General features: G+C 46.7%; 3 protein-coding genes and 1 long non-coding RNA gene across 4 annotated transcripts; 2 read left to right on the forward strand and 2 right to left on the reverse strand.

The window, feature by feature from the left end:
- Positions 1–28,280: 28,280 nt before the first annotated feature.
- LOC142913316 (uncharacterized) lies at positions 28,281–50,134 on the forward strand. Its single transcript, XM_076060849.1, has 3 exons — positions 28,281–28,466; positions 30,923–32,053; positions 50,120–50,134. Exons 2-3 carry the CDS (start codon positions 30,974–30,976, stop codon positions 50,132–50,134), a joined length of 1,095 nt encoding a protein of 364 aa, XP_075916964.1. The 5' UTR covers positions 28,281–28,466; positions 30,923–30,973.
- A 23,912-nt stretch (positions 50,135–74,046) lies between these two features.
- On the forward strand, positions 74,047–79,840 carry LOC142913284 (uncharacterized). Its single transcript, XM_076060825.1, has one exon. The coding sequence runs from the start codon at positions 74,268–74,270 to the stop codon at positions 76,110–76,112; it is 1,845 nt and encodes a 614-aa protein (XP_075916940.1). The 5' UTR covers positions 74,047–74,267; the 3' UTR covers positions 76,113–79,840.
- Positions 79,841–88,950: 9,110 nt separating this feature from the next.
- On the reverse strand, positions 88,951–99,732 carry LOC142913286 (baculoviral IAP repeat-containing protein 7-B-like). The gene is made up of 6 exons (XM_076060827.1): positions 99,113–99,732; positions 97,502–97,655; positions 96,075–96,174; positions 94,077–94,137; positions 92,340–92,391; positions 88,951–91,129 (listed from the first exon to the last, which is right to left on the reverse strand). Exons 1-6 carry the CDS (start codon positions 99,437–99,439, stop codon positions 90,933–90,935), a joined length of 891 nt encoding a protein of 296 aa, XP_075916942.1. The 5' UTR covers positions 99,440–99,732; the 3' UTR covers positions 88,951–90,932.
- Positions 99,733–119,166: 19,434 nt separating this feature from the next.
- Positions 119,167–122,873, reverse strand: LOC142913288 (uncharacterized). Its single transcript, XR_012934598.1, has 3 exons — positions 122,803–122,873; positions 122,455–122,520; positions 119,167–121,158 (listed from the first exon to the last, which is right to left on the reverse strand). It is a non-coding gene; the product is annotated as an uncharacterized LOC142913288 (long non-coding RNA).
- Between the last annotated feature and the right edge of the window lie 21,306 nt (positions 122,874–144,179).

A 144,179-nucleotide genomic window follows, 5' to 3' on the forward strand; every position in this document is an offset into this window, starting at 1 on the left:
GCTCCTGGTGAGAGATTGACCCAACCCACAGGTCCACAAAGACTGGCCGCTCTTACTCTGCAGGTTGAACCTAGGAAATGAGTGTTCAACTTCACATTCTTGTCATTAAAGGCCTGTGACAAAGGTGCATCTATTGTAGCGACATCGTCTCTGGCTTACACATCTACCGGTTCTCCACTTGACTTTGTATTGTCTCGGAGGAAGTCCACCCACACCTCCACTTCCACAAACTGCTGGGCGTTGCCTCGCTCTGCCTCACAGTCAGAATTCTCCTCCTGCTTCACGTTGCCTCCATCAATGTGAAGGTCCCATTTTGGAGTTGAATCTTCATCTTCACATTTCACCATCACTTATTCCCTCTTCACCATCACTTCTTCCCTCTTCACCATCACCTCTTCATATTTCACCTCGATAACTTTAAAAGTGTCCAAGCTGGGATTTTCTTCCGGTTCGTGTTTCATGAGGGATGGGCTCATGGTGGCACTTTGACTTTCACAAGCCGATTTCAGACTCCACTCCTTGTGGATCTTCTGATGCTGCTGTGTTCTCTGGTGTACTTGAAGATGTGGTTGCTGTGCAAACGTTATCCCGGAGTGCACCTGAAGGGTTTCTCTCCCGTGTGTGTTCTCTGGTGTACTTGAAGATTTGATGAATCTGCAAATGCCTTCCCACACACACTGCACTTGAAGGGTTTCTCTCCTGTGTGAGTTCTCTGGTGTTCTACAAGAAGAGATGAACGTGCAAACGCCTTCACGCACACACTGCACTTGAAGGGTTTCTCTCCCGCGTGTGTTCTCTGGTGTATTATAAGTGCAGATGAATATGCAAACACCTTTCCACACACACTGCACTTGAAGGGTTTCTCTCCCGTGTGTGTTCTCTGGTGTTCTACAAGATTAGATGACTGTGCAAACGCCTTCCCACACACAGTGCACTTGAAGGGTTTGTCTCCCGTGTGTGTTCTCTGGTGTATTACAAGAGTAGATGAATGTGCAAACGCCTTCCCACACACACTGCACTTGAAGGGTTTCTCTCCTGTGTGAGTTCTCTCGTGCTGTGTGAAATCTCCAGTCCGATCCGTGCTGTATGCACACTGGTCGCATTGGAGCCTTGTCCTACCGAGCTGCGCCGAGCGCATTTGCTCCATCAGACCAATTCTGCAGAGGAAGCGTCAGAGGAAGCGTCAGCTGCAGACAGAAAAAAATAATCTCCACACCATCTACACGTCAGTATCGATGCACAGAGGAAAGCATATATACACAGTAACACGTGACTTACACGTCTATACTTATTCACATTTATGATATAGTGCAAAAGTGTCCCAAATTCATCACACGGGCTGTTATTGCACACAATGAGAGGGCAAATGGTCATAAACATGCCTGGAAGCCCTCGTATCTTCAAAATGAATGTTCACCAAAAACTCCGAGCACACAATTTCAGCTGTCTGGCTTCAAAAGGAATATTTATGAAAGCTAAATTCAGCTGACGTAGCAAAGGGTGTTTAAAATAATACTATTTGTGTTACGCAGAAATGCATGAATTAATGTTCAATCGCAACTTAGAGGTGTGAAGCCAGGCACAGATGTCCTTGAATGCTGGGATGAACAGATCCGACTTAAGCTGCACGTGTGTGCTGTGTTAACTTCCTGACTCCATTCTTATAAAGAGTTGCAGAGGAAAACAAACCTAAACTACTGTTTTGATATAACCTCCGTGCTCAATAGAGTTAATAGACTTTACTGCAAACACAAACTTGACACTGTCACAGACTCAGAGGCGGAGCCAGGATTTTCAGGTAGGGGGGGGCAACCCCTCCAGCAATGAAATGATAGTTGTTAGTAAGGAGTTGTTAGTAAGTAAGGAGTTGTTAGTAAGGAGTTGTTAGTACGTAATGACTTGTCCCTTGCTTTTTATTCGACGCGTGTGATCGGCATTGTGCTCGCTGAAGGTGTTTGCCTTCAGGGAAGTCGTGTACTGTATACTCAACTGCGCAAAATTCTGTGAGTCGCTTGTAACTGCTTTGCCGTTACTTATTGCCAATTATGGACTCGGACTGTTGTCCTCTCATAGAGTCCCTGGCACGTAATAATCAGCCACACGGTGGCAGTGGGGGTCGCAAAATGCTGATTTATCTATAAATATGAAAGGGAAATGTGTGGATACGTGTCTGTTCGAAATGTTTAGCATACTTCCCAACGTGCCACACACTTGAAATTTGGCATGTGGGTATGTTCCATACTGTACACAATGTAAAAAATATAAAGTCTTTTAATCAAACAAACTGAGCACATTTTTGAAATATAATGCAATGCAACACAGAGAGTCGGTCAACACACAATAAACGCATAGCCTGGTAGATTACTTTCTTACAAAGATTGCTCAACTAAGCGAGAGAATTGAAGCAAACGCAATCAGGCGAGGGCAGGAGGCAAGGCCACGCGTGGCTAGGCCCCGCGTTGTAAAGTTCCAACCTGGACATCGATTCCCATGCTCGCTGCTACTCAACTGACATCCCTGAGAGAGAGAGGCTCTACCTCTGTAAACAACAACAACCACCACAACAACCACCACCACAACCACCACAACGATGATAATTTCTCACCTCGGATTTCAGTTCACGCGTGGAGCGGCAGATGTTACCTCGTGACAGCACGCGGCAGCAGGTGACGTCACTTGCGTGGTACAAGACACTCCCCTCCCGCAACGAGCGGGTCTTAATTTAAATAAATTATGTTAATGAGCCCGGCCCATACGTGGAGGGATGGGGCGTGGGTGCTGAACTCGTCGCAATAAACTCGCGACGGCCTTCACGAACACATTATGTTAATGAACCGCCAGTCACCGGGCGTAGCTTTGCCCAAATAAGGATTGTACTTGAACAGATAACGGAAGTTGACCCAGGCAGAGGTGACGTCACGCTCTGTGTGTGTACACTGTGTGTACACGTACACACTGTGTGTGTGTGTACACTGCGTGTGTGTGCACTGTGTGAACACACTGTGTGTGTACACTGTGTGTGTGTACACGTACACTGTGTGTGTGTACACTGTGTGTGTACACTGTGTGCGTGTACACGTACACACTGTGTGTACGTGTACACACTGTGTGTGTGTACACTGTGTGTGTGTGCACTGTGTGTGTGTGTACACTGTGTGTGTGTACAGTGTGTGTACACTGTGTGTGTACACGTACACACTGTGTGTGTGTACACTGTGTGTGTGCACTGTGTGCACTGTGTGTGTGTACACTGCGTATGTACATTGTGTGTGTGTACAGTGTGTGTGTACACTGTGTGTGTACCCTGTGTGTTGTGCACTGTGTGTGTACACTGTGTGTGTGTGTGTACACTGTGTGTGCACTGTGTGTGTACACTGTGTGTGTGTACACTGTGTGTGTACACTGTGTGCGTGTACACGTACACACTGTGTGTACGTGTACACACTGTGTGTGTGTACACTGTGTGTGTGTGCACTGTGTGTGTGTACACTGTGTGTGTGTACAGTGTGTGTACACTGTGTGTGTACACGTACACACTGTGTGTGTGTACACTGTGTGTGTGCACTGTGTGCACTGTGTGTGTGTACACTGCGTATGTACATTGTGTGTGTGTACACTGTGTGTGTGTACACTGTGTGTACCCTGTGTGTTGTGCACTGTGTGTGTACACTGTGTGTGTGTGTACACTGTGTGTGTGTACACAGTGTACACGCACAGTGCACACACACCTCTGCCTGGGTCAGTGTGTGTGTGTACACTGTGCGTGTGCACTGTGTGTGTATGTACACTGTGTGTATACACTGTGTGTGTGTGTACATTGTGTGTGGCACAGTCATCTCAGTCGACCAATGGGCATCTTTTCATCAATTTATTTTCGAATTTTCTTGTTTTTGTTATTTTATATCTACGTGACTTTACCGAAAGAAGCAAGACTATAAATGTTAACGAGCTGCACCACGCTGTGTGGGAGCTGCCTGGCCTGTCGCTCCGCACAAAGCTGCGTGGAGCCTCTGTGTGGAAGTTCTGCGCCGGTGAGAAACTCTCTCAGGCTGACCCCCACCCCCACGCCTCCACGCAGATTGAGGCGAGCCGAGTGGTGGCGCATTCTATTTTGACTCAAAACGTTCGCGACCGCAGGAATTAACGTTCTTGGTTCTTTCTGTCAAGTCACGTAAATTAAAAAAAATGTTACATTGAAGAAAAAAATAAAATGACGATTTAAATAATAAACGAATTTTTTTCTTTATTTTTGTTTTCTATTTACGTGACTTTACCGAAAGAACCAAGAATGTGGTAGCACATTCTCTATTTATTGCAGAGGTTCAAGGTTAAAATCCAACAGGCACACCTGGCTACCCCAGCAACATTCACCACAATATGCACAGTCTGCTAAACGGCAGATGTAAAACATAACGTTGTGTCATTCACAACGCACAGGTCATTGCATGTTGGTCTCACGGTCAAAATTGGGGTAATTCCAAACATTATCGAGAAACTCCACAACGGAGAAACGCACCCCCTGTACCAACGACGGAGGCGCAGGGACAGACGCTCGATTACGTTGGAATCGATCTGCAGACGGCCAGCAGCTCCGTGTCGCCTTATCTCGATCCTGCAATCCCAAACAGGTGAAAGTCCGCATCGAACCGAACCCCCGGCAAGGCCATCGTCTACTTAACGACGAGAGAAAATTCACGCGAAATATCCTTTTCAACGAAGCCTTCCGGGTGTAAAATGAACTTTTAAGCTTTTAATGAAGAAATAACAATCATCTAATTCAAAACACAACACGATTCAAAGATGTTTCATTTTAAAAATTCAAAACGGAGCACGGGCGCTGGCGTGAATGCGTCCTTCGTGTGCCGTAAATGTTGTGACTTTCCTGGCCTGAAGGCCGTCAATGTGTTGGACCCTTATTGGTGCACAGCGTCTCAACAACAGCAGTCGGGTTTGCTTCAACCGATAGGTACGAACATCCAGACGTCAATCAGCAAGGTGCATTTCCAGTCCTAGTTAGACAAAATCTAAGTCAACACGTAAGACAAAACTACAATTCGTGTTGTAGAGAATGTACCTCCTCCTATACGTGTAACTTTCAAGCGGTATGCTTTGTAACTGATGAATGATCCGAGCGTGCTCCCTATTTCAAAGACAATGAGTTGCTTCAGAGGCAGACGCTTCGTGAAACACAAAAGTACACTTTGACCTGTATCACATGGAATGTGTCTCACCCGAGTTATCTGTACAGGTTACTTCCAAACACACACACACTTTGTCCTAACATCACTTAATCAATCTAGATTTGAACACTTAATCAATGTTTGACCCTCATAGACAAAATGTTACATGTACACGCACAATCAGACAAGTATTCATTCTTAATTATTGACAGGCATATTAACAAAATTTAATTACTGCAGTGAAATATCCTGCATCAGGTTACATCGTATTAAAAAGAAGCTATTTTAAAAATACGCACGGTCTGCTTAAAAGTGGATGTAAAACATACTATTGTAGTGTCATTCAAAACGAGTAGGCCATTGCATGCTGGCGAATTCTAAACATTAGCGACAAATTACAAAACTGAGATGAAACATCAATCATCGCCCCCTACTAACAGCCTCTTGTTCACATACTCTTTGGTTCTTTCAGTAAAGTCACATAGGCAGAAAAAATAATAATAGATCACGACGTTTCGATCGTAACACAAGCGGTCGTCCTCAGGCGGAAATAATAATAAATGCAGGCCGGTGCAGGGCCACCACCCTGTGCCACACAGGGGCAGCTGCTACTTGGGGATGCTCTTCGAGTGTTTCAGACGAGACACGAAACTCCGAGTTGCCGAGGCCATTAAGTGAGCGCCGTGTAAAAGCAATTATTATAACATAGTGAATGCTTGGGGGCTTCTTGGCTCTCGCTCCTGGTCAGAGATCTCCCCAACCCACGGGTCCACAAAGACTGGCCGCCCTTACTCTGCAGGTTGAACATAGGAATTGAGTGTCCAAATTCACGTTCTTGTCATTAAAGGCCTGTGACAAAGGTGCATCTATTGTAGTGACATCGTCTCTGGCTTACACATCTACCGGGTCTCCACTTGACTTTGTATTGTCTAGGAGCAAGTCCACCCACACCTCCACTTCCACAAACTGCTGGGAGTTGCCTCACTCTGATTCACAGTCAGAATTCTCCTCCTGCTTTACGATGTGAAGGTCCCATTTTGGAGTTGAATCTTCATCTTCACTTTTTACCTTCACTTCTTCGCTCATCACTTCTTCACATTTCACCATCACCTCTTCATATTTCACCTTTATACCTTTAAAAGTGTCCAAGCAGAGATTTTCGTCCGGTTCTTGTTTCATGAGGGATGGGATCATTGCGGCACGTTGACTTTCACAAGCTGATTTCAGACTCCGACTCCGCTCCTTGTGGACCTTCCGATGCTTTTGTGTTCTCTGGTGTCTTCGAAAAGTTGATGCCTGTGTAAACGCCATCCCGCACATCGTGCACCTGAAGGGTTTCTCTCCCGTGTGTGTTCTCTGGTGTGTTACAAGAGCAGATGAATGTGCAAACGTCTTCACGCACACACTGCACTTGAAGGGTTTCTCTCCTGTGTGTGTTCTCTGGTGTACTTTAAGATGTGGTGACTGTGCAAACGCCTTCCCGCACAGAGTGCACTTGAAGGGTTTCTCTCCCGTGTGTGTTCTCTGGTGTACTTTAAGATTTGATGAATGTGCAAACGCCTTCCCACAAACACTGTACCTGAAGGGTTTCTCTCCTGTGTGTGTTCTCTGGTGTGTTACAAGATTATATGAATCTGAAAACGCCTTCCCGCAGACACTGCACTTGAAGGGTTTCTCTCCTGTGTGTGTTCTCTGGTGTATTACAAGATGACATAGATCTGAAAATGCCTTGCCACACAGAGTACACTTGGAGGGTTTCTCTCCTGTGTGTGTTCTCTGGTGTTTTTTAAGAGCAGATGACCGTGCAAACGCCTTCCCACACACAGTACATTTGAAGGGTTTCTCTTCTGTGTGACTTCTCTGGTGCCGTGTCAAATTTCCAGTCCGGTCCATGCTGTATGCACGCTGGTCGCATTGTTGACTTGTCGTACCGAGCTGCGCTGAGTGCCTTTGCTCCATCAGACCAATTCTGCAGAGGAAGCATCAGCTGCAGACAGAAAAAAAGAATATCCACAGCATCTACACGTCAGGCACAGAGGAATGCACACGTGACTTACACGTCTAAACTTATTAATATATTCATGATGTAGTGAAAAAGTTTTCCAAATTTATCAGATTTGATTAACGCCTTCCCGCACAGAGTGCACCTGAAGGGTTTCTCTCCACGGGCTGCTATGGCACACAGTGAGAGGGGAAATGTCATTAATATGCCTGGAAGCCTTCATATCTTCAAAATTAATATTAACCCACACAATTTCGGCTGACTATAAAAGGAATATTTAGGAAAGCTAAATTCAACTGACATAGCAAAGGGTGTTGAAAACAATACTATTTCTGTTATGCAGAAATGCATTAATTAACGTTCAATCGCAACTCAGGTGTGAATCCAGGCTCAGATGTCCTTGAATGCTGGGGATGAACAGTTCCAACTTCAGCGGAATGTGTGTGCTGTGTTAACTTCATGTTTCCATTCGTATAAAGAGTTCCAGAGGAAAACAAAAATAAACTATTGTTTTTATATATCCTCGTGTTCAACAGAGTTAATAGACTTTACTGCAAACACAAATTTGACACTGTCACACACTGCCATGGGTAAACAGGTGGTGGTGTGACCAGAACCATGCCTGGCCACCTTCATCTGCTCAGCATTAATTCTTCCTCACTCCACCAAGTAATGAATCGAGGATCAATCAACATAGCCGAGGCTATCCGTGTCTCTGTCTCTCTCTCTCCGTGGTGAAGGTGTTCCCCTCCACACATTCAGAGTCAACAGCGGCACGCGCTTAGCGACTTTGACCGATAGACATTGACGCACGTATTGTTGGTTCTTTCAGTAAAGTCACGTAGATATAAAATAAAAATAACAGATTAAATTCAATAAGATAAAGACCACTTGTGTTGCGATCGAAACGTCGTGGGTTTTTTGCTTTATTTAAAAAAAAATATTTTCATTTAATTTTCTATCTATGTGACTTTACCGAAAGAACCAAGAATTTTAATTCCTGCAGTCACCAAAGTTTTAAGTCAAAACATTCAAACACGTTGACAAAGCCTCACCTTGTGTTGTTGTGGGCAGGTCGCTTCTGATAACAAGAGCGGTATAGCAGCTCAAGCGGGCTTGGCCTGCTAACAAAAGAAAATAAAAACTACGTGAATATTTACAATAAAACAAAGTTACAAAGTGGCGAGCCGGGTGAAGACAAATTAAACTTAAGCGAGATAATTAAAGTGAACGCAATCAGGCGAGGGCAGGAGGCAAGGCCCCGCATGGCTAGGCCCCGCGTTGTAAAGTTCCAACCTGGACAGCGATTCCCATGCTCGCTGCTACTCAACTGACATCCCTACGAGAGAGAGAGGCTCTACCTTGGTAAACAACAACAACCACCACCACCACGAGAATTTCTCACCTCGGATTTCAGTGCAAGCGCGGATCGGCAGCCTCCTGTTACCTCGCGACGTCACGCGTGTAAGCAGGTAACATGTTAATGTACACTGGCCCAAATGTCGAGGGATGGGGCGTGGCTGCTGAATCAGACGGCTTCAACGAATGCATTATGTTAATGAACCGCCAGTCACTGGGCGTAGCTATGCCCAAATAAGGATTCCCATTGGATTGATATCGGCAGTGACCCAAGCGGAGGTGACGTCACGCTCAAGAGCGCTGTGGACGGGGTTGGGGGAGTGTGAATACTTTGGTGACATGACGTAACTAGCGAGGTACACCTCCTGCTGGCACTTCATGCCGATGAGGTCATGGGGATGGAGTTTAAGTTGATTTACATTCATTTTCCATTGCCCCCTCCCTTGGGTGCGTGAACTCAGCAACAACAACGTGGACATTATTGTGTATACAGTGTGTGTGTGTACACACTGTGTGTGTACGTACACTGTGTGTGTGTACGTACACACACTGTGTGTGTGTGTGTGTACACACACACACTGTGTGTGTGTACGTGTGTATACACACAGTGTGTACACACGTACACACAGTGTGTACGTACACACACTGTGTGTACTTACACACACACAGTGTGTGTGTGTGTGTACACACACACACACACAGTGTGTGTACGTGTGTATACACACAGTGTGTACACACGTACACACTGTGTGTGTGTGTAGTGGGGGGCAAAGGTGCTGCATTGGCCAGTCATCTGAGTCAGTCAACCCATGGCATCATCCCATCAATTTATTTTTTTAATTTATTATTTGTATTATTATTTTTTTTTAATCTTTTATTTTGTTTATTTTGTTTTCTATCTACGTGACTTTACCGGAAGAACCAGGAATATGGTAGCGCATTCTCTATTTGTTGCAGAGGTTCAAAGTTCAAATCCGACAGACACACCTGGCTACCCCAGTAACATTCACCACAATATGCGCTGTTCTGCTTCACGGCGGATGTCAAACAGAGTATTGTGTCATTCACAACGCACAGGTCATTGCATGTTGGTGTCACGGTCAAAATTGTGGTTAATTCCAGACATTATCCGGAAAGGTCACGTAGAATGAGAATAAAATAATAAATTGATAAAATAAAATAACACAATAATATTCTCACGACGTTTCGGCCACAACACAAGCGGCCTTCATCAGGTGAAGGGAGCGAGACTGTCTGGTAGGACAGCGCTGGAGTGAGAGAGCCACGTTCAGATCACGGCTTTTAAGCTGTGTGAGAGGAACAAAGAGCCTTGACGAAGGAATTAGCATAAAATTTAGCATTGAAAAGGCTGAATGATTAGCTTGTGACTGGTCACAGAAATAGCTATGTTAAAAGTTAAAGCATACACCTCCGCAGAGGCACCCATTGTTAAAAGGAATTAGCATAGAATTTAGCATTGAAATAGCTAAATTAAGGCATTCGCTTGTAACTGCTACAGAAATAGTTACGTTGAAGTCAGAGCATACACATTCACCGGGGCACTTAGTACAAATCAAAACAGGAGAATTTAGCATTGAAATAACTAGGCGAATTTAGCATTGAAATAACTGGGTGATTTGCTGGTGACTGGTCACAGAAATGACTACATATCTGAGCTATTCACAGTACTATATAGTGAACCAATAAAAACTAAAATATAAATTACCTTCATGTTATCAATAAACTCTATATTCTCCAATCAGCTAAGCTACCAACCATAAGTCGTTATATATCACAATGCTATATGGCGAAAAAATGGGTGGATTCTTACCCTCAAATTAGTAACCAGTGGTTACTAAGCCTGAATCCATCTTCTCGGTTGAAATTGTCTCTGTGCTTGAAAGATGTGTTAAATCATTTCTGTTCTTAATTAATTGTAATTTTACGATGACCTTCAGACCGCAGCTCTTTCGCCAGCATTGCCTCTTAATACCTCTCACACCACGGTTAATGGTATGGTTTACAACATGGAGTATACTAGGGCTTCGCAGCTGTCTCTCTCCCCCTCCTCTGTTCCGACCATGGACGAACTCGTCCGTCTGAACGGGGCCCGTAGCTATCCGTGGTACGGAAATTTGAGGGTAAGAATCCACCCATTTTTTCGCCATATAGCATTGTGATATATAACGACTTATGGTTGGTAGCTTAGCTGATTGGAGAATATAGAGTTTATTGATAACATGAAGGTAATTTATATTTTAGTTTTTATTGGTTCACTATATAGTACTGTGAATAGCTCAGATATGTAGTCATTTCTGTGACCAGTCACCAGCAAATCACCCAGTTATTTCAATGCTAAATTCGCCTAGTTATTTCAATGCTAAATTCTCCTGTTTTGATTTGTACTAAGTGCCCCGGTGAATGTGTATGCTCTGACTTCAACGTAACTATTTCTGTAGCAGTTACAAGCGAATGCCTTAATTTAGCTATTTCAATGCTAAATTCTATGCTAATTCCTTTTAACAATGGGTGCCTCTGCGGAGGTGTATGCTTTAACTTTTAACATAGCTATTTCTGTGACCAGTCACAAGCTAATCATTCAGCCTTTTCAATGCTAAATTTTATGCTAATTCCTTCGTCAAGGCTCTTTGTTCCTCTCACACAGCTTAAAAGCCGTGATCTGAACGTGGCTCTCTCACTCCAGCGCTGTCCTACCAGATAGTCTCGCTCCCTTCACCTGATGAAGGCCGCTTGTGTTGTGGCCGAAACGTCGTGAGAATATTATTGTGTTATTTTATTTTATCAATTTATTATTTTATTCTCATTCTACGTGACTTTACCGAAAGAACCAAAGAAGATGAATCATTGCAGTCACGAAAGCTTTAAATCGAAATTTAACCGGAAACTCCACAATGTAGATGACGCGTCAATGATCGCCCCCTACCGACAGACTCATGCCACGTGCAGGCCGGTGGAGGGCCACCTTGTGCCACACAGGGGCAGCTGCCACTAGGGGGCGCCCTTCGATTGTTTGAGATGAGGTTCGATACGAAACACCGAGTTGCTGAGGCAATTAGGCAAGCGACTTATGAGTGCAAATATGTTGTTTATAACGTAGTGAATGCTTGGGAGCTTAATTGTACCTCGCTCCTGCTCACAGATTTACCCAGCCCACAGATCTTACATATGAAAAGCTAATGGTCAGTGAGGTCAGCAGCACTGTAGGTCATGGTGTCAAGGACATGGGCCTGCATTCGCTGGGCCACTGCTATATAGTCCAGCGGATGTTCTTGTTTGGACCCGGCGTGAATCCATGATGCTGTCTGTATGCACAGATGCCAGAACAGCATGTTGGCAATGACAAGCCCACAGGCTGCACAGAAGTCTAACAGCCTCCTACCGTTGTTATTGAGTTGATCTGGCCCATGCCTTCCAATCGCTCCAGACCAGGTGCCAGCATCATCACCAACTCGGGCATTGAAGTCACCCAACAGGATGACTCTATCCCGAGGGGCCACTTTTAGCTAACACCTGTGACAGGAGGTCATAGAAGGAATCTGAATCCTCGGGCTTGCCTGCATCCCACCACTGATGTTCGTCTTCGGTGGGGGCGTAAGCAGCCTCCTGTTGATGGGGAGGCGAGCCCAAAGTAGCCTGGGGCTTACAGCTTCCCACACCTCGCCGCCACCTTCCCACGCCGCCTTCATTCTTTTTTTCAGAATAAGAGCCACTCGTTGTTTTGCATTCTCCTGCCCCGAGTGGAGGACTCTGCACCCCTCATGATGACTGGAGTCAGAGCCGGTCCACTGGATCTCCTGAATGCCACAGAGATCCAGGCGGTACCGGTCCAGCTCTGTACAGAGTAGCAGCCTCTCCTCCACGTGGCCACTCTCAGTGGCTTTTTGCCATTTCTAGAGGAACCCCAAGGGTAAGGATTCAGGCATTGCTCCTCACAATGTTATCGTCTGGCATCACAACCAACAACACACCTGTCTTTGAATTGCAAGTAACTTTAATGAACACAACGCAGTACACACACGGTACACACACACAGTGTACACAGACACGGTACACACACACACAATACACACACACGCACAGTACACACACACAGTATACACACACAGTACACACAGTACACCCACAGTACACACACAGTACACACACGGTACACACAGTGTACACACACACGATACACACACACACACACAATACACACACACGCACAGTACACACACACAGTACACATGCACGCACAGTACACACACACAAACAGTACACACACACACGCATGGTACACACACACGCACGGTACACACACACACACACGGTACACACACACGCACAGTACACACGCACAGTACACACACACGGTACACACACACACGGTACACACACGCACGGTACACACACACACGCACAGTAAACACACACACACGGTACACACACACACTACACACACGCACAGTACACACACACAGTACACACACACACAGTACACACACGTACGCACGGCACGCCCACACTCCTTCCGTCACGTGACTAAGGTTGACGCGCCGCCCCGTCTCCCGAGGTGACCTCTTGGCTCTCTCGTCTCTCCTCGACATGTAGATTCATTTCTTACTCTTACCTAGAAACGTCATTGTCTGTCTGTCTGTGTGGACGCGAGGAATTGTACTCACAAACTGTGGGGTTTACGTTTCAAATAAAGTGCCCAGATACCACGCGATAAGCCCCGTGGTGAGCCAGTGCTATTGCTATTTCCAATCCGTCAACATGAAAGTAGTTAAATTAACAATTTATTACTAATCTCCATATATACCAAAGGCAAAGTTGTGAATGTGTGCGTCTGTTCAAATTGTTTAGCGTACTTCCCGACACGCACCAAGCTTGAAATTTGCCATGTGGGTAATTTCCAGACTGTACACCGTGCAAACATAAAAATAGACTTTTGTATATTTTTTTGGGGGGGGCGCGCAATAATGTATAAGCATGAAAACACCACGATACATAGGACTTACTTTGATTAGAATCTTGGAATTGATTGTGTACATGTTGAAATTGTTAAATGAGCATTTTGAGCACACTGCTGTTTTCATAAATATTCATGATTCTGAGAATTTAAGTGTAATTTTGAGCATCATAATGACCATATTGGAATTGTCATCATGAATGGGGGGTTCAATTATTTTTTATAACAATAGGAATGCGGTTTTGAGCATGACTATTGATATTTCGGACTCATTCATGACAATAGATTGATGATTTTTTTTGCTCATCAATCAGGATACTATATTCTTAGTTTTTTCGGTAAAGTCACGTTGAAGGGAAACAACAAAATAATAAAATATATATAAAACAATAAAAAAATTCTCACAACGTTTCGACCATAACTCAAACGGTCGTCTTCAGGTGTGTTGGTTTGCATTTTTTATTGTTTTATATATATTTTATTATTTTGTTGTTTCCCTTCAACGTGACTTTACCGAAAAAACTAAGAATATGAATTACTGCAGTCACGAAAGCTTTAAATCAAAATGTAATCAGGATACTGTTAATGATGTGCTTGCCCATAAATTGTTGAAATGACTAGAAATGCAAGTTGTGTATACTCTCCAACCCCATTCCTCTACCTACCCATTCCCTTGACGGGTTCCGTGCCCACTTAAACCCATGACGATGGCGGTGATGATTCCACCTCTCGCTGTAACAATCAAAGCACCTCCAACTTCTGAATGCAAAGTTGCTGGTTGGTGCAACGCCAAAACACATCGTCAACGCCGCTCCCAAGCCCGCCCTACGTTAGTAACATCGTTAGGATCAACAAAATAAAAAGTTCCACAGAGGAAACTAAAATGACATTACGCAGCAATCCCCAAAGTGGCACGCGGTAGGCTACACGACTCGGAGAACGTCAGACTTCAAGACTTGCATCGCCAGCATCATCATTCTTCCTCTCCACAAGTCATCGCACGTCAATATTCAACATGCTGCACACACGTGCAAGTCACCTCTCGACCCCCCACCTGCACAGTTAACGCGATCAGACCCGGGGGTCAAATTAAAATTGTGTCGTCTTTGGTGACGTATTACAATCGGTGTAATTTTAATGATGCACGTACAGCAACTGCTGTACGTACATCAAATTATATCATTGACAACGGGGTCCGCTTTTGCGGTATCTGCGTGCGGCCTTTTAATTATATAGATACGTAGTCAGTTCATTAGTATGGGGTTCCTCTATAAGGAATTGTAATTGTAAAATGTATTACTTAATAATACGCTTCCAGGCCGCACTTAGCTTGTAGCAGTCAGAGCAGTTAACAAGTTGTCGAGAGGCAACTTGTTAAAAATTTAATTTAACGTAGGTATAAAATAAAATAAATTTGATTTATTAAAACATTTAATTTAATTAAACGTAGGTATAAAATAAATGTAATTTAAATAAAATAAATGTAATTTATATTAAAAAATTTAAATAAAATAATTTCATTTATAAAAATGTTTATTTAACGTAGGTATAAAATAAAATTTATTTAAATAATGTCATTTATTTTAAAAATGAAATTAAACGTAGGTATTAAATAAATGTAATTTAAATAAAATACATTTAATTTATAAAAAATTTGAATTTAATTTAACGTAGCTATGAAAAAAATTAATTTAGATTTATTACAAATTTTAATTAAATTTAACGTAGGTATAAACATTTATTTAAATAATGTAATTTTAAAATTTTTATTAAACGTAGGTATTAAATAAATGTAATTTAAATAAAATAAATTTAATTTATTAAAAATTTCAACTTAATTTAACGTAGCTATGAAAAATAAAGAAATTTTGATTTATTACAAATTTCAATTAAATTTAACGTAGGTATGAAATAAATTTAAATTAAGAACTCATTCATTTATTTAAAAAATACGTAGATATAAAACAAGTTTAAATCAACTTAATAAAAAATTTTAATTAAATTTAACGTAGGTATAAAATAAAATGTAATTAAATTAAATAATAAATAATTTTTATTTTCTACCTCCGTGACTTTACCGAAAGCAAAGAGTGTGGACCCACGTGACATCAAGGCTGTCCTAGTCTAGGCAAGGCCTCAGGGTGTACCGGGCCTTTCACAACAGCAGCAGCAACAACGGTTCTCTTGAGAAAATGCTTTAAAAAAAAGTCAACTTAGCTTGCCTTGACACTCGCGAACTTTAATGATTAAAATAATTAAAACAAAACTAAACACTCACACGCACATGGGCGCGCGGCGTTCGGCGTGTAGGGAATTAAAAATGGTAGCGTCCTTCCCGCGATCTGATTGGTCGCCGCGTGCCCAAGTGGGGAGGGGGGGAGGGCCAGCGATCCGATTGGTCGAGAGGCAAACCTGGGAGCGTCTCGGGCGATGATGCGCAGCGATTGGTCAACGGTTGTCCTATGCTAATTTTGGTATGCTAATTAATTTTAATCTGTATGCTAATGCGGTACATTTATCCATACTCATTAAGTTTAATGTTTATCCTAAATTAGTTAAAAATGTATGCTCGTTTAGTTAACATTCTATGATAGTATCGTTATATTTTTTATGCTATAACAGCAGTGCATACTGGCTGTGGTGGTACCTGCTATGATTACAGCAGGTATACTGACTAGTGGTACCTACTTTCACTACAGCAGGGCATACTGTGGTGGTACCTGCTTTCACTACAACAGTGCATACTGACTGTGCTGGTACCTGCTAAGGTTACAGCAGTGCATACCGCTTTTATGCTTTATCACGTGTCGTGAATGTGATAGTTTCATCCCAGAATTGGTGTCCTTGACCGGCATAGAGCTAACATTTCACTTTGCCTTAGAACCTGAGGTGGCACAGCATTAGCAATTCCAAGTTCTTCAGGTGACCAATAGCAACGAATAATGTGGCAAGCATTTGAAATGAGTGGGTTATGACGTACTGTACTTCACTCTTATCGACCACTAACATAAGTCTGTGTTACTGGCGTTGTGCTGCCTTGGCTGGTACCAACTTCTTCTTTGACCACGTGGACCACGCGGATGAATGGTCTACGCGAGTCGAGCGACCGATGGAGAAGACCTATGGGGGCACGCGGCGGGAGACTCTCAGGCGAAATCGTGGAAGTCGCGTGACAGAAGCCACGCGTGGAGGATAGACGCATGCTGGCGAGACGTCGTCTTCAGTTTAATTTAAGTTTCACATGTCAGGTGTAGAGCCCTGTGAGCCGTGCGGCCCTTGACTCGGGTGCAACCGCAACAAACAAAAACGTGAACATATTCATGTTGTGGGTCACTGTTGACGTGGGTCCCTACTGACGAGGTGAGTGTCGATATTCATGTTGTGGGTCACTGTTGATGATGTGGGTCCCTACTGACGAGGTGAGTGTCCATATTCATGTTGTGGGTCACTGTTGACGATATGGGTCCCGATTGAAGATATGGGTCCGGATTAAAGAGGTGAGCGTCCCTTTTGATGTGGGTCTCTATTGACGAGGCGAGCATCCCTGTTGACGATGTGGGTCCCTGATCACGATGTGTGTCCGTGTTAACGATGTTAGCATTGAATTGGTCCTCGTCTAATAGCCTATATGTTCTACCATGTGTAAACCCATACAACAATAAATGTTACAATACATAGCATGTATAAGAATTCAAATTCATGTCAACCACCACTCACCCTCCCCTCGACTCACTCCCACGCTCAGCCCTCCACTAGGGTACCCCCCCCGCCCACACCGGTGGCAGAGGGCCTTGTTGGACCCAAGACACCTCTCCTTCTTTCCACAGAGCTACAAGACAATCAGAGTCTGTCGTCCTACATATTGTCAGCAAGACGGATGAGGTGAGCTACGTCTGGCTGTGTGTGGCGCCGAGCGTGAAGATTTTCTTCTCTTCTGCAGCGTGCGTCCACGTCAACTTTCACCATCAAGCGCGCCCAGACTCCTCCACGGCTCCGCTGCCTCTCCTGCCCTCGTCCTCCTGCTTCCGCTCCGTCCGATCGCCCCCCTCTCCTCCCGCCCCTTGCCGTCTCTCTTCACACGCGCACTCCGACCTCCCTCGCCTTCCACGTCAGGAGGTACGCCCGAGATCATTCGTCCTGCCCGCACCAACGGCTCACCCATCGTCTGACCGCGTCTCCGTTCATGCAGGTAAGGGCACCATCACGGCGTAGCGGTTAGCGGTGCTGCGCCATTCTCGCTCACGGCCAATACCAGCGACAATTAGGGGCCGTCCGTGAATGACGTCACGCACCTAGAGGGGGGGGGCGGGGTCAGACATTTGTGACGATGTGACGAGGGGGGGGGGGTTTGAGAAAAGTGACGTCACATCAAATTGCGCAACTTTAAATAAATATAAACACGTTCTACTTAATTAGACTTTGTAATAAATGTTTTCTACCTACAACATTAGAGTGCAGCGCCACATTAACAACGCACTACAATGACAGCAATAGTTTAAAGGGATTTGAAGCATGTTTTATATATTTTTGGGGGGTGGGGGGGGGCAGGGCTTTGTGACGTCATATTTGAGGGGGGAGGGCTGACTTTTTGTGACATCATGTGACCATGGGGGCGGGGGTCAAAAATCCTCTAAAATCACGTGACGTCATTTAAGGTCGGCCCCTTACCTGAAGCAGTCCTGAGCGTCACTTAGGTGGACTCAGCCATAATTAAGGAGGTGGTGAGGTGGGTGGGGGTGCTAACATCAGAATTTGAGAGACGAGCGGCCAGCCGTGGTTCTGTCCACACCAGCCCCTGGTGTTGTTCCATCGCGACCCTCACCGGTGCTCGCTAACAGCGCACGCCCAGTGGGAGTCGATGAGTCCGTGGGTTTCTGTGCGAGTCCGTGGGTCCATGTGTGGGTCTGTGGATGCGTCAGTCTACATTGGGGAGCCTTTGTCTTTGCAGTTTGGGGACTAGTGCAGCACTAGTGTGTAGTAGTGTATAGTAATGTATAGTGTAGTGTATAGTATAATACTGTTTAGTGTAGTGTATATAGTGTAGTGTATAGTAGCATAGTGTATAGTGAAGTGTATAGTGTAGTGTATAGTTTAATATACTAGTTATCACGTGACTAGTGTAGTTAGCCAGGTGCTGACCAGCAGGCTAGCTATACTAGTTATCATGTGACTAGTGTAGCTAGCCAGGTGGTGACCACACTCGTGCGTGCATCTCCACTCGTCCGTGTTTGCAAGTAAGCGCTCGTGTGTATGTGCACCCGCGTGTTTGTTCGTGTCTGTATTGTTGTATACGGCCCTTTTTCCACAATTAATATCCATAAGAATATTTACGGATGCATACACATAGATTTCTTTTTCCTTTCTTTCGTGACAAACAATATATATTTTTTAATAATGAATAAAACCCGTAAGCCAGAAACACGAAAAACCAGATGTCGGTCATAAACAGACCATTAAAAAATAAAGAAATAATAAAACTCTCGAGGCGAGGATGTTAGCAGCTATCTGCGAAGATCTCCAGATGAACAAGAGTTTGATGTGCCCTAAGGGAGGTCACGCAGAGGGAAGCCCTCCGCAAGCCAGAAACGAGGACGCCCACGGGTTAAACCATATATATATTTTCCTCTGTCATTAAAACAACGGTTCAAAATTAAAATGCAATAACAAGAATAAGCTAAAGTTAGCGGTCCTCGCGCTCACTCCAATTAAGACCAGGCCACCAGATACATCAGTGAATTATTATCCAATAATTAATTCGCTATCAAATGATTTTCACCTTTAATACTTTTATTGTTAAAACAAACCTTGGAGCAGGAATACCGAGTCACATCAAAGGTTATCGAGAAGGAATGAGGCGAACGGGCAAACTTACGAAAGAGTTAAACAATATCCCAAGCAAGCCCGACCACCTTTGTTTCTCCCGAAGAGCGCGAGAGAGGAATTTCACGCCAGGGCAAACAGATCGTTATCGCAGGAGCCATCTGTACACACACACACACGAACTCACACACACAGACCCCGCCCCACCTTTTCCACTGCGCAGAGAGAATTGTCTTTGAATATAACAGTCAGCCGCATTTTCAAAAAGTCAGTGAAGTTAAGTCAAGAGTCAAGACAGATCAGCGAGTCAAGACGTCCACAGTAGGAGCAGTCGCATGGAGCGGCTGGCTCCGAGCCTCGCTGAGTAGCGAGGATCGCTGAGTCGCGATGTATCAACAAAAGTGAGTCATACAGCAGTGGAGGAAAACTGCTGTCAGCGAACCAGCACGGGCACGTTCGCGCATCTTCAAGGAGAAAGAGCGTGGCCAGCAACGCCAAGCAAGAGCGTGCAGCAGCTCAGCCAGCAGTGGAGAGAAACTGCTGTCAGCGAACCAGCACGGGCACGTTCGCGCATCTTCAAGGAGAAAGAGCGTGGCCAGCAACGCCAAGCAAGAGCGTGCAGTAGCTCATCCAGCAGTGGAGGAAACTGCTGTCAGCGAACCAGCACGGGCGCGTTCGCGCATCTTCAAGGAGAAAGAGCGCGGCCAGCAACGCCAAGCAAGAGCGTGCAGCAGCTCAGCCAGCAGTGGAGAGAAACTGCTATCAGCGAATCAGCACGGGCGCGTTCGCACATCTTCCAGGAGAGGGAGCGCGCGCCACCAGCGTGCCATCAGCACCAGCACCAGCGCGTGCCAACAGCGCGCCACCAGCGTGCCACCAGCATCAGCACCAGCGCGTGCCAACAGCGTGCCACCAGCGTGCTACAGTGCGCAACTTCGCGTCACCGGGGCTGAGAGGGCAGCGGTCCTGCACTCAACACCCATCGGCGCGACGACGGCGAGCGTCGTGCTGACTCATCCAGCCAGCGGTGGACAGAAACTGGCAGTCGTTCGTATGCCCCCCCACACTCTCCCCCCTCCTCACTCCCCCACCGCTACACAACGAACAAACATTTTTTTTGACAAGGAAATCAACCTAGGCGTTTGCTCAACGCAAGAAATCAACAACCCTCCCATTAAACATACAAGACTCATGATAACTGCGTCAACTATTAGCTGATAACGAAAAACATCGCCACCCATTGAGTTACGTTGATGAGGCAATCAGAATTATTTCAGTCGAACGCTTTAATTGCATAATCGTTGAGGAATCAATGAACGAACATCGCCATGGTACTGTGCTGACGATTTCAAGCATAATAACTTCGCATATCAGGATGTATTAAGGATTGGATACGAATCAAAGACCAAGTGCCATGTTGTGTAACAATTCAAGCATACGAGTTTGCATATTATAAAGTTAAGGTTTGATAGAATAGTTCGCATGGTTTTAATCTCTCTCTCAACAACCGATCGATTGCGTTACGCGTCGGGAATTAACCACAGGTGCCGCTATCGAGGTGAAACAACGCAATCGTGATGGTATCATGTTAACGCTGTGTTGAAATTCCAAAATCCCGAGATTGAGTTTTTATATTATCCAAAAATTAAAGTTAGCTAGAAATAAAATTGATTAAAGCAGAAGGTTTGTGTGTGATTCTTCCTGAAATTCTGCATATTGTTCTGCGTATGAGATCTGAATCCTGGGGACCTATCATAAGCACACTATCACCACACATAATCCATAACACACATAATTCGTAATGTTCAATCGAGAGTAATCGTATCCTTATCGATAATACGGAATTAAAGAGCAGAGTCGAATCGACTCTCTGTCATTCACGCTCACAACGCCTGCGTCACTGCATACGATTAATTGTGTCATTCCAATTCATAACACAATCCTAGTCACCGAGGCTCGACCTGATAATCCATAACGACCTGCATTATCCTAACCACGCCCACTCGCATAAATTAATACGATTATCTCTCGAATCAGCATAATTTATGCACATTATACTGATTAACATAATTTCGGATAAATTATGCAAATCTCAAATTTAATTTAATTTTCATTATTTTCATCAATTTTCATAACACCTATATATACAACAGTATGTACGCACACTGTTGCACATGGTTCGCTCGTGTGGGTGTGTAGTGGAACGCACTGCTCATGAAAACATTGCCTCGTTACGCGGTAAATGATGCGGCACAACAGGAGGGCACTGCAGGGATGAGGCTCTCCAGCCTTGGTGCTGTGAATTAAAACAGCGCCAGAGTAGAGTCCCGTCCCTGTGACGGAGTGAGAGTGATCAGCGGACAGCCACCATGATTGCCAGGTAAGGGGAGACTTCACCCGGAACTCGCCTCCACACGTGTTCCCTGTGAACATTGTCGCAATAAACGTACGATCAGGAATCTTTACAATATCTGACCTTTGTTGTTCCGCAAGAATATTAACGCTCAAACTCGTATCGAACTCTTCATGAATTCACTCGGTCAAATAGTTCAGGTACTGGGCAAAGCATTTCACCACCCGGTATGCAACAGTTAAACAATCTACTCCAAATCAACACCCAAATGTCAAATTATCATCCACCATTGACTTCCACATCGATGGAAGCCATTTGCCATGACGTCCAAGCCATTAAACACCGGAACAACGAACGTGCAATTCAAGTACATCTTGAAACCCATTATCAGAAGTAGTTTGTATTAAACAATAACTAAATAATAGTAACACGTTTACAATATTGAGCGAAGTTATAGTCACGGACTTTTTCCAACTTTAGCTCAACAGGACCACAAAAGCTCAGATATGTGGTTCATAAAAAAATAATCAATCTGATTGAAATCATCAACTGGCCAAACACTTTTCGATTTCAACATCACCTTATAAAAGAATAACATTTTAAATATAAGCGCACAACTTTATCTACCTGTGATGAGCGCTGCACTTTCGGTTGTTTTCATGCAGGGGGCGCTGCAAACCGACGCACCCCCTGCATGGACGACGGAGGCGCAGGGACAGACGTTTGATTACGTTGGAATCGATCTGCAGGCGGCGGTCTTCTCGCACGGCCAGCTCCGTGTCGCCTTATCTCGATCCCGCAATCCCAACCAGGTGAAGGGCCGCATCGAACCGAACCCCCGGCAAGGCCATCTACTTAACGACGAGAGAAAATTCACACGAAATGTCCTTTTCAATTAAGTCTTCCAGATGTAAATTGATACAAGCTTTTAATTAAGAAATAAAATCATCTAATTCAAAACACAACACAATTCAAAGATGTTTCATTTTGAAACTTCAAAACGGAGCATGGGGTACTTGCGTGAATGCGTCCTTCGTGTGCAAATGTTGTGACTTTCCTGGCCTGAAGGCCGTCAATGTGTTGGACCCTTATTGGTGCACAGCGTCTCAACAACAGCAGTGGGGGTTGCTTCAACCGATAGGTAACGAACATCCAGACGTCAATCAGCAAGGAGCATTTCTAGTCCCAGTTAGACAATATCTACGTCAACACGTAAGACAAAACTACAATTCGTGTTGTAGAGAATGAACCTCCACCTATACGTGTAACTTTTAAGTGGTATGCCTTGTAACTGATTAATGATCCGAGTGTGCTCCTTATTTCAAAGACGATGAGTTGCTGCAGAGGGAGATGCTTCCTGAAAACACAAAAACACCATTTGACCTGTATCACAAGAACAACGGGTCTCACCTGAGTTCTCTGTACAGGTTACTTCCAAACAGACACGCACACTTTGTCCTAACATCACTTATTCAATGTTTGACCCTTACAGATCAAATGTTACAAGTATGCACAAAATCAAACAAGAATTCATTCTAAATTATTGACAGGCATATTAACAAAATTGGATTACTTCTGTGAAATATACTGCATCACGTTACATCGTATTAACAAGAAGCTTTTAAAAAAAAGTTGCAGTCTGCTTCACAGTGTATGTAAAACATACTATTGTGTCATTCAAAACGAGTAGGCCATTGCATGCTGGCGTCTGAGTGAAAATGTAGCAAATTCTAAGCATTACCTACAAACTACACAACTGAGATGACGCATCAATCATCGCCCCCTACTGACAGGCTCTTGTCCACATGCAGGCCGGTGCAGGGCCACCACCTTGTGCCACACAGTGGCAGCTGCTACTTGGGGATGCTCTTCGAGTGTTTGAGATGAGATACAAAACTCCGAGTTGCTGAGGCGATTAAGCAAGCACCATGTAAAAGCAATTATTATAACATAGTGAATGCTTGGGAGCTTATTGGCTCTTGCTCCTGGTTAGAGATCTACCCAACCCACGGGCCCACAAAGTGTTCAACTTCACATTCCTGTCATTAAAGGCCTGTGACAAAGGTGCATCTATTGGAGCAACATCATATCAAGCTTACACATCTGCCGAGTCTCCACTTGACTTTGTATTGTCTAGGAGCAAGTCCACCCACACCTCCACTTCCACAAACTGCTGGGAGTTGCCTCGCTCTGCCTCAGTCAGAATTCTCCTCCTGCTTTACAATGTGAAGGTCCCATTTTGGAGTTGAACCTTCATCTTCACATTTTACCATCACTTCTTCGCTCATCACTTCTTCACATTTCACCATCACCTCTTCACATTTCACCATCACCTCTTCATATTTCACCTCGATACCTTTAAAAGTGTCCAAGCTGGGATTTTCTTCCGGTTCATGTTTCATGAGGGATGGGCTTATTGTGGCACTTTGACTTTCACAAGCTGATTTCAGACTACACTCCTTGTGGATCTTCTGATGCTGTGTTCTCTGGTGTACTTGAAGAGTTGATGAACGTGCAAATGCCTTCCCGCACACACTGCACTTGAAGGGTTTCTCTCCTGTGTGTGTTCTCTGGTGTACTTCAAGATTTGATGAACGTGCAAACGCCTTCCCGCACAGAGTGCACCTGAAAGGTTTCTCTCCCGTGTGTGTTCTCTGGTGTGTTTTAAGAGTAGATGACCATGAAAACGCCTTCCCACAAACACTGCACTTGAAGGGTTTCTCTCCCGTGTGTGTTCTCTGGTGTATTACGAGATTATATGACTGTGTAAACGCCATCCCGCACATTGTGCACCTGAAGGGTTTCTCTCCCGTGTGTGTTCTCTGGTGTTTTACAAGCGCAGATGAATGTGCAAATGCCTTCACGCACACACTGCACTTGAAGGGTTTCTCTCCCGTGTGTGTTCTCTGGTGTTCTACAAGAGCAGATGACTGTGCAAATGCCTTCCCACACACACTGCACTTGAAGGGTTTCTTTCCCGTGTGTGTTCTCTGGTGTGTTACAAGATGACATGAATTTGAAAACGCCTTGCCGCACAGAGTACACTTGAAGGGTTTCTCTCCTGTGTGTGTTCTCTGGTGTTTTTTAAGAGCAGATGATCATGAAAATGCCTTCCCACACACACTGCACTTGAAGGGTTTCTCTCCCGTGTGTGTTCTCTGGTGTGTTACAAGATTACATGACTGTGTAAACGCCATCCCGCACATCGTGCACCTGAAGGGTTTCTCTCCCGTGTGTGTTCTCTGGTGGTTCTGAAAAACTGATGGCCATGCAAATGCCTTGTTACGCACAGTACATTTGAAGGGTTTCTCTCCTGTGTGACTTCTCTCGTGCCGTGTCAGATTTCCAGTCCGGTCCGTGCTGTATGCACGCTGGTCGCATTGTTGACTTGTCGTACCGAGCTGCGCTGAGTGGCTTTGCTCCATCAGACCAATTCTGCAGAGGAAGCGTCAGCTGCAGACATAAAAAAAAAGAATATCCACACCATCTACACGTCAGTATCGATGCACAGAGGAAAGCATATATACACAGTAACACGTGACTTACATGTCTATACTTAGTCATATATTCATGATATAGTGGAAAAGTGTCCCAACTTCATCACACGGGCTGTAATGGCACACAATGAGAGGGCAAATGGTTATAAACATGTCTGGAAGCCCTCGTATCTTCAAAATGAATGTTCACCCAAAACTCCGAGCACACAATTTCAGCTGTCTGGCTTCAAAAGGAATATTTATGAGAGCTAAATTCAGCTGACATAGCAAAGGGTGTTTAAAATAATACTATTTGTGTTATGCAGAAATGCATAAATTAACGTTCAATCGCAACTTAGAGGTGTGAATCCAGGCTCAGATGTCCTTAAATGCTGGGATGAACAGTTCCGACTTCAGCTGAATGTGTGTGCTGTGTTAACTTCCTGTTTCCTTTCTTACAAAGAGTTCCAGAGGAAAACAAAAATAAACTATTGTTACGCTATAACCTCCGTGTTCAACAGAGTTAATAGACGTTACTGCAAACACAAACTGTACACTGTCACTGGGTAATCAGGCGGTGGCGTGTCTAGAATCATGCCTGGCCACCTTCATCTGCTTGGCATGAATGCTTCCTAACTCCACCAAGTAATTAATTGAGGATAAGCGAACACAGCCGAGGCTAACTGGAGTTTGCGTGTCTCTCTCCGTGGTGAGATGTTAACTACCTCACCTGGTATACAGGAAGTCGTGGGTTCGATCCCGACCCTGACGCCTGCTGTAGATTTGGAGTTTGCGCGTCACTCCGTTTAGCGTCTTTGACCGATAGACATTGACACACGTATTCTTGTTTCTTTCGGTAAAGTTACGTAGATAGAAAATAACAATAACAGATAATACAATTACATTAAATAAAGACTACTTGTTTTGCGATCAAAACGACGTGAGTTGCTTTTCTTTATTTGGAATTATTCATTTATTTTATTGTTATATTTAATTTTCTATCTACGTGACTTTACCGAAAGAACCAACAATATTAATTCCTGCAGTCACCAAAGTTTTAAGTCAAAACATTCACACACGTTGACAAAGCCTCACCTTGTGTTGTTGTGGGCAGGTCGCTTCTGATAACAAGAGCGGTATAGCAGCTCAAGCGGGCTTGGCCTGGTGAAAAAAATAAAAACTGCATGAATATTTACAATAAAACAAAGTTACAAAGTGGCGAGCCGGGTGAAGACAAATTAAACTTAAGAGAGATAATTAAAGTAAACGCAATCAGGCGAGGGCAGGAGGCAAGGCCCCGCGTGGCTAGGCCCTGCGTTGTAAAGTTCCAACCTGGACATCGATTCCCATGCTCGCTGCTACTCAACTGACATCCCTACGAGAGAGAGCGAGGCTCTACCTTGGTAAACAACAACAACAACCACCACAACAACCACAATCGCAATGAGAATTTCTCACCTCGGATTTCAGTGCAGGAAGCGATAGCTTCCTGTTACCTCGTGACGTCACGCGGCAGCAGGTGACATGACGTCACTTCCGGGGAACGGGACACGCTCCTCCCACAATGAGCTTCTCCGTAATAAATAAATTAGAGTTTGAATAAATTATGTTAATGTTCATTTCGATATTAGTTCATTTTAGTTCATTTGTTCATTTATTTGGTATAGCCCTGTGAGCCATTCGGCTCTTGAATCGGGTGCAACCGCAACATACAAAAAACATGAACAAGAAAACATCTTAAAATGATTATGTGACTGTGCAAACAGAAAATACAGGATAAAAATATCAAAATATTCCTGAAATAGCACCGTACACCAACTCTGTGTGCAAAAATCCCAGTGGGATGCAAGTCAAATAACAACAACAACCACAATAGAATCAGAAAGGGTTTTATGCGCCATGAAAGTTCACACCGACACGGAATTTACTTTGGCAGGATGGTGCATACATTCAACATATAGGAATCTAAAATCTTAAATAAGTTTTAAACAAGTCTTACTATAATAATAAGGGTTAAAAGTCTAACACCAAGGGGCTGAAGTATATAAAATTTAATAAATATCGAATATAAAATAGCTTTAAGATATAATTTAAAAATAAAAAATACAAATAGGTTAACATAGTTAATATCGGCAAGGTGTCATTATGTAGATAACTAAGATTAAGGCCATCAGTCTAACTCCGTACTACAATAAACATTAACATGGCCTAAACCAAAAAAAACTTTTCGAAATCACCAAAATAAAAGCCATAAATGCAATGTAACAGTGATCATAGGGAGTGTGACCGAATTTTTTTTACAATAAACTACATAAATAAATTATAACACCAAAATCTAGAGCCATATTTTAGGCCACTGAATAGCAGTGGCCGCTAGGGGTGTACAACTCCTCTAGAGCAGTTTTGAGTGAAGATCTCATAGGTACTGATTCAAGTTGCAGTTTATTGGCAATAGCATTCCAGACCCTGGGGTCATGAATAGCAAAGGCCCTTCCTCCAGTTTTTGTACGGCAATAGGGAATGTGAAGCTGGTAAATGAGCGAAGACCTGAGGTCAAATTTGTTCTTTGAAACAGAGAGGAGATCCAGTAGGTAGTCTGCGGAATTTTTTGTAAGTACATCGTGAATAAATAAGATCTGGTGCACAAGCCGTCAAACATTAAGAGATGTTAAGTTTGACCCAATGTAGAGATCACAGTGGTGAGTCTATGGGGCAGTGTTGAGTCTATGGGCAGTGTTGAGTCTATGGGCAGTGTTGAGTCTATGGGCAGTGTTGAGTCTACGGGCAGTGTTGAGTCTATGGTGCAGTGTTGAGTATATGGGCAATGTTGAGTCTACGGGCAGTGTTGAGTCTGCGGGCAGTGTTGAGTCTACAGGCAGTGTTGAGTCTATGGGCAGTGCTGAGTCTATTATGGTGCAGTGTTGAGTCTATGGTGCAGTGTTGAGTCTATGGGCAGTGTTGAGTCTATGGGCAGTGTTGAGTCTATTGGCAGTGCTGAGTCTATGGGCAGTGTTGAGTCTATGGGCAGTGCTGAGTCTGTGGGCAGTGTTTATCAATTCTACAGAATCTGAGCCTCGCTCGCACTGCGTGTTCGCCTATCCGCACTACGGTTTATAAAAACGCCCTGCTAAGGCCTCACGTGATAACAGCCCCGCCGAGTCGCCTGCCCGTGATTCGAGGCACGGAACGTCGAATCTCCTCCTACACCACGACCACACGAGGACATTGTTTTGTTTGTAACCTCACCACGAAGGAGAATATAGCTCAAGACCCCCTCCCCAGACACCTACGCAGCGTTGCGCTGGTGAGTGCCGTTTTGAGGCCTATTCCGGGAGTGTCACCGGTCTCGGATAGATTGCCCAGCCGGCCGAGGCGGCACTTTGGCCGGCTACAGATGCCGCTGTCATGCGATGGTCTCCATAGAGACCTGGAAGATGGTCTCTAGGTTATGTTGTGGGTTAGCAAGCTTCCAAAGGATGCCTGAAGGCTGCCGCTAGGCTTTTGTAACGAATCTTTGCTGCGTGTTTTAAACTTGAATTATTTGCAATGCACGCGTGTCAATGTGCTCTAGAGGAGTTGTACAACCCTAGCTGCCACTGCTATTCAGTGGCCTAAATTATGGCTCTAGATTTTGGTGTTCTAATTTATTTATGTAGTTTATTGTAAAAAATTCGGTCACAGTCCCTATGATCACTGTTACATTGAATTTATGGCTTTTATTTTGGTGATTTCGAAAAGTTTTTTTTGTTTTGGCCATGTTTTTGTTTATTGTAGTACGGAGTTAGACTGATGGCTTTAATCTTAGTTGTCTTGTGGTTGTGGTTGTTATTTGACTTGCATCCCACTGGGATTTTTGCACACAGCGTTGGTGTACGGTGCTATTTCAGGAATATTTTGATATTTTTTTCCTGTATTTTCTGTTTGCGCAGTCAACACAAAGTCACTTTAAGATGTTTTCTTGTTCATGTTTTTTGTTTGTTGCGGTTGCACCCGATTCAAGAGCCGAATGGCTCACAGGGCTATACCAAATAAATGAACTATGAACTATGCGTCGCTCAAAGACTTCACTCGAGCGCGTCGTGTTCAAGCTCGCTTTGTCTACCTTAGGAGCTTACAAAGTGCCGCCCAATAATTTACCGTGCGTCTGCCTCTTAGACCGAGTGAATCGCTTGAACAAGTGCACATTCAGAAGCGTAAACTCTGCGAGTATCTCGTTTTGAATTTTGATGTGAAGCTTTCGTGACTGCAGTAATTCATATTCTTCGCTCTTTCGGTAAAGTCACCACGTTGAAGGGGAACAATAAAATAATAAAATGTATATAAAACAATAAAAATTATTACGACGTTTCGACCTGATGACGACCGTTTGTGTTATGGTCGAAACGTCGTGAGAATTTTTATTGTTTTATATATATTTTATTATTTTATTGTTTCCCTTCAACGAGACTTTACCGAAAGAACTAAGAATATCTCGTTTTATTCATAGTCCGTGTTTCCAAGGATAAAACAAATTGCACATTCTCATTACCAACACATCGACCTGGCTGGTGGTCACAGTTGCCAGGAGCCCCTTTCCCTGTCGGCTTGACATTGTTTTCAACTCAATTGTTTTTTTACACAGCTCTTGGACAGATGTGCGGCAGTGTTGGTTTATACCCTGGAAGGTGCTCTCACTCCAGGGGCTGTTTCATTGATGGGGAAAAAAAAAACTGAGCTGGGGCTGTAATCAATGTTACTCATTGGTTTTTTAATATAATTTTATTGTATTTCTACAATAAAATGTCTACATACGTGACTTTACCGAAAAAAACAATGAGTAATTTTATGCAGTCACGAAAGCTTTTATACTTTATTATGTAATCAATGTTTTATTGATCTAGTTTAAAAAATCAGCACGAACATCGGTGCCAAACTAACACGATGTCAGGCGCTAGATTTGAAGCTTTCGTGATGTGCAAGGATTCATACTCTTTGGATTTTTTTCGGTAAAGTCGCGGAGGTAAAAAAAATAAAGTTAAACCCAAGTTAAACTTTAGCAGCCTTATAGTTTACAGCAGTATGCTCTGCAAGGCAACCAGTTTGTCAGCTTAACTACTGCCTCTTGCCTCTGGTTCATGTGTGTAACGCTCTTCAACCTGCACACGGCCATCTCTCCGTCCCCCCCCAACCCCCTGCAGCATAACAGAAGGCGGCTTAACTTAGCCCCCCCCCACGGCCCTTCTTGTCTCTCCCCCCCCCCTTAACCTGTATACAATCTCGGGTGTCACTACCACCACCATTACACCACCACTACTACCACCACCACTAGCACCACCACCACTTCCACCATTACCACCACTACTACCATACACTACCATCACTACCACCACCATTACCACCACTACTACCAGCAACGCTACCACCACCATTACACCACCACTACTACCACCACCACTAGCACCATCACCACCACCACTTCTACCGCCACTTCCACCATTACCAGCACCACCACCACTACTACCATACACTACCATCACTACCACCACCAATACCACCACCACCACTACTACCATACACTACCATCACTACCACCACCAATACCACCACCACCACTACTACCGTACACTACCATCACTACCACCACCATTACCAACATCACTACAATCACTGACCACCACCGCTACCACTAATAACACCACCGCTACCGGGATGTTTGCGCGCTGAATGCTGGAATCTGATCCCGCGTCTCCTCCCTCTCCTCTGGCCCTCCCCCCTCACCAGCGGCCTCCCAGACGGCCTCCCCCAGCCCGGGCCCCGGCCCCGACCCCGGCCATGGCCACGGCCGCCCCCTCCGCGAGGGCTCGCTCCTCCCGGCCCATCCGGGTGCCCAAGCGCTCCACGGACGACGCCGGAGGAGGAGGAGCCGAGTCCCACGCGGCGCCCTCCAAGGTCGCTCGCCCGCTCGGCGACGACGCCGGGGGGCCGGGGCCCGCGCCGGGGCCTCCCCGCCGCGGCCGTCGTCTTCGTCGCCCCGTGACGTTCCGGGCTCTCGAGGGGGGGCGCCGCCGCCGGGAGACTCCGGCGGCGGCGGCGCCCCCCCAGGAGAGCTCCCGCGGCGGCGTCAGCAGCGGCGCCCGGCCGACGCCGGGAATCAGCCCGAGGGTCGCCCCGGAGCGCGGAGACGGCGGCGGAGAGTCGGGGCCGGCGCTCGGTGCCGACGAGGCGGCGGGCAAGGAGGAGGCGGAGGAGGAGGAGGCGGAGAGACGCAGGGAGGCCGCGGTTGGACCGCGTGCGGCGCGGAAGAGACACTTCGACTTTTGGTGGCAGGGCATGGGCAGGAGGGGGAGCAGCAGGAGGGGCGGAGGAGGCGGAGCGAGAGGAGGAGGAAGAGGGGAAGAGGAGGCCGAGGCGGCGATGAAGGCGGAGGAGGAAGAGGAGGAGGAGGAGGTTTTGGCCGGGCGGTCGCCGCTAAGCAAGCGGCGGGAGGCGGCGGCGGATTGCCCGGTGGGACCGAATCCCGATCCCTGCCCGGGCTCCTCTACCTGCCGCGCTCCTCCGCCTCCTCCTCCGCCGCCGCTGCCGGCGGCGGCGGCGGTCGCGGGCAAGCGGCGCTCGGCCCCGCGTGGGGCGACGTTCCACTTCTGCTCGCTGATGCCGCGGCCGCTGGCTGAGCCGCCGCCGCCCACCGAGAGGCGCCGGGGTCGCGCCCTGGAGAAGCAGCGGCAGCGACGGAGACAAATTCAGCAACAATACCGGCAGCAGAGAGCGTTGTCTTCGTCGTCCAGCTGTTGGTCGTTCTCGGACGCATCGTCGTCATCGTCTTCATCGCCGGAGGAGGTGGTGGAGGGTGACGAGGCGAAGGAGCGGAGGGGCGAGGAGGAGGAGGGGGAGGTGGTGGTGGAGGGTGACGAGGTGAAGGAGCGGAGGGACGAGGAGGAGGAGGAGGTGGTGGAGGGTGATGAGGTGAAGGAGCGGAGAGACGATGAGGAGGAGGAGGGGGAGGTGGTGGTGGAGGGTGACGAGGTGAAGGAGCGGAGGGGCAAGGAGGAGAAGGAGGGGGAGGTGGTGGTGGAGGGTGACGAGGTGAAGGAGCGGAGGGACGACAAGGAGAAGGAGGTGGTGGAGTCTACGGGGGGCGTCCGCAGGCTGCTGCTGAAGTTTCGCGCCAGCCGCCTGCAGCCGAGCGTCGACAGAGCACGAGACGATGAGGAGGTGGCGGACAACGAGGAGGAGGAGAACGAGGAGGAGGAGGAGGAGAGGAAGACGAGGAGGAGGAGGAAGAAGAAGAGGACGAGGAGGAGGGGACTACGGAGATCATGCAGTGCAGCCGATGATGGCGACTGTAAGTCGGGCGACGAGGAGGAGGTGGAGGAGAGGGTGGCGAGTCTCAAGAGGGTGGAGGAGTGCTGGATTCTCAAGCAGATAGACGACATCATGGCTGAGATACACCAGCTGGAGGGGAGATGCAGGGTGAGGAGGAGGAGATGAGGTGTAGGGTGGTGAGGAGGGGCTGGGTGGTGAGGTGTAGGGTGGTGAGGAGGGGCTGGGTGGTGAGGTGTAGGGTGGTGAGGAGGAGGGTGAGGAGACTCCAGGGCAGCGGGTGAGGGCGTTGGGAGTGGTTCACTCGCTCGCTCGGACACTCAATCACTCAGTTACTCAATCAGACACTCACTCAGTCACTCGCTCAGTCACTCACTCAGACACTCAGTCACTCACTCAGTCACTCACTCAGACACTCACTCAGACACTCAGTCACTCAGACACTCAGTCACTCAGACACGTACTCAGACACTCAGTCACTCACTCAGACAGTCACTCAGTCACTCACTCATACACTCAGTCACTCAGACACACACTGACACACACACACTGACACACACACTGACAACAACAACCGCCATTCGCCACTAAGTGGCGATGACGTCACCACGACGCTTGTGCCAGGCTATGCGCACCCTGAGGCCACGTGAAGTGTCGAACGCCCGCTGGCAGGAGGTCATGGGGCAGACCCAGGTGCCACGGGTCGACTGACTGAGATGACTGGCTGATGCACCACCTGTGCCCCCTACTGTGCCAACCTGCTGTGCTTTAGCCACCCGGCGGTCCGCTCGTTTTTCTGAGCGTCGCTCCTCCGCCCTCCGTTGTTGGAGGGCGACTGCCTCCAACTGCCCAGTAGCATCCTTCACGAGCCTCCTCCACAGAGGCCGATCTTGACACCGCTGGTACCAGTCATCGGCAAGTCCACTCAGCTCCACGTCCTCCTGTACCACATCACTCCATCTCTTCTCTAGCCCGTGCCGCGCCCGCCTAGCCCCCTCAATTCGGCCGAATAAAAGCTGTTTCGGCATGCGGTGGCTGGGCATGCGGGCTACATGACCCAGCCATCGCAGCCTTGCCCGCCGGAGAAGCTCACTGATGGGACCTTGCCCAGATCTTTCAAGGATTTGTGAACTCACACAATCCAGTCTGGTTAAACCCAGGATGGATCGTAGGCAGGCCAGACTAAATGTTTCTAACTGGCGAAGATGTTCCATTAGGGGGGGTCCACGTTTCGCAAGCGTAGAGAAGGGAGGGAATGACCGTGGCCAAGAAGACCTGAAGCTTAGTGCGGAGCGACAGACCAGGTAGCTTCCACACAGCGTTACGCAACCAATGAAAAGATATTGCCGCTCGACTGATTCGGAGTGAGACCTCTGCTGTTAAACTGGAGCCAGTCATACCCAGGCAGGTGCTTAGTTTTGGTGGGGCTGATGGTAAGGCCCCACCTCTTAGTGGCACGCTCCAGTCTCAGCAGCAGCATCTCCAACTCCTCCTCTGACTGAGCAGCCATTACCAAATCATCAGCATACATAACGTGGTTGAGCAATAGGGAGCCATCCCTTGACCGCACCCGGGCATCGATCAGCCTCCCATTATATCTGTACCATATGGAGATTCCCCCAGTACAGCTATTGAAGGCTTCAAGAACTACGTGGTCAAAATAGATGTTAAATAATGTGGGAGCCAGAGTACATCTCTGTCGCACCCCAAGGTGTACAGGGAATGGCTCTGACTCCCAGCCACGTAGTTTTACCCGGGCCCGCTCACCATCATGAAGGTCCTTAATGCTCGTGAGCAGAGGGTCAGGTACTCCAAAAGCACGAAGAACAACCCAGAGCCCAGGCCTACTGATGGTATCATAGGCCTTGACCAGGTCAATAAAGCAGAGAGTTAAACACACACTGACACACACACACTCAGACACACTGACACACACACACACTGACACACACACTGACACACACACCATGATACACACACTGACTGGAGGAGGTGGAGTGTGGTCAACACATCTACGCCTGAAACATTTTAGAAAGAAGTGGAGAATACGGAACAACCCACCTGTTGTCCATTTCGATTTCTGCGTTGCCTCTAATCTTCAGTCTTGCTGTGTATCCACCGTCTGCTGGAGCTCACCTTCTATAGCGAGGATATCCATCATCTCCAGTTTGTGTGTCTTTACTAAATTGTCTCGGATATTTCTTGCTGCTCTCTATGTCCCCTTCATACATGCTGCTGCATTGACATTAAGGTTTCCACATGGTCCATGAATCATATTTGCGGTCACTACTGCAAACAGATTTTGGGTCTTCCTCTGGATTTGGAAACTCGGCAGATATAACATCGATTTGGATTGGATGATTTTTTTCTTTCAGCCGGATTAAAATATGAGCGTGGGCAAGTCATCTACATCATTAGACCTCCTTTGCCAGTACCAAAATATAATAGGGGTTTTTCTCCTTTTTTCTGGCAACAAAACTGAAACCTTTTTACAAGGATTCATGTCTACTGCATTAACCACAATACCTGCAGTCAAAATGCAAACAAAACACACACTATGATAATATATGTGGCATTGTCCTTGAAACCGATTGGTCCACACCAAGGGACGGCTTTCTTGAGAGCCTCGACCCAATTGGTGCTCGACCAGAGGACACCAAAAGGTTTCAGTTTTGTTGCCAGAAAAAAAGGGGAAACCCCTATGATGTGGAAGTCCTCGTTTCTGCCACTCAATTGAGTACATCCAGCATCTTGTTTCTCCAAAAAACACGACTCTCGGTGAATGCTCTCGATGAATTTGACTTGCTTTTGTCTGAACACCCTGGCTGTGAAGTCGTATCGACGGCTGGGTGTCTGGCCGAATGAAAGTTATTACTTTTTTTGTTTTATCTGAGGCCAAGTTGGATTACATGTAAAGATAATAAATAAGTCGGGGACATCCATACGCTCGAACGTATGACATGGCACCTTGAGCATATTCGTGCATGCGTCTAGGGCTTCCTGTGAACGTAGCAGACGCCTGGATGCTACAAGGGGGGGGGGGGGATGATGTAGCGCCATGTTGGGCTGCGTATTACCACGGGAGCTGACCTGTAATAGCGGACATGCGTCAACAGGGGGTGGTGTACAGACCAGGTGGGACGAACAGGGCCCCCAGACCCCAAGAGGGGGGGGGGGGGGCTGGGGGATGTTCCAGGGCCCCCTAGAGAGTTCCAGAAGGCTTGGCCAGGGGCGGAGAGACCCTGGAACGGGGATAAAAGCCGGACCCCTGAACGGGTTTGGCGGTCCTCGTCCACCTGAAGCTCTGAAGAAGACTCTTGAGCGCTACCCTGAAGACCCTGAATACCCTGAAGCGAAGAGCCCAGTGACCCTGGCTAGGGTCGGGTTCAGACATAACCAGTGTAGGGTATGCGCTAGAACCAGAGTAAGGGCACCATAGTGTGGAGGGACTGCCTCCTGAGGTTATCGGCTGTGAGGGGTCGTCACCCCTCTGTGTTGTGGTTCCCTTGTTGAATAAACGTGTTGCCTCCAGCGAACCGTCTCGCCTCATCTTGGGCCCACTGCATGTGTAACCTGTGATAATGAAACCTCTTGTCGCAAAAAATTAGCGGCGTGCGAAAGTGAAAGATGTTAACAAAGTAAAAATACATTTTGATTTAAAGCTTTCGTGACTGCGAGGAATTCATATTCTTGGTTCTTTCGGTAAAGTCACCACCACGTAGAAGGGAAACAATAAAATAATAAAAATATAAAACAATAAAATTCTCACGACGTTTCGACTGCAACACGAGCAATCATCAGGTGTGAAACCCACAGCAAGAAATTTTGAAAAAAAGTGGCGGGTTTTTTTAACGTTAGCACCACAGAGAGCGATTTGACAGTTTATTTAGAAGGACTAGTCCATCTATGTTCGGAATAGAGGAGGGGGGAGACGAAAATAATGGAATGCGGTCTGAAAGCCACTGTAAGCGTGAACAACAATTAAGACCCGAAATGGTTTATCAAATCTTTCCAATGATTGCTAAGCCAGAATGCATCTTCCCGGTTGCAATTGTCTCTGTGTATATGTGGATAGCCTCATGAACGAATCTCTCATGGTAGCCAGATAGCTTACAAAGAACCTCTGTCTTGGAGAAGTCAATGTCATGTGAGCCTACTGAATTATAACAGTGATCTGCCACGGCTGAGGTGTTGGTCCTACCGTGTTTTAGGTCTGCATTCTGTTCACGAATGAGGTCCGAGACATGTCGTTTGGTTTCTCCAATGTAACTACTACCACAGAGGCAACTTAGTTTGTAGACGCCAGGGTACTGTATGTCCGGAATCACATCTTTTACAGACGGAACCAGATCACGGATTTTATGTAATGTGTTGAATCGGACCTGGATCTTGTGTTTACTCAAGATTTTGGAGATCTTTTTTGTGATCCCCGCAATGTAGGGCAAAGTGATGGTTTTGAAAGGCTCCTCAAGAGGGTCCTTCTTCATGGTTGGAGTGATAGCTTTGCGGATTGTAGTCGGAGTAACCATTAGCCTTAAGAGCGTGATGTACGTGCTTGAGTTCACTGGCTATGTGTTCCTGGTCGGATATGTATTGGGCTCTATGGTGCAGAGTCTTGATGAGGGAATTCTGGGATGGATGGTGGTTGGAATCCGGTTTCAGGTAAACATCCGTATGGGTAGCTTTCCCGTAGACGGAGTGGCTCATTGAACCATCAATTTTTTTTACCAATTCCACTTTACAGTAAAATTGTAGACACGGCACAATATATATTTCTGAATCTTTATTTTTACCAACATTTAAAAAAATATTCTCCGTTAAGGCAAAATTCTGAAATATTGGATTTTTAACAAAGCCTTGTGAATTCACCTTGTATCTGAACACGTTCAATTTATGCAAATATTTTTTTTCAAACGTATAAATAAAAAAGACATTGCTTACAAATATCAGCTCTATGTTTTCAAGTAAATTCATTTTGGGTAGTGAATAAATTATAGTCTAAATAAGCTACACATGACGAATTGTAGGCAATCATAGTTATAATCAAAGACATTTTTAAACAATCAGGTGGTCCCTGTAGTCGCCGTTAGAGACAATCTGCTTGAAAAGTTTATCAACATATACGAATACATTGATTCAAATAAGCAGAGTTAATTTCCTATTTATGGCATGCCAGTTATGTGTCAGTTTTCGATATTAACATCACCTTATAAAATAATAACATTTAAAATACGCACAGACAAGTATTCATTCGTAATTATTGACAGGCATATGAACAAAATTTAATTACTGCAGTGAAATATACTGCATCAGGTTACATCGTATTAAGAAGCTATTTTAAAAATACGCACCGCCTGCTTAACAGTGTATGTACAACGTACTATTGTAGTGTCACTCAAAACGAGTAGGCCATTGCATGCTGGCGTCTGGGTCAAAATGTAGCAAATTATAAACATTAGCTACAAATAATAGATCACAGAGTTTAGATCGCAACACAAGCAATCGTCATCAGGTGAGACAACCACAGCAGCAAGAAGACAAAACTGCTGAAGTAGGCGTCTACTTCAGCGTCTTCTTTTTGCTGTGGTTGTCCCACCTGATGGCGATTGCTTGTGTTGTGATCTAAACGCCGTGATCTGTTATGTTTCTGCCCACGTGGTGACTTTACCGAAATAACTAGAGAGTGTGGATTCCTGCGGTCACAAAAGCTTCGAATCAAGATTGCCGACAAACTACACAACTGAGATGATGCATCAATCATCGCCCCCTACTGACAGGCTCTTGTCCACATGCAGGCCGGTGCAGGGCCACCACCTTGTGCCACACAGGGGCAGCTGCTACTTGGGGATGCTCTTCGAGCGTCTCAGACGAGATACGAAACTCCGAGTTGCCGAGGCGATTAAGCAAGCACCATGTAAAAGCAATTATCATTAGAACATCGTGAATGCTTGGGAGCTTATTGGCTCTCGCTCCTGGTCAGAGATTGACCCAACCCACAGGTCCACAAAGACTGGCCGCTCGCTCTTACTCTGCAGGTTGAACCTAGGAATTGAGTGTTCAACTTCACATTCTTTTTATTAAAGGCCTGTGACAAAGGTGCATCTATTGTAGCGACATCGTCTCTGGCTTACACATCTACCGGGTCTCCACTTGACTTTGTATTGTCTAGGAAGTCCACCCACACCTCCACTTGCACAAACTGCTGGGAGTTGCCTCGCTCTGCCTCACAGTCAGAATTCTCCTCCTGCTTCACGTTGCCTCCATCGATGTGAAGGTCCCATTTTGGAGTTGAATCTTCATCTTCACATTTTACCTTCACTTCTTCGCTCTTCACCATCACTTCTTCACATTTCACCTTCACTTCTTCACTCTTCACCATCACTTCTTCACATTTCACCATCACTTCTTCGCTCTTCACCATCACTTCTTCACTCTTCACCATCACTTCTTCACTCTTCACCATCACTTCTTCACATTTCACCATCACCTCTTCACATTTCACCTCGATACCTTTAAAAATGTCCAAGCTGGGATTTTCTTCCGGTTCGTGTTTCATGAGGGATGGGCTCATTGCGGCACTTTGACTTTCACAAGCTGATTTCAGACGCCACTCCTTGTGGATCTTCTGATGCTTCTGTGTTCTCTGGTGTACTTGAAGATTTGATGAATGTGCAAATGCCTTCCCGCACACACTGCACTTGAAGGGTTTCTCTCCCGTGTGTACTCTGGTGTTTTTTAAGAGCAGATGACTGTGAAAATGCCTTCCCACACACACTGCACTTGAAGGGTTTCTCTCCCGTGTGTGTTCTCCGGTGTGATTTAAGACCAGATGACTGTGAAAATGCCTTCCCACACACACTGCATTTGAAGGGTTTCTCTCCCGTGTGTGTTTTCTGGTGTTTTTTAAGAGCAGATGACCGTGAAAATGCCTTCCCACACACACTGCACTTGAAGGGTTTCTCTCCCGTGTGTGTTCTGTGGTGTTTTTTAAGAGTAGATGAATCTGAAAATGTCTTCCCACACACAGTGCACCTGAAGGGTTTCTCTCCCGTGTGTGTTCTCTGGTGTGTTTTAAGAGCAGATGAATCAGAAAATGTCTTCCCACACACACTGCACTTGAAGGGTTTCTCTCCCGTGTGTGTTCTCTGGTGTGATTTAAGACCAGATGACTGTGAAAATGCCTTCACACACACACTGCACTTGAAGGGTTTCTCTCCCGTGTGTGTTTTCTGGTGTTTTTTAAGAACAGATGACCGTGAAAATGCCTTCCCACACACACTGCACTTGAAGGGTTTCTCTCCCGTGTGTGTTCTGTGGTGTTTTTTAAGAGTAGATGAATCTGAAAATGTCTTCCCACACACACTGCACCTGAAGGGTTTCTCTCCCGTGTGTGTTCTCTGGTGTGTTTTAAAAGCAGATGAATCAGAAAATGTCTTCCCACACACACTGCACAAGAAGGATTTCTCTCCTGTGTGTGTTGTCTGGTGTGTTTTAAGAGTAGATGACTGTGAAAATGCCTTCACACACACACTGCACTTGAAGGGTTTCTCTCCCGTGTGTGTTCTCTGGTGTGATTTAAGACCAGATGACTGTGAAAATGCCTTCCCACACACACTGCACTTGAAGGGTTTCTCTCCCGTGTGTGTTTTCTGGTGTTTTTTAAGAACAGATGACCGTGAAAATGCCTTCCCACACACACTGCACTTGAAGGGTTTCTCTCCCGTGTGTGTTCTGTGGTGTTTTTTAAGAGTAGATGAATCTGAAAATGTCTTCCCACACACAGTGCACTTGAAGGGTTTCTCTCCCGTGTGTGTTCTCTGGTGTGTTTTAAAAGCAGATGAATCAGAAAATGTCTTCCCACAAACACTGCACAAGAAGGATTTCTCTCCCGTGTGTGTTCTCTGGTGTGTTTTAAGAGCAGATGACCGTGAAAATGCCTTCCCACACACACTGCACTTGAAGGGTTTCTCTCCCGTGTGTGTTCTCTGGTGTTTTTTAAGAGTCGATAAATCTGAAAATGTCTTCCCACACACAGTGCACTTGAAGGGTTTCTCTCCTGTGCGAGTTCTCTGGTGCCGTGTCAATTTTCCAGTCCGATCCGTGCTGTATGCACGCTGGTCGCATTGTTGACTTGCCGTACCGAGCTGCTGTGCTGACTGCCTTTGCTCCATCAGACCAGCGTCAGCTGCAGACAGCAAATAAGAATATCCACACCATCTACACGTCAGTATCGAGCCATGGAGGAATGAATATAAACAGTCACACGTGACTTACACGTCTATATTCATTCATGTATTCATGACTAGCTGTACTACCCGGCTTCGCCCGGGACTTGGATCCACCACGTCCGGCCGCCTTTGTCTCCCCAGTGGCGATGTTCACACAACAACAGTTACTCGTTTGAGGCTGAGTCGACCTAGGGGAGGCCCAGAAGCGGTTCAAATAATCGTCGCCGGTGGTGGCCGTGAGCGGGAATCGAACTCGGGTCGCCGGGTTCGTAGCGCGGCGTAGCGCTAACCGCTACACTACAATGCGTTACTCTTCCACACACACACAGACACACACACACAGACACACACACACAGACACACACACACACAGACACACACACAGACACACACAGACACACACACAGACAGACAACGCTAACCACTACAATACAATGCGTTACGCTTCCACATGCGAGGGTCACGTGACAGATTTGACGTCACAGCTCACTTGCCGTCCAAAAAATCTATACATTATTGAGCTCTCCCCCCCCCCCCCCCCAACAAAAACACAAAAGTGTATTTGTATAATGTTTGCATGGTGTACAGTCTGGAAAGTACCCACATGGCAAATTTCCAGTTTGTTGCATGTCGGGAAGTACGCTAAACATTTTGAACAGACAACACACACAATCACAACTTTGCCTTTTATATATATTTGGAGATGCAGTGAAAAACTTTCCCAAATTCATCACGCGGTTTCAGTTTTTTTGATTTTCAGTTTGATTTATTTTGGTTATAGTCCCGTGAGCCATTCGGCTCTCGAATCGGGTGCAACCACAACAAGCAACAAAACAACAACACGACCAAGAAAAACATCTTACAGTGACTATGTGTGACTGTGCAAACAGCACTGTCATGGCACGCAATGAGAGGGCAAATGTCATAAATATTCCTGTAAGCCCTCGCATCTTCAACATTAATGTTGCCATAGAAACGTTGTGGGGTTTTTTGCTTCATTGTAAAAAAGAAAAATTATTATCAGTTATTTTTATTTTATTTTCTATCTACGTGACTTTACCAAAAGAACCAAGAATATTAATTCCTGCAGTCACCAAAGTTTAAAGTCAAAACATTCACACACGTTGACAAAGCCTCACCTTGTGTTGTTGTGGGCAGGTCGCTTCTGATAACAAGAGCGGTATAGCAGCTCAAGCGGGCTTGGCCTGGTGACAAAAGAAAATAAAAACTGCGTGAATATTGACAATAAAACAAAGTTACAAAGTGGCGAGCTGGGTGAAGACAAATTAAACTTAAGCGAGATAATTAAAGTGAATGCAATCAGGCGAGGGCAGGAGGCAAGGCCCCGCGTGGCTAGGCCCCACGTTGTAAAGTTCCAACCTGGACATCGATTCCCATGCTCACTGCTACTCAACTGACATCCCTGAGAGAGAGAGCGAGGCTCTACCTTGGTAAACAACAACAACAACCACCACCACAACCACCACCACAACAACCACAACGACCACCACCACGATGAGAATTTCTCACCTCGAGATTTCAGTGCAAGCGCGCACACGGCAACTTCCTGTTACCTCGCGACAGCAGGAAGTAGTATGACGTCACTTCCCTCCCAAGAGCGGCTCTCCAACTGAATAAATTATGTTAATAGGCCAGCACATGTGTCGAGGGATGGGGGCATGGGCGCTGAACCCGTCGCAATAAACTCGCGACGACTTTAACGGATACATTATGTTAATGAGCCGCCAGTCACTGGGCGTGATGAGTACTAGGTGCCTCGGTGAATGTATATGCTCTGACTTTAACATAGCTATTTCTGTGACCAGTTACAAGCTAATCACTCAGTTATTTCAATGCTAAATTCTATGCTAATTCCTTTGTCAAGGGGTACCTCTGCGGATGTGTATACTTTAACTTAGCTATTTCATTGAGCCATTTCAATGCTAAATTATATGCTAATTCCTTTGTCAAGGCGCGTGGTCTTTTTCTTCTCACACAGCTTAAAGGTCGTGATCTAAGCGTGGCTTCTTCCACTCCAGCGCTGTCCTCCAGACAGCCTCGTCCCTTCACCTGATGAAGGCCGCTTGTGTTGTGGCCGAAACGTAGTGATTTTTGTTAATTTTATTATTTTATTTTCACCTACGTGACTTTACCCAATAGAACCAAAGAGTATGGATCCTAGCAGTCACGAAAGCTTTAAATCTAGAATTTACCCAATAGAACCAGAGCACTGGGCGTAGCTTTGCCCAAATAAGGATTGCCACTGGAACGATATCGGCAGTGACCCAATCGGAGGTGACGTCATGCTCAAGAGCGCGGTGGACGGGGTTGGGGTGAATACCTTGGTGACAGATGTCACTAGCGAGGTACACCTCCCCCTGGCGTTTCACGCCGATGAGGTAATGCAGAGTGGTGATGTCACAGAGGTGGAGTTTAAGTTGATTTAGATTCATTTTCCATTGCTCCCTCCCTTGGGTGCGTGGGCTCAGCAACGTGGACATTATTGTGTATACACTGTGTGTACACTGTGTGTGTGTGTACACTATGTGTGTGTACACTGTGTCACTGTGTGTGTCACTGTGTGTGTACACTGTGTGTGTACAGTGTGTGTATGTACACTGTGTGTACGTATATACATTGTGTGTGTACACTGTGTGTGTGTACACTGTGTGTCACTGTGTATACACTGCGTGTGTATACACTGTGTGTACACTGTGTGTGTACACTGTGTGTATACACTGTGTGTGTCACTGTGTGTCACTGTGTGTCGCTGTGTGTGTCACTGTGTCACTGTGTGTGTGTCACTGTGCCTGGCACAAGCGTCGTGGTGACATCACCGCCACTTAGTGGCGAATGGCGGTTGTTATGTCACAGTGTCACTGTGTATGTCACTGTGTCACTGTGTGTACACTGTGTGTGTACACTGTCACTGTGTCACTGTGTGTGTCACTGTGTCACTGTCACTGTGTGTGTACACTGTGTGTGTGTACACTGTGTGTGTACACTGTGTGTCACTGTGTGTGTACACTGCGTGTGTGTACACTATGGGTATACACTGTGTGTCACTGTGTGTCACTGTGTCACTGTGTGTGTGTCACTGTGCCTGGCACAAGCGTCGTGGTGAGGTCACCGCCACTTAGTGGCGAATGGCGGTTGTTGTTGTGTCACTGTGTGTCACTGAGTGTGTACACTGTGTGTGTGTACACACAGTGTACACACACACAGTTTACACACTGTGTCACTGTGTGTACACTGTGACACAGTGTGTACACTGCGTGTGCACACTGTGTCACTGTGTCACTGTGTGCCACTGTGTGTGTGTACACTGTGTACACTGTGTGTATACACTGTGTGTGTACCCTGTTTGTGTCCACATTGAACCAAACCCCCGGCAAGGCCATCTACTTAATGACGAGAGAAAATTCACACGAAATGTCCTTTTCAATGAAGTCTTCCAGATGTAAATTGATACAAGCTTTTAATGAGGAAATAAAATCATCTAATTCAAAACACAACACAATTCAAAGATGTTTAATTTTAAAACTTCAAAAACGGAGCATGGGGTACTTGCGTGAATGCGTCCTTCGAGTGCAAATTTTGTGACTTTCCTGGCCTGAAGGCCGTCAATGTGTTGGACCCTTATTGGTGTACAGCGTCTCAACAACAGCAGTGGGGTTTGCCTCAACCGATGGTTACGAACATCCAGACGTGAATCAGCAAGGAGCATTTCTAGTCCCAGCTAGACAAAATCTACGTCAACACGTAAGACAAAACTACAATTTGTGTTGTAGAGAATGTACCTCCTCCTATACGTGTAACTTTCAAGTGGTATGCCTTGTAACTGATGAATGATCCGAGCGTGCTACCTATTTCAAAGACAATGAGTTGCTCCAGAGGCAGACGCTTCGTGAAACACAAAAGTACCCTTTGACCTGTATCACAAGAACAACGGGTCTCACCCGAGTTCTCTGTACAGGTTACTTCCAAAACACACACGCACTTTGTCCTACCATCACTTATTCAATGTTTGACCCTCAGACAAAATGTTACATGCACACGCACAATCAGACAAGTATTCATTCTAAATCATTGACGGGCATATTAACAACATTGAATTACTGCAGCGAAATTGACTGCATCACGTTACATCGTATTAACAAGAAGTAATTTTACAAATACGCACCGTCTGCTTAACAGTGTATGTACAACGTACCATTGTTGCGTCATTCAAAACAAGTAGGCCATTGCATGCTGGCGTCTGGGTCAAAATGTAGCAAATTTAAAACATTACGCTACAAATAATAAATCACAGCGTTTCGATGGCAACACAAGCAATCATCATCAGGTGGGACAAGCACAGCAGCAAGAAGAAGGAACTGCTGGAGTAGGCGCCTACTACTTCAGCAGTTTCTCTTGCTGTGGTTGTCCCACCTGATGACGATTGCTTGTGTTGTGATCTAAACGCCGTGGTCTGTTATATTTCTACTCACGTGGTGACTTTACCGAAAGAACTCAAAAATGTGGATTCCTGCAGTCACGAAAGCTTCGAATCAAGATTGCCTACAAACTACACAACTGAGATGACGCATCAATCATCGCCCCCTACTGACAGGCTCTTGTCCACATGCAGGCTGGTGCAGGGCCACCACCGTATGCCACACAGGGGCAGCTGCTACTTGGGGATGCTCCTCGAGCGTTTCAGACGAGACACGAAACTCCGAGTTGCTGAGGCGGTTAAGCGAGCAAAGCGTAAAAGCAATTATCATGAGAACATCGTGGATGCTTGAGAGCTTATTGGCTCTCGCTCCTGGTGAGAGATTGACCCAACCCACAGGTCCACAAAGACTGGCCGCTCTTACTCTGCAGGTTGAACCTAGGAGCTGAGTGTTCAACTTCACATTCTTGTCATTAAAGGTTTGTGACAAAGGTGCATCTATTGTAGCGACATTGTCTCTGGCTTACACATCTACCGGGTCTCCACTTGACTTTGTATTGTCTAGGAGCAAGTCCACCCACACCTCCACAAACTGCTGGGAGTTGCCTCGCTCTGCCTCAGTCAGAATTCTCCTCCTGCTTCACGTTGCCTCCATTTATGTGAAGGTCCCATTTTGGAGTTGAATCTTCATCTTCACATTTCACCTTCACTTCTTCGCTCTTCACCTTCACTTCTTCACATTTCACCTTCACTTTTTCGCTCTTCACCATCACCTCTTCCCTCTTCACCATCACCTCTTCATATTTCACCTCGATACCTTTAAAAGTGTCCAAGCTGGGATTTTCTTCCGGTTCGTGTTTCATGAGGGATGGGCTCATTGCGGCACTTTGACTTTCACAAGCTGATTTCAGACTCCACTCCTTGTGGATCTTCAGATGCTTCCGTGTTCTCTGGTGTACTTGAAGATTTTATGAATGTGCAAACGCCTTCCTGCAGAGTGCACCTGAAGGGTTTCTCTCCTGTTTGTGTTCTCTGGTGTACTTTAAGATGTGATGACTGTGAAAACATCATCCCACACAGAGCGCACCTCAAGGGTTTCTCTCCCGTGTGTGTTCTCTGGTGTACTTTAAGATGTGGTGACTGTGAAAACGCCTTCCCGCACAGAGTGCACTTGAAGGGTTTCTCTCCCGTGTGTGTTCTCTCGTGTACTTTAAGATGTGGTGACCGTGCAAACACCATCCCGCACAAAATGCACCTGAAGGGTTTCTCTCCTGTGTGTCTCTGGTGTTTTTTTAAGAGCAGATGACAGTGAAAATGCCTTCCCACACACAGTGCACTTGAATGGTTTCTCTCCTGTGTGTGTTCTCTGGTGTTTTTTAAGAACAGTTGACTGTGAAAATGCCTTCCCACACACAGTGCACTTGAAGGGTTTCTCTCCCGTGTGTGTACTCTGGTGTCTTTGCAGACTTGATGAATGTGCAAACGCCTTCCCACACACAGTGCACCTGAAGGGTTTCTCTCCCGTGTGTGTTCTCTCGTGTACTTGAAGATTTGATGACCGTGCAAACATCACCCCGCACAAAATGCACCTGAAGGGTTTCTCTCCTGTGTGTGTTCTCTGGTGTTTTTTAAGAGCAGATGACAGTGAAAATGCCTTACCACACACAGTGCACTTGAATGGTTTCTCTCCTGTGTGTGTTCTCTGGTGTTTTTTAAGAACAGTTGACTGTGAAAATGCCTTCCCACACACAGTGCACTTGAAGGGTTTCTCTCCCGTGTGTGTACTCTGGTGTCTTTGCAGACTTGATGAATGTGCAAACGCCCGGAGGGAATATTCTACGAGCCGACCCTAGGCCTACCGCTACCCAAGTCCGCAAATGCTCGCACGCCCCATCACGTACCTCGCGGCCGTGCTCACGGCGTCGCGCGGACGCCGTGAGAGTCGGAGGGACGAAGACGAAAGGGAACTTTGCCTATCGCCGCCTCGTAGCGGCGCTCGCCGGCGTCGCACGGATTCCGCGAGCGGCTCGAGAAGGCGGAGAGCGTCGCGTGCGACTCGTCGCCGCCGACCCGGCGAAACTTCGCGCGCCCAAACAATTTGAAGCCAACTCAGGGGCGCCGCAATGTGACTCGCTCCGCGAGGGTCGGCCATTCTCCTGGCGCCGGGAAACCGCGGGACTTTCATCCCAGAGACCCTTCGGATGAAAACCCGTCGTGCCGGGCAATCCCCCGCCAGAACGCTACGTGCGTGAGCTGCAGGTGCGTGCTCGGTGTGGGGGGGCACGGGGGAGTCGAGGCGATGGCAGAGTTGCTCCGAGACCGTGGCACCACAGCGGATCGGGAATTGCGTTGAAATCCGGCTCACGCAAAAGCACAAAAGGGGCGACCCAACGGGGCCCCGAAATCAAATCGATTCGCCGAGTCGACAAATGTGCACATCGCCCCGGGGATGGCAACTGACAGTCGAGTACGGAAAATCGTGATGTGCACCGATTCTGTTTATGTGCGACACAACTTCACGCCACATGGTCCCACGGGGAAAGACGGTGGCATAAGTAAATACAAAAACGAACCAGTAAACCATTGGTGATTGATCAAAGCTATGAAGGCGATGATCCAGGAAAATTATATTATGATGCTGTGTTAAAAGGTAATAAGTTACTCTAAAGTGCATGGCCATGGAAACGTTGGTAATGATTAGGAAAAAGTCTGAAATATGTTGACATGTTAATCAGCAAATCAAATTAAATCCACAGAGGAGGGAAAGAAGGATCCCAAGCATGCGACACTCAGAACCAAAAGTGGCAGAGACTCGGCCGAGAGAGTGGAGAGAGAGAGAGGAAGAGACTTTTCAGGACTTTATTTCCACTAAAAAAGTAACAAAAAAACATTACAGCAAAAAAACACCAAAATTGAAAATCAATAAAACATCAAACTCTTAACAGCGGTATGTGCATGAAATACAAATGGCACCGGGATAGAGGCTGTGGAAACGAGGCGGTGCACGGACATCTCCATGTGCAGCAAAGTTGTTCAAGGGTTTTTCAATTTTATAAAGAATCAAATGTTTTGACATCAGAATGCGATGTGAACAATATATTTTTCTCCCCTACATTTTCAAAACGAAATGGCATTGACATGTCAAACACCTGAGTTCGTTTTTTCAAGGATTCTGTTGTCGTAGCTACGTATGCAGTCTGCAAGTTTTTTTATGTGGGCACGTGCAAATATTGTCTGGGTACATGCAAATATTCCTTTGAAAATGTGTCCTAGACTATATATATTTGTAAGTTAATAAAAGTAGAATTGAAACATTAGCACAATGTAGATTTGTATGTTGTAGGGTAGAAATATATTTATCATAGCGATGATCTAACATTGGTTTAATACAATTTATATTTTTACTTAGAAGACTTTAGAAATGCAATAGACTAAATATAATGCTTGTGTTTTTAAAGAAAATAATATATTTACCAGGATTAAAGTTGTGCGAAATATGTTATAAAATCTGAGGCTTGGAGAATTGCATGCTGGGAATTAAATTGAGAAAGAAAGGGGTTAATGTATGGCTTGCAGAGCAGGCACACGTTACAGAGATTATTGACAAAACAGAATGCGATGTGAACAATATATATTTTTCTCCGCTACATTTTCAAAACGAAATGGCGTTGACATGTCAAACACCTGAATTAGTTTTTTCTTCAAGGATTCTGTTGTCGGTTTTCATTAAAGTGCAATGACAGGGGTAACACCTGCTGACATCACAGGGTGACACCTGCTGACATCACAGGGTGACACCTGCTGACATCACAGGGTGACACCTGCTGACATCACAGGGTAACACCTGCTGACATCACAGGGTGACACCTGCTGACATCACAGGGTGACTCCTGCTGACATGACAGGGTGACACCTGCTGACATCACACGGTGACACCTGCTGACATCACAGGGTGACACCTGCTGACTTGACAGGGTGACACCTGCTGGCCTGGCAAGGGCTTCAGGGGTACGGCCACAGAGGTAACAACCAATCAGGGAAGGAGGCACATCTGGGGCAAGGGCAACAGGTGGGGCTAGCTGAGTTACTCCGGTCACCTGCTCGAAGGGTTCCACGAGAGGGCGTGGCTAGAGGCGGGGCCTAGCCACGCCTCTGGCCACGCCCTCTCGTGTAACCTGCTCGAAGGTTCCACGAGAGGGCGTGGCCGGAGGCGGGGGATTCGCATTGCTGAGGATGTTGTAGGCGAGCTGACACGCCACCTCCCGTGCTCCCTCCTCGCTGGAGCTCAGAAATTTGGGGAAGATGCCGGCGCCTTCTCCCACCCCGGGAATCGACATCTTATAGAGGAGGCCCACGGGTATCCCGGGCTCCGAGTAAGCGTGCAGCTCGAATATTGGGTAGCTGACGCCGGCGGTCCGGCACAGCATCCGCAGCCGCACCTCCCACGACAGCATGGCCGCCTCCGGCAGCGCCTCGAGAGCAATGGGCATGGGCCGCAGGTGGAGAGGTACCCACCACAGTTGCATGCGTGCCCCCCAGCCCCCAAATTGGCTTTGTGCGGCTTTGCCGGTGCCCGTGCACTCCGGCTGCAGCAGGTCTGGCACCGCCGCCTCCATCTCCACCGCCGCGGCCGCAGCCACCCACTCCGAGATGGCCCAGTCCACCTTGATGGTCCGGCCCCATAGCTGCAAGTTGATTCGAAGGAGCTTCTTCCGGGCCATGGCGGCCGCGTGATGGCTCCCGTACTCGATGAACGCGTAGCCTCGGTTGAGGATTTTGTCCCAGCGACAGACGCTCATCTTGGCGTCCACCACGCCCTCCGTGGCACCGCTCATCGCCATCATCACCTCCGCTCGCTTCTTGTCCTTTGGCAGGCCCCCAATTAAGAGGCAGCGATTGTCCACGCTGAAGTGGACTCCAATGCGGCATCCGGGACGGATCTCGAATTTATCGAGTTTCTTGACGGCATCCATGGCTTTGGCGCGCGTGGCGTAGGTAGCGAACGCATAGCCGCGGTTCTCTCCGCTAAACTCCATCATGAGGCGGAGCTGGTAGAGATTCCCCACCATCTCCAGCACGGGCACCAGCTCATCCTCGTAGAGGTCGCGCGGGATCCTCCCCAGAAACACCTCGCAGCCACGGGCGGGACGGGGCCCCTGCCAGTCGGGCGGTGGTCCGATCTTCCTCTGTCCGTTCTCCCGGACGACGCTGTACCCCGTGCGCAACATGAGGTCCGGCAGGACCTTCTTCATGCAGGCCATGCCGAGCACCGGTGGTTTGGCTGCTACGGTGGTGCTGGGGCGGCGCCTTGGGGCCCGGTGGAGCCCTTGACGCTCCGCGCGGTCGCCTCATGCCGACAAAGTCACGGGGGGAATCAACTCCTGAAGAGCCAAATCCCCGGCAGGAACTCGCTTGGGCCCGAACCTACAGGGGATATGAAGAGAGGGAGAGAGTGAAGACAGAGATGGATGGAGAGAGAGAGACGCGTTTAAGCAGAGCTACCTATATAAACTCATAATAAAGGTTTTTGGGTTAGATCGCGTTATTTATAAATGTGTCGTAACCCTCCACCACCCGACACGGCCAATCAGCAAAAAAAAGTGTCACGTTGACAAAAGACAAATAATTCACATTAAAACCATCTTTTTGGTTTAGATATGTGGATGACACTTTGGTTGTCTGGTCACATGGTAAAGATACGCTTAATGATTTTCTAAATCATCTCAATGCACAAAACCCGGCCATCCAGTTCACCATGGAAATGGAGGTGAATAACACACTCCCATTCCTAGATATTTTGCTTGGACATGGCCTAAACGGTAAAATAACACACAGCGTTTACAGAAAGCAAACGCACACTGATACCTATCTGAATGCAGAATCACATCATCATCCAGCTCAGAAATCCTCTCTTATCAAGACGCTCATACATCGGGCTAAAACAGTGTCAGATGGAGAGAGTCTAGTGAGAGAGATCAAACACGTTAAAGACGCACTACGACAGAATGGCTACAATAATGCTCAAATCAACAGAGCACTGAATGCCAAATCACGATCGCAAAGCAATACTGCTGAAAGCGATCACATTGTTAAAACAATAAAAAAATTCCATATATCTCAGGAGTAACTGACAAATTAGCCCGTGTTTTGCAAAAGCAAAACATTACAGTAAAATTTGGTACAGTACACAAAATTCAAAAACTAGTATCTTGTACTAAAAATGCATTACCTAAATTATCAACAGAAGGTGTATATCGGATTAATTGTTTATGTGGCAGATGCTATATTGGACAGACGGTACGTAACATCAGCGTAAGACTAAAAGAACATCAGAGAAATATTAAATTATCTCAAACACAACTGTCGGCAGTGGCAGAACATGCTTGTCAACAAGGACACTCAATTGATTTTGATAACGTTGAAGTGTTGTGTAAAACTAATTATTGCTGGCAAAGACTAATTAGAGAATCCATTGAAATTGAGAGGAATAAAAATAACTTTAATCGCTCTGACAGCTACAGGCTTAGTGCGGCCTGGAAGCGTATTATTAAATAATACATATTACAATTCCTTATAGGGGAAACACATACTAATTAACGGATTACTAACACACATTACAACTAATTACTAATCTACAACTCATTACTAATCATAACCATTGACTGATTACTATTCGATTATATCATTACAATACCCCCCCCCCCTCAGCCTCAAATCACTGCACCTGATATGAGTTAAATGATGACGTCACCCTGCTGCTGCTCTATTTAAGACCGGGAGCAAGTGGAGAGGGTCTTTACCATTCTGGCGAATTGCCCGATGATGCTGGATGTAATTACCAGCGAAACGTCACACTACTCAAACTGTAAATGTTGTGGATTCACTCTTCAACACACCGGTGGGCTAAAGTAGTGAACTATTTGTCTTTTGTCAACGTGACACTTTTTTTGCTGATTGGCCGTGTCGGGTGGTGGAGGGTTACGACACATTTATAAATAACGCGATCTTACCCAAAAACCTTTAAAAATATTGGTCGCGAAAGCCTGCTACGTGTTAAACTATATGAATTCGAAAAATCACAATAAACTTAAAGAGAAACCCAAGAAACTGTGTCCTGACTTTTGTACCGCCCTGTATAATAATCATTACCCCTCACCCCTGGTACACCCCCCCCACCCTCCGCAGTACCCCTCCTCACTCATCCACTCACTCACCGAGTCGCTCACACATTCACCCACCCATTTACTCACCCACTCACTCAGCCACTCCCCAATCACTCACCTGCTGGCTCACCCACTCACTCACCCACTCACTTGCTCACTTACTCGCCCACTCACTCAGCCACTCACCCACCCACCCACTCACCCAACCACTCATACACTCACTCGTCCAGTCGCTCACATACTCATCTACACACACACCCACCCACTCACTCACCCAGTCGCACACACACTCACTCACCCAGTTGCTCACCCAGTTGCTCACTCACTCACACAGTCACCCACCCACACACTCACCTAGTCGCTCACACACTCACCTCACACACTCACTCACCCACTCACCCACACACTCACCCAATCGCTCACACACTCACCACCCACTCACCCACCCACTCACCCAGTCGCCCACACACTCACCTCACACACTCACCCAGTTGCTCACCCAGTTGCTCACTCACTCACACAGTCACCCACCCACTCATCCACCCACCCACTCACCCAGTCGCCCACACACTCACCTCACACACTCACTCACTCACCCACTCACTCACTCACCCACCCACACACTCACTCACCCAGTCGCTCACACACTCACCACCCACTCACCCAGTCGCCCACACACTCAGCTCACACACTCACTCACCCACCCACTCACCCACCCAGATGCCCACACGCTCACCCACTCACTCACCCACTCTCTCAGCCACTCACCCACTCACTCACCCGCTCACTCACCCAGCCACTCACCCACTCACTCACCTGCTCGCTCACCCAGCCACTCACCCACTCACTCACCTGCTCGCTCACCCAGCCACTCACCCAGCCACTCACAACAATCGCCACTAATTGGTGGTGACGTCACCACGACGCTTGTGCCAGGGTCACGTGGTTAGCGGTAATCAATTGAAGGTGGAGGGGTTAATTAATTGAAGGTGGAGAGGGGCTTAATTAATTAATTACTGCTAACCACGTGAGCCTGGCACATGCGTCGTGGTGACGTCACCGCCAATTAGTGGCGATTGTTGTGAGTGGCTGGGTGTGTGGGCGACTTGGTGAGTGGGTGGATGTGTGAGTGTCTGGGTGAGTGGGTGGGTGAGTGGGTAACCCCTCCAACCTTCAATTAAGTAAATGAAGGTGGAGGGATGTCAGTTGAGTAGCAGCGAGCATGGGAATCGATGTCCAGGTTGGAACTTTACAACGCGGGGCCTAGCCACGCGGGGCCTTGCCTCCTGCCCTCGCCTGATTGCATTCACTTTAATTATCTCGCTTAAGTTTAATTTGTCTTCACCCGGCTCGCCACTTTGTAACTTTGTTTTATTGTAAATATTCACGCAGTTTTTATTTTCGTTATTTTGTTAGCAGGCCAAGCCCGCTTGAGCTGCTATACCGCTCTTGTTATCAGAAGCGACCTGCCCACAACAACACAAGGTGAGGCTTTGTCAACGTGTGTGAATGTTTTGACTTAAAACTTTGGTGACTGCAGGAATTAATATTCTTGGTTCTTTCGGTAAAGTCACGTAGATAGATAATAAAATGAAAATAACAATAATTTATATCAAAAATATATTTTTTTAAATAAAGCAATAAACCCACGACGTTTCGATCGCAGCACAAGTGGTCTTTATCTTATTGAATTTAATCTGTTATTTTTATTTTCTATCTACGTGACTTTACTGAAAGAACAAACAATACGTGTGTCAATGTATCTATCGGTCATAGACGCTAAGCGCGTGCCGCTGTTGACTCTGAATGTGTGGAGGGGAACACCTTCACCACGGGGAGAGAGAGACAGAGACACGGATAGCCTCGGCTATGTTGATGATCCTCGATTCATTACTTGGTGGAGTGAGGAAGAATTAATGCTGAGCAGATGAAGGTGGCCAGGCTTGGTGCTGGTCACACCGCCACCTGTTTACTCATGGCAGTGTGTGACAGTGTCAAGTTTGTGTTTGCAGTAAAGTCTATTAACTCTGTTGAACACGGAGGTTGTATCAAAAAAATATTTTATTTTTGTTTTCCTCTGGAACTCTTAATAAGAATGGAAACAGGAGGTGAACACAGCACACACATTCAGCTGAAGTCGGATCTGTTCATCCCAGCATTCAAGGACATCTGAGCCTGGATTCACACCTCTAAGTTGCGATTGAACATTAATTTATGCATTTCTGCATAAGACAAATAGTATTGTTTTCAACACCCTTTGCTATGTCAGCTGAATTGAGCTTTCATAAATATTCCTTTTGTAGTCAGACAGCCGAAATTGTGTGCTTAGAGTTTTGGGTTAACATTCATCTTGAAGATATGAAGCCTTCCAGGCATATTAATGACATTTTCCCTCTCATTGTGTGCCATAGCAGCCCGTGGAGAGAAACCCTTCAGGTGCACTCTGTGCGTGAAGGCATTTGCACGTTCATCAGATCTGATGAATTTGGGAAACTTTTTCACTACATCATGAATATATTAATAAGTATAGACGTGTAAGTCACGTGTGCATTCCTCTGTGCCTGACGTGTAGATGGTGTGGATATTCTTTTTTTATGTCTGCAGCTGACGCTTCCTCTGCAGAATTGTTCTGATGGAGCAAAGGCACTCAGCGCAGCTCGGTACGACAAGTCAACAATGCGACCAGCGTGCATACAGCACGGACCGGACTGGAAATCTGACACGGCACCAGAGAAGTCACACAGGAGAGAAACCCTGCAAGTGCACTGTGTGTGGGAAGGCGTTTGCATGTTCATCTGTTGTTAAAAAACACCAGAGAACACACACGGGAGAGAAACCCTTCAAGTGCAGTGTGTGTGGGAAGGCGTTTGCAGATTCATCAAATCTTCAAGTACACCAAAGAACACACACGGGAGAGAAACCCTTCAAATGTACTGTGTGTAACAAGGCATTTGCATGGCCATCAGTTTTTCAGATCCACCAGAGAACACACACGGGAGAGAAACCCTTCAGGTGCAGTGTGTGTGGCAAGGCGTTTGCACAGTCATGTAATCTTGTAAAACACCAAAGAACACACACGGGAGAGAAACCCTTCAAGTGCAGTGTTTGTGGGAAGGCATTTGCACAGTCATTTGATCTTGTAAAACACCAGAGAACACACACAGGAGAGAAACCCTTCAAGTGTGCTCTGTGCGGGAAGCCGTTTGCAGATTCATCAACTCTTCGAAGACACCAGAGAACAAAAAGGCATCACAAGGAGCGGAGTCGGAGTCTGAAATCAGCTTGTGAAAGTCAATGTGCCGCAATGAGCCCATCCCTCATGAAACAAGAACCAGACGAAAATCCCAGCTTGGACACTTTTAAAGGTATCAAGGTCAAATATGAAGAGGTGAAGGTGAAATGTGAAGAAGTGATAAGCGAAGAAGTGAAGGTAAAATGTGAAGATGAAGATTCATCTCCAGAATGGGACCTTTACATTGATGAAGGCAACGTGAAGCAGGAGGAGAATTCTGACTGAGGCAGAGTGAGGCAACTCCCAGCAGTTTGTGGAAGTGGAGGTGTGGGTGGACTTGCTCCTAGACAATACAAAGTCAATTGGAGACCCGGTAGATGTGTAAGCCAGAGACGATGTCGCTACAATAGATGCACCTTTGTCACAGGCCTTTAATGACAGTAATGTGAAGTTGAGCACTTTGTGGGCCCGTGGGTTGGGTAGATCTCTAACCAGGAGCAAGAGCCAATAAGCTCCCAAGCATTCACTATGTTATAACAATTGCTTTTACATAGTGCTTGCTTAATTGCCTCAGCAACTCGGAGTTTTGTGTCGTACCTCTTCTGAAACACTCGAAGAGCATCCCCAAGTAGCAGCTGCCCCTGTGTGGCACAAGGTGGTGGCCCTGCACCGGCCTGCATGTGGACTAGAGCCTGTCAGTAGGGGGCGATGATTGATGTGTCATCTCAGTTGTGTAGTTTGTAGGTAATGTTTAGAATTTGCTACAATTTCACTCAGACGCCAGCATGCAATGGCCTACTCGTTTTGAATGACACAATAGTATGTTTAACATACACTTTGAAGCAGACTGTGCAACTTTTTTTAAAAGCTTCTTGTTAATACGATGTAACGTGATGCAGTATATTTCACTGCAGTAATGGTTAATATGCCTGTCAATAAATTTAGAATGTATACTTGTCTGGTTTTGTGCATACTTGTAACATTTCATCTGTAAGGGTCAAACATTGAATAAGTGATGTTAGGACAAAGTGTGTGTGTGTGTTTGAAAGTAACCTGTACAGAGAACTCAGGTGAGACCCGTTGTTCTTGTGATACAGGTCAAAGGGTGTTTTTGTGTTCCACGAAGCATCTGCCTCTGGAGCAACTCATTGTCTTTGAAATAGGTAGCACACTCGGATCATTCATGAGTTACAAGGCATACCACTTGAAAGTTACACGTATAGGAGGAGGTACATTCTCTACAACACGAATTGTAGTTTTGTCTTACGTGTTGACGTAGATTTTGTCTAACTAGGGCTAGAAATGCACCTTGCTGATTGACGTCTGGATGTTCGTTACCTATCGGTTGAAGCAAACCCCACTGCTGTTGTTGAGACGCTGTGCACCAATAAGGGTTCAACACATTGACGGCCTTCAGGCCAGGAAAGTCACAACATTTGCACACGAAGGACGCATTCACGCAAGTACCCCATGCTCCGTTTTGAAGTTGTAAAATGAAACATCTTTGAATTGTGTTGTGTTTTGAATTGGATGATTTTATTTCTTCATTAAAAGCTTTTATCAATTTACATCTGGAAGACTTCATTGAAAAGGAGATTTCGTGTGAATTTTCTCTCGTCATTAAGTAGATGGCCTTGCCGGAGGTTCGGTTCAATGCGGACACAAACAGTGTACACACACAGTGTACACACACACAGTGTACACACACAGTGTATACACACAGTGTACACACACATAGTGTACACACACACAGTGTACACACAGTGTACACACACACACACACAGTGTACACACACAGTGTACACACACAGTTTACACACACAGTGTATACACAGTGTACACACAGTGAACACATACAGTGTACACACACACAGTGTATGTACACAGTGTAAACACACGTAGTGTACACACTGTATACACAGTGTACACACAGTGTACACACACACAGTGCACACACAGTGTACACACACAGGGTACACACACAGTGTACACACACACTGTATACACAGTGTACACACACACAGTGTACACACACACAGTGTACACAGTGTACACACACACAGTGTACACACACTGTACACACATACAGTGTACAGTGTACACACAGGGTACACAGTGTACACACACACAGTGTACACACACACAGTGACACAGTGTACACACACAGTGTATATACATAGTGTACACACAGTGTGTGCACACGCAGTATATATACACACGCAGTATATACACACTGACACAGTGACGCACACATAGTGACAGACACAGTGACACACACAGCGACACACAGTGACACACAGTGTATACACACAGTGTACACACACAGTGTATACAAACGGTGTACACACACACACTGTATACAAACAGTGTACACACAATTCTAGATTTAAAGCTTTCGTGACTGCTAGGATCCATACTCTTTGGTTCTATTCTATTAACAGACAACGGGACAAGAAGTCGCAACTCATCGAGACGCTGACCTTCCTCAAAAGATGCCGCGATCACAAGCTTAAGGGTCGTGATCTAAGCGTGACTTCTCTCACTCCAGCGCTGTCCTCCAGGCAGTCTCGTCCCTTCACCTGATGAAGGCCGCTTGTGTTGTGGCCGAAACGTCGTGATTTTTATTTTATTTTCACCTACGTGACTTTACCCAATAGAACCAAAGAGTATAGTGTACACACACACAGTGTATACACACAGTGTACACACACACACAATGTACACACACACGCAGTGTACACACAATGTACACACACAGTACACACACACAATGTACACACACAGTGTACACACACACAGTGTACACACACAGTGTATACACATAGTGTACACACACACACAGTATACACACAGTGACACAGTGTACACACACAGTGTACACACACAGTGTACACACACACAGTGTACACACAGTGTATACACAGTGTACACACACACAGTGTACATACAGTGTGCACACAATGTACACACACATTGTACACACACAGTGTACACACACATTGTACATACAGTATATACACAGTGTACACACACAGGGTATATATACACACTGTACACACACACAGTAACACACAGTGTACACACACACAGTGACACACACAGTGTATACACAATAATGTCCACGTTGTTCTTGCTGAGCTCACACACCCAAGGGAGGGAGCAATGGAAAATGAATCTAAATCAACTTAAACTCCAACTGTGTGACGTCACCACTCTGCATTACCTCATCGGCGTGAAACGCCAGGGGGAGGTGTACCTCGCTAGGACGTCATGTCACCAAGATATTCACCCCTCCCCCGTCCACCGCGCTCTTGAGCGTGACGTCACCTCCGCCCGTGTCACTGCCGATATCGTTCCAGTGGCAATCCTTATTTGGGCAAAGCTACGCCCAGTGACTGGTGGCTCATTAACATAATATGTCCGTTAAAGCCGTTGCGAGTTTATTGCGACGGGTTCAGCGCCCACGCCCCCAACCCTCGACATAGGGGCCGGCCTCATTAACATAATTTATTCAGTTAAAGAGTCGCTCGTGGGAGGGAAGTGACGTCATACTACTTCCTGCTGTCGCGAGGCAACAGGAAGCTGCCGTGTGCGCGCTTGCACTGAAATCCGAGGTGAGAAATTCTCATCGTTGTGGTGGTGGTTGTTGTGGTGGTCGTGGTTGTTGTTGTTTACCAAGGTAGAGCCTCGCTCTCTCTCGTAGGGATGTCAGTTGAGTAGCAGCGAGCATGGGAATCGATGTCCAGGTTGGAACTTTACAACGCGGGGCCTAGCCACGCGGGGCCTTGCCTCCTGCCCTCGCCTGATTGCGTTCACTTTAATTATCTCACTTAAGTTTAATTTGTCTTCACCCGGCTCGCCACTTTGTAACTTTGTTTTATTGTAAATATTCACACAGTTTTCATTTTCTTTTGTTAGCAGGCCAAGCGTGCTTGAGCTGCTATACCGCTCTTGTTATCAGAAGCGACCTGCCCACAACAACACAAGGTGAGGCTTTGTCAACGTGTGTGAATGTTTTGACTTAAAACTTCGGTGACTGCAGGAATTAATATTCTTGGTCCTTTCGGTAAAGTCACGTAGATAGAAAATAAAAATAACAGGTAATATTTTTTCTTTTTTACAATGAAGCAAAAAACCCCACGACGTTTCTATGGCAACATTAATGTTGAAGATGCGAGGGCTTACAGGAATATTTATGACATTTGCCCTCTCATTGCGTGCCATGACAGTGCTGTTTGCACAGTCACACATAGTCACTGTAAGATGATTTGCTTGGTCGTGTTTTTGTTTTGTTGCTTGTTGTGGTTGCACCCGGTTCAAGAGCCGAATGGCTCACGGGACTATAACCAAAATAAATAAAACTGAAAATAAAAAAACTGAAACCGCGTGATGAATTTGGGAAAGTTTTTCACTGCATCTCCAAATATATATAAAAGGCAAAGTTGTGATTGTGTGTGTTGTCTGTTCAAAATGTTTAGCGTACTTCCCGACATGCAACAAACTGGAAATTTGCCATGTGGGTACTTTCCAGACTGTACACCATGCAAACATTATACAAATACACTTTTGTGTTTTTGTTGGGGGGGGGGGAGGGGAGCTCAATAATGTATAGATTTTTTGGACGGCAAGAGAGCTGTGACGTCAAATCTGTCACGTGACCCTCGCATGTGGAAGAGTAACGCGTTGTAGTGTAGCGGTTAGCGTTGTCTGTGTGTCTGTGTGTGTATCTGTGTGTGTGTCTGTGTGTGTCTGTGTGTGTCTGTGTGTGTGTGTCTGTGTGTGTGTGGAAGCGTAACGCATTGTAGTGTAGCGGTTAGCGCTACGCTACGCTACGAACCCGGCGACCCGAGTTCGATTCCCGCTCACGGCCACCACCGGTGATGATTATTTGAACCGCTTCTGGGCCTCCCCTAGGTCGACTCAGCCTCAAACGAGTAACTGTTGTGGTGGTGTGAACATCGCCACTGGGGAGACAAAGGCGGCCGGACGTGGTGGATCCAAGTCCCGGGCGAAGCTGGGTAGTACAGCTAGTCATGAATACATGAATGAATATAGACGTGTAAGTCACGTGTGACTGTATATATTAATTCCTCCATGGCTCGATACTGACGTGTCGATGGTGTGGATATTCTTATTTTCTGTCTGCAGCTGACGCTGGTCTGATGGAGCAAAGGCCCTCAGCACAGCAGCTCGGTACGACAAGTCAACAATGCGACCAGCGTGCATACGACACGGATCGGACTGGAAATTTGACACAGCACCAGAGAACTCGCACAGGAGAGAAACCCTTCAAGTGCACTGTGTGTGGGGAGGCATTTTCACAATCATATAATCTTAAAAAACACCAGAGAACACACACGGGAGAGAAACCCTTCAAGTGCACTGTGTGTGGGAAGGCATTTTCAGATTCATCGACTCTTAAAAAACACCAGAGAACACACACGGGAGAGAAACCCTTCAAGTGCAGTGTTGTATATATAGGTGTTATGAAAATTGATGAAAATAATGAAAATTAAATGAAATTTGAGATTTGCATAATTTATCCGAAATTATGTTAATCAGTGTAATTATGGGCATAAATTATGCTGATTCGAGAGATAATCGTATTAATTTATGCGAGTGGGCGTGGTTATGATAATGCAGGTCGTTATGGATTATCAGGTCGAGCCTCGGTGACGAGGATTGTGTTATGAATTGGAATAACGCAATTAATCGTATGCAGTGACGCAGGCGTTGTGAGCGTGAATGAGAGAGAGACGATTCGACTCTGCTCTTCAATTCCGTATTATCGATAAGGATACGATTACTCTCGATTGAACATTACGGATTATGTGTGTTATGGATCATGTGGTGATAGTGTGCTTATGATAGGTCCCCAGGATTCAGATCTCATACGCAGAACAATATTATGCAGAATTTCAGGAAGAATCACACACCAACCTTCTGCTTTAATCAATTTTATTTCTAGCTAACTTTAATTTTTGGATAATATGAAAAACTCAATCTCGGGATTTTGGAATTTCAACACAGCGTTAACATGATACCATCACGATTGCGTTGTTTCACCTCGATAGCGGCACCTGTGGTTAATTCCCGACGCGTAACGCAATCAATCGGTTGTTGAGAGAGAGATTAAAAACATGCGAACTATTCTATCAAACCTTAACTTTATAATATGCAAACTCGTATGCTTGAATTGTTACACAACACGGCACTTGGTTTTTGATTCGTATCCAATCCTTAATACATTCTGATATGCGAAGTTATTATGCTTGAAATCGTCAGCACAGTACCACGTTGATGTTCGTTCATTGATTCATCAACGATTATGCAATTAAAGCGTTCGACTGAAATACTTCGAATTGCCTTATCAACACCACTCGTTGGCCACAATGCTTCGTTACTTGAATTGTCACACAAAACAGCATTCGGTCATTGATCATGCGCGGCCCTTAATGCAATTATTGTCACGTTGTTAACAATAGGATGACTGATTATTATGCAACGCTACTCGTTGACAGGGCACTCCAACCAGTATTATTCTTGGAGGCACAAATATGCGTTTGAATTCGTTATTTCATTCGTGGATACCGGCAAGATTATGCAGAAAGACAAATATTAACGAACGACTCAAGTATTCCTAATCAACTTCTCAACGCGACTCAATGGGTGGCGATGTTTCCTTTTGAGATCCTTATCTCGGGCCAATCTTTTAATTGATTGTGGCCAGACCCCTGACAGGGAACCGGTTGAACCCGCTCTTAAACCCCGCGAGCGGCGCTCCGTGGTGAGGTGCCAAGAATGAATCCTTGTTAATGGGTCAGTTGGTAATTTATGCGGTTAGAAGTACAGCCCCAGCACAACATTACAGAGAAAATTATGAACACTCTTAAAAACGATAGATTATTCACTCGGTCGTTGCGATGTTTCCACAATCACGGATGGTTCAATGGCTTGAGGTTTTTAGGCTTTGTTAATGACCCGTGTGTGTGTGTGTTGAATGGTGTGAGTGGTGAAAGAGTAGGCCAATGTTCGGAATCGATTCTTTGCGTCAAGCAGACGTCTGATTTGTGTGTAGTGGGGGGCAGTGTATCATACGTATCAGTTGATTCTTCTTTCAGTAGTTGGTTCGGACTCGACGGACGTTGGTGAACGAGTAGATGCGTTGTTGTAGCTGAGATGACCGTCTGGTAGACGGCGTTAGAAGCACGCCCGCAGCGGCGCGCTGGTGCTCCGTTGTCGGCGGTTGTAGATTGCAGGCTCACGATTCGCTCGTGGTGGCGCTGGTGCTGGTGCTGATGGCACGCTGGTGGCGCGCGCTCCCTCTCCTTGAAGATGCGCGAACGCGCCCGTGCTGGTTCGCTGATAGCAGTTTCTCTCCACTGCTGGCTGAGCTGCTGCACGCTCTTGCTTGGCGTTGCTGGCCGCGCTCTTTCTCCTTGAAGATGCGCGAACGCGCCCGTGCTGGTTCGCTGACAGCAGTTTCTCTCCACTGCTGGCTGAGCTGTTGCACGCTCTTGCTTGGCGTTGCTGGCCGCGCTCTTTCTCCTTGAAGATGCGCGAAAGCGCCCGTGCTGGTTCGCTGACAGCAGTTTCCTCCACTGCTGGATGAGCTACGCCGGCGCGCGCTCTTTCCGCTGCTGTAGTATCTGACGCTGCGCTCGCGAGCGACAGGTCAAGTTTTCTTCTGCTGAGTTGAGTTGAGATGAGTCTTCCTCTGTTGAGCTGAGTTGAGATGAGTCTTCTTCTGTTGAGCTGCCCCCGAGGGCTGATGAGTTGGCCCCGAGGGCTGATGAGTTGATTTCAATGCTGAAACGGCTCCTTTTTATGCCAAAAATCTCTCTCCTTCTCGATAACCTTTGATGTGACTCGGTATTCTTGCTCCAAGCTTTGTTTTAACAGTAAAAGTATTAAAGGTGAAAATCATTTGATAGCGAATTAATCATTGGATAATAATTCACTGATGTGTCTGGTGGCCTGGTCTTGATTGGAGTGAGCGCGAGGACCGCTAACTTTAGCTTATTCTTGTTATTGCATTTTAAATTTGAACTGTTTTAAAAAAAAAATAGTTTAACCCGTGGGCGTCCTCATTTCTGGCTTGCGGAGGGCTTCCCTCTGCGTGACCTCCCTTAGGGCACATCAAACTCTTGTTCATCTGGAGATCTTCGCAGATAGCTGCTAACATCCTCGCCTCGAGAGTTTTATTATTTCTTTATTTACTAATGGCCTGTTTATGACCGACATATGGTTTTTCGTGTTTCTGGCTTACGGGTTTGATTCATTAAAAATATATATATTGTTTGTCACGAAAGAAAGGAAAAAGAAATCTAGGTGTATGCATCCGTAAATATTCTTATGGATATTAATTGTGGAAAAAGGGCCGTATACAACATTCCGCCCTTTTAAAAATGATCGGTGGTCTGCCACCGGTTATTTTTAATATTAAAGAAAAATGCCTTTTTCCACCATGAACCATCGATTGTCTTCAAGTTTGTGATTTTTCCTTACAACGCGCGCGTACGTGTCACAGCATGATTACATTTGAAATAAAAAAATAAAAGAACAGGAAAAAAAATAAAGGCAACATGTTACATCGGTTGTTATCAATTATTGCTTTGATTTTTGTTTCAGTTCCTGGGAAACACTGGATAGCGGTTTCGAGCCCGGTGGTACACCGTTTCCCTCCTGGCATCTCTTTGTTTAATGTTTACCAAGTTATTGTCAACCTTACTGCCACGTTTGGTCAAAAGTACAGAATAATTTTTCTCATGACCAGGTATTTTAGAGTAACCTGTGACCTTTCCATGCAACATCATCACATCGTCGTTTTGGTCCATCGTCGGTATGGCTTTAGCCAAATGAGCACGGTTCCTTGGTTCGTATCGGTAAATTTTTTTATCCCTCGCCTTCCCTGTGGGTTTATGTGGCGTGAAGCCATGTCGTACGCCACCAGGATTAGTACACAACACGAGTTTCCGTGCTCGACTGTTGGGGTCATTTGCCTTCTCCGCAGCCATGTGCAGATTTGCTGACTCCGTACCACGATCCGATTCCGTGCCTCGATTCGATTCCATGTTTTTGCGTGTGCTGGATTCCCACACATTCCCCAATCCATCATGGATTTTTGTCTCCGTAACGCGTTTCCCTGGCACTTTTACTGTACTCTCACGCAATTTTGCGACACAATTGATCGCGTTTCCATTTACCAAACAAGCATGTTTCTCCTCCCGATCCTGTTGGTTATCATTTCCTGTTAGATCACGCTTCATGGTTAATTTTCTTTGTTCAATAGGTGGGTTCACCACGGGAGCGACTCTCGCGTTCCCCACCACATCAAAGCGTGTGCATGGCGCATTTAGTTTTCCACAATCATGGTTCCCCTCCTGGTTCTGTTTGTAACCTCCAACCTGCTTGATTTTTTCAAAGGGCTGTGATTTTTTTTTCAGATCAGCGGATACCTCTTTCCCTGTCATTTTCCTCTCAACCAGTGTGAGCGATTTATCACGTGCCCATGTCACCCTCTTTGTTACAGCCAAGATTCCGTGCCTCGATTCGATTCCATGTTTTTGCGTGTGCTGGATTCCCACACATTCCCCAATCCATCATGGATTTTTGTCTCCGTAACGCGTTTCCCTGGCACTTTTACTGTACTCTCACGCAATTTTGCGACACAATTGATCGCGTTTCCATTTACCAAACAAGCATGTTTCTCCTCCCGATCCTGTTGGTTATCATTTCCTGTTAGATCACGCTTCATGGTTAATTTTCTTTGTTCAATAGGTGGGTTCACCACGGGAGCGACTCTCGCGTTCCCCACCACATCAAAGCGTGTGCATGGCGCATTTAGTTTTCCACAATCATGGTTCCCCTCCTGGTTCTCTTTGTAACCTCCAACCTGCTTGATTTTTTCAAAGGGCTGTGATTTTTTTTTCAGATCAGCGGATACCTCTTTCCCTGTCATTTTCTTCTCAACCAGTGTGAGCGATTTATCACGTGCCCATGTCACCCTCTTTGTTACAGCCAAGCCATGTGTGCCCCTTGTGTATCGTGGAATGGGGAATCGGCATGATTCTGCTCTTGGCCTATACACGCCGTGATTCTCACGATTATGTGTATTCGTGTGTCGTGGCCGCCCATTCTCTATGTGCCACTGTCGACCGTAATTGTTATCTCGCCATCTGTGTGGGTAATTTTGGCCGGCTGTGTGCCGCTGCATTGGGTGAAGATATGGTCCTGCTCTTTGCTTCCACCAGTGGCGATTGTCGCAAATACGCTTCTCTGCACGCTGCGAACGCTCCTGGCCTGTGTGCCGTGGAATTGGGAACTGGTCTGACTTTGCTCGTGGTCTCCACGCGTTGCGATTGTCGCAAATACGCGTCCCTGCACGCTGCGATCGCTCCCGGTCTGCGTGCCATTGTCTCGTGCAATTGTTATCTGACCACCCGTGTATGTAATTATGTTGGTAATCCGTGGGTGCTTTTTGTTTTCTGCACTGTGGGCCTGCGTGCATCAAATGCCTCACATGTTTTTTCTTTTCCTCTGATAGGCTGGTTACCTTGCCCCATTCTCTGTGTGCTGTGGAATCATTGTTTTTAGCCCGGTACTGCCAAGCCATGTGTGCCCGATCCACTATGTGGTCCAAGGAGTCTGTCTCTGGACTCAAGACCATTCCCACAATTTCTGTAATCTCTGGACTCAAAGATCCAAAAAACATAATTTTGAACCTTTTGTCACCTTCGTGATACTGATCCACATCGCCCGCATAGTACGCTCTTTTAAATCGCATGAGGTAATCCCGAGGATCCTCGTCTGCGCACTGGATCATAGATTTTGCAGCGTTAAATCCTTCAGACAGTGTTAGATATTCTCCAAACTTCCGAATCACTGCCAGGCTCAGCTTTTTAAAATCGTTCCGAACCTCGTATGGTAGCGACTTTACCCATGATATGGACTGTCCATGCAAGCTGCGTTTCAGCAAACTCGCTTTTTCATCCGTTTTCCTCAGACCCCTGATCATTGCTTCTGCTTCTACCGTTGCGATGTGAGTGTGAATGTCCCTGTTCTTATTGTGTGGATCAAAATAGGGAATTCTGACGAGAGCTTTGTCCATCAATTTCAGAGTGTTACTACTGAACGAGTATTCGGAAAGTTGATCATTGTCATCCGAGTCAGATTCGGATGAGTCGTTAACATCACGGTGGCGTTGCTTAACATGATTTTTGTAGTGTATTTTGCGCCTGTAACGTGGGTCAACCTTGCTCGGTGACTCATGTTTGTCCCATGGCTCATACTTATGTGGTTTTTGTGGGGTGTTTGATTTATATTTGTCTGGTGCGTCGTGCCTGTCGCGATGTTTGTGTCGGCCGTCTGTGCGTGGTGTGCGTTTTCCTGGAGAGTTGCCTCGGAGCTTCGGCTCCGCCCTTTCTCGCGTTATTAGTACATAATCTCCTGGTGATTTAGTTTTAATATTCTGTCTCACTCTGACTTCGGGGTTATCAGTCCCACCTGTTTCTTTTCCGAAATTTTCCTCATCCCATAATCTCTGTTTGTCTGTCTGTGCGAGAGGGTCTGAGTTCAGCGTAGCTATTCCTGATGTTTTTACATCGTGTTCGCTTTTCTCCCATTTTATCCAGTTCTTAAGCAGTGTCCCAATGTCATCAATACAGCTCCGCTTCCATGTGTCTCCCTGATTTGTTTGCTCTGTAGCAGATCGGCCTGACGTTTTTGGTACAAGTTCCCAATATCCCGCAATCCACTCAAAAATTACTCTTAATACGAGCATCTCTGGAATTTCACTTCAGAGTGCATATCAAAACAGTTGTATCCAGAATGCATCAGTTCGACTCATGTGACTCTGGTATTCCCTTCAGAGCACGTATAAAAACACTTGTATCACAGGATGTGGTCAGTTTGACTCGAGCAAATAATCTTACTTCAACTGTCTTTGTTATACCCTGCTACTCTGGAATTTCCTTCAGAGTGCGTTTTTTGTTTGTTTTACACCCGTTACAGTCACAGGGCAATGTAGATTATAATACCTTGGTTAATACAACAGTGATTTGTTCCTTATTTCAAGCATAAACTGTCTGCGAGATATCCCGGACGACGCGCCCAATATGTTGTATATATAGGTGTTATGAAAATTGATGAAAATAATGAAAATTAAATGAAATTTGAGATTTGCATAATTTATCCGAAATTATGTTAATCAGTGTAATTATGCGCATAAATTATGCTGATTCGAGAGATAATCGTATTAATTTATGCGAGTGGGCGTGGTTATGATAATGCAGGTCCTTATGGATTATCAGGTCGAGCCTCGGTGACGAGGATTGTGTTATGAATTGGAATAACGCAATTAATCGTATGCAGTGACGCAGGCATTGTGAGCGTGAATGAGAGAGAGACGATTCGACTCTGCTCTTCAATTCCGTATTATCTATAAGGATACGATTACTCTCGATTGAACATTACGGATTATGTGTGTTATGGATCATGTGGTGATAGTGTGCTTATGATAGGTCCCCAGGATTCAGATCTCATACGCAGAACAATATTATGCAGAATTTCAGGAAGAATCACACACCAACCTTCTGCTTTAATCAATTTTATTTCTAGCTAACTTTAATTTTTGGATAATATGAAAAACTCAATCTCGGGATTTTGGAATTTCAACACAGCGTTAACATGATACCATCACGATTGCGTTGTTTCACCTCGATAGCGGCACCTGTGGTTAATTCCCGACGCGTAACGCAATCGATCGGTTGTTGAGAGAGAGATTAAAAACATGCGAACTATTCTATCAAACCTTAACTTTATAATATGCAAACTCGTATGCTTGAATTGTTACACAACACGGCACTTGGTTTTTGATTCGTATCCAATCCTTAATACATTCTGATATGCGAAGTTATTATGCTTGAAATCGTCAGCACAGTACCACGTTGATGTTCGTTCATTGATTCATCAACGATTATGCAATTAAAGCGTTCGACTAAAATACTTCGAATTGCCTTATCAACACCACTCGTTGGCCACAATGCTTCGTTACTTGAATTGTCACACAAAACAGCATTCGGTCATTGATCATGCGCGGCCCTTAATGCAATTATTGTCACGTTGTTAACAATAGGATGACTGATTATTATGCAACGCTACTCGTTGACAGGGCACTCCAACCAGTATTATTCTTGGAGGCACAAATATGCGTTTGAATTCGTTATTTCATTCGTGGATACCGGCAAGATTATGCAGAAAGACAAATATTAACGAACGACTCAAGTATTCCTAATCAACTTCTCAACGCGACTCAATGGGTGGCGATGTTTCCTTTTGAGATCCTTATCTCGGGCCAATCTTTTAATTGATTGTGGCCAGACCCCTGACAGGGAACCGGTTGAACCCGCTCTTCAACCGCGCGAGCGGCGCTCCGTGGTGAGGTGCCAAGAATGAATCCTTGTTAATGGGTCAGTTGGTAATTTATGCGGTTAGAAGTACAGCCCCAGCACAACATTACAGAGAAAATTATGAACACTCTTAAAAACGATAGATTATTCACTCGGTCGTTGCGATGTTTCCACAATCACGGATGGTTCAATGGCTTGAGGTTTTTAGGCTTTGTTAATGACCCGTGTGTGTGTGTTGAATGGTGTGAGTGGTGAAAGAGTAGGCCAATGTTCGGAATCGATTCTTTGCGTCAAGCAGACGTCTGGTTTGTGTGTAGTGGGGGGCAGTGTATCATACGTATCAGTTGATTCTTCTTTCAGTAGTTGGTTCGGACTCGACGGACGTTGGTGAACGAGTAGATGCGTTGTTGTAGCTGAGATGACCGTCTGGTAGACGGCGTTAGAAGCACGCCCGCAGCGGCGTGCTGGTGCTCCGTCGTCGGCGGTTGTAGATTGCAGGCTCACGATTCGCTCGTGGTGGCGCTGGTGCTGGTGCTGATGGCACGCTGGTGGCGCGCGCTCCCTCTCCTTGAAGATGCGCGAACGCGCCCGTGCTGGTTCGCTGATAGCAGTTTCTCTCCACTGCTGGCTGAGCTGCTGCACGCTCTTGCTTGGCGTTGCTGGCCGCGCTCTTTCTCCTTGAAGATGCGCGAACGCGCCCGTGCTGGTTCGCTGACAGCAGTTTCTCTCCACTGCTGGCTGAGCTGTTGCACGCTCTTGCTTGGCGTTGCTGGCCGCGCTCTTTCTCCTTGAAGATGCGCGAAAGCGCCCGTGCTGGTTCGCTGACAGCAGTTTCCTCCACTGCTGGATGAGCTACGCCGGCGCGCGCTCTTTCCGCTGCTGTAGTATCTGACGCTGCGCTCGCGAGCGACAGGTCAAGTTTTCTTCTGCTGAGTTGAGTTGAGATGAGTCTTCTTCTGTTGAGCTGAGTTGAGATGAGTCTTCTTCTGTTGAGCTGCCCCCGAGGGCTGATGAGTTGGCCCCGAGGGCTGATGAGTTGATTTCAATGCTGAAACGGCTCCTTTTTATGCCAAAAATCTCTCTCCTTCTCGATAACCTTTGATGTGACTCGGTATTCTTGCTCCAAGCTTTGTTTTAACAGTAAAAGTATTAAAGGTGAAAATCATTTGATAGCGAATTAATCATTGGATAATAATTCACTGATGTGTCTGGTGGCCTGGTCTTGATTGGAGTGAGCGCGAGGACCGCTAACTTTAGCTTGTTCTTGTTATTGCATTTTAAATTTGAACTGTTGTTTTAAAAAAAAATAGTTTAACCCGTGGGCGTCCTCATTTCTGGCTTGCGGAGGGCTTCCCTCTGCGTGACCTCCCTTAGGGCACATCAAACTCTTGTTCATCTGGAGATCTTCGCAGATAGCTGCTAACATCCTCGCCTTTATTATTTCTTTATTTACTAATGGCCTGTTTATGACCGACATATGGTTTTTCGTGTTTCTGGCTTACGGGTTTGATTCATTAAAAAAATATATATATTGTTTGTCACGAAAGAAAGGAAAAAGAAATCTAGGTGTATGCATCCGTAAATATTCTTATGGATATTAATTGTGGAAAAAGGGCCGTATACAACAGCAGTGTGTGTGGGAAGGCATTTCCATTTTCATCTAATCTTCAAAGACACCAGAGAACACACACGGGAGAGAAACCCTTCAAGTGCAGTGTGTGTGGGGAGGCATTTTCACAATCATATAATCTTAAAAAACACCAGAGAACACACACAGGAGAGAAACCCTTCAAGTGCAATTTGTGCGGGATGGCGTTTGCACAGTCCCCACATCTTCATGTACACCAGAGAACACACACGGGAGAGAAACCCTTCGAGTGCACTGTGTGTGGGAAGGCATTTTCATGGTCATCTGCTCTTAAAATACACCAGAGAACACACACTGGAGAGAAACCCTTCAAGTGCATTGTGTGTGGGAAGGCGTTTGCACGTTCATCAGTTGTTCAGACCCACCAGAGAACACACACGGGAGTGAAACCCTTCAGGTGCACCTTGTGCGGGAAGGCGTTTGCACGTTCATCAGTTGTTCAGACCCACCAGAGAACACACACAGGAGAGAAACCCTTCAAGTGCACTGTGTGTGGGAAGGCATTTTCATGGTCATCTGCTCTTAAAATACACCAGAGAACACACACTGGAGAGAAACCCTTCAAGTGCATTGTGTGTGGGAAGGCGTTTGCACGTTCATCAGTTGTTCAGACCCACCAGAGAACACACACGGGAGTGAAACCCTTCAGGTGCACCTTGTGCGGGAAGGCGTTTGCACGTTCATCAGTTGTTCAGACCCACCAGAGAACACACACAGGAGAGAAACCCTTCAAGTGCACTGTGTGTGGGAAGGCATTTTCACAGTCATCTGGTGTTAAAAAACACCAGAGAACACACACAGGAGAGAAACCCTTCAGGTGCACTGTGTGCGGGATGGCGTTTGCACAGTCACCACATCTTAAAGTACACCAGAGAACACACACAGGAGAGAAACCCTTCAGGTGCATTCTGTGCAGGATGGCGTTTGTACATGTGTCACATCTTAAAGTACACGAGAGAACACACACGGGAGAGAAACCCTTCAGGTGCACTCTGTGCGGGAAGGCGTTTGCAGATTCATCAAATCGTCAAAGACACCAGAGAACACACACGGGAGAGAAACCCTTCAAGTGCAGTGTGTGTGGAAAGGCATTTTCACTGTCATCTGTTCTTAAAGTACACCAGAGGACACACACAGGAGAGAAACCCTTCAGGTGCATTCTGTGCAGGATGGCGTTTGTACATGTGTCACATCTTAAAGTACACGAGAGAACACACACGGGAGAGAAACCCTTCAGGTGCACTCTGTGCGGGAAGGCGTTTGCAGATTCATCAAATCGTCAAAGACACCAGAGAACACACACGGGAGAGAAACTCTTCAAGTGCAGTGTGTGTGGAAAGGCATTTTCACTGTCATCTGTTCTTAAAGTACACCAGAGGACACACACAGGAGAGAAACCATTCAGGTGCATTCTGTGCAGGATCGCGTTTGTACATGTGTCACATCTTAAAGTACACGAGAGAACACACACGGGAGAGAAACCCTTCAGGTGCACTCTGTGCGGGAAGGCGTTTGCAGATTCATCAAATCGTCAAAGACACCAGAGAACACACACGGGAGAGAAACCTTTCAAGTGCAGTGTGTGTGGAAAGGCATTTTCACTGTCATCTGTTCTTAAAGTACACCAGAGGACACACACAGGAGAGACACCCTTCAGGTGCACTCTGCAGGAAGGCATTTGCAGATTCATAAAATCTTCAAGTACACCAGAGAACACAGAAGCATCAGAAGATCCACAAGGAGTGGAGTCTGAAATCCGCTTGTGAAAGTCAAAGTGCCGCAATGAGCCCATCCCTCATGAAACACGAACCGGAGGAAAATCCCAGCTTTGACACTTAAAGGTATCGAGGTGAAATCTGAAGAGGTGATGGTGAAGAGCGAAGAAGTGAAGGTAAAATGTGAAGATGATTCAACTCCAAAATGGGACCTTCACATCGATGGAGGCAACGTGAAGCAGGAGGAGAATTCTGAGTGAGGCAGAGCGAGGCAACTCCCAGCAGTTTGTGGAGGTGTGGGTGGACTTCCTAGACAATACAAAGTCAAGTGGAGACCCGGTAGATATGGGTCTCTATCAGTAGTCGATGGGTCTCTATCAGTAGTCTATGGGTCTCTATCAGTAGTCTATGGGTCTCTATGAGTAGTCTATGGGTCTCTATCAGTAGTCTATGGGTCTCTATGCAGTGATTCTATGGGTCTCTATCAGTAGTATATGGGTCTCTATCAGTAGTCTATGGGTCTCTGTGCAGTGACTCTATGGGTCTCTATGAGTAGTCTATGGGTCTCTATGAGTACTCTAAGGGTCTCTATGAGTAGTCTATGGGTCTCTATGAGCAGTCTATGGGTCTCTATGAGTAGTCTATGGGTCTCTATCAATGTTCCGTTTGGAATTGATAAAAGCTACCATACTGCCTCTACTTGACTACTGTGACATCGTGTATAAATCAGCCCCAAGTACTGTACTGAAGAAGCTTGATTCCATCTATCACTCGGCCTTAAGATTTGCATTGAACTGCCCATATAGGACTCACCACTGTGATCTCTACATTGGGTCAAACTTAACATCTCTTAATGTTCGACGGCTTGTGCACCAGATCTTATTTATTCACGATGTACTTACAAAAAATTCCGCAAACTACCTACTGGATCTCCTCTGTTTCAAAGAACAAATTTGACCTCAGGTCTTCGCTCATTTACCAGCTTCACATTCCCTATTGCCGTACAAAAACTGGAGGAAGAGCTTTTGCTATTGATGCCCCCAGGGTCTGGAATGCTATTGCCAATAAACTGCAACTTAAATCACTACCTATGAGATCTTCACTCAAAACTGCTCCAGAGGAGTTGTACAACCCTAGCTGCCACTGCTATTCAGTGGCCTAAATTATGGCCCTAGATTTTGGTGTTATAATTTATTTACGTAGTTTATTGTTAAAAATTCGGTCACAGTCCCTATGATCACTGTTACATTGCATTTATGGCTTTTATTTTGGTGATTTCGAAAAGTTTTTTTTTGTTTTGGCCATGTTTTGTTTATTGTAGTACGGAGTTAGACTGATGGCCTTAATCTTAGTTGTCTTGTGGTTGTTGTTGTTGTTGTTTGACTTGCATCCCACTGGGATTTTTGCACACAGCGTTGGTGTACGGTGCTATTGCTGCTTGAATATTTTGATATTTTTTTCCTGTATTTTCTGTTTGCACAGTCACAAAATCACTTTAAGATGTTTTCTTGTTCATGTTTTTTGTTTGTTGCGGTTGCACCCGATTCAAGAGCCGAATGGCTCACAGGGCTATACCAAATAAATGAACTATGAACTCTGTCTCAGAACTGATTTTGCACTGTACGTCCACCCACGTGGCCCCGCCTCCTCGCGTGCGGATCGTGAATCGAGGTCAAAATCGACCGACGGCTAGCAAAAGAAAGCGATTTGAACGTGGAGGAATCGATTTCGCTCAATACCGAATAGATCCACGGATCGATCCTACGCCATCACCGAGAACCAAATCTGAATGGAGGGAGAAGCCAAACAGCTCCCAGCGAGGCGCGAAGTCGCCACCTCCTCTGCCTCCTCTACCTCCTCTACCTCCACCTCGTCCCCCTCCTCCACCTCCTCAGTTGCCTCGCGACATCAACGACCCCGCAGCAGCGGAATCAGCAACAACGGCGTCAACGCCCGCCACTGAGGCCTACACCGCCATGCAGCCTGCGGCCTCTGCCCATGCCGCGTCGCATTCTGCGGGTGGGATTCAGGCGAGGGTCGGCTGCTGCGGCGGCGAGGAGGAGGAGGAGGATGAAGCGATGCAGCTGCTGATCATCGTAACCTCCGATCTAATCTCCGGCTACGTGGCTCACCTGACAGAACAGGCGGAGCAGCGGCGGCAGCTCCACAAGCAGCAGCACCAGCAGCCCGTGCAGCAGGGACAGCAGCAGCACCAGCAGCAGGGACTGCAGCACCAGCAGCCTGTGCAGCAGGGACTGCAGCAGCAGCACCAGCAGCCTGTGCAGCAGGGACTGCAGCAGCACCACCAGCAGCAGCTTCAGCAGTTGCAGGAGCAGCTCCCGAAGGTGCAGCGACAACTCCAGCTGGCGCAGCAGCAACAGCAGCAGCGGGCGGAGAATCTTCGGCAGCAGCAGCTCCAGCATGTGCAGGAGGTGCAGGAGCAGCTTGAGCAGGTGCAGCAGCAACAGCAGCTCGTGCGGCGGCTCCAGCAGGAGCGGCAGCAGCTCCAGGGGGTGCAGGAGCAGCAGCTCCAGGAGGTGCAGGAGCAGTATCGGCTCCAGGACTTACAGCTAATGCATCGGTTCAAGCAGCTGCAGCTGACGCAGCACGAGCAGTTTGAGCAGCTGCGGCAGTTCAAGAACTGGCAGGAACTGTGGCGGCAGGTGCAGCAACTGCGGCGGCAGGCGCAGGAGGTGCAGTCGGAGCTCCAGGCTTCCCAGCGGCTCGTCCGGCAGCGTGTGGAGCAGCTGCAGGAGGTGCTCGACACCCAAGGGGACATCTTGCTCGCTCAGCTTGAAGCCTCCATCCCGGACTTGGCGAGCCGCACGGAGGAGCTGGCGAGGGAGGCGGAGCCGCTCCGGCTGGTCGTGACCATGGCCTGGAAGGTTCTCGCCGGCGGGCCCATGAACTGGGAAGGCGTCCTGTCCATGGTGGTGTTTTGCGCGCTGCTCGTGAAGAGCTTGAGGGCCTCCGGTCATCTGGGCGACTTGGAGAAGTCGTGGCCCTTGACGGACGCGGTGGCCGCTGTGCTGTTGATCACACGCAAGCCGTGGCTCATGGAGCAGGGAGGCTGGGTGAGGGGTTACACACCGCCAACACCAACACCACTACCGTCGCCACCACTAACACCGCCAACACCACTACCGTCGCCACCACCAATACCACTACCGTTGCCACCACTAACACCGCCAACACCACTACCGTCGCCACCGCCACCACCAACACCACTACCGTCGCCACCAATAACACCACTACCGTCACCACCGCAAACACCACTACCGTCGCCACCACTAACACCACCAACACCACTACCGTCGCCACCACTAACACCACTACCGTCGCCACCACTAACACCACTACCATCGCCATCACTAACCACTAACACCACTACCGTCGCCACCGCCAACACCAACACCACTACCGTCGCCACCACCAACACCACTAACACCACTACCGTCACCACCGCCACCACCAACACCACTACCGTCGCCACCACTAACACCACTACCGTCGCCACCACCAACACCACTAACACCACTACCGTCACCACCGCCACCACCAACACCACTACCGTCGCCACCACTAACACCACTACCGTCACCACCGCCAACACCACTACCGTCGCCATTGCCACCACCAACACCACTACCGTCGCCACCACTAACACCACCAACACCACTACCGTCGCCACCGCCACCACCAACACCACTACCGTCGCCACCACTAACACCACTAACGTCGCCACCACCACCAACACCGCCAACACCACCACCGCCAACACCACCACCGCCAACACCACCAATAACATGTTTGAGAAATAGGGAGCCATCCCTTGAATGCACCCGGGCATCAATCAGCCTCCCATTGTATCTGTACCAGATGAAAAGGCTTCACAAACTACGTGGTCAAAATAGATGTTAAATAATGTGGGAGCCAGAGGACATTCCTGTCGCACCCCAAGGTGTACAGGGAATGGCTGCGACTCCCGGCCACGTAGTTTTACCCAGGCCTGCTCACCATCATGACGGTCCTTCATGATCGTGAGCAGCAGGTCAGGGACTCCGAAAGCACGAAGAACAACCCAGAGCCCAGGCCTACTGATGGTATCATAGGCCTTGACCAGGTAAATAAAGCAGAGATGTGTAGGTCTTGTTGGAATTCCCTACACCTCTGCTGTAGCAGACGGACAGATCACATGGCATCTGTGCAGGACCGCTCTTTCCTGAAACCGCATTGGGGCTCCGCAAGCCTCTCCTCAGCATGCCTGGCAAGGCGATGTTAAATAATCCTTGCCAGGACCTTTACCAGCACACTAAGGAGTGAGATGCCCCTGTAGTTGTTACAGTCTGTGCGGTCCCCCTTTTTAAAGAGGGAGACCACCAGGGCATCCTTCCAATCCTTCGGAACCCGTCCAGTGGTCCAGACTGTTGTTATGATGTCATGTAGGGCAGTTTCAAGTTTTCAAGTTTCATTCATTAGGTGTAGCCCTGTGAGCCATGCGGCTCTTGAGTCGGGTGCGACCGCAACAAAGTATGAACAGAGAAACAACAGAAACATCCTGGATAAACCAGCAAATCTTACAGAAAAAAACACCGTATTACAACGCTGTGTGCAAAAATCCCAGTGTGATGCAAGACAATAACAACCAGAAGACAAGTTAGATTCAAGTTATCAGGCCAACTCTGCACTTCCGCAAGAAACATGGCTTAACCATCTGTTTTAGAAATCACCAAAATAAAGCTATAAAATACATAGTGGTCCGCACACCATACGATTGAACCCGAGTTCAACTCCCAGCCACGGCTAACATCACAGTGAGGAGCTATATCTGAACTAGTCCCTGGCTTCCACCATATAAACTAAATTAAAAATATATATTTCACCAGGTAAGGCCCAGAGCTATATAGCTCTTTTTTATAAACGATCTGGCTATCACAAATGATAGCTTAACGAAGTGGCTCATCATGGGGAAATTTATAGCAGCCAAATACTCTATAAACGCACGTTGATTCTAAATGTGGAGAGGGAAAAACCGGAGGCCCCGGAGAAAAATCCATGCGACCACGATGAGAGAGAAATTAAAACTCCAAATATACACGTGTAAGGGTCGGGATCTAACCCACGACCTCCTATATACCAGGCGAGGTAGTTAACATCTCGCCACCTCGAAGTATGGTCATACAACCATCCTGACCAACATGGCACAGACGCATCCATCTGTCTAGCAGTGGATTGACAAATGTCCACGATTTAATTATTTGAAAACTGCTGAACTGTACTGTCTGCTACAGATCACACAGCATTCAGTTGCCTTGGAGGTGGGTGGGCGGCTGCACAGCATGGCATCTCAATGCCTGTGTTATCCACCAACTCTGCTTGCTTGTTAATGGATTATACATGCATCGGCGCCATTAAACGTCGTCAACAAAGGACAGCTGGGCAAAAAATTAAGTTAAAGATTTTTTTAATCAAGGTGTTTCTTTCTTCATATGCACTGCTTATCACGGTTGCTGATGCAGCACGCCAGTAAAGATTTATGCGGCACTTTGTCAATCCGCCGCTGGATGAAGGATTCCCCAACAGTATTGGTCATGGGAATTGTTGGACCATGCTTTCCCACCAGCCCTTTCGTGAAAATACTGCTGAATAATGGTCTGATTACACCATGTTGGGTCATTTAGGTTGTTTGACCATACTTCACCATGCTGATCAGTGTGGGTTGTGAAGTAGTGTGGACCTAGGACCGGTTCAGATATTATTCGCCGCTGAGAGTCATCGAAATTGCGTGTAATTCCAGGTGTTCGCTTGTTTATCAAGGACAACCTCAATGAGTATCATGACTCTTTCAGGAGGCCCCTGCCATACTTCAGCCATAGGGGTCTTCTACGAGTGCTATTACAATCTGCGGGTCATTTTTTTTTATTTGGCAAATCGGGACCGTGACAGCAGCACACAATGGCGTGATCTTGCGACAGACGTTGTGAGGTCTTTAACATCCGACTGTCAAGTGGAAGGCGCGTATGTTTACGGTTAATGCAACGGCAGCCGTGAGCAGGGTGAGTGCCGGATTTGAACGGTGAATTTCTGCAACAAGCGGCGAACGTGGTAAAGCTGGCGTGCGCCACCAAAATGATTCAGCCGCGGGGATAAATGGCCACTGCTTGTGTTGATGGTTTGGGGGGGGGGGGGGTAGCTATCCCCGTTGAGAAACTGAATGAGTAAATAATTGTCCTCTGTCATTTGAGCTACCTCTGTCGTCTACTCCGTGTCCAATGCTAATAGGCGTCTCTCTCTCTCTTACTCCGGATCATCAAAGCAATGCTGCAGTTGCCACCTAGCGGTTGAATCCCCGTACTGCCATTTCTAATAACATGACGTAAACCAACTACGTAGATGCATAAATAAATAAAGGATCGCCATTCAAATTTATAAAAGACAATAACCTATCACAGCAGCAACATGAGCGCGGGACGGGCAACGAACGGTTTCAGCAACGCCAAAAGACGTGTACTGTGTGGACAAAACTTTTCAACAAACGCCACCCTCGCTCAGCATTTCGCTTGGGAGATCATCTCTGCCCGCTGCCTTTCCTGGTCTTAGGCTCTGGATCGCCTTAAGTACTTCCTCAACAGATGGTACCTCAGCCAGCCACTCACAGGGGGTGACTTCTTCGACACCTTTGAGGCACCGCAGCCTCAGCAGGGTCATCCCCACTTTGTGCCACGATGTTTTCCAGGCTGAGGGATTTCCCCTCCTCCAGGACCTCACAGAAATGCTCAGCAAATCTGCAAACCCGTTCCTGGGGGTCGGAGATTGGATCACCGTTCTTTCCCCTAATCGTAGTAATAAGTGTGGTGCTGCAGGTTACTTCTTTATGGAATTAAAGAGCGATTTGTGATCATGGGCCATTGAGGCAGACTCCATCTCCTTAGCAACCCGCGACAACCGACCGTCCTTACAGCGCCTCACGGCTCTCCGAACCTCCGAGCGAAGGCTGCGGTAAGCCTCATTCTCTGACGTGGGATGCTGCAGACGATGAGAGTCAGCCTGTCGCTTTTTTCTCAGCCAGCCTGAACACCTACTTTGTGAGCCAGGGTCTATGGGGATAGGTCTGGACCGCGTACCCAAAGCAGCCAATTGCAGCTGCATGAGCCACAGTCCTCGCCCATTTCCCCTCGACATCAGGAGGAGCGGGGGATGAACCAGCCCGAAGGTTCTGGAAAGGGGCGTGGCCAGAGGTGGAGCTTGGAAAGGGGCGTGTCCAGAGGTGGAGCTTGGCCACGCCCGGCATATATAAGGGAGACCGAAACCAGAGGTTCGGGGCTGTTAGCGGGTCTTGGGTCCTGGCTGCGTCTCTGCTCGTCGTGATCCCTTCGTCTCCGACCACGTGGCTGTTCTGCAACACCCTCTCTGTTGCCGCCGCCGCTACGCTAGTCGGACAGCTGGCGCAGCGTATGCCGGAGATGGGCTGTGTGTTAGGATCGTCTATGTGCAGCTGTGTTACGAAGTGTGTCGCCCCGTGTGCTCTTAATAAATAAGAAGCCTTCTACTCGACGTGTCTCGGAAGTCGCTCAGTGCACACGCTTTGTCTTTGAGAACTGGTCGGCCTACACCAGATACAGCAGTAGAAGCAGTCTTCTCTATGGCCTAGACTCCTACCCAGTGTCTCACTCCCCAGTGTCTCACTACCCAGTGTCTCACTACCCAGTGTCTCACCACCCAGTGCCTCACTACCCAGTGTCTCACTACCCAGTGTCTCACTCCCCAGTGTCTCACCACCCAGTGTCTCACTAGCAGTGTCTCACTACCCAGTGTCTCACCACCCAGTGTCTCACTAGCAGTGTCTCACTCCCCAGTGTCTCACTACCCAGTGTCTCACTACCCAGTGTCTCACTAGCAGTGTCTCACTACCCAGTGTCTCACTACCCAGTGTCTCACTAGCAGTGTCTCACTACCCAGTGTCTCACTACCCAGTATCTCACTAGCCAGTGTCTCACTTCCCAGTGTCTCACTACCCAGTGTCTCACTACCCAGTGTCTCACTAGCAGTGTCTCACTATCAGTGTCTCACTACCCAGTGTCTCACTACCCAGTGTCTCACTAGCAGTGTCTCACTACCCAGTGTCTCACTACCCAGTGTCTCACTAGCAGTGTCTCACTACCCAGTGTCTCACTACCCAGTGTCTCACTACCCAGTGTCTAATTAGCAGTGTCTCACTACCCAGTGTCTCACTACCCAGTGTCTCACTGCCCAGTGTCTAATTAGCAGTGTCTCACTACCCAGTGTCTCACTACCCAGTGTCTCACTACCCAGTGTCTAATTAGCAGTGTCTCACTACCCAGTGTCTCACTAGCAGTGTCTCACTACCCAGTGTCTCACTACCCAGTGTCTCACTAGCAGCGTCTCACTACCCAGTGTTTCACTACCCAGTGTCTCACTACCCAGTGTCTCACTACCCAGTGTCTAATTAGCAGTGTCTCACTACCCAGTGTCTCACTGCCCAGTGTCTAATTAGCAGTGTCTCACTACCCAGTGTCTCACTACCCAGTGTCTCACTACCCAGTGTCTAATTAGCAGTGTCTCACTACCCAGTGTCTCACTAGCAGTGTCTCACTACCCAGTGTCTCACTACCCAGTGTCTCACTAGCAGCGTCTCACTACCCAGTGTCTCACTACCCAGTGTCTCACTACCCAGTGTCTAATTAGCAGTGTCTCACTACCCAGTGTCTCACTAGCAGTGTCTCACTACCCAGTGTCTCACTACCCAGTGTCTCACTAGCAGCGTCTCACTACCCAGTGTTTCACTACCCAGTGTCTCACTACCCAGTGTCTCACTACCCAGTGTCTAATTAGCAGTGTCTCACTACCCAGTGTCTCACTGCCCAGTGTCTAATTAGCAGTGTCTCACTACCCAGTGTCTCACTACCCAGTGTCTCACTACCCAGTGTCTAATTAGCAGTGTCTCACTACCCAGTGTCTCACTAGCAGTGTCTCACTACCCAGTGTCTCACTAACCAGTGTCTCTGTATCAGTGTCTCACTACCCAATGTTTCACTACCCAGTGTCTCACTACCCAGTGTCTCACTACGCAGTGTCTCACTACCCAGTGTCTCACTACCCAGTGTCTCTGTATCAGTGTTTCACTACCCATTGTCTCACTACCCAGTGTCTCACTACCCAGTGTCTCACTAACCAGTGTCTCACTACCCAGTGTCTCACTACGCAGTGTCTCACTACCCAGTGTCTCACTACCCAGTGTCTCTCTACCAGTGACTCACCACCAAGTACCAGATCAGAGAACAATGCCAAAAGGCGACCAGCACAAGGACAATGCCATGCGTATCAGCAGAGCATTTACAGCTCGGGGCTGAGTAGCAGCAGCAGCAGCAGCAGCTGTGTGATGACGATGATGATGGGGCTCTCTTTTCGTTTTCGTTCTGAGGGCTTCCTGGGAGCGTTCGGGCCGGGGACGCCCACCTATGAGAGGAGCCGCAGACGCCGAGCTCCAACGGGCAGCGACAGTGGAGACGAGAAGAGAGAGACAGAGAGAGAGACAGAGGCTTTTGACTTTTAAACAACTTTCATTGCCGCGTTAAAAACGTGCCAACTACAAACTTAAATGTTCATGTTTTAAAAAAGAAATTCCACAAAAACAATTGTCGTGGGATGCATTTTATTGAGTGCGTATACACAATTTGACTTTAAGTCTTGCCGCAGAAAACTGGTTACACACAAACAGAACGTACAGCCAAGAAATTGTGATGACGTGTTGTTTTAAATTGCCTAAATTTCTGTTAAAACACTTTTTTAAGTCACAACGTCAGACAGTTGTCTTTGATCGTTCACAATGAACGTTTGTGTGTTTAGCGTTACCGACGTAAAGTGCGTGCAAGTAAGTCGTGACTTTTAACCGTAATCTTAACTTCTAATGGAACATACATCTGAGTAGTAGTATCATGGCACTAAGCTATGTGAAAATATAGCTGGGTACGCTCAGTCACATAAAAAAAAGTCATTTTCATGTTCCGTTGAAATACGTTCACTCAGTGTACTAAGCAACCAAAAACGACATCATAATGAACAGAGGATTAACCTTTAGTTATGGAATGCACCGTCGGATCCTAAAGATTGTTGAACTATGAGACCACAACGACGACTATCTTATAATCCTGTGGGGAGTATACAACATGCACACACACCAAAGTGGTCTGAGCATTCGTGGAAAATGTGCGGTACAACACATCGTTCAATTCCTGTCAAGCCTAACGCATTGCTTACGAGTATCCTATTAGAAGTGTAACAGTCGGCATTGGTCACAGGTTCATAACGTATATATGTATCGTGTACAAAATCCTCTTCGAAGACGTCTGGCCAACGTGAAAGAGTCAAAATTACCCCCCCCCCCACCCGCCTCAAAGGGGCTCTCCAGAGCCCCCTCTCGTGGAGCCCCATCTGTCAGCAGTGGCACGGGTAAGAATTGCAGGGCTACGCCTCTTACCTGTTACACAATGTCTGGCAATAGTGGCGGTGAGCGTAGACCGAGATTGAATGATTGATGTGAAACTATCTGCAGTAAATGATATGTTGCGTCTCTTAAAACGTTTGTGCTTTTTTTTTCTAGCTGCGCTCCGAGAACAATTTTCCCGGATGATTGTTGCGTTTGTTCAAATGCATGTTTTTTATCTTCATTAGACCTCCTTTGCCAGTACCAAAATTTAATAATAATAGTAGGGGTTTTTCCCCTTTTTTTTGGCAACAAAACTGAAACCTTTTTACAAGGATTCATGTTACTGCATTAACCACAATACCTGCAGTCAAAATGCAAACAAAACACATACTATGATAATATATGATGCATTGTCCCTTAGAAAGAAAGCCGTCCCTTGGTGTGGACCAATCAGTTTCAAGGACAATGCCACATAAATATTATCATAGTGTGTTTTTTGTTTGCAATTTGACTGCAGGTATTGTGGTTAATGCAGTAGCATGAATCCTTGTAAAAAGGTTTCAGTTTTGTTCCCCAAAAAAAGGGTAAAAGCCCTACTATTATTACATGTTTTATATACACATATGTAGCGACTCCAACTGAGTCGCAGACGTTGTCTCGGGAGCAACACCACTTCACCGACTCAACATAACACAAGCCACGCTTGGGTGTTGAACGCCCATCTAGCTACGCTACGGCAGCACCGGACACGGCTCGTTATCCCGGCCCGGACCCTGAGCTGGGTCCCAGACCACGTGGCTAGAGGCTTCTCCTCCCCCCGACGTGGATCTTCATCGCCGGCAACACGAAGAACCCCGGGGCCCTCGCGGGGCCCCCGTCACATCGGCCCGGACCGGGGCTGGCTCCGCCCCTCGCCCCGCCCACCTTCCGGATCTCTCCGCCTCTTTCCCAAAAGCTCCCCGAGAGCTCCTCTACGCCACGTGACCGCCCGGCAGCCCCCCTCCAACGTCGTCCGGCCGCGTGCCGGCGGGTCAACCGGCGTGTCGTGCCCCAACGCGACCCCGGCTGGCCCGCGCCGCACGCCGCTCGCGGTGCCTCCGCGCCGACCGGCGCTCAGCCAGGCCCCCCGCTAGGACCGGCGGCGCCACGCCCAGTGAGCGGGCCGCACGTGATGCCAACGCATCGTCCGCCGTGGCTTCGTAAGCCCGGCACCACGCGGTGACAGTCGCAGTCACTACACACGCGTTTTCATCTTTGGTTCTTTCGGTAAAGTCACCACGTAGAATGAGAATAAAGTAATAAATTAATAAAATAAAATAACACGATAAAATTCTCACGACGTTTCGGCCACAACACAAGTGGCCTGTCCTCGGGACAGTCTCGTCCCTTCACCTGATGAACACACACTACACCGATAACTCTTTAGAATTGCCGCTTGTTGTTGTTGTCTTTCAGCACGGTTGGGCAACGTGCGGTGGTGGTGTGACAGAAAGAGTTCAACGTACACACATACACACACACATACACACACATACACACATACACACACACATACACACACATACACACACACACATACACACACATATACATACATACACAACAACCGCCATTCGCCACTAAGTGGCGGTGACGTCACCACGATGCTTGTGCCGGCTATGTGCACCGTGAGGCCACGTGAAGTGTCGAACGCCCGCTGGCAGGAGGTCACTGGGCAGACCCAGGTGCCACGGGTCGACTGACTGAGATGACTGGCTGATGCACCACCTGTGCCCCCTACTGTGCCAACCTGCTGTGCTTTAGCCACCCGGCGCTCCGCTCGTTGTTCTGAGCGTCGCTCCTCCGCCCTCCGTTGTTGTTGGAGGGCGACTGCCTCCAACTGCCCAGTAGCATCCTTCACGAGCCTCCTCCACAGAGGCCGATCTTGACACCGCTGGTACCAGTCATCGGCAAGTCCACTCAGCTCCACGTCCTCCTGTACCACATCACTCCAACTCTTCTCTAGCCCGTGCCGCGCCCGCTTAGCCCCCTCAATCCGGCCAAACAAAAGCTGTTTCGGCATGCGGTGGCTGGGCATGCGGGCTACATGACCCAGCCATCGCAGCCTTGCCTGCCGGAGGAGCTCACCGATGGGACCCTGCCCAGATCTTTCAAGGATTTGTGAGCTCACACAATCCAGTCTGGTTAAACCCAGGATGGATCGTAGGCAGGCCAGCCTAAATGTTTCTAACCGGCGAAGATGTTCCATTAGGGGGGTCCACGTTTCGCAAGCGTAGAGAAGGGAGGGAATGACCGTGGCCGAGAAGACCTGAAGCTTAGTGCGGAGCGACAGACCAGGTAGCTTCCACACAGCGTTACGCAACCGATGAAAAGATATTGCCGCTCGACTGATTCGGAGTGAGACCTCTGCTGTTAAACTGGAGCCAGTCATAAGCACACTGCCCAGGTATGGGAAACTCTCCACTCTCTCCACAACTGCCTGATCACCGATTGGGAGTTGTGGGGGTGGAGTGTCCGATGGTACAAAATACCCAGGCAGGTGCTTAGTTTTGGTGGGGCTGATGGTAAGGCCCCACCTCTTAGTGGCACGCTCCAGTCTCAGCAGCAGCGTCTCCAACTCCTCCTCTGACTGAGCAGCTATTACCAAATCATCAGCATACATAACGTGGTTGAGCAATAGGGAGCCATCCCGTGACCGCACCCGGGCATCGATTAGCCTCCCATTATATCTGTACCATATGGAGATTCCCCCGGTACAGCTATTGAAGGCTTCACGAACTACGTGGTCAAAATAGATGTTAAATAATGTGGGTGCCAGAGGACATCCCTGTCGCACCCCAAGGTGTACAGGGAATGGCTCTGACTCCCGGCCACGTAGTTTTACCCGGGCCCGCTCACCATCATGAAGGTCCTTAATGATCGTGAGCAGAGGGTCAGGTACTCCAAAAGCACGAAGAACGACCCAGAGCCCAGGCCTACTGATGGTATCATAGGCCTTGACCAGGTCAATAAAGCAGAGATGTAGGTCTTGTTGGAATTCCCTACACCTCTGCTGTAGCAGACGGACAGAAAATATGGCATCTGTGCAGGACCGCCCTTTCCTGAAACCGCATTGGGGCTCCGCAAGCCTCTCCTCAGCGTGCCTGGCAAGGCGACGCTGAATAATCCTCGCCAGGACCTTTCCCGGCACACTGAGGAGTGAGATGCCCCTGTAGTTGTTACAGTCTGCGCGGTCCCCCTTCTTAAAGAGCGGGACCACCAGGGCATCCTTCCAATCCTGCGGAACCCGTCCAGTGGTCCAGACTGTTGTTATGATGTCATATAGGGCAGTCTGTGCACAAACGCCACCCTCCCTCAGCATTTCGCTTGGGAGATCATCTCTGCCCGCTGCCTTTCCTGGTCTCAGATTCCGGATCGCCTTCAATACTTCATCAGCAGATGGCACCTCAGCCAGCCACTCACAGGTGGTGACTTCTTCCAATATTTGACGCACCGCAGCCTCAGCAGGGTCATCCTCACTTTGTGCCACGATGTTTTCCTGGCTGAGGGATTTTCCCTCCCCCAGGACCTCACAGAAATGCTCAGCAAATCTGCGAACCTGTTCCTGGGGGTCGGAGATTGGATCACCGTTTTTTCCCCTAATGATGGTAATAGGTGTGGCGCTGCAGGTTACTTTTTGATGGAGTTAAATAGAGATTTGTGATCACGGGCCACTGAGGCAGACTCCATCTCCTCAGCAACCCGCGACCACCACCCATCCTTGCAGCGCCTCACGGCTCTCCGAACCTCCGAGCGAAGGCTGCGGTAAGCCTCCTCATTCTCTGACGTGGGATTCTATAGCCGATGACAGTGGGCCTGTCGCTTTTTCTCAACCATCCTGAACACCTCCTCTGTCAGCCAGGGTCTCTGGGGAGGTCTGGACCGTGTACCCAAAGCAGCCATTGCAGCTGCATGAGTCACAGTCCTAAACCTCGCCCATTTACCCTCGACATCAGGAGGAGTCGGGGACGATGCCAATCCCAGCCGCAAGCGATGATGAAATTCTCGCTTGCAACTTTCATCAGATAACTGAGACCAGGCCACTTTATGTTGGAATGGGGTCCTGGGTGTACACCCACCACCGGAGTGGAAGAATGGCAGGCGCATCTTACAGATGACTAGTCGATGGTCAGAGGGCAGATCAGCTCCACGGTAGGTCCTGGTGTCAAGGACATAGGCTCGCATCCGCTGGTCCGTCACTATGTAGTCCAGCAGATGTTCTTGCTTGGACCCGGCATGCATCCATGATGTTGTGTGGATGCGCCGATGCCGGAACAGCGTGTTGGTAATTACAAGCCCATGGGCTGCACAAAAATCTAGCAGCCTCCTAACGTTGTTATTGAGCTGATCTGGCCCATGCCCTCCAATCACTCCAGACCAGGTGCCAGTATCATGATCAACTCGGGCATTAAAGTCACCCAACATGATGACTCTATCCAGAGGGGCCACTTTAGCCAGCACCTGTGACAGGAGGTCATAGAAGGCATCTGACTCATCGGCTTTGCCTGCATCCCTCCACGGATGTTCATCTTCGGTTGGGGCAAAAGTAACCACGACCACCATTCCTCGCCTCCGGTTGATGGGAAGGCGAGCCCAAAGTAGCCTGGGGCTTACAGCTTCCCACACCTCACCGCCACGCTCCCACGCCCCCTTCATTCTTTTGTTCAAAAGAAGAGCCACACCCTGTTGTTTGGCAGTCTGCTGCCCCGAGTAGAGGACTGTCCACCCCTCACGGTGGCAGGAGCCAGAGCCGGTCCACCGGACCTCCTGAATGCCACATAGATCCAGGCGGTACCGGTCCAGCTCCCGACCGAGGAGTGGCAGCCTCTCCTCCGCAGTGAGCGTTCGAACATTCCACGTGGTCACCCGTAGTGGCTTTTCGTTGTTTCTGGAGGAGCCCCGAGTGTTGATATTCAATCTCCTGGCTCCGCCAATTGGGGTTTGGCCAGGAGACGTCATAGACGCCTGGCCCCCCGGGGCCTCCGGCACAAGCTTATTAGTTACATATTTCAGTTTAACTCGTGGTTTCGTGGTAATTAATTGAAGGTGGAGGGGTTACCAGCCCCTCGCACCCGTCCAGAGCCCCCGTTTAGCCCCTGTGGTGGACACATATGCCATGAGGGGAGGAGCCAATCAAAATTGGATCTCCCCCCACAGCACTGTCCACGACAGAGTTGCCCGTCCGGCACCGCGAGGAGGTAGGGGGTTGTTTTGCCGGACACATACACACACACACATACACACACACACATACCAACATACACACACATACACACACATACATACACACATACACACACACATACACACACACATACACACACATACACACATACACACACAGACACACACACACATACAACAACAACAACCGCCATTCGCCACTAAGTGGCGGTGACGTCACCACGACGCTTGTGCCAGGCTATGTGCACCCTGAGGCCACGTGAAGTGTCGAACGCCCGCTGGCAGGAGGTCACGGGGCAGACCCAGGTGCCACGGGTCGACTGACTGAGATGACTGAGATGGCTGGCTGATGAGCGTGAAGTCGCGATTGAGTAATGGGAGCTAACGAATGAGTAATTAGTAATACACGTTGCTTTAAGAGATGGTTGAAGTTACAATGTTCTAATACGTGTTTAATGTAAATTACTTTTTGAATGTCATTAATTTTGTTGTATTATTTAATGACTAATTAAAATAGCTCAGAGGTTACTTCATTTCCACTCGTCCTATCAATTCCCCCAGACCCGCTGCCCTTCTAAGGGCCGGGACCGAGCGGGCCAGTGGTGAGACCCTGGGAGCCCCCGGGTCCCGACGTCCTTGTAAGGGCCGGGACCAAGCGAGACAGTGGTCGAGACCCGTACCTTGGCTGGGTCGGGTTAGTGTAGCCTCCCCTAGGTCACGGTTAGCCAGAGGCGAGAGAGCCCGTGGTCCCAGTGATAGGCCACGCTTGTCCGGGGGCCGTACCACCCCCAGGTAGCGGGTTAAGGGGCCGTTACCCCTTTGTGTTAGGGACCGTTACTATTGCTGTTACCGTTGTCGTTAAATAGACGTGTTGCCTCTACACGCCGTCTCCAATCTCCTTGCACCCACTACACGCGCAGCGTTTGTTTCACGTCTCGTGCGGTCACTGTGGTAAGAAACTTGCTTGGCTTTGATTCCCAGACAATTCGTAATGGTAAAGAAATTTAATAATAATAGAATACGACGTTTCGATTGCAACACAAACGACCATCATCAGGTACAAATGAATGAGAACAAACATAGTAAACTTGGAAATATAATGCAATATAACACAGAGTCGGCCAACAAAACAATCAACGCCCCACCTGGTTGATTACGTTCTTCCAAAGATTGATAAATTTGAGAGAGACAAAACATAGACACGGGGACACACGAGCAGAGAGAGACAACACAGAAACACACAGAGAGAGACACAACATAGACACACAGACAGACACACAAGCAGAGAGAGACAACACAGAAACACACAACATAGACACACAGACAGACACACAAGCAGAGAGAGAGACTCACACAGACACACAGAGAGAGACACACAACATAGACACACAGACAGACACACAAGCAGAGAGAGAGACTCACACAGAGACAAACAGAGAGAGACACACAACATAGACACACAGACAGACACACAGAGAGAGACAACACAGAGACACACAGAGTAACACACAGCATAGACACACAGACACACAAGCAGAGAGAGAGAGACTCACACAGAGACAAACAGAGAGAGACACACACAACATAGACACACAGACAGACACACAAGCAGAGAGAGACTCACAAAGAGACACACGGAGTGACACAACATAGACAGACAGACACACAGAGAGAGACTCACACAGAGACAAACAGAGAGAGACACACAACATAGACACAGAGACAGACACACAAGCAGAGAGAGACTCACACAGAGACACACAACATAGACACACAGACAGACACACAGGCAGAGAGAGACAACACAGAGACAAACAGAGAGAGACACACAGAAACACACAGAGATACACACACAACATAGACACAGAGACAGACACACAAGCAGAGAGAGAGACTCACACAGAGACAAACAGAGAGTGGCACACAACATAGACAGACAGACACACAGAGAGAGAGAGACTCACACAGAGACAGAGAGAGACAATTTAATAGCTCTTAAAACCCCTCCCACCGCTCCTGCAGTCTAAACACAACAAGACTCCCAAGTCCTCTGGTGACATCAAAAATTATTTAATAACGAGACGATCAAACGAGCCATAGAGCGAAGCCTCGGCCCTACGCATTGGGCCTTGCGTGGCCCATTAATGGGCACTTGACTCGAATGTGCGGACGTTTCACTGACTGAACGCAACATTGAAAGCAGCCTTGAGAATCTTCACTTGAAGCTTTCGTGGCAACTGCAGGGAAACCACGCTCTCAAAGTCATCACGTGGTAGGTGTATAAAATACATCACCACGTTTCCATCGCGACACAAGCGACCGTCATCAGGCGGAACAAGTACAGTTCAACTGATGGGGGGGTCGCTTGTGTTGCGACAGAAACGTCGTGATTTATTTTATTTTGTCCCCACGTCGCTCGACCGAAAGAACCTTGAAGAATGTTCTTGGTTCTTTCGGTAAAGTCACCACGTAGAAGGGAAACAATAAAATAATAAAAATATAAAACAATAAAAATTATCACGACGTTTCGACTGCGACACAAGAAGCAATCATCATCGGGTGTGAAAACCACAGCAAGAAAATTTGAAAAAAGGGGCGTTTTTTTAACGTTAGCACCACGGAAAGATTACAGAACAGTCTTAAAACTTCACTTCCTTCACTTTCCAAGTCTGACATCGTACGCCTTCAAAACCACCACACTGATAATTATTAATGAACCCTTTCACATTCCGGAAACCCCCCAAAAAAAAGGCTGCTCTATGGGTGGAGGCCGGTGACCAAGTGAAATTGCCCTCCCCATGCCTCCCTGCGCGAAAAAACGAACGCCGAACGCTCGCCAGCGACCGGCTTATGCCTCGGCACGGGAGAGGGGAGGGGTTAATCAACGAACTCGCCCCACCGTTTGAAGCCACGGGCGGTCGGGATCCCCGGCGGTCGTTTCTCTCTCCTCCTCCTTCGCCCGGCCGTACGCCTAAACCACGAAGGCCCGGAGCGACGTCTTCACGGCGACGCGGCACACGGGACACTGGATCAGGGAGAGGGCGCAGTGGCCGCACGTCGCCACGTGTCCGCACGGCACGAACATCGTGGACACCTCGCGCTCCATGCACACCTTGCAGGACAGCCGCTCTTCCAGCTTGTCCAGAAGCTCCTCAGTCGATGGCACCGCTGTGGACAAAAGCGCGCGCAGACGCACGCGGAGACGCACGCGGAGACACACGCGGAGACACACAGAGACACACAGACACACGTGCAGACACACAGAGACACACAGACACACAGAGACGCACGCGGAGACACACAGACATACAGACACACGTGCAGACACACAGAGACACACAGAGACACACAGAGACGCACGGAGACACACGCGCGCTCGCACAGACGCAAGCGCACACACACACAGATGCACACACAGGCACACCTGCACACACTTTCAGCGGTTTCAAATAGTGATGGTCGATCATCACCAGACTGCTTACATATGGGGCGCAAAGTTGGCGAGATGTTGACCACCTCGTCTGGTATACATGAGGTCGTGACGCTCACCTGTATCAGACTCTCACCTGGCTCAGACTCTCACCTGTATCAGTCTCTCACCTGTATCAGTCTCTCACCTGTATCAGACCCTCACCTGTATCAGACCCTCACCTGTATCAGACTCTCACCTGTATCAGACCCTCACCTGTATCAGACTCTCACCTGTATCAGACCCTCACCTGTATCAGACCCTCACCTGTATCAGACTCTCACCTGTATCAGTCTCTCACCTGTATCAGTCTCTCACCTGTATCAGACTCTCACCTGTATCAGTCTCTCACCTGTATCAGTCTCTCACCTGTATCAGACCCTCACCTGTATCAGACCCTCACCTGTATCAGTCTCTCACCTGTATCAGACTCTCACCTGTATCAGACCCTCACCTGTATCAGTCTCTCACCTGTATCAGTCTCTCACCTGTATCAGACCCTCACCTGTATCAGCCTCTCACCTGTATCAGTCTCTCACCTGTATCAGTCTCTCACCTGTATCAGACCCTCACCTGTATCAGACCCTCACCTGTATCAGTCTCTCACCTGTATCAGACTCTCACCTGTATCAGACCCTCACCTGTATCAGTCTCTCACCTGTATCAGTCTCTCACCTGTATCAGACCCTCACCTGTATCAGCCTCTCACCTGTATCAGACCCTCACCTGTATCAGACCCTCACCTGTATCACCCTCACCTGTATCAGACCCTCACCTGTATCAGACCCTCACCTGTATCAGACTCTCACCTGTATCAGACCCTCACCTATATCAGACCCTCACCTCTATCAGACCCTCACCTGTATCAGGTGAGGGTCTGATACAGTGCGCAGGGATCCGTCGTCTTACCGTGCTCAATCTCCGCGGTTGTACTCTGCGGCGTCTGTCCCGGTAGCGGAGCCTTTGAACCGACAAATAAAGATGAACATCGTCGCGTGTAAGAATCATCGCCGGTGTCACGCAGAAGAACCGACAAAAATGGATAAGTTACGCAAGCGACGACCGCTCGCGTTGAAAACGATCGCGACTTTTTGCACCGTTACTCTGCGCTCGATTTGCAATCGGCGTGTCGGCAAACCAAACGGAACGACAAGAGCCGGCTCTCGATTGTCGCCGCTAACGACAGGGGGCAGGGCAGCTGCAGACGGCTCAAAATCGCGCAGTATCCAAAAAGATAAAATAAAAAAAATTTCCGTGGATCTCTACGCCAAAAACACCGATTATCCCCATAGTTATATATATATAGTTATAGAGTACATTTAATCTGGCCGTCGCCTGATGAAGCTCGTTGTTGTAATTACTGGTGAAACGTCGTACTCAGATTCTAAATGTTGTGGCTTGGCTCTCCAACACACCGGTGTGAGCTGTACTAGTATTATACACTATACACTACTATACACTATTATACACTACTACACTACTATACACTATTATACACTATACACTACTATACACTATACACTACTATACACTACTACACTATACACTACTACACACTACTATACACTATTATACACTACTATACTATACACTACTACACTACTATACACTACTACACTATACACTACTATACTATACATTACTATACACTACTACACTATACACTACTATACAATACTATACTATACACTACTATACTATACACTACTATACACTATACACTACTATACAATACTATACTATACACTACTATACTATACACTACACTACTATACACTATACACTACTACACTATTATACACTATACACTACTATACACTACTATACAAACACTACTATACACTACACTACTATACACTACACTATACACTACTATACTATACACTATACACTACTACACTATACACTACTATACTATACACTACACTACTATACACTACACTATACACTATACTATACACTACTATACTATACACTACTATACTATACACTACTATACTATACACTACACTACTATACACTACTACACTATACACTACTACACTATACACTACTATACTATACACTACTATACTATACACTACTATACACTACACTACTATACACTACTACACTATACACTACTACACTATACATTACTATACTATACACTACACTATACACTACACTACTATACACTACTATACACTACACTATACACTACTATACACTACACTACTATACACTACTATACACTACACTACTATACACTACACTATACACTACACTATACACTACACTACTATACACTACACTATACACTACACTACACTATACACTACACTATACACTACTATACTATACACACTACTATATTTACAATGAGCATATTGGTAATAAAACCACATTATTTTTGTATTTTTACCCCTGAATGATGAACAACATTTCAAGCTGCCTGCGAAGTTTAAGTTTGAGTCTATTTGTGTTCAAGACCGCTGATAAACTCCATCAAGAGACGAGGCTGGTCTCGTCTGTTCAACGACCGGAGTTGACTAAGGTCAACGTTAAAAAACGAAACTAAAAATCGTACGTGCGGCGTGTTCACACGCCGGCGTTAAACTCGATTTTCCTGCGAAACCAAAAGTTGGCGAGAAAATGTTTTGTTACCGGCGGCCGCATCGACCCGCGGACGAAAGCTTCCCCCTTCTGTCGTCCGACAAACGCGCAGCTGTTCAGCAAACGACGCGGGAAGAGAGGGGGGGGGGTCATTACGTTATGCCGGCTGGGTACAATGTGGTAGATGTATTGGGGAGCACGTCACCATTATTATTATTTATATTATGATCTTATAGTGAGATGGTTGTATTGGGGAACACATTATATTTATTATTTTATCGTGTTTATTATGATTTTGTTATTATCTTATAATGCGTTGGATGTATCGGGGAACACATCATTATTATATAATGCGATGGATGTGTTGGGGAACACATAATTATTTAATATTTACAGTGAGGGAAAAAAGTATTTGATCCCCTGCTGATTTTGTACGTTTACCCACTGACAAAGAAATGATCAGTCTATAATTTTAATGGTAGGTTTATTTGAACAGTGAGAGACAGAATAACAACAAAAAATCCAGAAAAACGCATGTCAAAAATGTTATGAATTGATTTGCATTTTAATGAGGGAAATAAGTATTTGACCCCTCTGCAAAACATGACTTAGTACTTGGTGGCAAAACCCTTGTTGGCAATCACAGAGGTCAGACGTTTCTTGTAGTTGGCCACCATGTTTGCACACATCTCAGGAGGGTTTTTGTCCCACTCCTCTTTGCAGATCTTCTCCAAGTCATTAAGGTTTCGAGGATGACGTTTGGCAACTCGAACCTTCAGCTCCCTCCACAGATTTTCCATGGGATTAAGGTCTGGAGACTGGCTAGGCCGCTCCAGGTCCTTAATGTGCTTCTTCTTGAGCCACTCCTTTGTTGCCTTGACCGTGTGTTTTGGGTCATTGTCATGCTGGAATACCCATCCACGACCCATTTTCAATGCCCTGGCTGAGGGAAGGAGGTTCTCACCCAAGATTTGACGGTACATGGCCCCGTCCATCGTCCCTTTGATGCGGTGAAGTTGTCCTATCCCCTTAGCAGAAAAACACCCCCAAAGCATAATGTTTCCACCTCCATGTTTGACGGTGGGGATGGTGTTCTTGGGGTCATAGGCAGCATTCCTCCTCCTCCAAACACGGCGAGTTGAGTTGATGCCAAAGAGCTCCATTTTGGTCTCATCTGACCACAACACTTTCACCCAGTTGTCCTCTGAATCATTCAGATGTTCATTGGCAAACTTCAGATGGGCATGTATATGTGCTTTCTTGAGCAGGGGGACCTTGTGGGCACTGCAGGATTTCAGTCCTTCACGAGGTAGTGTGTTACCAATTGTTTTCTTGGTGACTATGGTCCCAGCTGCTTTGAGATCATTGACAAGATCCTCCCGTGTAGTTCTGGGCTGATTCCTCACCGTTCTCATGATCATTGCAACTCCACGAGGTGAGATCTTGCATGGAGCCCCATGCCGAGGGAGATTGACAGTTTTTTTGTGTTTCTTCCATTTGCGAATAATCGCACCAACTGTTGTCACCTTCTGACCAAGCTGCTTGGCAATGGTCTTGTAGCCATTACAGCCTTGTGTAGGTCTACAATCTTGTCCCTGACATCCTTGGAGAGCTCTCTGGTCTTGGCCATGGTGGAGAGTTTGGAATTTGATTGATTGCTTCTGTGCACAGGTGTCTTTTATAGGTAACAAGCTGAGATTAGGAGCACACTCTTAAAGAGTGTGCTCCTAATCTCAGCTCCTAATCTCAGCTTGTTACCTGTATAAAAGACACCTGGGAGCCAGAAATCTTTCTGATTGAGAGGGGGTCAAATACTTTTTTCCCTCATTAAAATGCAAATCAATTTATAACATTTTTGACATGCGTTTTTCTGGATTTTGTTGTTGTTATTCTGTCTCTCGCTGTTTCAATAAACCTACCATTAAAATTATAGACTGATAATTTCTTTGTCAGTGGGCAAACGTACAAAATCAGCAGGGGATCAAATACTTTTTTCCCTTACTGTATATATATAAATTTCACGGGCGCAGCAGGTGCCAAACGCCTCACCTGGGAAACCACTTTGCGTGCTCATGCCAAGCACTGTCTCCCAGCGCCCACTCTTGTAGATGACCGTCGCAGCTGAAGCACTTCACAAGATCTCCGTGACCTACTCAAAATAGAAAACACGTTACAGGGACCTCTCCCCTACTTATCGACACTGTAGACTTTTCAGAGATAAACAAACCCATCCAGTTGCCCGTTCGGACCGAGAGTCCTAAGTTCAACCGCCTCACAATAGTTGGAGGTGGTGGCATCAACATCTGCAGAACGTGAAAAACCAGTGGCATTTACATCTACAGAACGTGAAGAACCAGTGGCATTTACAGCTACAGAACGTGAAGAACCCAGTGGCATCAACATCTGCAGAACGTGAAGAACCAGCGTCATCTACATCTACAGAACGTGAAGAACCAGTTGCATCTACACCTACAGAATACGAAAAACCAGTGGCATCTACATCTACAGAACGTGAAGAACCAGCGTCATCTACATCTACAGAACGTGACGAACCAGTGGCATCTAAATCTGCAGAACGTGACGAACCAGTGGCATCTACATCTACAGAACGTGACGAACCAGTGGCATCTACATCTACAGAACGTGAAGAACCAGTGGCATCTACATCTACAGAACGTGAAGAACCAGTGACATCTACATCTACAGAACGTGAAGAACCAGTGGCATCTACATCTACAGAATGTGAAGAACCAGTGGCATCTACATCTACAAAACGTGACGAACCAGTGGCATCTAAATCTGCAGGAGATTATACAACTTGTAAAGGCATTCCCCGTGTTTCGTGTACACACTCTACAACATGTTTGGAACCGACAGGACTTCGCACTCCTATCGTGTTTTTGTAAACCGTTCATTGCCGTGACGTTCTTACCCCCCGTGCCCCGACTGGGCATCATGCGAAAAAGAGCTTCACAGCTCAATGGATTCCTCCAGTATAGCTAAATATTCTGATTCTGACCTCCCTCAGGTGTTTGACCAAAACTATTAACCAACATTAATACTATTTTATGATACCAGGTGTTAGGACCATTGAGTTGCTATTTAGCTCTTTTTCAGAGGTGACCACCTGGCTATCACAAACGATAGCTCAACGAAGTGGCTTATCGCGTGAGAATTTAAATGCAGCCAAATACTCTAAATGCGTGTTTCTAAATGTGCGAGGAAAAAACCGGAGGACCGGCAGAAAAAATCCACGCGACCACGGCGAGGGAAGCACGAAAATTCCAAATACACATCAGGCGTCAGGATGGAACCCACCACCTCCTGCCTTCCGGGCGAGGTAGTCAACATCTCCGAGCCACCGTGGCGCTTGCCCCCAAAGAGCCGCCCCTCCCCCCACAAAACGGGGACAACTACAGCGCCGGGGAAGGCCTCCACCCACTTCTACGCAGCGGCAGCAGCAGCACAAACCGTACCGGAATAGTAGAAGCCTGCGTAGGCCAGTTCAGGCGGGGACACATTGGCGGTGTACGGCCAGCTCGCGAAAGATCTGAGTCGCGCCCCGAACGAACGCATCTCTGGACTCAGTCCGGAGTCGGCGCCATCCTGAGTGGCCGGCGGCAACGGGGCCTGCGGGGAAAAGGCGCCACCCAGGGACAAACGCAACGACGACAACGGTGACGACGATGACGACTGCGACGGCAGCGTCGACGGCGACGACGGTGACGCAGTGAGCTCATCGAATTGTCCCCGCCCTTTGGAAAGGCTCCCCAGGAAGCCGTGAGGGCATTGGAATCGTTTTTTTTTAAACGACATCTTCGAAACAAAACCTTTTTAGACTGGCCTAAAAAGGTGAAGTCATTTACATGACTTAATACGATTACATCTCCATAACTAGCATAACTTATGCGCATAATTACATCAATTAACGTTATTTCGGATAATTACGCATTTTTCCAAATTTCATTTCATTTTTATTCAAATTTTCAAGACCCGGCATATACAACAGGTGGGGGAATTTATAGAGAAGATAACATTACAGTAGAATCTTGATTTGAATTACAGTACACTCTGGATGATCCGCGCGCGGTTTGTTCGATTTGCAGATGAACCGCACACCTGAGATTTTGATGGAGATTAAGAACTCGTGGATATTCCCCTGAAGTCCAAATAATCTAAAAACAGTTTATACAACAATGGTTAATTCTTGGACATTTTTATTACAAGTCACGCGGTGCTTTAACCGAACAAATACGTTGCCCCGGTTAATCCGAAATCCACGTGACCGCCTCTACGGCACGGCAGCTGCAACGTCTTTACAACGGTGGGCAGAGTTTAATTGATTTTGTTGCCGTGGCTCTGCTGTCAAATGAGCGAGCCGACTCTTCAGCGCGGGGAGCGGGAAAGTCTCATCATTGAACATGGTTATAGGCAGAAAGCATTGAAGAACTGAGACTCATCTACAAGGGCGCAGTGGTAGCCAGGAGATGTGAACGACCTCGCCTGGTATGCAGGAGGTCATGGGCTCGAAACCCGACCCTGACACCTGCTTCTGCCTATTTGGAGTTTCCGTGTCTCTCTCTCTCTCTCTCTGTTCCCTCCGTGGTCACCACGTGCGAGGGTATTCGGCAAATATAAATGTCCACGCGACGATGCCGAGCCCGCTTCGCTGAGCAACGTCGCTGCTTTGCGTGACGGAGAGGGTCGGCATCTGAAACAAATAGCTACGTCATCGCAGCGCTGAGTAGGGCCCTCGCCAGGTCAAGAATAACTGTGTTAGCACAGGGTGCTTACAAAGAAATGTTCACACTTATTTTTGGACTATCGTTTCTTAATATAACACGAATCTGACCGCGAATGCGCGTCAATGGATTCAACGAGCCAAAGGGTCTCCGCTCGTTCACCATCGTCGTCTAAACACGCCTAGAATTATCTCCAATCGGTACCCAGAGCCCCGAGGCACATCTCTTCGTGCCAATCGTTGCAAATTCTCAGCGGCACCCCGCACTAGTTTTAGGAAAGACCCGGCCTCGCCCCCCCAAAACAAGCGTCAGGACGTCACCGGCGCCGTCGCTGGCGCCACCCACCGCGCGAGCGCAGGCGGGGAAGTGCCTGGCGTGCTCCCGAGCGGGGTCGTCCCCCTCCTCCCAGCGATGCATCATCCCGCCGCAGCGGAAGCAGGCCACCAGGTCGCTGAAGCCCATGCGGTAGAGTCCGGCCCGTGCCAAGTCCGCGGGCCGCACGGGGGACGACCGGGGCCACCCCTTGGAGAACGACAGCAGCCTGGCCGATTCGCTCTGCATCTTCGAGGCCGACAGTAGCGGGATCCGGTCGAAGCGGGGCATTGGGGGGGCGGAGCGTCTCACCGCCGCCGACGCCCTGCGGGAGGCCCGAAAGTCTACGACGTTCGGCATCGACCCGGCGGAAAAATACGGGGCGATTTGGGGTGAAAAGAATGCTTTTGCGAGGGACGAGTCCGCCCGGGGGTCTCTTGTTAAAGATCGCTCGAGAAACGTCGAGGCCTTCTCCTCCTTTCAAGGCGTCGAAGAGATCCCGGGGCTCGTAGCTCGTAGCTCGACGGGTAGTTTAAAAACCGGCGATGGGAAATGGCACGACCCCTGTTGTCACCCTCGACGGCTCCTGAATGCGGGAACAAAAATGTTGGGGCGGCAAGCGTCATTAAAAACGGACATCTTTTAGTGATATTCTTAGCTCTTTCAGTAAAGTCACGTTGAAGGCAAACAATAAAATAATAAAATACATATAAAACAATAAAAATTCTCACGACGTTTCGACCATAACACAAACGGTCGTTATGTTATGGTCGAAATGTCGTGAGAATTGTTATTGTTTTATATATATTTTTTTATTTTATTGTTTCCCTTCAACGTGACTGCCGAAAGAGCTAAGAATATGAATTACTGCAGTCACGAAAGCTTTAAATCAAAATAAAACATTTAAGTGACTTGAAATGTTTGGTTTAAACAATTCATCCATACACAAAGGCTTTTTGTGGGTTAGATCGCGTAAATATATTAATGTTAAACCCGCCACCACCCGACACGGCCAACTGGTAAGGGTTGTCACGTAAACAGAACAATCTCTATTATGGATGATATTGGTTGCCAAAGCCTACGTGTTAAGAATTAAACAGTTCAGTCTGTCACTTACAAACTCATGCACAGCAATAAAAGGGGGCACACACAGTCTGGATGGTCCTGTACCAAACGGAGTTTCGAGAGTTATCTGGTGTGAGAAAAACCAACACTACCCATAGACTCAGCACTGCACCATAGACTCAATACTACCCAAAGACTCAACACTAACCATAGACTCAACACTGCCCATAGACTCAACACTGCCCATAGACTCAACACTACCCATTGACTCAACACTACACCATAGACTCAGCACTGCACCATAGACTCAACACTCCACTATAGACTCAACACTGCACCATAGACTCACCACTACCCAAATACTCAACACTACACCATAGACTCAACACTACCCATAGACTCAACACTGTACCATGGACTCAGCACTGCACCATAGACTCAACACTGCCCGATAGACTCAACACTACCCAAAGACTCAACACTGCCCATAGACTCAACACTGCCCATAGACTCAACACTGCACCATAGACTCAACACTGCCCATAGACTCAGCACTGCACCATAGATTCAACACTGCATCATAGACTCAACACTGCACCATAGACTCAACACTGCCCATAGACTCAACACTGCACCATAGACTCAACACTGCACCATAGACTCAACACTGCACCATAGACTCAACACTGCCCATAGACTCAACACTACATCATAGACTCAACACTGCACCATAGACTCAACACTACACCATAGACTCAACACTACACGATAGATTTCGATTTAAAGCTGTCGTGACTGCAGGGATTAATCTTCTTGGTTCTTTAGGTAAAGTCACGTCGGTTCTTAACTAATTGTATTTTTACGGTGACCTCAGACCGCAGCTCTTTCGCCGGCACCGCCTCTTAACACCTCTCACAGCACGGTTAACGTTGTGGTTTGTAACGTGGAGTATAACAGCGCCTCGTGGCTGTTTCTCTCCCCCCCCTCCTCCGTCCTGAGGAGCGTGGATGGACTCGTCCGTGTGAACGGGGCCCGTCGCTGTCCGTGGTGCTGGAGGTGAGGGGAAGGATCCCACACACTCTGTGGTTCTATTCAGTAAAGTCACCACGTAGGTTAATTAAAATATAAAATAACAAAAAATCACGACGTTTCGGCCACAGCACAGGCGGCCTTCATCAGGTGAAGGGACCCTGCTGTCATGATGAAGGCCGCTTGCGTTGTGGCCGAAACGTCGTGAGATTTTGGTTATTTTATTTTTGTTACCTACGTGACTTTACCGAATAGAACCAAAGAGTGTGGATCCTTGCAGTCACGAAAGATTAAAATCTAGTAGAAGAATCCACCCATTGTTTCGCCATATGGTATTGTGATATATAACGACTTATTGTTGGTGGCTCAGCTGGTTGGAGAGTATATAGAGTTTATTGATAACATTGAGGTATAGTAATAGGTTTTACCCTTTTAACTGGCACAAAAACTGACACCTTTATTCAAGGCATCATATTCTTAGTTTTTTCGGTAAAGTCACGTTGAAGGGAAGCAACAAAATAATAAAAGAATAAAATATATTTAATTATTTTGTTGTTTCCCTTCAACGTGACTTTACCGAAAAAACTAAGAATATGAATTACTGCAGTCACGAAAGCATTAAATCAAAATTCAAGGCATCATGTTTGTAATAACCACAACACATGATGCCTTGAATAAAGGTGTCAGTTTTTGTGCCAGTTAAAAGAGTAAAACCTATTACTATATCTTGTTACTGGTAAAGGAGGTCTCATAAAACATTGAGGTAGTTTATATTTTAGTTTTTTATTGGTTTACTATATGGCATTCATTATATAGCGTAGTGTATACCCAGTTGCTCTGTGTTAATAGCTCAGCTTATTGAAGAATATACTGAGTACATTCATTATATTGATGTAATTTATACTTCGATTTTATCACATCGGTTTACTGCACGATAGTTGGGTTAGTTGCAGCCCCTTTAGCGTCCACAGACTCAACAACTGCTGCACCTGCAAATCGTCTGCAAATTTACAGTTCACAGTTCATTTATTTGGTATAGCCCTGTGAGCCATTCGGCTCTTGAATCGGATGCAACTGCAACAAACAAAAAACATGAACAAGAAAACATCTTAAAGTGATTATGTGACTGTGCAAACAGAAAATACAGGAAAAAAATATCAAAATATTCCTGAAATAGCACCGTACACCAACGCTGCGTGCAAAAATCCCAGTGGGATGCAAGTCAAAATAACAACAACAACAACCACAAGACAACTAAGATTAAGACCATCAGTCAACTCCGTACTACAATAAACAAAAACATGGCCAAAACAAAAAAAACTTTTCGAAATCACCAAAATGAAAGCCATAAATCCAATGTAACAGTGATCATAGGGACTGTGACCGAATTTTTTACAATAAACTACATAAATGTATTATAACACCAAAATCTAGAGCCATATTTTAGGCCACTGAATAGCAGTGGCAGCTAGGGTTGTACAACTCCTCTAGAGCAGTTTTGAGTGAAGATCTCATAGGTAGTGATTCAAGTTGCAGTTTATTGGCAATAGCATTCCAGACCCTAGGGGCATCAATAGCAAAGGCCCTTCCTCCAGTTTTTGTACGGCAATAGGGAATGTGAAGCTGGTAAATGAGCGAAGACCTGAGGTCAAATTTGTTCTTTGAAACAGAGAGGAGATCCAGTAGGTAGTCTGCGGACTTTTTTGTAAGTACATCGTGAATAAATAAGATCTGGTGCACAAGCCGTCGTACATTAAGAGATGTTAAGTTTGACCCAATGTAGAGATCACAGTGGTGAGTCCTATATGGGCAGTTCAATGCAAATCTTAAGGCCGAGTGATAGATGGAATCAAGCTTCTTCAGTACAGTACTTGGGGCTGATTTATACACGATGTCACAGTAGTCAAGTAGAGACAGTATGGTAGCTTTTATCAATTCCAAACGAAACATTGGGGGGAAGCAGTGCTTGTGTCGATACAGAAAACCAATTTTTATTTGTCTTTTTACCAATATAATCAATGTGATCTTCAAAACTAAGTTTTGAATCCAGGATGACCCCAAGATACTTATAGATCTTGACTTGCTCTATTTGATAATTATTCAAGGAATGTAATTGGGGAAAAATAACTTCCTGCTTTAGTCCCGGAGAGAAGCATAGCACCTTGGTTTTGGAGGTATTCAGGACTAGTTTAAGAGAAACTAGCTGATGTTGTAGTTTGTTGAAATCACCCTGGAGCTTAGCAATCACGTCATTCAGAGAGCGGCCAGCAGTAATCAGTATCGTGTCATCTGCAAAAAGATTTACCCTGGAATGATCCAGTTCAGTGCCCAAGTCATTGACATAAAGAGAGAACAAGAGGGGGCCGAGGATGGAACCCTGTGGAACCCCTTTTGTTATCTTAACACTGTTTGACCTCCAACCATCTGTGAATACAGTTTGGGTGCGAGAAAAGAGGTAATTTTTTAACCATTGTACTGTGTTCTCGGAAAAACCGAGGCAACTTAGTTTACTAAGCAGGGTGTTGTGGTCAACTGTATCAAAAGCTTTGGACAGGTCAAGAAAAAGACAGGTACAGTACTGCTTATTATCAAGGCTATTGTAAATTAGATTCAAAGAGTCTAATGCAGCAGATGTGGTGCTGTATTTTTTCCGGAACCCAGATTGTTTTAGATGTAGTAGATTGTTGGTGGACAGGAAACTGCTAATTTGGTAGTTCAATAATTTTTCAAACATTTTCATCAATGGGGACAAAATTGAAATAGGTCGGTAGTTATTGGGATCATCTTTAGGGCCCCCTTTGTGAAGTGGACGGACATAGGAATGTTTCCATTCTAGAGGAACTGATGCTTCTTTGATGGACAGGTTGAAAATATGGGCTATAGGTTTGTATATTAGGTGACCAACAGTTAGTAGAGCAAAGACGGGAAAACTATCTGCTCCGGTAGAGGAGGACCCTTTGAGGTAGGACAGTTGTTTCAGAACATTACTTTCGTGGATTGGTTGGAAACTAAATTCGTTTAATGTTTGGACAGGGGTGTAGGAATTTGCAGGAGCAGGGGTGACTCCCAATACATTATCAAAAAGATTACCAGCTTCAGAAAAATGAAGGTTAAAATTGTCAACTATTTTTTTGGGATCTGAAAAATATTCCCCATTTCGGTGAAGCTCAACGGGCAGATTTTCTGTTTTGGATGCCTTTTCGATAGATTTGTTTTCCAAAAAATCCTGGTATTTCCATGTGATTCCAGGAGAGTGGAGAAAAAATAGGCATTTTTTGCATACCGTATTTTTTTTACGCATCTATTCCTTAAAATCCTGTATTCTAGCCAGTCATTTACCAAATTACTTTTCTGAGCACATGCCCAAGCCTTGTCCCTAGTTTTCATGAGCTTTGTAATCAAAGGATCATACCATGGTGGGCGGTTGCCTTTAGTTAAATCTAACCAACGGAGCATGTTTGTCAAGAATTTGGAGAAACGTGTACCTGAAAGTCTCCCAAGCCGTAGTCAGGTTGGGGATATCACAGACCTTATCAATATCCGAGTGAAGCACATCATTTGTAAATGCCTGAGTGCTGAAGTGCCTCAAAGAGTGCTTCTCAACAATTTTAGGGGGGGCTTTAGGTCTGGCTGATGATCTCACACCAAAAATGAAGGAGTGATCACTAAGGTTATTACCCAGAACACCAGTCAGTGCGAAATTGTGAGGGGCATTTGTCAATAGGACGTCAAGTAGAGTTGACTGTCCCGGATTTTTTAGGTTGGGTCTTGTGGGGACATTTATTAATTGAAACAAGTTAAATTCATCTGTAAAATTTGTGGCCACGGCCGGCGGGTTTAGCCAATTCCAATTTAGATCACCCACTAAAATTATTTCACCTTTAGGGAGGCCCCCAAAAAGCTCTCTCAGTGCCGATGCAGCTTCAGCATCCTTCCCACAAGGCAGTCTATAGCAGCACACTACCAATATCTGTTGATTATTTGGGAGAGTTATTCTGGGAGCCAGACCTTCAAAGCAACATTTTTTAAACAAGGAGTGAGCTGGTGAACATGCAATAGTGTTACGAACATAGATGGCAATTCCACCTCCTTTAGATCCTCGGTCAAGCCGAAAAAGGTTGTAGTTTTCAATCGTAATCTGCAAGTCATTGACGGCAGGAGTGAGAAATGTTTCTGTTAGGCAAAAAAAGTCCGGGTCAAGATTTGCCACTTCTAGTTTTAGTTGACTTAATTTAATCACAAGCCCTCTGATGTTGACATGTAGAACACCAACACCTTTCCTGCCAGAAAAATCTACAGAATTATACGAGCTCTTTTCATTTGGGCCAGGATGAAGCTCAATACCACCCAGAAATAAGAAAAGTAGAATTAACAGTTTGCATAAGTATTTTCTGTGAAAGGATGAAGAGCGGCGAACCTTGGACGAATAGCAGCAGCTCGCAGATGGTGTTATTTTTAAGAGCAGAATGAAGTTTGGAAGGAGTGCTGGTGAAGTAATAGGACAAAGATAGGGTTTAAAAGGATACAATGATGGAGTGTAGAAGTGTCTATGAGCTGTTTCATTTGCAGGTGTAGTGGCAAATCGAGCAACAAGTATTGACGCAAAATAACGAGGGTAGCCGTTTGTAGAGTTGAGTGTGGCACTAGATATGGCCGGGAGGGACAGCAGTAGGATACACAGCAGGAGAATTGCCATCTCTAAAATATCCGGGGTATACACAGATTTACACACAAGTGGAATAGAAAAATATCTATACTTGTAGGCCGAGCGTGAGAAAAACGTCTTGCCGCAATCGTCACACATGCACGGCTTCTCGCCCATGTGTTAGGGTTGAACAGCGCCCACCCCCCTCTCCCAGACAGCAGATTCTTGGCTGTTGTAGGCTCGGCTGAACCGCTTGCACCGCCTCCTTTCCCCGCCGCAGGATGGTGCTCGAGTTAGCCCTCCTTGAGCTCAGCTCACGACTGGAATGTCGTTTCTTGGCCTCTCGTGTCTCTGCTGCCCGTCCAGACGGCCCCACTGAAGCCCACACAGGGGACTCTTCATTCACAACCCTTGGCCGTCTCGAATGATCTCCGTGAAGTTGTCCAGGATGGAGCGCACGTCGTCCTTGAGCCGCTTGTTGAACGACTGCAGCAGCGCCTCCTTGCTCTGGGGCAGCGCCCGCGACATCTCGGGGGAGCAGTGGACAGAAGCACGGCTCTCCCTCAGGGCAGCAGTGGACAGAGCACAACCCTGCCTCAGGGCAGCAGTGGAGAGAGAGTCTGGCTCCCTCACGGCAGCAGTGGAGATAGCGCGTCTCTCCCTCAATCCCGTAGTGGAGAGCACGGGGCTCCCTCCGGGCAGCAGTGGAGAGAGCACGACCCCACCCCAGGGCAGCAGTGGACAGAGCACGGCTCTGCCCCAGGGCAGCAGTGGACGGAGCACGGCTCTCCCTCAGGGCAGCAGTGGACGGAGGACGGCTCTCCCTCAGGGCAGCAGCCGAGAGAGCGCGGCTTTCCCTCAGGGCAGCAGTGGACGGAGCACGCACTAGGCCGCTACAGTAACTGGAAGCCTCACTCGGGCTGTGCCTTGTGCACAATTTACTAGGCCTCACTCAGGCTACGCCAGGTGCACGATCAGCTAGGCCTCACTCAGGCTACGCCAGGTGCACGATCAGCTAGGTCTCACTCAGGCTGCGCCAGGTGCACGATTTACTCGGCCTCACTCAGGCTGTGTCATGTACAGTATTACCTAGGCCTCACTCAGGCTGCGCCAGGTGCATGATTAACTAGGCCTCACGCTGCTCCAGGTGCACGATTAACTAGGCCTCACTCAGGCTGCGCCAGGCGCACGACTAACCAGGCCTCACTAAGGCTGCGCCAGGTGCACTATTAGCTAGGCCTCAGGCTGCGCCAGGCGCACGATTTGGCTAGGCCTCACTCAGGCTGCGCCAGGTACACACACGAGCGCACATCACCACACCATCACACACACACACGAGTGTACACCATCACACCATCACACACACAGTGCACACCACCACACTATCACACATACAGAGTGCACACCACCACACTATCACACACACAGAGTGTACATCACCACACCATCACACACACACCTCACGCTTTCTCTCTGTTTAAACGTGAAAACTCTTAAACTCCTAAAACACCAACCCTTAAACACTAACCCTTAAAAGCTAACTCTTAAACGCCAACCCTTAAACACCAACCCTAGCAAACCGACCCTTAAACACCAACCCTTAAACACCAACCCTTAAACACCAACCCTTAAACACCAACCCTTAAACACCAACCCTTAAACACCAACCCTTAAACACCAACCCTTAAACGCCAACCCTTAAACGCCAACCCTTAAACACCAACCCTTAAACACCAAGCCTTAAACACCAAGCCTTAAACACCAACCCTTAATCACCAACCCTTAAACACCAACCCTTAAACACCAACCCTTAAAGACCAATCCTTAAACACCAACCCTTAAACACCAACCCTTAAACACCAACCCTTAAAGACCAACCCTTAAGGACCAAGCCTTAAACGCCAACCCTTAAACACCAACCTTTAAACGCCAAACCTTAATCACCACCCGTTAAACACCAATCCTTAAACGCCAAGCCTTAAACACCAAGCCTTAAACACAAACCCTTAAACACCAACCCTTAAACGCAAACCCGTAAAAGCCAACCCATAAACGCCAACCCTTAAAAACAAACCCTTAAACGCCATCCCTTAAACACCAAACCTTAAGAAGCAACCCCTAAACACCAACCCTTAAACGCCAACCCTTAAAACCAACCTTTAAACACCAACCCTTAAAGGCAAACCCTTAAACACCAACCCTTAAACACCAACCCTTAAACACCAACCCTTAAAGGCCAACCCTTAAACACCAACCCTTAAACACCAACCCTTAAAGGCCAACCCTTAAACACCAACCCTTAAAGGCAAACCCTTAAACACCAACCCTTAAAAACAAACCCTTAAACGCCATCTCTTAAACACCAAACCTTAAACAGCAGCCTTTAAACACCAACCCTTAAAGGCCAAACTTACACGCCACAACCTGGACGGTAGAGGGCATTCTTTACCTCACACTTTCTCTCAAAGGTGGCGACCTCGCACTCCTAGCGGGTCGTCCTCCTCCTCCTCGTCGTTAATTGAGCAACAAAATTTTTTTTTCCGGCGTCTGCACCCCCCTCACGAATTAAAAAAAATGGCGGTGGGTGAGGGGGAGGAGCCAAAACAAATTGGCGGGAAAACAAAAAAAACTTCACGTCACGTGGGAAGGGAGACGCCAAATCCGATTGGCTCCGAGGTGGGAGCGACTTTGAGGAAAACTTTTTTTACAGTAAGAAATTACAAAACTCAACATCGACAATAAAACTCGCGTTGGCATTCGCGCCGGTGTAAATAAATGTAAAAAAAAGTTGTATTGTTGACGTACCATATTTAAATCAAATGTTTTTGACTCGAACGCGATTCCGTTGTTTCGATTCCTTCTCAGTCCTGAATCGTGTCGAGCTATGATGACGAAACGCGAATCGTGGTCCGCGTTTGCTGAGCCAATAGGAGCGCAACGCTGCTGAAGGCAGCGTCCAATAGGAGAAGGCGATGGTGGGAGGTGGCCGGGTGCCGCTTGGACCAATCAGTGAGCAGGACGTTCAATGTTTCCCGCTCTTTCGGGGGGTTTTTGTTAAATCACAAAAACAATATTTAAACCCCGGGGTAAAAGTTATCGAGAGCATTGTTTTAATAAGTGTGTAGTCGGCAAAGTTTGCACGTAAAATTTTATTTAAACAGAGGAGCAATAACAATAATATAACTACACCAATATGATCCCAATGGTAATCGATTCCATCAGCTATAATCACTACCATCTCGATTCCCGCTTTATCCCCCCCCCCCATTGAAAATCGATTCCACGAGCTCCATTTACCAACGATCGATTCCCATGTTATCAACAACGGGATTCGACTCCATCTAAAACGTCGGAAGCGCAACGGGAATCGACTCCATCTAAAACGTCAGAAACCGCAACGGGAATCGACTCCATCTGGACGTCGGAAGCAGCAACGGGAATCGACTCTATCTGAACGTCGGAAGCCGCAACGGGAATCGACTCCATCTAAAACGTCGGAAGCCGCAACGGGAATCGACTCCATGTTATTTTTAAACAATGTCTAAGAGTCACGTTGAAGAGAAACAACAAAATAACAAAATATATATAAAACAATAAAAAAATTCTCACGACGTTTCGACCATAACTCAAACGGTCATCATCCGTTTGAGTTATGGTCGAAACGTCGTGAGAATTTTTTTTTTATTGTTTTATATATATTTTGTTATTTTGTTGTTTCTCTTCAACGTGACTTTACCGAAAAAACTAAGAATATGAATTACTGCAGTCACGAAAGCTTTTAATCAAAATTTAATGTCTAAGAGTTTTGATTTAAAGCTTTCGTGACTGCACTAATTCATATTCTTAGTTTTTTCGGTAAAGTCACGTTGAAGAGAAACAACAAAATAATAAAATATATACAAAACAATAATAGAGTTAATAGACTTTACTGCAAACACAAACTTGACACTGTCACACACTGCCATGAGTAAACAGGTGGTGGTGTGACCAGAACCATGCCTGGCCACCTTCATCTGCTCAGCATTAATTCTTCCTCACTCCACCAAGTAATGAATCGAGGATCAATCAACATAGCCGAGGCTATCCGTGTCTCTGTCTCTCTCTCCCCGTGGTGAAGGTGTTCCCCTCCACACATTCAGAGTCAACAGCGGCACGCGCTTAGTGTCTTTGACCGATAGATACATTGACGTACGTATTGTTGGTTCTTTCAGTAAAGTCACGTAGATTGAAAATAAAAATAACAGATTAAATTCAATAAGATAAAGACCACGTGTGTTGCGATCGAAACGACGTGGTTTTTGCTTTATTTACAATTCTTAATTATTTTTACAATATGTTATTTTAATTTTATTTTCTATCTACGTGACTTTACCGAAAGAACCAAGAATATGAATTCCTGCAGCCACCAAAGTTTTAAGTCAAAACATTCACACACGTTGACAAAGCCTCACCTTGTGTTGTTGTGGGCAGGTCGCTTCTGATAACAAGAGCGGTATAGCAGCTCAAGCGGGCTTGGCCTGCTAACAAAAGAAAATAAAAACTGCGTGAATATTTACAATAAAACAAAGTTACAAAGTGACCAGCCGGGTGAAGACAAATTAAACTTAAGCGAGATAATTAAAGTGAATGCAATCAGGCTAGGGCAGGAGGCAAGGCCCCACGTGGCTAGGCCCCGCGTTGTAAAATTCCAACCCGGACATCGATTCCCATGCTCGCTGCTACTCAACTGACATCCCTACGAGAGAGAGGCTCTACCTTGGTAAATAACAACAACAACAACCACCACCACCACAACAACGACCACCACCACAACGATGAGAATTTCTCACCTCGGATTTCAGTGCAAGCGCGCACACGGCAGCTTCCTGTTACCTCGCGACAGCAGGAAATAGTATGACGTCACTTCTCTCCCAAGAGCGGCTCTCCAACAGAATAAATTATGTTAATGAGGCCGGCCCATATGTGGAGCGATGGGGGCGTGGGCGCTGAACCCGTCGCTATAAACTCGCGACGGCTTTAACGGATGCATTATGTTAATGAGCCGCCAGTCACTGGGCGTGATGAGTACTAGGTGCCTCGGTGAATGTATATGCTCTGACTTTAACATAGCTATTTCTGTGACCAGTTACAAGCTAATCACTCAGCTATTTCAATGCTAAATTATATGCTAATTCCTTTGTCAAGGGGCACATCTGCGGATGTGTATATTTTAACTTAGCTATTTCAATGAGCCATTTCAATGCTAAATTATATGCTAATTCCTTTGTCAAGGCACTTGGTCTTTTTCTTCTCACACAGCTTAAAGGTCGTGATCTAAGCGTGGCTTCTTCCACTCCAGCGCTGTCCTCCAGACAGTCTCGTCCCTTCACCTGATGAAGGCCGCTTGTGTTGTGGCCGAAACGTCGTGATTTTTTGTTAATTTTGTTATTTTATTTTCACCTACGTGACTTTACCCAATAGAACCAAAAAGTATGGATCCTAGCAGGCACGAAAGCTTTAAATCTAGAATTTACCCAATAGAACCAAAGAGTACTAGGCGTAGCTTTGCCCAAATAAGGATTGCCACTGGAATGATATCGGCAGTGACCCAAGCGGAGGTGACGTCATGCTCAAGAGCGCGGTGGACGGGGTTGGGGTGAATACCTTGGTGACATGACGTCACTAGCGAGGTACACCTCGCCCTGGCATTTCACGCCGATGAGGTAATGCAGAGTGGTGATGTCACAGAGTTGGAGTTTAAGGTGATTTAGATTCATTTTCCATTGCTCCCTCCCTTGGGTGCGTGAGCTCAGCAACAACGTGGACATTATTGTGTATACACTGTGTGTGTGTACACTGTGTGTGTGTACACTGTGTGTATGTGTACACTGTGTGTGTGTACACTGTGTGTGTACACTGTGTGTGTACACTGTGTCACTGTGTGTCACTGTGTGTGTACACTGTGTGTGTACAGTGTGTATATGTACACTGTGTGTACGTATATACATTGTGTGTGTACACTGTGTGTGTACACTGTGTGTCACTGTGTATACACTGCGTGTGTATACACTGTGTGTACACTGTTTGTGTACACTGTGTGTATACACTGTGTGTGTCACTGTGTGTGTCACTGTGCCTGGCACAAGCGTCGTGGTGACGTCACCGCCACTTAGTGGCGAATGGCGGTTATGTCACTGTGTCACTGTGTGTATGTCACTGTGTCACTGTGTGTACACTGTGTGTGTACACTGTCACTGTGTCACTGTATGTGTCACTGTGTGTGCACACTATGTGTCACTGTGTCACTGTCACTGTGTGTGTACACTGTGTGTGTGTGTACACTGTGTATACACTGTGTCACTGTGTGTGTACACTATGTGTATACACTGTGTGTCACTGTGTGTCGCTGTGTGTGTCACTCTGTCACTGTGTGTGTGTGTCACTGTGCCTGGCACAAGCGTCGTGGTGACGTCACCGCCACTTAGTGGCGAATGGCGGTTGTTGTGTCAGTGTCACTGTGTGTCACTGAGTGTGTACATTGTGTGTCACCGTGTGTACACTGTGACACAGTGTGTACACTGCGTGTGCACTGTGTCACTGTGTGCCACTGTACACTGTGTGTATACACTGTGTATGTACCATGTTTGTGTCCACATTGAACCAAACCCCCGGCAAGGCCATCTACTTAATGACGAGAGAAAATTCAGACGAAATGTCCTTTTCAATGAAGTCTTCCAGATGTAAATTGATACAAGCTTTTAATGAGGAAATAAAATCATCTAATTCAAAACACAACACAATTCAAAGATGTTTCATTTTAAAACTTCAAAACGGAGCATGGGGTACTTGCGTGAATGCGTCCTTCGTGTGGAAATGTTGTGACTTTCCTGGCCTGAAGGCCGTCAATGTGTTGGACCATTATTGGTGCACAGCGTCTCAACAACAGCAGTGGGGTTTGCTTCAACCGATAGGTAGGAACATCCAGACGTGAATCAGCGAGGTGCATTTCTAGTCCTAGTTAGACAAAATCTACGTCACCACGTAAGACAAAACTACAATTCGTGTTGTAGAGAATGTACTTCCTCCTATACGTGTAACTTTCAAGTGGTATGCCTTGTAAGTGATGAATGATCCGAGCGTGCTCCCTATTTCAAAGACAATGAGTAGCTCCAGATGCTTCGTGGAACACAAAAGTACCCTTTGACCTGTATCACAAGAACAACGGGTCTCAACTGAGTTCTCTGTACAGGTTACTTCCAAACACACACACACACTTTGTCCTAACATCACTTATTCAATGTTTGACCCTTACAGATCAAATGTTACAAGTATGCACAAAATCAGACAAGTATTCATTCTAAATTATTGACAGGCATATTAACAAAATTGGATTACTGCAGTGAAATATACTGCATCACATTACATCGTATTAACATGCTTTTAAAAAAAAGTTGCAGTCTGCTTCAGAGTGTATGTAAAACATACTATTGTGTCATTCAAAACGAGTAGGCCATTGCATGCTGGCGTCTGAGTGAAAATGTAGCAAATTCTAAACATTAAATACAAACTACACAACTGAGATGACACATCAATCATCGCCCCCTACGGACAGGCTCTTGTCCACATGCAGGCCGGTGCAGGGCCACCACCTTGTGCCACACAGGGGCAGCTGCTACTTGGGGATGCTCTTTGAGTGTTTCAGACGAGGTACGACACGTAACTCCGAGTTGCTGAGGCGATTAAGCAAGCACCATGTAAAAGAAATTATGATAACATAGTGAATGCTTGGGAGCTTATTGGCTCTTGCTCCTGGTTAGAGATCTACCCAACCCACGGGCCCACAAAGTGTTCAACTTCACATTCTTGTCATTAAAGGCCTGTGACAAAGGTGTATTTATTGTAGCGACATCGTCTCTGGCTTACACATCTACAAGGTCTCCACTTGACTTTGTATTGTCTAGGAGCAAGTCCACCCACACCTCCAATTCCACAAACTGCTGGGAGTTACCTCATTCTGCCTCACAGTCAGAATTCTCCTGCTTCACGATGTGAAGGTCCCATTTTGGAGTTGGATCTTCCTCTTCACATTTTACCTTCACTTCTTCGCTCATCACCTCTTCATATTTCACCTCGATACCTTTAAAAGTGTCCAAGCTGGGATTTTCGTCCGGTTCTTGTTTCATGAGGGATGGGCTCATTGCGGAACTTTGACTTTCACAAGCTGATTTCAGACTCCGACTCCGCTGCTTGTGGATCTTCCGATGCTTTTGTGTTCTCTGGTGTCTTCGAAGATTTGATGAATCTGCAAATGGCTTCCTGCACAGAGTACACCTGAAGGGTTTCTCTCCTGTGTGTGTTCTCTGGTGTTTTACAAGAGCAGATGACTGTGCAAACGCCTTCACGCACACACTGCACTTGAAGGGTTTCTCTCTCGTGTGTGTTCTCTGGTGTACTTCAAGATTTGATGAACGTGCAAACGCATTCCCGCACAGAGTGCACCTGAAAGGTTTCTCTCCCGTGTGTGTTCTCTGGTGTTTTTTAAGAGCAGATGACTGTGAAAATGCCTTCCCACAAACACTGCACTTGAAGGGTTTCTCTCCCGTGTGTGTTCTCTGGTGTAATACGAGATGAGATGACCGTGAAAATGCCTTCACGCACACATTGCACTTGAAGGGTTTCTCTCCCGTGTGTGTTCTCTGGTGTGTTACAAGATTACTTGACTGTGTAAACGCCATCCTGCACATCGTGCACCTGAAGGGTTTCTCTCCCGTGTGTGTTCTCTGGTGGTTCTGAAAAACCGATGGCCATGCAAATGCCTTGTTACACACAGTACATTTGAAAGGTTTCTCTCCTGTGTGACTTCTCTGGTGCCGTGTCAGATTTCCAGTCCGGTCCGTGCTGTATGCACGCTGGTCGCATTGTTGACTTGTCGTACCGAGCTGCGCTGACTGCCTTTGCTCCATCAGACCAATTCTGCAGAGGAAGCGTCAGCTGCAGACAGAAAAAAAGAATATCCACACCATCTACACGTCAGGTACAGAGGAATGCACACGTGACTTACACGTCTATACTTATTAATATATTCATGATGTAATGAAAAGTTTCCCAAATTCATCAGATTTGATGAACGTGCAAACGCCTTCACGCACAGAGTGCACCTGAAGGGTTTCTCTCCACAGGCTGTTATGGCACACAATGAGAGGGAAAATGTCATTAATATGCCTGGAAGCCTTCATATCTTCAAGATGAATGTTAACCCAAAACTCTAAGCACACAAATTTGGCTGTCTGACTACAAAAGGAATATTTATGAAAGCTAAATTCTGCTGACATAGCAAAGGGTGTTGAAAACAATACTATTTGTGTTTTGCAGAAATGCATGAATTAATGTTCAATCGCAACTTAGAGGTGTGAATCCAGGCTCAGATGTCCTTGAATGCTGGGATGAACAGTTCTGACTTCAGCTGCATGTGTGTGCTGTGTTAACTTCCTGTTTCCATTCTTACAAAGAGTTCCAGAGGAAAACAAAAATAAACTATTGTTTTGATATAACCTCCGTGTGCAATAGAGTTGATAGACTTTACTGCAAACACAAACTTGACACTGTCACACACTGCCATGAGTAAACAGGTGGTGGTGTGACCACAACCATGCCTGGCCACCTTCATCTGCTCAGCATTAATTCTTCCTCACGCCACCAAGTAATGAATCGAGGATCAATCAACATAGCCGAGGCTATCCGTGTCTCTGTCTCCCTCTCTCCTCGTGGTGAAGGTGTTCCCCTCCACACATTCAGAGTCAACAGCGGCACGCGCTTAGCGTCTTTGACCGATAGATACATTGACACACGTATTGTTGGTTCTTTCAGTAAAGTCACGTAGATAGAAAATACAAATAACAGATTAAATTCAATAAGATAAAGACCACTTGTGCTGCGATCGCAACGTCGTGGGTTTTTTGCTTCATTTTCAATTTTTTTATTTTTCATTTAATTTATTATCTGTTATTTTATTTTATTTTCTATCTACGTGACTTTACCGAAAGAACCAAGAATATTAATTCCTGCAGTCACCAAAGTTTTAAGTCAAAACATTCACACACGTTGACAAAGCCTCACCTTGTGTTGTTGTGGGCAGGTCGCTTCTGATAACAAGAGCGGTATAGCAGCTCAAGCGGGCTTGGCCTGGTGAAAAAAATAAAAACTGCGTGAATATTTACAATAAAACAAAGTTACACAGTGGCGAGCCGGGTGAAGACAAATTAAACTTAAGCGAGATAATTAAAGTGAACGCAATCAGGTGAGGGCAGGAGGCAAGGCCCTGCGTGGCTAGGCCCCGCGTTGTAACGTTCCAACCTGGACATCGATTCCCATGCTCGCTGCTACTCAACTGACATCCCTGAGAGAGAGAGCGAGGCTCTACCTTGGTAAACAACAACAACCACCACAACCACCACCACAACGACCACCACCACAACGATGAGAATTTCTCACCTCGGATTTCAGTGCAAGCGCGCACACGGTAGCTTCCTGTTACCTCGCGGCAGCAGGAAGTAGTATGACGTCACTTCCCTCCCACAAGCGGCTCTCTAACTGAATAAATTATGTTAATGAGGCCTGCCCATATGTCGAGGGATGGGGGCGTGGGCGCTGAACCCGTAGCAATAAACTCGCGACGTCTTTAACGGACACATTATGTTAATGAGCCACCAGTCACTGGGCGTAACTGTGCCCAAATAAGGATTGCCACTGGAACGATATCGGCAGTGACCCATGCGGAGGGGACGTCACGCTCAAGAGCGCGGTGGACGTGGGAGGGGTGAATACCTTGGTGACATGACTTCACTAGCGAGGTACACCTCCGCCTGGCGTTTCACGCCGATGAGGTAATCCAGAGTGGTGACGTCACAGAGTTGGAGTTTAAGTTGATTTAGATTCATTTTCCATTGCTCCCTCTCTTGGGTGTGTGAGCTCAGCAACAACGTGGACATTATTGTGTATACACTGTGTGTGTGTACACTGTGTGTGTGTGTACACTATGTGTATACACTGTCACTGTGTGTCACTGTGTGTGTCACTGTGTGCATGTCACTGTGTGTGTATACACTGTGTGTACCCTGTGTGTGTACACTGTGTATACACTGTATGTACACGTGTGTACACTGTGTATACACTGTATGTACACCGTGTGTACACTGTGTGTGTGTACACTGTGTATACCCTGTGTGTGTGTACACTGTGTATACCCTGTGTGTGTACAGTGTGTGTGTACACTGTGTATACACTGTGTGTGTGTACAGTGTGTGTGTACACTGTGTGTATACACTGTGTGTGTGTACAGTGTATGTGTACACTGTGTGTGTACAGTGTATGTGTACACTGTGTGTGTACACTGTGTATAAACTTTGTGTCACTGCATGTGTGTACACTGTGTGTGTATATATACACTGTGTGTTTACCCTGTGTGTGTACACTGTGCATACACTGTGTGTGTACACTGTGTATAAACTGTGTGTATGTACACTGTGTGTGTGTACACTGTGTGTGTGTACACTATGTGTATACACTGTGTGTGTACACTGTGTGTGTACACTATGTGTATACACTGTGTGTGTACACTGTGTGTGTACAATGTGTGTATAAACTGTGTCCACTGTGTGTGTACACTGTGTATACACTGTGTGTACATTGTGTGTGTACACTGTGTGTACACTGTGTGTGTGTACACTGTGTGTGTACATTGTGTGTGCACTGTGTGTCGCTGTGTGTGTCACTGTGTCACTGTGTGTGTCACTGTGTCTGGCACAAGCGTCGTGGTGACGTCACCACCACTTAGTGGCGAATGGCGATTGTTGTTGTGTCAGTGTCACTGTGCGTCTGTCACTGTGTGTGTCAGTGTGTGTACACTGTGTGTGTGTACACTATGTGTGTACACTGTGTGTGTACACTGTGTGTGTGTACACTATGTGTATATACTGTGTGTGTACACTGTGTGTACAGTGTGTGTGTAAACTATGTATATACACTGTGTGTGTGTACACTGTGTGTGTGTACACTGTGTGTGTACAGTGTGTGTGTACACTGTTTGTGTATACTGTGTGTATACTGTGTGTGCACAGTGTGTTCACTGTGTGTATACACTGTGTGTGTGTACACTGTGTGTGTACAGTTTGTGTATGTACACTGTGTGTACACTGTCTACACTGTGTGTGTACACTGTGTATATACTGTGTGTACACTGTGTGTGTGTACACTGTGTGTATACACTGTGTGTGTGTACACTGTGTATAAACTGTGTGTGTACATTGTGTATGTACCCTGTTTGTGTCCGCATTGAACCGAACCCCCGGCAAGGCCATCTACTTAATGACGAGAGAAAATTCACACGAAATGTCCTTTTCAATGAAGTCTTCCAGATGTAAATTGATACAAGCTTTTAATGAAGAAATAAAATCATCTAATTCAAAACACAACACAATTCAAGATGTTTCATTTTAAAACTTCAAAACGGAGCATGGGGTACTTGCGTGAATGCGTCCTTCGTGTGCAAATGTTGTGACTTTCCTGGCCTGAAGGCCGTCAATGTGTTGGACCATTAAATGGTGCACAGCGTCTCAACAGCAGTGGGGTTTGCTTCAACCGATGGTCACGAACATCCAGACGTGAATCAGCAAGGAGCATTTCTAGTCCCAGTTAGACAAAATCTACGTCAACACGTAAGACAAAACTACAATTCGTGTTGTAGAGAATGTACCTCGTCCTATACGTGCAACTTTTAAGTGGTATGCCTTGTGACTGATGAATGATCCGAGTGTGCTCCCTATTTCAAAGAGAATGAGTTGCTCCAGGGGCAGATGCTTCGTGAAACACAAAAGTACCCTTTGACCTGTATCACAAGAACAACGGGTCTCACCTGAGTTCTCTGTACAGGTTACTTCCAAAACAAACACACACTTTGTCCTAACATCACTTATTCAATGTTTGACCCTCACAGACAAAATGTTACCTGTACGCGCACAGTCAGACAAGTATTAATTCTAAATCATTGACGGGCATATTATCAACATTGAATTACTGCAGCGAAATTGACTGCATCACGTTACATCGTATTAACAAGAAGTTATTTTACAAATACGCACCGTCTGCTTAACCGTGTATGTACACCGTACTATTGTTGCGTCATTCAAAACGAGTAGGCCGTTGCATGCTGGCGTCTGGGTCAAAATGTATCAAATTCTAAACATTACGCTACAAATAATAAATCACGGAGTTTCGATGGCAACACAAGCAATCGTCATCAGGTGGGACAAGCACAGCAGCACTAATAAGAAACTGCTGGAGTAGGCGCCTACTACTTCAGCAGTTTCTCTTGCTGTGGTTGTCCCACCTGATGACGATTGCTTGTGTTGTGATCTAAACGCCGTGATCTGTTGTTTCTACCCACGTGGTGACTTTACCGAAATAACTCAAGAGTGTGGATTCCTGCAGTCACGAAAGCTTCGAATCAAGATTGCCTACAAACTACACAACCGAGATGACGCATCATCGCCCCCTACTAACAGGCTCTTGTCCACATGCAGGCTGGTGCAGGGCCACCACCTTGCGCCACACAGGGGAAGCTGCTATTTGGGGATGCTCTTCGAGTGTTTCAGACGAGATACAAAACTCCGAGTTGCTGAGGCGGTTAAGCAAGCACCGTGTAAATGCAATTATTATGATAACATAGTGAATGCTTGGGGGCTTATTGTCTCTCGCTCCTGGTTGGAGATCTACCCAACCCACGGGCCCACAAAGATTGGCCGCCCTTACTCTGCAGGATGAACCTAAGAAATGAGTGTCCAACTTCACATTATTGTCATTAAAGGCCTGTGACAAAGGTGCATCTATTGGAGCGACATCGTCTATGGCTTACACATCTACCGGGTCTCCACTTGACTTTGTATTGTCTAGGAGCAAGTCCACCCACACCTACACTTCCACAAACTGCTGGGAGTTGCCTTGCTCTGCCTCACAGTCAGAATTCTCCTCCTGCTTCACGTTGCCTCCATCGATGTGAAGGTCGGATTTTGAAGTTGAATCTCCATCTTCACATTTAACCTGCACTTCTTTACTCTTCACCATCACTTCTTCCCTCTTCACCATCACTTCTTCGCTCATCACTTCTTCCCTCTTCACCGTCACCTCTTCACATTTCACCTCGATACCTTTAAGTGTCAAAGCTGGGATTTTCCTCCGGTTCTTGTTTCATGAGGGATGGGCTCATTGCGGCACTTTGACTTTCACAAGCTGACTTCAGACTAAACTCCTTGTGGATCTTCCTATGCTTGTGCATTCTCTGGTGCACTTGAAGATTTTATGAATCTGCAAACGCCTTCCAGCAGAGTGCACCTGAAGGGTTTCTCTCCTGTGTGTTCTCTGGTGTTTTTGAATAGATGAATGTGAGAATGCCTTTCCACACACACTGCACTTGAAGGGTTTCTCTCCCGTGTGTGTTCTCTGGTGTCTTTGACGATTTGATGAATCTGCAAATGGCTTCCCGCACAGAGTGCACCTGAAGGGTTTCTCTCCTGTGTGAGTTCTCTGGTGTACTTTAAGATGTGGCAACTGTGCAAACATAATCCCGCACAGAGTGCACTGGAAGGGTTTCTCTCCCGTGTGTGTTCTCTCGTGTCTTTGAAGAACTGATGGCCATGCAAATGCCTTCCCACACACAGTGCACTTGAAGGGTTTCTCTCCTGTGTGTTCTCTGGTGTACTTTAAGATGTGGTGACTGTGCAAACGCCATCCCACACACAGTGCACTTGAAGGGTTTCTCTCCTGTGTGTGTTCTCTGGTGTTTTTTAAGACCAGATGACTGTGAAAATGCCTTCCCACACACACTGCACTTGAAGGGTTTCTCTCCTGTGTGTGTTCTCTGGTGGGTCTGAACAACTGATGAATGGGCAAACGCCTTCCCGCACAAGGTGCACCTGAAGGGTTTCACTCCCGTGTGTGTTCTCTGGTGTCTTTTAAGAGCAGATGACCGTGAAAATGCCTTCCCACACACACTGCACTTGAAGGGTTTCTCTCCCGTGTGTGTTCTCTGGTGTATTTTAAGAGCAGATGACTGTGAAAATGCCTTCCCACACACAGTGCACTTGAAGGGTTTCTCTCCTGTGTGTGTTCTCTGGTGGGTCTCAAGAACTGATGGCCATGAAAATGCCTTGTCACACAGTGCACTTGAAGGGTTTCTCTCCTCTGCGAGTTCTCTGGTGCTGTGTCAAATTTCCAGTCCGATCCGTGCTGTATGCACGCTGGTCGCAATATTGACTTGTCGTACCGAGCTGCTGTGCTGACTGCCTTTGCTCCATCAGACCAGTGTCAGCTGCAGACAGAAAATAAGAATATGCACACCATCTACACGTCAGTATCGAGGCACAGAGGAATGCATATATACAGTCACATGTGACTTGCACGTCTATACTTATTTATATATTCATGATGCAGTGAAAAAGTTTCCCAAATACCTCACACGGGCTGTCATGGCACACAATGAGAGGGCAAATGGTCATAAATATGCCTGGAAGCCCTCGTATCTTCAAGATGAATGTTAACTCAAAACTCCGAGTACATAATTTCGGCAAAGGGTGTTGAAAACAAAACTATTTGTGTTATGCAGAAATGCATGAATTAATGTTCAATCGCAACTTAGAGGTGTGAATCCAGGCTCAGATGTCCTTAAATGCTGGGATGAACAGATCCGACTTCAGCTGAATGTGTGTGCTGTGTTCACCTCCTGTTTCCATTCTTACAAAGACTTCCAGAGAAAAAAAAAACTATTGTTTTGATATAACTTCCGTGTTCAACAGAGTTAATAGATCTTCTTTGGTTCTTTTGGTAAAGTCACGTAGAATGAGAATAAAATAATAAAATAAAACAATAAAATTCTCACGACGTTTCGGCCACAACACAAGTGGCCTTCTTCAGGTGAAAGGAACAAACCTGTCGGGACGACAAAGCTACAATGAACGCTGCTAAGATTCGTAGCGTCTTTTAAACTGGTTGAGAGAAGTGAGGCACCTTGACAAAGGGGTTTACATAACAGGATAATTTAGCATAGACTTTACTGCAAACACAAACTTGACACTGTCACGGGTCAAGAGGCGGTGGCATGTCCAGAACCATGCCTGGCCACCTTCATCTGCTCAGCATTAATGCTTAATCACTCCACCAAGTAATTAATTGAGGATCAACAAACATAGCCGAGGCTAACTGGAGTTTGCGTGTCTCTCTCCGTGGTGAGATGTTAACTACCTCACCTGGTATACAGGAAGTCGTGGGTTCGATCCCGACCCTGACGCCTGCTGTATATTTGGAGTTTGCGCGTCTCTACGTATAGTGTCTTTGACCGATAGACATTGACACACGTATTCTTGGTTCTTTCGGTAAAGTTACGTAGATAAAAAATAACAATAACAGATAATACAATTACATTAAATAAAGACCACTTGTGTTGCAATCAAAACGTGGGGGTTTTTTGCTTTATTTACATTTTATTTTTATTATGTTATTTTATTTTATTTTCTATCTACGTGGCTTTACCGAAAGAACCAAGAATATTAATTCCTGCAGTCACCAAAGTTTTAAGTCAAAACATTCACACACGTTGACAAAGCCTCACCTTGTGTTGTTGTGGGCAGGTCGCTTCTGATAACAAGAGCGGTATAGCAGCTCAAGCGGGCTTGGCCTGGTGAAAAAAATAAAAACTGCGTGAATATTTACAATAAAACAAAGTTACACAGTGGCGAGCCGGGTGAAGACAAATTAAACTTAAGCGAGATAATTAAAGTGAACGCAATCAGGCGAGGGCAGGAGGCAAGGCCCCGCGTGGCGAGGCCCCGCGTTGTAAAGTTCCAACCTGGACATCGATTCCCATGCTCGCTGCTACTCAACTGACATCCCTACGAGAGAGAGAGAGGCTCTACCTTGGTAAACAACAACCACCATGACCACCATGAGAATTTCTCACCTCGGATTTCAGTCCAAGCGCGGATCGGCAGCCTCCTGTTACCTCGCGACGTCACGCGGGTAAGCAGGTATCATGACGTCACTTCCGGGGTAAGAGACACGCCCCTCCCACAATGAGCGGCTCTGTAACTGAATAAATTATATACTTAGTTTTTTCGGTAAAGTCACGTTGAAGAGAAACAACAAAATAATAAAATATATATAATCCAATAAAAAATTCTCATGACGTTTCGACCATAACTCAAACGGTCGTCTTCAGGTGTGTTGGTTTGCAAAAAATTATTTTTAAACGGCGCATTTATTTATTTATAAAAAAAACGTTAGTGCCACGCGCAACGATTTGGCAGTTTACCCAGGACTAGTCCATCTATATTCTGAAAAGAGGAGGGGGGAGACGAAATTTGTTATAATGTATGCTGTCTGAAAGCCACTGTAAGCGTGAACAATCAATTAAGACCTGAAATGGTTTATCAAATCTTTCCAATGATTGCTAAGATAGAATCCATCTTCTCGGTTGAAATTGTCTCTGTGCTTGTATATGTGGATAGCCTCATGAACGAATCTCTCATGGAAGCCAGATGGCTTACAAAGAACCTCTGTCTTGGAAAAGTCAATGGCATGTGAGCCTACTGAATTAGAACAATGATCTGCCACGGCCGAGGTGTTGGTCCTACCGTGTTTAAGGTCTGCTTTGTGTTCACGAATGCGGTCCGAGACATGGCGTTTGGTTTCTCCAATGTAACTACTACCACAGAGGCAACTTAGTTTGTAGACACCAGGGTATTGTATGTCCGGAAGCACATCTTTTACAGACGGAACCAGATCACGGATTTTATGTAATGTGTTGAAACGGACCTGGATCTTGTGTTTATTCAAGATTTTGGAGATCTTTTTTGTGATCCCAGCAATGTAGGGTAAAGTGATGGTTTTGAAAGGCTCCTCAAGAGGGTTCTTCTTCATGGTTTGAGTGATAGCTTTGCGGATTATATAGTCGGAGTAACCATTAGCCCTAAGAGCTTGGTGTACGTGCTTGAGTTCACTGCTTATGTGTTCCTGGTCGGATATGCATTGGGCTCTATGATACAGAGTCTTGATGAGAGAATTCTTCTGTGATGGATGGTGGTGGGAATCCGGTTTCAGATAAGCATCCGTATGATTAGCTTTCCTGTAGACAGAGTGGCTCATTGAACCATCAGGTCTCTTTTTAATTAGGACATCCAAAAAAGGTATCTTGCCATCTATTTCGACTTCCATGGTAAATCTGATGGCTGGGTGTATGGAATTGATGTGGTCGAAGAATTGGTCTAGAGCAGGCCGGCCATGTGGCCAGATGACAAAAGTGTCATCCACGTACCTCTTCCATAAGGTTGGGCGCAGAGTGGCAGTCTGGATGGCGTCAGTCTCAAATTTCTCCATGAAAATGTTAGCTATAACTGGAGAAAGGGGGGAGCCCATTGGGGTGCCCTCAGTTTGTTTGTAGAAAGTTCCATTCCAAGTGAAGTATGTATTGGTTAAACAATGTCTCACCAGGGGGGGTACCTCAGTGTTTAGTCCTTGATGAACTAAGTCTTCAATGATTGCAATGGTGTCAGGTACAGGAACCTTGGTGAATAAGGAAACTATATCAAAACTGACAAGCAGGTCGTCTGGGGACAGGGAAATACCCTTGATTGTCGATACCAGGTGAGTAGAATTTTGTACCGCAGAGGTGGTCTTTCCAGTGAAAGGATGCAGGATTTCAGACAAAAAACGAGCTAGTTTGTAGGTGGGGGAGCCGATAGTAGAGACTATGGGACGAAGGGGTGTATCTACTTTATGTATTTTTGGTAAGCCGTATAATCTTGGTGGCCTGGCAGCAGAAGGTTTCAACGAAAACTGTTTAGATTGATCAATTAATGCGGTTGAATCAGAAATTATTTTGTTGGTTTGTGTGACGAGGTTGTTGGTGGGATCTCTTTTTATTTTTGTATAACTACCATCGTCGAGTAATTCTTTAATTTTGTTGTTGTATTCTATTTTATCCATGATGACAGTAGCATTGCCTTTGTCAGCTGAGAGGACTACAATATCATTCCTCTTTTTTAATTTATATAATTCAAAACGCTCATCTTTGCTGAGGTTGCTAGCGCACTAACCGCTAGACTACCGCCACACACGTTACACACACACGCACAGTACACACACACGGTGCACACACAGTGTACACACACACGGTACACACACACACAATACACACACACAGTACACACACACACACAGTACACACGCACAGTACACACACACACAGTACACACACACACAGTACACACACACACGGTACACACACACACAATACACACACGTTACACACACACAGTACACACACAGTACACACACACACAGTACACACACACAGTACACACACACACACAGTACACACACACAGTACACACACGCACAGTACCCACACGCACGGGACACACACACGGTGCACACACACGCACGGTGCACACACACGCACAGTACACACACACACAGTACATACACACAGTACACACACAGTACACACACACGCACAGTACACACACACACACAGTACACACACACACAGTACACACACAGACGGTACACACACGTTACACACACACACGCACAGTACACCCACACGCACAGTACACACACACAGTACACACACAAATGCACAGTACACACACGCACAGTACACACACACACACGCACGGTACACACACGCACGTTACACACACACATGCACGTTACACGCACACGCACGGTACACACACATGCACGGTACACACACACTCACGGTACACACACGCACGGTACACACGCACACATACGCACACGCACGGCACGCACACACACACATGGTACACACACGCACGGTACACACACACACTGTACACATACACACGGCACACACACACACGCACGGTACTCACACACACTCACAGTACACACACACAGTACACACACACAGTACACACACACGGTACACACACACGCACAGTAGACACACACAGTACACACACACACGCACAGTACACATACACGCAGTATATACACACACAAACGCACAGTACACACACGCACAGTACACACACAGTACACACACACACGCACGGTACACACACGCACGTTACACACACACACACGCACGGCACGCACACACACGCATGGTACACACACGCACGGTACACACACACTGTACACACACACACACGCACGGCACACACACACACGCACGGTACTCACACACACTCACAGTACACACACACAGTACACACACACACGGTACACACACACATGCACGTTACACGCACGGTACACACACACACGCACGGTACACACACACTCACGGTACACACACGCACGGTACACACGCACACATACACACACGCACGGCACGCACACACACGCATGGTACACACACGCACGGTACACACACACACACTGTACACACACACACACGCACAGCACACACACACACGCACGGTACTCACACACACTCACAGTACACACACACACAGTACACACACACGGTACACACACACACGGTACACACACACGCACAGTAGACACACACAGTACACACACGCACAGTACACACACACAGCACCTGCCCCGAGCACCTTAACAGACTGTTGGGGCAGGTGCTGTTAGCGAGCACCTGCCCTGACAACCTTAACAGACTGTTGGGGCAGGTGCTGTTAGCGGGCACCTGCCCCGAGCACCTTAACAGACTGTTGGGGCAGGCGCTGTTAGCGGGCACCTGCCCCGAGCACCTGAACAGACTGTCGGGGCAGGTGCTGTTAGCGAGCACCTGTGCAGGCCAGCACGGCTTGGTGAATGAGCTATTGTGTGTGTGTGCGAACTTGAGAGGGTGGGTAGGTGGTTTTGTGAGTGATTGATTTGTATAAATAAATATTCTGATGAATTTGCAACTTGGTATCTGAATTCAATATTTGGACGGCAGAACGTGTATTTACATTCGTATTCATGTGTGTCATGTATGAAGTGTATTTGTTGGGGTGTGTGTGTGCGCACCTTCTACCAACAGTCTGTTCAGAAGGGTGCGCGAGGCGCGTGCTAGTGGTTCGTGTGCTGGGCTCCTCTCTGATTCGTGCGCCAAGGAGCACGTGACGTGCCGTGCCGTCAGCCAAATAGCCGCGTTCTTGCGACGCTCAAGATTCCCGAAGAATGACCTCGTACGAGAAGATTGCACAGAAAGACATTGACATGGTGAGTGGAGTGAGTGTTGCTGTGTGTGTGTAGATTCCCGTGTGGGGAGTCGGCAGGATTAGCGCGAATTTATATTCCAGTTGTTGAGTTGTTTGTTTAAGTCATGGGCCTCCTCTACATCCAATCAGACTCAAAACGATTACAGCATCTGATTCAACGTGTTAAAACATTACCAATGTGGAGACCTCCCCTTGAAGGCATCAGCATAGGGGAGACAAAGGTGGCCAGGCGCGGTGTGCCGTGCTGGTCTTCAGCACAGCTCTGGCCCAAGGCTACCAGGCGGGGATCTTCGTCTCTGCAGCTGTACGTGAGGAGCGTGCTTAGTGGCACGCTTCACAACTTTTTTTTTTCCTCCGCCCCCGGTTCCCTCCCTTTTGACTCCGGATTCTAAGAAGCCTGTGAGGTCCTCATCCACAGCCACTTGGGCCGAAGCGGTCGCGGTCTACGAGGCGAACCAAGGGTACTGAACATCTGTGAGAACGAGCTTTATAGTTCATCGTATTCCTCCAGTGTGAATATTGATTGAGATTCTGATTCTGACCAAAGGCAAGGACAGAAACCCCCCCCCCCCCACCCCCGTGTAGCCGTAACAGACTTGGGGCAGGTGCTCATCGCGAGTAACCAATCAACACCCACCACTCAACTTGCTTCAGTGGGAAACAACTTTGACGTGCCCGCCCTTGCTCGACAGTAAACAATGATTTAATAGCGACGACGAGTACATTCATATGTAGAGTGACGCACCTTGAATGACGACATTCAAGGTGCGTCACTCTTTGGCCTGTGGCCGCACCTCCCAGCAATTTGCCTCTTTGGTTTTTCCTCTTAAAAACCTGGCGAGTTGCTATCTCTTAAACAAGTAATTTGGCAAGGATAGTCTCGCTAACAATAAGTAAATCAATGGTAAACGAGCGCTAATTTAATGGTGGCTTTCAGACAGCATGCATTAATTTTTCGTCTCCCCCCTCCTCTTTTCCGAACATACATGGACTCGTCCTTCTAAACCAGGGGTGTCCAAACTACGGCCCGCAGCAAATTCTGAAAATATAATAGAATATGGGCCGCACAAGAAGCTTGAGCTCAACTCTGTTGCACTTCTCAGTTTCAACACTAGATGGAGCCAGCCACTGAAAACCGTGCTTCTCCACTAAACAAAATTAAGCAAAGAAAAACTTTTACCGCGAGTCACCAGAAATGGCAGCACCGAAGAAACGCAAAATAGCAAGTGAGAGTAGAAGATTTCAAACACGGTGGGAAAATGAATATTTTTTCAAAGAAATCAACGGAAAGTGTGTCTGTTTGATTTGCAATGAAGATGTTGCTGTGATGAAAGAGTATAATGTCCGTCGGCACTATGAGACCAAACATCAGAGCTACACATCGTACACTGGTGCCGAACGAACACAGAAAGTCAAGCAAATGGCGGCTAGCCTGCAAGCTCAACAACAATTTTTTTCGTGCTAACAAAATACAGGAAAATGCCACAACAGCAAGCTATGAAGTCACTAAACTTATTGCCCAGCACGGCAAACCGTTCTCAGACGGGGATTTCATAAAGCAGTGCCTCATCAAAGTCACAGAAATAATGTGCCCGGAAAAAGTGCAGGATTTCAACAGCGTGAGCTTATCCAGAAATACAGTGGTGCGGAGAATCGAGGACTTGTCAGCTAACTTGAAACTTCAGCTGAGAGACAAAGCTTGTGCTTTTGATTTTTACTCGATAGCATGCGACGAGAGCACAGATGCCACAGACACCGCGCAGCTGTTAATTGTTTTGCGGGGAGTAGATGATAATTTTTGCTGTACGGAGGAACTGCTTGATATGATGAGCCTAAAAGGCACAACGACGGGTAGAGATATTTTTGAAGCTGTGTCAGAGGCAGTTGAAAAGATGGGGCTTAAATGGGACAAGCTCTGTGGAGTAACAACGGATGGAGCTCCGGCCATGACGGCCGAGCGCAAAGGAATGGCATCGATGGTGTGCGCCAAGGTAAAAGAGAGCGGAGGTGAGGCTGTTAGGATGCACTGTATAATCCACCAAGAAGCACTGTGTGCCAAGACTGTCCAGCTGGGCGATGTGATGAACACTTGTAAAAACTGTCAACATAATTCGAGCTAGAGGACTGTACCACAGAGAATTTCAAGCTTTCCTATCTGATGTGGATGCTGAATACGGGGATGTACTCTACCACTCTGATGTGCGCTGGCTCAGCCACGGCTCTCTGCTGCAGCAGTTTTATTCGCTGAGATCAGAAATCGACCAGTTTTTGAAAGAGAAGGGCCGACCTCTTCATGAACTGAGTGACCCTCTGTGGCTGGCAGACCTGGCATTTTTAGTTGATCTTACTCATCATCTGAATACACTGAACAAGAACCTACAAGGCAAAGAACAGCTGGTGCCACACCTGCATGCGCACATGAAAGCCTTCTGTGTAAAGCTACGCCTGTTTGAGAGACAACTACGAAGCTTTAATGCTGCACACTTCCCTGCGCTGTCTGAAATCAAGTCTGCTTTTCCAAAGGCCGACCTTTCTGCTAAAAAGGAGAAATGTGTCTGTGATTGTACCTCTCGTGACAGAATTCAACCAGCGTTTCCAATATTTTTCTGTCATTGAAAAACAAATCAAGCTGTTCTCGACCCCCTTCCTGGTGGATGCAGAATAAGTGGAAGAGAGTCTGCAGTTAGAACTGATTGAAATGCAATGTGATGATTCTCTGAAGAGTCAACATCAGCTTCTCTCCCTCCCTGACTTCTATCAGAGTTTGGATAATGCCAAGTTTCCTCTGATGAGACACCATGCAAAAAGAATGAGCCTGTTCGGCTCAACATACATATGTGAACAAACATATTCTCTGTTAAATAAGAACAAAGCAGACTGAGAACCAGAATGACTGATAGCCATCTCTGTGAAGTCCTTCGTGTCTCAACCACCAAACTTTCTCCTGACATGTCAGCCATCCTTCAATCCAACGGACAGCATCACTGCTCCCACTGAGTGCAATGTTCTTCACATTATGGGTGAGTTAGAAATACACACAGTATTCATGTGTCAATGTCACCTCTAGTGTGTGGCCCGGCCTTTTGTTTATTTTTCTGTATTTGGCCCTCACTAAAAAAACTTTGGACACCCCTGGTGTAGTGTATAGTAGTGTAGTGTATAGTGGAGTGTATAGTGTAGTGTATAGTTTAGTATACTAGTTATCACGTGACTAGTGTAGCTAGCCAGGTGGTGACCACACTCGTGCGTGCATCTCCACTCATCCGTGTTTACAAGTAAGCGCTCGTGTGTGTATGTGCACCCGCGTGTTTGTTCGTGTCTGTATGTACGCACACTGTTGCACATGGTTCGCTCGTGTGGGTGTGTAGTGGAACGCACTGCTCATGAAAACGTTGCCTCGTTACGCGGTAAATGATGCGGCACAACAGGAGGGAACTGCAGGGATGAGGCTCTCCGCTCTTGGTGCCGTGAATTAAAACAGCGCCAGGGTGGAGCGTCCCGTCCCTACAGCTCGTAGCTGTGACGGAGCGAGAGTGATCAGCGGACAGCCACCATGGTTGCCAGGTAAGCGGAGACTTCACCCGGAACTCGCCTCCACACGTGTTCCCCTTGAACGTTGTCGCAATAAACGTACAATCAGGAATGTTTAAAATATCAGACCTTTGTTGTTCTGCAAGAATATTAACGCTCAAACTCGTATCGAACTCTTCATGAATTCACTTGGTCAAACAGTTCAGGTACTCGGCAAAGCATTTCACCACCCGGTATGCAACAGTTAAACAATCTACTCCAAATCAACACCGAAATGTCAAATTATCATCCACCATTGATTTCCACATCGATGGAAGCCATTTGCCATGACGTCCAAGCCATTAAACACCGGAACAACAAACGTGCCATTCAAGTACATCTTGAAACCCATTATCTGAAGTACTTTGTATTAAACAATAACTAAATAAAAGAAACACTTTTACAATATTGAGCGAAGTTATAGTCACGGACTTTTTCCAACTTTAGCACAACAGCACCACAAAAGCTCAGATATGTGGTTCATAATAAATGAATCAATCTGATTGAAATCATCAACTGGCCAAACACTTTTCGATTTCAACATCACCTTATAAAAGAATAACATTTTAAATATGTTGTTTTATTTTTTACCTACGTGACTTTACCGAATAGAACCAAAGAGTATGGATCCTTGCAGTCACGAAAGCTTCAAATCTAGAAATAAGCGCGCAACTTTATCTGTGATGAGCGCTGCACTTTCCATTGTTTTCATGCAGGGGGCGCTGCAAACCTACGCACCCCCTGCATGGACGACGGAGGCGCAGGGACAGACGTTCGATTACGTTGGAATCGATCTGCAGACGGCGGTCTTCTCGCACGGCCAGCTCCGTGTCGCCTTATCTCGATCCCGCAATCCCAAACAGGTGAAGGGCCGCATCGAACCGAACCCCCGACAAGGCCGTCTACTTAACGTTGAGAGAAAATTCACTCGGAATGTCCTTTTCAATGAAGTCTTCCAGATGTAAATTGATACAAGCTTTTAATGAAGAAATAAAATAATCTAATTCAAAACACAACACAATTCAAAGATGTTTCATTTTATAACTTCAAAACGGAGCATGGGGTGCTTGCGTGAATGCGTCCTTTGTGTGCAAATGTTGTGACTTTCCTGGCCTGAAGGCCGTCAATGTGTTGGACCATTAATTGGTGCACAGCGTCTCAACAACAGCAGTGGGGTTTCCTTCGAACATCCAGACGTGAATCAGCAAGGAGCATTTCTAGTCCTAGTTAGACAAAATCTACGTCAACACGTAAGACAAAACTACAATTCGTGTTGTAGAGAATGTACCTCCTCCTATACGTGTAACTTTCAAGTGGTATGCCTTGTAACTGATGAATGATCCGAGTGTGCTACCTATTTCAAAGACAATGAGCTGCTCCAGATGCTTCGTGGAACACAAAAACACCGTTTGACCTGTATCACAAGAACAACGGGTCTCACCTGAGTTCTCTGTACAGGTTACTTCCAAACAGACACGCTTTGTCCTAACATCACTTATTCAATGTTTGACCCTTACAGATCAAATGTTACAAGTATGCACAAAATCAGACAAGTATTCATTCTAAATTATTGACAGGCATATTAACAAAATTGGATTACTTCAGTGAAATATCCTGCATCACGTTACATCGTATTAACAAGAAGCTTTTAAAAAAAATGCACAGTCTGCTTCACAGTGTATGTAAAACATACTATCGTGTCATTCAAAACGAGTAGGCCATTGCATGCTGGCGTCTGAGTGAAAATGTAGCAAATTCTAAACATTACCTACAAACAACACAACTGAGATTACACATCAATCATCGCCCCCTACGGACAGGCTCTTGTCCACATGCAGGCCGGTGCAGGGCCACCACCTTGTGCCACACAGGGGCAGCTGCTACTTGGGGATGCTCTTTCAGTGTTTCAGGCGAGGTACGACACAGAACTCCGAGTTGCTGAGACGATTAAGCAAGCACCATGTAAAATAAATTATTATGATTACATAGTGAATGCTTGGGAGCTTATTGGCTCTTGCTCCTGGTTAGAGATCTACCCAACCCATGGGCCCACAAAGTGTTCAACTTCACATTCTTGTCATTAAAGGCCTGTGACAAAGGTGTATCTATTGTAGCGACATCGTCTCTGGCTTACACATCTACCAGGTCTCCACTTGACTTTGTATTGTCTAGGAGCAAGTCCACCCACACCTCCACTTCCACAAACTGCTGGGAGTTGCCTCGCTCTGCCTCAGTCAGAATTCTCCTCCTGCTTCACGATGTGAAGGTCCCATTTTGGAGTTGGATCTTCATCTTCACATTTTACCTTCACTTCTTCGCTCATCACTTCTTCACATTTCACCATCACCTCTTCATATTTCACCTCGATACCTTTAAAAGTGTCCAAGCTGGGATTTTCGTCCGGTTCTTGTTTCATGAGGGATGGGCTCATTGCGGCACTTTGACTTTCACAAGCTGATCTCAGACTCCGACTCCGCTCCTTGTGGATCTTCCGATGCTTTTGTGTTCTCTGGTGTCTTCGAAGATTTGATGAATCTGCAAACGGCTTCCTGCACAGAGTACACCTGAAGGGTTTCTCTCCTGTGTGTGTTCTCTGGTGTTTTACAAGAGCAGATGACTGTGCAAACGCCTTCACGCACACACTGCACTTGAAGGGTTTCTCTCTCGTGTGTGTTCTCTGGTGTACTTCAAGATTTGATGAACGTTCAAACGCCTTCCCGCACAGAGTGCACCTGAAAGGTTTCTCTCCCGTGTGTGTTCTCTGGTGTTTTTTAAGAGCAGATGACCGTGAAAATGCCTTCCCACAAACACTGCACTTGAAGGGTTTCTCTCCCGTGTGTGTTCTCTGGTGTGTTACAAGATTACATGACTGTGTAAACGCCATCCCGCACATCGTGCACTTGAAGGGTTTCTCTCCCGTGTGTGTTCTCTGGTGTGTTACAAGATTACATGACTGTGCAAACGCCTTCCCACACACACTGCACCTGAAGGGTTTCTCTCCCGTGTGTGTTCTCTAGTGGGTCTCAAGAACTGATGGCCATGCACATGCCTTGTCACACACAGTGCACTTGAAGGGTTTCTCTCCTGTGTGAGTTCTCTGGTGCCGTGTCAAATTTCCAGTCCGATCCGTGCTGTATGCACGCTGGTCGCATTGTTGACTTGTCGTACCGAGCTGCGCTGAGTGCCTTTGCTCCATCAGACCAATTCTGCAGAGGAAGCGTCAGCTGCAGACAGAAAAAAAAGAATATCCACACCATCTACACGTCAGGCACAGAGGAATGCACACGAGACTTACACGTCTATACTTATTAATATATTCATGATGTAATGAAAAGTTTCCCAAATTCATCAGATTTGATGAACGTGCAAACGCCTTCCCGCACAGAGTGCACCTGAAGGGTTTCTCTCCACGGGCTGCTATGGCACACAGTGAGAGGGAAAATGTCATTAATCTGCCTGGAAGCCTTCATATCTTTAAGATGAATGTTAACCCAAAACTCTAAGCACACAATTTTGGCTGACTACAAAAGGAATACTCCGACTACACAATCCGCAAAGCCATCACTCCAGTCATGAAGAAGGATCCTCTTGTGGAGCCACTCAAAACCATCACCTTACCCTACATTGCAGGGGTCACTAAAAAGATCTCCAAAATCCTGAATAAACACAAGATCCAGGTCCGATTCAACACAGTACACAAAATCCGTGATTTAGTTCCATCTGTAAAAGATGCTCTTCCAGACATACAGTACCCGGGCGTTTACAAACTAAAGTGCCTCTGTGGTAGTAGCTACATTGGAGAAACCAAAAGACATATCTCGGACCGCATCCGCGAACATAAAGCAGACTTGAAACACGGTAAGACGAACTCCTCTGCCGTGGCAGATCACTGTTACAATTCAGTGGGCTCACATGACATTGACTTCTCCAAGACGGAGGTTCTTTGCAAACCAACTGGCTACCATGAGAGATTCGTTCATGAGGCCATTCACATATACAAGCACAGAGACAATTTCAACCGAGAAGATGGATTCAGGCTTAGTAACCACTGGAAAGATGTGTTAAATCATTTCTGTTCTTAATTAATTGTAATTTTACGATGACCTTCAGACCGCAGCTCTTTCGCCAGCATTGCCTCTTAATACCTCTCACACCACGGTTAATGGTATGGTTTACAACATGGAGTATACTAGGGCTTCGCAGCTGTCTCTCTCCCCCTCCTCTGTTCCGACCATGGACGAACTCGTCCGTCTGAACGGGGCCCGTAGCTATCCGTGGTACGGAAATTTGAGGGTAAGAATCCACCCATTTTTTCGCCATATAGCATTGTGATATATAACGACTTATGGTTGGTAGCTTAGCTGATTGGAGAATATAGAGTTTATTGATAACATGAAGGTAATTTATATTTTAGTTTTTATTGGTTCACTATATAGTACTGTGAATAGCTCAATGCTAAATTCGCCTAGTTATTTCAATGCTAAATTCTCCTGTTTTGATTTGTACTAAGTGCCTCGGTGAATGTGTATGCTCTGACTTCAACGTAACTATTTCTGTAGCAGTTACAAGCGAATGCCTTAATTTAGCTATTTCAATGCTAAATTCTATGCTAATTCCTTTTAACAATGGGTGCCTCTGCGGAGGTGTATGCTTTAACTTTTAACATAGCTATTTCTGTGACCAGTCACAAGCTAATCATTCAGCCTTTTCAATGCTAAATTTTATGCTAATTCCTTCGTCAAGGCTCTTTGTTCCTCTCACACAGCTTAAAAGCCGTGATCTGAACGTGGCTCTCTCACTCCAGCGCTGTCCTACCAGACAGTCTCGCTCTCTTCACCTGATGAAGGCCGCTTGTGTTGTGGCCGAAACGTCGTGAGAATATTATTGTGTTATTTTATTTTATCAATTTATTATTTTATTCTCATTCTACGTGACTTTACCGAAAGAACCAAAGAAGATGAATCATTGCAGTCACGAAAGCTGTAAATCGAAATTTAACCGCCTCTACGGGGAGGGATTCCACACATCCTTAAGATCATTCAACAGACTTCGGGATAAGAAGGCTCAACTAATCGAGTCTCTCACCTTTCTGAAGAGATGCCGCGACTCTAAGGTAATACCAACCGCATTTACACTAACCTCTGCTGTTGCAACTTCTCTTAATGCAAAACGAATTCTAGCTAGAACTAGCTTCGCTCTTATCTCGGAAAAAATCAGACTTACACGCACCGAACTCGATCAGTTAGACAAGACACTCTACAAATCACACTTAAAATTGACAGCAACAATGTCTACATCGGATTGGGAACATGTAGACAATATGACTACCTCTTCGGCTGCCACTATGTCGAACAAATGTAGGGACAATTTGATTTCCAAATTCAATCACCTCTCCAGCAAAAAATCGGATCCACACACCGAAAAGATAGACGTCAACAAAGTCGTAATTAATCGCAGTAACAGTTCCATTTCTGATGGTCTGAAATCCGTTTTAGCTAAAGGTCTAAACTTTGCTGTCACACCGAGACACTTACCGGTTAATGATATCATTGCCCATGTCGACGTTGCACTCAAGGGCTTGAGTCACATCTCTGCAGACGTAGCAAGATCTGAAATCGCTGCAACCCTCAAAAACGCTAAGTTGCCACCTAGCAACATCAGCAAAGACGAACGTTTTGAATTATCTCAATTAAAAAAGAGGGATGATATTGTCGTTCTCTCAGCCGACAAAGGCAATGCCACTGTCATCATGGACAAAACAGAATATAACAACAAAATTCAAGAACTACTCAACGATGGCAGCTATACAAAAATAAAAAGAGATCCCACCAACAGCCTGGTCACCAAAACGAACAAAATTATCTCTGATTCAACAGCATTAATTGATGAGAACAAACAGTTCTTGTTGAAACCCTCTGCTGCCAGACCACCAAGATTATATGGCCTTCCAAAGATACACAAAGAAGATACACCCCTTCGTCCCATCGTCTCTACTATCAGCTCCCCCACCTACAAACTGGCACGTTTTCTGGCTGATATACTGCGACCTTTCACTGGAAAAACCACCTCTGCGGTACTAAATTCTACTCACCTGGTATCGACAATCAAAGACATTTCCCTGTCCCCAAACGACCTGCTTGTCAGTTTTGATGTGGTGTCCTTGTTCACCAAAGTCCCGGTACCTGACACCATCGCTATCATTGAAGACCTGGTTCATCAAGGACTGCATACTGATGTACCCCCCCTGGTGAGACATTGCTTAACCAACACATACTTCACCTGGAATGGAACTTTCTACAAACAAACTGAGGGCACCCCAATGGGCTCCCCCCTATCTCCGGTTGTAGCCAACGTATTCATGGAAAAATTTGAAACTGACGCCATCCAGACTGCCACTCTACGCCCGACCTTATGGAAGAGGTACGTTGATGACACCTTTGTCATCTGGCCACATGGCCAGCCTGCTCTAGACCAATTCCGCGACCACATCAATTCCATACACCCAGCCATCAGATTTACCATGGAGGTCGAAAAAGATGGCAAACTACCCTTTCTGGATGTCTTAATTAAAAGGAGACATGATGGTTCAATGAGCCACTCTGTCTACAGGAAAGCTACCCATACAGATGCTTACTTGAAACCGGATTCCCACCACCATCCATCCCAGAAGAACTGCCTCATCAAGACTCTATACCATAGAGCCCAATGCATTTCCGACCAGGAACACATTACCAGTGAACTCAAGCACGTACACCAGGCTCTCAGGGCTAATGGCTACTCCGACTACACAATCCGCAAAGCCATCACTCCAGTCATGAAGAAGGATCCTCTTGTGGAGCCACTCAAAACCATCACCTTACCCTACATTGCAGGGGTCACTAAAAAGATCTCCAAAATCCTGAATAAACACAAGATCCAGGTCCGATTCAACACAATACACAAAATCCGTGATTTAGTTCCATCTGTAAAAGATGCTCTTCCAGACATACAGTACCCGGGCGTTTACAAACTAAAGTGCCTCTGTGGTAGTAGCTACATTGGAGAAACCAAAAGACATATCTCGGACCGCATCCGCGAACATAAAGCAGACTTGAAACACGGTAAGACGAACTCCTCTGCCGTGGCAGATCACTGTTACAATTCAGTGGGCTCACATGACATTGACTTCTCCAAGACGGAGGTTCTTTGCAAACCAACTGGCTACCATGAGAGATTCGTTCATGAGGCCATTCACATATACAAGCACAGAGACAATTTCAACCGAGAAGATGGATTCAGGCTTAGTAACCACTGGAAAGATGTGTTAAATCATTTCTGTTCTTAATTAATTGTAATTTTACGATGACCTTCAGACCGCAGCTCTTTCGCCAGCATTGCCTCTTAATACCTCTCACACCACGGTTAATGGTATGGTTTACAACATGGAGTATACTAGGGCTTCGCAGCTGTCTCTCTCCCCCTCCTCTGTTCCGACCATGGACGAACTCGTCCGTCTGAACGGGGCCCGTAGCTATCCGTGGTACGGAAATTTGAGGGTAAGAATCCACCCATTTTTTCGCCATATAGCATTGTGATATATAACGACTTATGGTTGGTAGCTTAGCTGATTGGAGAATATAGAGTTTATTGATAACATGAAGGTAATTTATAGTTTAGTTTTTATTCGTTCACTATATAGTACTGTGAATAGCTCAATGCTAAATTCGCCTAGTTATTTCAATGCTAAATTTTCCTGTTTTGATTTGTACTAAGTGCCTCGGTGAATGTGTATGCTCTGACTTCAACGTAACTATTTCTGTAGCAGTTACAAGCGAATGCCTTAATTTAGCTATTTCAATGCTAAATTCTATGCTAATTCCTTTTAACAATGGGTGCCTCTGCGGAGGTGTATGCTTTCACTTTTAACATAGCTATTTCTGTGACCAGTCACAAGCTAATCATTCAGCCTTTTCAATGCTAAATTTTATGCTAATTCCTTCGTCAAGGCTCTTTGTTCCTCTCACACAGCTTAAAAGCCGTGATCTGAACGTGGCTCTCTCACTCCAGCGCTGTCCTACCAGACAGTCTCGCTCCCTTCACCTGATGAAGGCCGCTTGTGTTGTGGCCGAAACGTCGTGAGAATATTATTGTGTTATTTTATTTTATCAATTTATTATTTTATTCTCATTCTACGTGACTTTACCGAAAGAACCAAAGAAGATGAATACTATTGCTGTTATGCAGAAATGCATTAATTAATGTTCAATCGCAACTTAGAGGTGTAAATCCAGGCTATGTCCTTGAATGCTGGGGTTGAACAGTTCTGACTTCAGCTGAATGTGTGTGCTGTTAACTTCTTGTTTCCATTCGTATAAAGAGTTCCAGAGGAAAACAAAAATAAACTATTGTTTTGATATAACCTCCATGTTTAACAGAGTTAATAGACTTTACTGCAAACACAAACTTGACACTATCACACACTGCCATGAGTAAACAGGTGGTGGTGGTGTGACCAGAACCATGCCTGGCCACCTTCATCTGCTCAGCATTAATTCTTCCTCACTCCACCAAGTAATGAATCGAGGATCAATCAACATAGCCGAGGCTATCCGTGTCTCTGTCTCTCTCTCCCCGTGGTGAAGGTGTTCCCCTCCACACATTCAGAGTCAACAGCGGCACGCGCTTAGCGTCTTTGACCGATAGCTACATTGATACACGTATTGTTGGTTCTTTCAGTAAAGTCACGTAGATAGAAAATAAAAATAACAGATTAAATTCAATAAGATAAAGACCACTTGTGTTGCGATCGAAACGTCGTGGGTTTATTGTTTTATTTTTATTTTTTTCATGTATTTTTATTATTTAATTTTCTATCTACGTGACTTTTCCGAAAGAACCAAGAATATTAATTTCTGCAGTCACCAAAGTTTAAAGTTAAAACATTCACACACGTTGACAAAGCCTAACCTTGTGTTGTTGTGGGCAGGTCGCTTCTGATAACAAGAGCGGTATAGCAGCTCAAGCGGGCTTGGCCTGCTAACAAAAGAACGAAAATAAAAACTGCGTGAATATTTACAATAAAACAAAGTTACAAAGTGGCGAGCCGGGTGAAGACAAATTAAACTTAAGCGAGATAATTAAAGTGAATGCAATCAGGCGAGGGCAGGAGGCAAGGCCCCGCGTGGCTAGGCCCCGCGTTGTAAAGTTCCAACCTGGACATCGATTCCCATGCTCGCTGCTACTCAACTGACATCCCTGAGAGAGAGAGCGAGGCTCTACCTTGGTAAACAACAACAACCACCACCATGAGAATTTCTCACCTCGGATTTCAGTGCAAGCGCGGATCGGCAGCCTCCTCTTACTTCGCGACGTCACGCGGGTAAACAGGTAACATGACGTCACTTCCAGGGTAAGAGACACGCCCTTCCCATGAGCGGCTCTGTAACAGAATTAATTATGTTAATGAGCCTAGCCCATATGTCGAGGGATGGGGCGTGGCTGCTGAACGCCTCGCAATCAACTCTCGACGGCTTCAACGGCTACATTATGTTAATGAACCGCCAGTCACTGGGCGAAGCTTTGCCCAAATAAGGATTGCCACTGGATTAATATCGGCAGTGACCCAAGCGGAGGTGACGTCACGCTCAAGAGCGCCGTGGACGGGGTTGGGGGAGTGTGAATACCTTGGTGACATGACGTCACTAGCGAGGTACACCTCCCGCTGGCACTTCATGCCGATGAGGTCATGGGGATGGAGTTTAAGTTGATTTAGATTCATTTTCCATTGCCCCCTCCCTTGAGTGCGTGAACTCAGCAACAACAACGTGGACATTATTGTGTATACGTACACACTGTGTACACTTTGAGGCCACGTGAAGCGTCAAAGGCTCGCTGGAAGGAAGAAGTCGCGTGACAGACTCAGCAGTTGCGATGGGTTAACCGACGGATGGCTATCGATTAGAAATCACATATCCCCGAGTCTCACCTGTGAGTGGCACCACCTGACGCTGTTGTGGATCCCCACGTGGCTCGGAGCCTCAAAAGCTCCGTGACTTCCGGGTGGTGATACAAAGACAAAGGTCCCCCGTGTAGCCTTAACAGACTGTTGGGGCAAGTGCTGTTAGCAAGTAGCAGCACCACCTATGAAGGCCGGAAGGGTACACGAGGGGGTGGGTGGCCAGCACCGCGCCCGACCGCCTTTGTCTCCCCAGTAATGATGTTTGCACATCACACCGGGTACTCTCTTGAGGCTGAGTCGACCTAGGGGAGGCCCAGAACCGGTTCAAATAATCGTCACTGGGTGTTGGCTGTGAGCGGGAATCAAACTCGGGTCGTTATGTTGGTAGAGCAGCGCACTAACCACACACACACACAGACATACACACACACACAGACACACACACAGACACACACACACAGACACACACAGACATACACACAGACACACACACAGACACATACATACACACATACACACAGACACATACGTACACACAGACACACACACAGACACACACACACACAGACACACACACAGACACACACACACAGACACACATACACACACACACACAGATACACACACACAGACACACACACATACATACACACAGACACACACACACAGACACACACACACAGACACACACACACATACAAACACACACACATACATACACACAGACACACTCATACATACACACAGACACACACAGACACACACAGACACACATACACACACACAGACACACACAGACACACACACATACATACACACTGACACACACACAAACACAGACACACAGAGACACAGACACACACACACATACAAACACACACATACATACACACAGACACACACTCATACATACACACAGACACACACAGACACATACACAGACACACACAGACACACACACATACATACACACATACACACAGACACATACATACACACACACATACACACAGACACACACACAGACACACAGACACACACACATACATACACACAGACACACACACACAGACACACACACAGACACACACACATACACACAGACACACACACATACACACACACATACACACAGACACACACAGACACACACACATACACACACATACACACAGACACATACGTACACACAGACACACACACACCCAGACACACACACACACATACACACAACAACAACAACCGCCATTCGCCACTAAGTGGCGGTGACGTCACCACGACGCTTGTGCCAGGCTATGTGCACCCTGAGGCCACGTGAAGTGTCGACCGCCCGCTGGCAGGTCACGGGGCAGACCCAGGTGCCACGGGTCGACTGACTGAGATGACTGGCTGATGCACCACCTGTGCCCCCTACTGTGCCAATCTGCTGTGCTTTAGCCACCCGGCGCTCCGCTCGTTGTTCTGAGCGTCGCTCCTCCGCCCTCCGTTGTTGTTGGAGGGCGACTACCTCTAACTGCCCAGTAGCATTCTTCACGAGCCTCCTCCACAGAGGCCGATCTTGGCACCGCTGGTACCAGTCATCGGCAAGTCCACTCAGCTCCACGTCCTCCTGTACCACATCACTCCATCTCTTCTCTAGCCCGTGCCGCGCCCGCTTAGCCCCCTCAATCCGGCCAAACAAAAGCTGTTTCGGCATGCGGTGGCTGGGCATGCGGGCTACATGACCCAGCCATCGCAGCCTTGCCTGCCGGAGGAGCTCACCGATGGGACCCTGCCCAGATCTTTCAAGGATTTGTGAGCTCCTCACACAATCCAGTCTGGTTAAACCCAGGATGGATCGTAGGCAGGTCAGCCTAAATGTTTCTAACCGGCGAAGATGTTCCATTAGGGGGGTCCACGTTTCGCAAGCGTAGAGAAGGGAGGGAATGACCGTGGCCGAGAAGACCTGAAGCTTAGTGCGGAGCGACAGACCAGGTAGCTTCCACACAGCGTTACGCAACCGATGAAAAGATATTGCCGCTCGACTGATTCGGAGTGAGACCTCTGCTGTTAAACTGGAGCCAGTCATAAGCACACTGCCCAGGTATGGGAAACTCTCCACTCTCTCCACAACTGCCCCATCACCGATTGGGAGTTGTGGGGGTGGAGTGTCCGATGGTACAAAATACCCAGGCAGGTGCTTAGTTTTGGTGGGGCTGATGGTAAGGCCCCACCTCTTAGTGGCACGCTCCAGTCTCAGCAGCAGCGTCTCCAACTCCTCCTCTGACTGAGCAGCTATTACCAAGTCATCAGCATACATAACGTGGTTGAGCAATAGGGAGCCATCCCTTGACCGCACCCGGGCATCGATTAGCCTCCCATTATATCTGTACCATATGGAGATTCCCCCGGTACAGCTATTGAAGGCTTCACGAACTACGTGGTCAAAATAGATGTTAAATAATGTGGGAGCCAGAGGACATCCCTGTCGCACCCCAAGGTGTGCAGGGAATGGCTCTGACTCCCGGCCACGTAGTTTTACCCGGGCCCGCTCACCATCATGAAGGTCCTTAATGATCGTGAGCAGAGGGTCAGGTACTCCAAAAGCACGAAGAACGACCCAGAGCCCAGGCCTACTGATGGTATCATAGGCCTTGACCAGGTCAATAAAGCAGAGATGTAGGTCTTGTTGGAATTCCCTACACCTCTGCTGTAGCAGACGGACAGAAAATATGGCATCTGTGCAGGACCGCCCTTTCCTGAAACCGCATTGGGGCTCCGCAAGCCTCTCCTCAGCGTGCCTGGCAAGGCGATGCTGAATAATCCTTGCCAGGACCTTTCCCGGCACACTGAGGAGTGAGATGCCCCTGTAGTTGTTACAGTCTGTGCGGTCCCCCTTCTTAAAAAGGGGGACCACCAGGGCATCCTTCCAATCCTGCGGAACCCGTCCAGTGGTCCAGACTGTTGTTATGATGTCATATAGGGCAGTCTGTGCACAAACGCCACCCTCCCTCAGCATTTCGCTTGGGAGATCATCTCTGCCCGCTGCCTTTCCTGGTCTCAGACTCCGGATCGCCTTCAATACTTCCTCAGCAGATGGCACCTCAGCCAGCCACTCACAGGGGGTGACTTCATCCAATATTTGAGGCACCGCAGCCTCAGCAGGGTCATCCTCACTTTGTGCCACGATGTTTTCCTGGCTGAGGGATTTTCCCTCCCCCAGGACCTCACAGAAATGCTCAGCAAATCTGCGAACCTGTTCCTGGGGGTCGGAAATTGGATCACCGTTTTTTCCCCTAATGATGGTAATAGGTGTGGCGCTGCAGGTTACTTTTTTGATGGAGTTAAATAGCGATTTGTGATCACGGGCCACTGAGGCAGACTCCATCTCCTCAGCAACCCGCGACCACCACCCATCCTTGCAGCGCCTCACGGCTCTCCGAACCTCCGAGCGAAGGCTGCGGTAAGCCTCCTCATTCTCTGACGTGGGATTCTGTAGCCGATGACAGTGGGCCTGTCGCTTTTTCTCAACCATCCTGAACAACTCCTCTGTCATCCAGGGTGTCTGGGGAGGTCTGGACCGCGTACCCAAAGCAGCCATTGCAGCTGCATGAGTCACAGTCCTAAACCTCGCCCATTTACCCTCGACATCAG

This window comes from Petromyzon marinus, unplaced genomic scaffold, assembly GCF_048934315.1.
Source record: "Petromyzon marinus isolate PM22_M1 ecotype Great Lakes invasive population unplaced genomic scaffold, UKy_Petmar_22M1.pri1.0 PM_G_Scaffold_24, whole genome shotgun sequence".
Taxonomy (NCBI): Eukaryota; Metazoa; Chordata; class Hyperoartia; order Petromyzontiformes; family Petromyzontidae; genus Petromyzon; species Petromyzon marinus.

Excerpts from the sequence above, each read along its gene's own strand:
- LOC142913286 (XM_076060827.1), bottom strand. The coding sequence starts at position 99,439 with ATGCCGAACGTCGTAGACTTTCGGGCCTCCCGCAGGGCGTCGGCGGCG. Across the intron at positions 97,656-99,112 it reads TCCCCGCCTGCGCTCGCGCG|GCCCCGTTGCCGCCGGCCAC; the intron begins GTGGGTGGCGCC and ends TTTTCCCCGCAG. Across the intron at positions 94,138-96,074 it reads CACGCAAAGTGGTTTCCCAG|CTGCGCGTTTGTCGGACGAC; the intron begins GTGAGGCGTTTG and ends TTTGCTGAACAG.
- LOC142913284 (XM_076060825.1), top strand. The coding sequence starts at position 74,268 with ATGCAGCCTGCGGCCTCTGCCCATGCCGCGTCGCATTCTGCGGGTGGG.
- LOC142913316 (XM_076060849.1), top strand. The coding sequence starts at position 30,974 with ATGGCCACGGCCGCCCCCTCCGCGAGGGCTCGCTCCTCCCGGCCCATC.